General features: G+C 42.7%; 1 protein-coding gene across 6 annotated transcripts; it reads right to left on the bottom strand.

Moving 5' to 3' along the window:
- Positions 1-5,018: 5,018 nt before the first annotated feature.
- On the bottom strand, positions 5,019-115,598 carry LOC133513047 (synaptotagmin-14-like). 6 transcript variants are annotated; one of them, XM_061843310.1, is made up of 15 exons: positions 115,460-115,598; positions 114,588-114,749; positions 108,674-108,716; positions 108,459-108,598; positions 108,245-108,333; positions 107,924-108,157; positions 107,683-107,813; positions 107,512-107,598; positions 72,130-72,177; positions 60,993-61,145; positions 53,950-54,177; positions 27,433-27,704; positions 25,547-25,996; positions 21,637-21,826; positions 5,019-12,152 (listed from the first exon to the last, which is right to left on the bottom strand). In XM_061843310.1, exons 1-15 carry the CDS (start codon positions 115,460-115,462, stop codon positions 11,839-11,841), a joined length of 2,544 nt encoding a protein of 847 aa, XP_061699294.1. In that variant the 5' UTR covers positions 115,463-115,598; the 3' UTR covers positions 5,019-11,838. The 6 variants fall into 6 exon arrangements, with proteins under 6 accessions (XP_061699294.1, XP_061699297.1, XP_061699298.1 ...); XM_061843313.1 differs by lacking the exons at positions 72,130-72,177; positions 107,512-107,598; positions 107,683-107,813; ... (4 more) ...; positions 114,588-114,749; positions 115,460-115,598 and adding exons at positions 85,642-85,697; positions 86,667-86,809; positions 86,927-87,055; XM_061843314.1 differs by lacking the exons at positions 107,512-107,598; positions 107,683-107,813; positions 107,924-108,157; ... (3 more) ...; positions 114,588-114,749; positions 115,460-115,598 and adding exons at positions 86,667-86,809; positions 86,927-87,055.
- Positions 115,599-117,106: the final 1,508 nt, after the last annotated feature.

Genomic DNA, 117,106 nt, shown 5'->3' with positions numbered 1-117,106 from the left:
CTCAAAGGTGTCGCACTTTTATTGCATTTTTTTTACATGGCGCGAAGTGCTGCAGGGATGTGACCGACAAAGTGGGGGGGGGGGGGGGAACAAGCCCCTCTCATCTGTTATGCATTTCCCTTTGATTCCGCAAGCAGCCACTGAATCCTATTTTCCACCATTCTTCCCTCAAATGCTTTGTTCTGTGTTCGCTGTGGAATGTGCAGTTTAAGTGCAGTTAGCCCTCCCCAACCTCCCACCAAAATAATACTTGGGGGGGGGGGAATCTTATCTCTGATCTAGGTTTCTCTTTGCTTTTGCCACTAAAGGTGATTGTGAAGGCATTATATTAATTGTGTGCCAAAATCACAGACATTAAAAGGCCCATCGGTGTCCAAAACTGAACACGTTACACATTAATAATACCAGATTCGAATGATCAGGTGTTTCATAGAAATCGATCAAGATAATAAAAGAACCCAAACATGCACATTAGACACAGTGAGTCTTTTTTCGACTCCAGGCACTAATTATGAGGAATATTTTTTCATGATACAATAATTAAAAAGTCACAATGACAGCGAAGAACCACAAATCTCTAATCACTGTCAAATCCACCAAACTGGGAATTTGATGACCAATAAATATTGATCCTTAATTTTATCAATATAAGTTATTTACACATCGACTGATTACATAATTTTATTAGAATTATCCTACATGGCTCCATGCTGTACATTACTTGAATATATGCTTGGGTGTCTCGCCATCTAGTAGATTTATATATATAGGACAATAACAAATGTTTGCATACAGTAAAATGACAAACTAGTGTAAAAATAAACCAACATGATTTTTCAATATTTTGGGGTTTCAATTACAAAAAGTGTTGAATAATAATTGGAACGTTTAAAGGAGCCAAAAACGAAGAAAGTTGAAAAGGCTGCTCCACCTGTTGGTTACTTGGAAGTGATGCAGTGTACAGTACAGTGAGTGCCACCCCCCACCACTACCTACACCAAGAAAATACATTCCCATGGCGCTGTGCACACAAACATGAGGCGATTGCATGAAAACTACCCACACACACGGTTTTGTTTACTCACTTTTATCAGAAGTAATCCCAGCTTTTTTTTCCTGCAAATCCTTAAGTACAGACAAAGTACATTTACAGATACTGTACACGCATACAAGTACATTGAGACACTCTCTCAGGTTGCTGCGTGAGAAAAAAATAAGGCACAGATGCCCTCCAGCAGCACAGGTAATCGTTTGATTAAGTGACAAAGCATTTAAAATCTAACAATCATTTAAATGGCGTAAAAAAAGAAAAAACTTTCAAATTTGAAATGGAGTTTGTTATATAATTATTTACCCAGGTGTTTTCATTTTTACAGCAGCAATGATTGAAATGTCAAACATTTAACGTACATAATTTTGACCAAAACATTAATTCAATCCAGGGGTTTTAGATTTTTACAAAACTAAATATTTACCCAAATGTAAATCATGTTTTTTCATTCTGATTTACTTATGGTTTTTGCTTTTATACGTGACCACCATGTATTCTAAAGTAAGATGCAATTAGAGTGTACACTGACTTCAAGAGTTGACAATCATACATAAAAAAAGTCATTTAAGTTTAACCTGTCTTTATAACCTCAATAAAATATTAAAATCTTGAAAAAAAACTCAACTCTCTCTGGACCCATCTATGCCTCTAATTTATATTTCTTCATTTTCCAATTAGGCACACCAGGACAAGAATAGACAATCAGACAATAGAGAAAGGAGGCATACCTGAAAAGATTAAAAAAAAAAAAAAAGTATTTGGGACAGCTCTCTACCTCAAATCAAGGGGGTGATATCACAGGGGGCTGCAACCACCAGCGCCATCACCACCATTGTCATTGTAAAAGCGGCATTTGGTTGTTGGCAATACTCTTAGCATGCTGTGTATGCTAACATTGTAGATCTCGCAGCCAACCAAGTCACACTGTACGTGGCCGGACGGCAGCAAGATCGCTTTCTTCAGGTCTTCGGATGGGGAGACAGCTGATATCAGGTATTGGTAGTTGTTTTGTTAAAAGACAAACAAGCTCAAATGAGCTCTCAATTCATGTGAAGGAGGCTGTCACCCATCCTGAAAGCTGTGACTAAATAGTAGTACTTTATAAAAATAAATAAAGCCCAGGTGAGAGCTTCAGCAGCAAACAGCCTGGAAGACATCTATCCATCCATTTTCTTTTGAGGGTCGCGGGGGAGTGCTGAAGCCTATCCCAGCTGTCAACGGGCAGGAGGCGGGGTACACCCAGAACTGGTCACCAGCCAATTGCAGGAAACAGAGACAAACACTCGCACTTACAATCACACCTAGGGGCAATTTAGAGTGTCCAATTAATGGTGCATGTTTTTGGGATATGGGAGGAAACCGGAGTGCCCGGAGAAAAGCCACCCAGGCACGGGGCAAACATGCAAACTCCACAGAGTCCTCAGAACTGTGAGGCCAACGCTTTAGCAGCTGAGCCACCATGCCGCCGGAAGACATCTCGTCACCCAAAAAATAATTTCCTTCATGAGAAAAAAAACAAAACAAAAAACAAAGCCAGGATACGCCAAACAACGTAGGCTCATGATTGTGACAGTATATAATCAAGAGAGACCTTCAAGAATGTTAATAAAGAAATGCTGGTTCCTGCTTACATCAAGAACAAGGAATCTGAATCTAGATGTGAAATGAGGACCACAAAGAAGAATAGAACTGTCATGATCCAGCCGCTTCAGCACGAGCTGTGCGGGTGCCCGCGCGGCTGCGCTAATTGGGAGGCGCACACCTGCGACTCATGCGGGCGGATCATCCCCTGTGTATATATAGGACCCGGTGACGACTGGTCCGCGGCCAGTTCGTTGAGCTTTATGTCCCGTTCCAGCACTCTCGTACTCCTGATTGATCCTGTGTGTACCGACCTTCGTCCGTTCTCCGACCAACCTTGCAAGCCTGACTCCTTGATCCTTCTGCCTGCGTTGATTGTTTCCCCGTGTACCGACTCCTGCCTGTCCGCTCATCTGTTCTCGTCAGCCGACGTCACAACTACCGCTGCTGCACCGGACTGCCTGCTCGATCCTGCATACAATAAACGTGTCTCTTCTTGAACTACCTTGCGTCTTCCGAGTTCCTGCATTTGGGTCCTACTCTCGTTTCCGATGGGACGTGACAGAACGAACTGGCCAATACAGGACCCAGCAGGAGAGACCCGGCGTCGCCGGGACCGACGCAAGGTAGACCGTCTGCCGGAGGACCAAGCCTGTCCAATCCAGGTAGGCTCCCTAACGTCATCCACTTCCGTGTCTTACGCTCCGCCAGCGAGGTATGAATACGTCCCGAACACGACCCGTCCGGACCACGATTTGTTTGACCGGCTGCCTGAGTACGACTCCGATTATTCTGACTATGAATCTGCTCGTCCGGTCTTTCATCCCAGTTAGTTTGTTTCACCTCCCCGCGTTTCCAGCACCCGAACGTCTTCACCCGGTAGATCAAGGTACACCAATCGGTACGAGGGAACCCGATTGGCCATCTACCCGGGACCTCCGCGGGGCGGCCAGAGGAGACGCCCCGGCCGGGCGCTTCCTGGTGTCTCTCGCTGCGCGGCAACGAAGACACAGTCCTCCCACTCCTCGCCGATAACGGTGAGACCGGCAGACCCGCAGCTGGTGGCGAGGCTTCCGCCGCGAACTGCGGGCGGAGATTGAGCGGCAGAGCGCGGAATTGGCGGTTCTCACGGCCCAGGTCCGGCAAAGATTGGCGAACCAGCCGAGCTACGCTGACGTCGCAACGGCGACGGACTCGATGCTGACTCAGGTTCACGTTGCCGTGGAAACCGACCCGCCCCCTTGCCAAGTGCACGCCACAGTGGGAACAGACTCGCCACCTCGCCAAGTGCACGTAGCTGTGGAGACTGACCCGCCTCCTCGCCAGTCCCACGTCGAGGTTTTGGCGGTTCCGAGCAGAGCTCACGCGGCAGTTGGAACTGACCCACTCCCGAGACATGCCCACGTGTCAGTTTCGACTGACTCTCCACCTACTCAGGTTCACATTGCCCTGGAAACGGATTCGCCACCGCGCCACGCCCACGTTGCTGTTTCAACGGATGCAGTGCAAGCTCACGCGGCAGTGGGGACCGACCCGATGCCGCCTCACGTTGCTGTCCAGGAGGTGGCGACGTCTCCACAGCCGCTTCTGTCCGTGCTCTGGAGTGGCAGTGGCGACCGGCCCGCGGACGTTCCCCGTCCCTGCTCTGTCGGCGACCGGCCCGCGGTCGCTCCCCGTTCCTGCTCTGTCGGCGACGGGCACGTCCTCACGTTCCTGTCCAGGAGGTGGCGACAGTTCCCCAGCCGCCTCACGCTCCCGTCCAGGAGGAGGTGGAGTTGGTGATGCTGCCGCTGCCTTCTCACGTTGCTGTCCAGGAGGGGGCGGTACTGGCGCCGCCTTCTCAAGTTGCTGTCCAGGAGGGGGCGGTACTGGCGCCGCCTTCTCTCGTTCCTGTCCAGGAGGCGGCGGGGTCCCTGCCTTCTCTCGTTCCTGTCCAGGAGGCGGCGGGGTCGCTGCCTTCTCTCGTTCCTCTCCAGGAGGCGGCGGGGTCGCTGCCTTCTCTCGTTCCTCTCCAGGAGGCGGCGGGGTCGCTGCCTTCTCTCGTTCCTGTCCAGGAGGCGGCGGGGTGGGGTCGCTGCCTTCTCTCGTTCCTGTCCAGGAGGCGGCGGGGTCGCTGCCTTCTCTCGTTCCTGTCCAGGAGGCGGCGGCGACGGGGTCGCTGCCTTCTCACGTTCCTGTCCAGGAGGCGGCGGCGACGGGGTCGCCTTCTCAAGTTGCTGTCCAGGAGGGGGCGGCGACGGGGTCGCCTTCTCAAGTTGCTGTCCAGGAGGGGGCGGTACTGGCGCTGCCTTCTCAAGTTGCTGTCCAGGAGGGGGCGGTATGGGGTGGGGTACTGGCGCTGCCTTCTCAAGTTGCTGTCCAGGAGGGGGCGGGTGGGGTCGGCCGGTACTGGCGCTGCCTTCTCAAGTTGCTGTCCAGGAGGGGGCGGTACTTGCGCCGCCTTCTCAAGTTGCTGTCCAGGAGGGGGCGATACTGGCGCCGCCGCCTTCTCTCGTGCCTGTCCAGCAGGAGCTGGGGAGTTCTGTGGAGCCACCCAGGAGCTGGAGAGACTTCGGGGTGGCGGTCATGGCTCTGGTCCTGCTCTCCATCATCTTCTCCGCTCCAGATGGCTCCCAGCCGCTTCCTGACCAAGCCTCGGTGGCGACCAGTCCCTGGTCGTCTCGCAACCACGGCGTGGGAGGTTCTCATCCAGAGCAGTTGCCTGCCTCGTTCTGGTTCCTGCTTCGCCGTTGGGTTCCTCACAGAGGTCGTCCGCCCGAATCGCCCCGTGGGGACCCTGGTGCTTGGCGTCCGGGTCGTCCTCCTGACCTGTCTGCCCGGACGCCTCGTGTTTGGTGGCCTGGATGGCCACCAGTCTGGGGTTCGGGGGGGGGGGGGGGGGGCGTGCCCTCCTCCGGACCCCCTTCCGCCCACCCCTGCCTGTATTAATTAGTGTCTGTTTTTTCGTTTAGGCACGTCTGGGAGCCGTGCCTTTGAGGGGGGGGGTACTGTCATGATCCAGCCGCTTCAGCACGAGCTGTGTTTGTGGGATTGTAAATGTACATTGGTTCCACTAAATATCAGTGCCACAATGAGCCACTTTTAAGAAATATTTCTATACATCGAACCACACTATCAATTTTTCATGACATGCAGTACATCCAAAAACTGCTCTTGGGTCTATTTTAGATGTTCATCTTGAGTTTTGTGCTGAGCCATTTTTCACACATACAGTTTTGTTGAAATGATCTGTGCTCACTGTGCTTTAGTTTGGAAAGAGAATAATCATGAAGGCTTGATGACAGCACAAGCTCCTGCCTGGCTTTGGAGGGAATGAACCTCGGAAAAACTGTACGGAATTGAAATAATTCTTCTCGAAACAGAAATTGCTACAATAAATATATGATTAAATGAATTACAGCATGATCGCGCAAGAGAGTGATTTTATAAAGGATAAGTTAATAAATTTTTCTTACCCAAACAAATACAAAAATAGATTAGTTCACAGAAAGGACACAGCAATTTTTTTTCTGAATAATGATGACTTCAAAGACCCAAAATGAAAATATCCCAACTGTCAGCTGTTCTTTTCTCATTTTACTGTACATTTCAACACATTTCCTATCCCACATGCATGCCCATTTTGTTAACACTCCACTAAGCACAAATGCAAGAATTGTAAAGATTTTGGTGCCCTTTCCGGTTCTTTATACATGAAGTAAGAAAGTGGGATACTTGAAATTACACCTATGGCTGGACAAATGTGGATTTTTTTCCCTTTTTTTTCAGCAAACTATCAAATCTCACTGTGAGTGAAGTGCTGTCATCTGTCAGTACTTGTAAAATTGGAATGATGGGTTTGGGTTCTTTTGCATAAAGATATGTACATATTCACAAAAGAGGCAAGAGATTCTTTGTGTGCAACAAAGCGGCCGCATAGCACCAGAGTTGGCCTCGAGGTGGCATGATTGAGAACGGAAATTGCAGGCTTTATCGTGAGCGTGGATTCAATGTACCTTAGTTGAACAAAACTCTATTGGAAAAAAAAAGTATTAGGAGTATCTGGACTTAAAATCCATTTAAACACTTCATGTGTCTCATCATGTTAATCATGGATGAAAACTTATGATCATAAAAGTACTACGGTAGCTATGGCATAATCACAATATTTACCATATCTGTGTGTCCTTAGTGTTTGTTGATTTGTCCACTGCAAGGCCCCACATACACGGATCATCACACTAATTGAGTCATTTGGCCGCTTGGTGATGGTGATCATATAATTGATCTTTTCCATTTCTGGATGGGACTTTTCTTCTGACTTGCTCCGTCTTTCACTGTCATCATGGCAACACAAAGCTGTGCTTCTGTTGCACAATTTACAGCAGAGGGGGCAGTGACTTGTTTTCATGCGACTGAACATTGGACTTCAAAACAGGCTTTTGGTGAGGCACAAAAGAGAGGGTGAAAATTGTGCTATAATTATTGATTTGGAAGAAAGCATGTCACAGACATGTCTACTGGAAAGTGATCATTTTAATATGTAAACTGTCAGTGAGAGATTTTTGTTTGTGAATGTGCTTTCTCATTGTTACTTAACATTATGACAAAACGAAAACAATGTTGAGATGGGTTGGCAGTGTTAGCTTTAAACATTCCAAACTGGGATATTGTGAATAAAAACATTACCGCAAAGAACTTGTACAATATTGTGCAGTGCAACCTCTAAACACAATTCAGGAGTTATCCTTGAATTTTCCCCAAGAAATAGTCAGACAAAAAGACTAAACAGCCTGGTATGAACATAAAGGCAATCTCTTTGTCCAAGTCCTGTGTCAAACGCCGGACAATCTTATGTATTAGAAGATTATACTATAAGGTTGTCCTTGGATGAGGGGTGTATTAAGAGTGGATTTGTCCCAAGTTTAGAGTCCAAACCGAGTCGTGTCCGAGAATATTAAATCATGAACGTGTCCAATATTTTTGTGACCCTACAAAAACTCTTTGCATTGGTGGAAAGACGTCATCTCTCTCTGAATTGTGACGTGAAATGGAATATAACCACTCAAAAAACTAAACATAAAACAGACATGTCCTAACACAGGGGTGCTCAACGTGTCGATCGTGAGGCAGTTTTGGTCGATGGTGTGATGGCGTGCCCAAAAAAAGAAAAAAAAAGACATCAGTCTATCATCCATCTCGTCGCTTGATTCAGGTGTGGCAGATACATTATAACACATAAAGGCACGTTCCAGCAAACTAGCCTCCTATTTACGGTCTCTCTTTTGCTTTCTCCATGGCAGTCACGGGTACATCGTGAGAGGCTGGCTGCTTGAAAAGTAGATCTTGGGGTACAAAACTTTGGGGACCCCTGTCCTAACCAATGTCGTATTTTGTAAAAAAGTGGGCTCACCAGACATTGTAAAATCTCACTTATCCAGGCTCCCTTGTACTTATGGTACCACGAAAGTCCTAACTAGTTCCCCGTTTAAAAGGTTGAAGCTCACTGTTGTCCTTGTGTCTTACAAACTGGACCGTAAATAGTGACAAGAGCTAACTTAAGTCTGTGTCGAGAAAGATTCGCCTAGGTTCTAACAGCCACTTATGAAACCCCAGCAAAGTTTAAGTTAGCACACACCTCGACAGAGTAACCTGAGCAGATGCTAAGCGAAGTTCTAACCACCTTTCTTGAAAGATGCTCTTTCTATTGCTTTTGAGGCCGACCTAAAACATTCCACAGTCTTGTACATCATGATTATTACGTGTGTGGTGTCCTGTGTCGGGATTATCATAGCATAAAACACACAATTTGACCCCAACTGTTAAAGACTTTTGTCTTTATGATTTGGGGAGGTCTTTCACAGATTAAAAAAAAAAATCTTTTAAGATTTGAAAAATATTTGTGTGACCCAGGCCTTAGTGTGCTTTGTTTTTCTTTGGCATGTGTGTGTGTTTGTGTATGTGCTTTTCTGTTTGTTTTTTTTTGTGATGTTGCAAACCATTATGATCACCATCAAACTGGAAATAGTAGCACTACGCATCCCTATCATGGTTTCAAGTTCCAAGTTACAGTGAAGAAAATAAGTATTTGAAGACCCTGCTATATTGCAAGTTCTCCCACTGAGAAATCATGGAGGGGTCTGAAATTTTCATTGTAGGTGCATGTCCAACTGTGAGAGAGATAATGTGTGATACAGCTGCAAATAAGTATTTGAACACCTGTCTAACAGCGAGAATTCTGACCCTCAAAGACCTGTTCGTACGCCTTTAAAAGTCCAACTCCACTCCATGCATTATCCTGAATCAGATGCATCTGTGTGAGGTCGTTAGCTCAGACGTGATTTGGTGAATGAAAAAAGACTGAAAAATAGCCGTGGGTCTGGGGGCTGCAATCATGATCAAAGGATGATCACCAATTTTAACGTGCAAGATTTATAAATTGTATTAATAATGAAATATATCTAGTACATCTATAAATAAATGCTATTATGTATTCATAATGTACACAACATGATAGTTCATTATTTAGGTGCATACTTTTACCCCAAATAATTACAAATTCAACTAAGTAAACTACTAAATTAAATTCAGATTTGCATAATGGCATGCAAGCATCCTTTCATAGCATGTATATCGTATCCATTCAAGAACGTTTTAATTTCTTGTTTTATTAAGTTATTGAAACGCATTATTTTTAATTATTAAATTCATGTGTCGTTTTCAGCAAATAATGGAAATTTTTACAAGCAGTTGCTTCTGAACTCTCACTTCATTATTGATTACCTTGTCTGCAACTGGGGTTGGTTCTTGGCCTTGGGTTGAGATCTTAATGTAACAGTGCAACAGCTGTAACAATGTAAAGTTTATTTTCCTTGATTCCAGTTGTTGACGTGTTTTTGTCATGTCGCCTGAACTTCCAATGCCTTGAAACCTCTTGATCCATAGTCAATAGTACTCTGACATCATGTGCACTATGCTTTACCAGGTCGATCGACTTTGCGAATGAAGTCGCTTAACAGAGCAGTAACTTCCTTCTTTCCAACATTAGCGACGATTTCTCGTTCCATCCAATCCCATCAGAACTTATTTTTGACATATCTATCAATTTCTTTCACAAGAGAGGCGTCCTTCCTCGAGCACCGCCATCGTGTTGACTTCAAAATGGCCCAATGAACCGCCTCATATATAACAAGCGTTTTCATTGGTCAGGAGGAACACATTCGACCTATCAACAGACGTATATCTAATCTTCCACCTCACTTGCAAAAGTCGGACCAGAATTTGAATGTGTGTGGATTCTGGCATGGGTTACAATTGGAATATTGCAGAAAAACGGAGAATATATATATTTTTAATCAATGCAATTTAAAAAGACGGAATTCCCCTATATACGGAAAAATCACGTCTTTTGGCTGCATAAATACACCTGTCCACCCCATACAATCACAAAGACTCAAACTTGTAACATGGCCAAGACCAAAGAGGTGTCCAAAGACACCAGAGACAAAATTGTACAACTCCACACGGCTGGAAAGGGCTACGGAGAAATTGCCAAGCAGCTTGGTGAAAAAAGGTCCACTGTTGGAGCAATCATTAGAAAATTGAAGAAGCTAACAATGACGGTCAAGCTCAATCGGAGTGGAGCCCAATACAAGATATCACCTTGTGGGGTCTCAATGATCTTTAGAAAGGTGAGGAATAAGCCCAGGATGACATGACAGGACTTGGTCAATGACCTGAAAAGAGCTGGGAACACCTTTTGCAAGGTGACTGTTGGTAATACACGAAGACGTCATGGTTCGATGATTTCATGGCACGGAAGGCTCCCCAGCTTAAACCAGCACATGTCAAGGTCCGTCTTAAGTTTGCCAATGACCATTTGGAGGATACAGAAGAGTCATGGGAGAAAGTTTTGTGGTCAGATGAGACCAAAATGGAACTTTTTGGTCATTATTTCACTAACCGTGTTTCGAGGTAGACGGATGATGAATTCCATCCCAAGAACACCATCCCTACTGTGAGGCATGGGGGTGGTAGCATCATGCTTTGGGGGTGTTTTTCTGCACATGGGATAGGACGACTGCACTGTATTAAGGAGAGGATGACCGCGGCAATGTATTGTGAGATTTTGGGGAAATAACCGCTTTCCCTCAGTCAGAGCATTGAAGATGGTTCGTGGCTGGGTCTTTCAACATGACAATGACCCAAAGCAAAAAGCCAGGAAAACCAAGAAGTGGCTGCATAAGAAACATATCAAGGTTCTGGCGTGGCCTGGCCAGTCTCCAGAGTTAAATTCAATAGAAAATATTTGGAGAGAGCTGAAATGCTGTTTGTCAGCGTAAGCCCAGAAACCTGTCTGATCTAGAGAAGATCTGTGTGGAGGAGTGGGCCAAAATCTTTCCTGCAGTGTGTGCAAACCTGCTGAACAACTACAGGAAACGTTTGACCTCTGCAACTGCAAACAAAGGCTACTGTACCAAATATCAACATTGGTTTTCTCAGGTGTTTAAATACTTATTTGCAGCTGTATCAAACAAATAAATCATTGAAAAAAAACATATATTGTGATTTCTGGATTTTTCTTTTTGGATTATCGCTCTCACAGGGGATATGCACCTACGATGAAAACATCAGACCCCTCCATGATTCCTAAGTGGGAGAACTTGTACTATAGTAGGGTGTTCAAATACTTATTTTCTTCAATGTAACACTCATTGTAAAACCAGAAAAACGCAATGTGAGGTACATTTAGTCTTTTCTGTGACCATCCATCTTCCAAGTACGAGCATTAACATACATCTCCACAATTGTTACTGGATCACTTATCCGGTTAAGGGTGATTACAAAATGTTCTGACACTAATATAAACAGCAGTTAACTTTGTTTTAAACCAACATGATGTGTACATCTTAAAATGTTACTTAAAACTTCTTGGCAAACCAATCTGAGGTTGGTCAGCATGTTGGAGCATATTGTGTTCAACCTTAAAGGTTCCACTGCAGTTTTGTAAATGATGTAAAGGCTGTATACATGTTTCCTCTGAGAACATTATATTTCTCTCTTTCCAGTTTTTAATTAATTTTACTAGAATTAAAAAGTGAGTAGTGCTTCCTTCAGATTTATCACCAGCAGACCAGTTCACCATCTTTTTTTTCCATTTTACCCAATTCAGGTAACAACAATGTGCAAAGTTAGTGGTCATATTCTTGTGTACATTTGCGGTGCAGTTAGGACTCCAACAGACTGTGCCAGCGGCAAACCTGCTGTCCTCTGGATTCTTTCACCATAGTCCAGTGTGAGAGCTCTTCTTCCCCAGAGCTGTTGAGCCCAAGCGAGATCCAGCCAATCATCTCCTTGCGTTTCATACTGCGCTTGTTGTAGACAGAGAGGATGAGTGTTACATCAGATAACTGGAAAAGCGCAACCTGGAAGACAAACGTCTCTTTGTAGGTTGGGTTGGGTTGGCCTCGACAGATAGATGTTTTACACTTGGACATCTCATGGCCGATGGAGTTCAGTAAGGTCAGCTTAACGTATGTGTCTACACAAAGAACAAAGAAACAAAAGAAGTGAACAATTACAGGTAGACGTCATTTGTGCAGATAGATGCAAACTAATCTTGACTGATAACTAATCTGACTAAATTGGTCAATTGTGCAAAATCATTATGTCTCTCAATTGCCTGAATGACTGTGGCAACTGCATTGAAAGAACGACATGTTTTTCCCGCAACGCCACAGCAGCTTGTCTGCAATCACTCCGATATCAGATGTTTTTCTCCTGCTCAAATGCAAACTGTTCCTCATAACAAAGATGAGAACTCAAAGGGCGCAAAAAGCCTTTCTTCCATCTTGTTGCTATGCAACTGTTTTACCTGAACATACTTTTAATGTTAAACTGGAGATACCACTACGTCTCCCTGTAGGTATAGGATGAGGGTCTTCTGATAGTTTAAAATATATTAATGATCAAAAATATGACATTAGCAGTGACAGTCCTGTCCTGCAATAGTGGCCATGCACACGATCACGTGGCCAAGATAATATACAGAGAAGAAAATAAGTATATGAACACCTTGCTATATTGCAAGTTCTCCAACTTAGAAATCATGGAGGGGTATGAAATTTTCATTGTAGGTGCATGTCCACTGTGAGAGAGATAATCTAAAAAGAAAAATCCCGAAATCACATTGTATGATTTTTTTAACGATTTATTTGAGATACAGCTGCAAATAAGTATTTGAACACCTGTCTATCAGCTAGAATTCTGACCCTCAAAGACCTGTTAGTCCGCCTTTAAAAGTCCACCTCCACTCCATGTATTATCCGGAATCAGATGCACCTCTGTGAGGTCGTTAGCTGCATAAAGACACCTGGCCACCCCACACAATTAGTAAGACTCAAACTTTTAACAAGACCAAGACCAAAGAGGTGTCCAAAGGCACCAGAGACAAAATTGTACAACTCCACACGGCTCGAATGGGCTACGGAGAAATTGCTAAGCAGCTTGGTGAAAAAGGGTCCACTGTTGGAGCAATTATTAGAAAATGGAAGAAGCTAAACATGACGGTCAATCTCAATCGGAGTGGAGCCCCATGCAAGATATCACCTCGTGGGGTCTCAAAGATCCTTAGAAAGGAATCATCCAAGGACTAAACGACAGGACTTGGTCAATGGCCTGAAAAAAGCTGGGACCACCGTTTCTAAGGTGACTGTTGGTAATACACTAAGACGTCATGGTTTGAAATCATGCATGGCACGGAAGGTTACCCTGCTTAAACCAGTACATGTCAAGGCCCGTCTTAAGTTTGCAAGTGACCATTTGGATGATACAGAGGAGTCATGGGAGAACGTTTTGTCGTCAGATGAGACCAAAATGGAACCTTTTGGTCATTATTTCACTAACCGTGTTTCGAGGTAGACGGATGATGAGTTCCATCCCAAGAACACCATCCCTACTGTGAAGCATCATGCTTTGGGTGTGTTTTTCTGCACATGGGACAGGACGCGTGCACTGTATTAAGGAGAGGATGACCGAGGCCAGGTATTGTGAGACTTTGGGGAACAACCTCTTTCCCTCAGTCAGAGCATTGAAGATGGGTAGTGGCTGGGTCTTTCAACATGACAATGACCCGACGCACACAGTCAAGAAAATCAAGTAGTGGCTCCGTAAGAAGCATGTCACAGTTCTGGCATGGCCTAGCCAGTCTCCAGACCTAAACCCAATAGAAAATCTTTGGAGGGAGCTGAAACTCCATGTTTCTCAGCGACAGCCCAGAAACCTGTCTGATCTAGAGAAGATCTGTGTGGAGGAGTAGGCCAAAATCCCTCCTGCATTGTGTGCAAACATGCTGAACAACTATAGGAAACGTTTGACCTCAGGTGTTCAAATACTTATTTGCAGCTGTACCACACAAATAAATAGTTAAAAAAAAAATCATACATTGTGATTTGATTTTTCATTTTAAATTATCTCACTCAGAGTGGACATGCACCTACGATGAAAATTTCAGACCCCTCCATGCTTTCTAAGAGAGAGAACTTGCAATATAGCAGGGTGTTCAAATACTTGTTTTCTTCACTGTAAGTGGCTTGTGTGCCACAATTACAATTACTGTGTAAGTCTAAGGTCACCACTATTTTTTTTAACCAGATTTTTTTGTAGAGGAGTGGCCCACAGGCCAATGACCAGAACCTAAGAATCTGGATAGATTTCACTTTACTTTAGCATTGATGGAACTGCAGCACTCCCAACCATCCCCTTCTGCCTCGACAAAATATATAGCCACGAGTCATCCTTCATCCATTCATCCATTTTCTCAGGTGCTTATCCTCAAAAGGGTCATGGAGTGCTAGAGCCCATCCCAGCTGTCATCAGGCAGGAGGGTTGGTATACCCTAAACTGGCTGCCAGCCAATCGCAAGGCACATGGAAACAGACAACAGTCGCACTCACAATCACACTGAGGAGCAATTTAGAATGTCCAATTAATGCATGTTTTGGGGATGTGGGATGAAACCGGAGTGCCCGGATAAAACCCATGTAGGCATGGGGAGAACATGCAAACTCCACACAGGCAGAGCCGGTAATTGAACCGTAGTCCTCAGAATTGTGAGGACAACACTCTAACCAGTTGCACCACTGTGCTGCGATTCAATCTATATTCACTGGTATTTTGCTAATTAGCATACAAACGAAGAAACAACTGTAGTTTTTCCATTGTCCAGCTTTCTGAGAGCGAATCTAGTGAAACAAAGGTTGAAGGTTTCGAACTCCAAAAGATATGTTTAGGGAAAACACAAAACCTTCGGGATTCTGCTAGTATTTACTGATATACAGTGCCCCGTGAAAGTATTTGGCCCTCTTGAACTTTTCACCACATTTCAGAATTCAAACATAAACATATAAGACTAATATTTTTTGTCAAGAATCAACAACAGATGGGACACAATTTTGAAGTGAAATTTATTGGATATTTTTAACTTTTTTAACAAATAAAAACCTGAAAAGTGTTAAGAGTATATAATTGTATAAAATATTATTCGGCCCCCTTGGATTTAAACTTTGTATAGCCACCTTTTTCTGCAATTACAGCTGCAAGTCGCTTGGGGTATGTCTCTATCAGTTTTACACGTCAAGAGACTGAAATTCTTGACCATTCTTCCTTGCAAAACAGCTCAAGCTTAGTGCAGTTGAGGTTTGTGAACAACACCCAAAGATTCTCGATTGGATTCACGTCTGGATTTTGACTTAAACCTGGATACGTTTATTTGTGAACCATTCCATTGTAGATTTGGCTTTATATTTTGGATCATTGTCCTGTTGGAAGATAAATCTCTGTCTCAGGTCTTTTGCAGACTCCAACAGGTTTTCTTCCAGAATGGTCCTGTATTTTGGCTCCATTCATCTTCCCATCATTTTGAACCATCTTCCCTGTCCCTGCTGAAGAAAAGCAGGCCCAAACCATGAGGTTCCCACCACCATGTTTGACAGTGGGGATGGTGTGTTCAGGGTGATGTGCTGTGTTGCTTTTGCACCAAACATATCGTCTGCCATTATGGCCAAAAAGTTCGATTTTGGTTTCATGTGACCAGAGCACATTCTTCCACATGTTTGGTGTGTATCTCTGATCAGTCTTCTCCTTGTTCGAGGCAAAAGTTTAGAGGGACGGCGGGGTCTTGGTAGATTTGCAGTGGTCTGATACTCCTTTCATTTCAATATGATTGCTTGCACAGTGTTCTTTGAGATGTTTAAAGCTTGGGATATCTTTTTGTATCCAAATCAGGCTTTAAACCTCTCCACAACAGTATCTCGGACATGGCTGGTGTGTTCCTTAGCCACTTTAAACAGAACCCTGAGACTATTACATGGCAGGTGCATTTATACGCACACACACAGGTGGATTCTATTTATCATCATCAGTCAACATTGGATCATTCAGAGATCCTCACTGAACTTCTGAAGTGAGTTTGCTGCACTGAAAGTAAAGGGGCCGAATGATATTCCACGTCCCACCTTTCATTTTTTTTTTGTTAAAAATGTATAAAATATCCATTAAATTTCGTTGCACTTCATGATTGTGTCCCACTTGTTGTTGATTCTTGACAAAAAATGAAAATCATGTATCTTTATGTTTGAAGCCTGAAATGTGAAAGATTGAAAAGTTCAAGGGGGCATGGTGGAGCAGCTGGTAAAGCATTGGCCTCACAGTTCTGAGGACCCGGGTTCAATCAAGGCCCCACCTGTGTTGGGTTTGCATGTTCTCCCCGTGCCTGTGTGGCTTTTCCCGGGGCACTCCGGTTTCCTCCAACATCCCAAAAACATGCAACATTAATTGGACACTGTAAATTGCCCCCAGGTGTGATTGTGAATGTTGTCTGTCTCCATGTGCCCTGCGATTGGCTGGCAACCAGTTCATGGTGTACCCCGCCTCCTGCCCGTTAACAGCTGGGATAGGCTCCAGCGCTCTCCGTGACCCTCGTGAGGATAAGCGGCAAAGAAATGGATGGATGGATATATATTAATTAAAGAGCGGCTAGGTGGCGCAGCTGTAGAGCGTTGGCCTCACAGGTCTGAGGACCGGGGTTCAATCCCAGCCTTGCCTGTGTGGAGTTTGGATGTTTTCCCTGTGCCTGTGTAGGTTTTCTCCGGGGACTCCAGTTTCCTCCCACATCCCAAAAATATGCAACATTAATTGGAGACTTTAAATTGGCCGTAGATCTGATTGTGAGTGTGACTGTTGTCTGTCTCCATGTGTCCTGCAATTGGCTGGCAACCATTTCAGGGTGTACCCCACCTCCAGCCCGATGGCAGCTGGGATTGGCTCCAGGACTCCCGTGACCTTTGTGAGGCTAAGAAAATAGATGAATGGATATATATTAGAAAAGTTCTTCGAACATCTCATCTTCAAATGACGGCAGGTGCGTCCTGGCTCTCATTTTACATAGATGTAAACGTTAACAGCCAAATCCTATTCATCAGAGCGTGTGCACAGTTTTGCACCCACATTATTTCTTTTCTCTTTGTTTTCTTTTTTTGAAAAACTCCTTTTGTTTAATTCACTTTAATGGAAAAAAAAAAGATTTTATATGATTTATCTTGATTTGTTTTTCTTTTTGCATCACAAAAACATGGCATTTGAACAGGGACAAGTAGACTTTTAATATCCGCCTTATCGTGATGCCATATAGTTGAATGACAGCGAACAAGGCAGGAACGAAAGTAAATGAGATAATCACAATGGCTGAGTGTTTCGCCCCTCATCCACAACTTTCCTCTTCAATAATACCGTGTATTGCACTCCTCATGTTGGAGGGAGTCAACGGAATGAATAGCTGAAGCTCTCATGCTGTTGAGTGCCAGCTGGCTTCCAACGCCTCACTCACAGTACTGAAAGATGCATTCAGTTGCTCTCTTTGACATAAAAGCACTGTGGGAAAAAATAGCCTTGATTTCGTTTTTGACAGCTGCTGAAAGAGCTCTGAAGAGCTGTGGATGTCTTAAGTGGTCAGCAGCGGCGATGCAAAGCACTTTGGTATTGTTGCTGAACAAGAGGGGCTGCTGCAACTGATGATTAACTTGACGCGCAGCCTTGCTAAAGTTTTGAAACGATTCAAAAAAGAAGCTTTAAAATTGCTTTGCACCATTCACCAGGCTGCTTCCACTTTTGTAAGACACACAAACTCACTCGAGTCATACATAAAGATTTTGCACAAAGATTTTTTTTCTCCTTTATTGCCAGATGTGAGTAGTTCCTAGATTTAAAAAGAGGACTACACAATATTGTTATGATGCTATTCAGGCGCATACAGACAATACAGTGCCACTGCTTCTCATTTGTCACATTCAATGAACCATATTGTTTTATGATAGACGAGCAGTGTGAAAAACATGAATAGTAACGCTATATGTAAATACTACAGTCCTGTTTGAGTTTTATGTGCATTATATAACACTGAAAAATAATACAATTGCAGCTAAAGCATGCCAAAGAACACAGCTAAGCCTCAATCACTGAGCAAACCTAATCTAACTAGAGTGAAATGTTGACGCGAAAAGGTTTACAGACACATGGAAGAGATCCCAAATGTTAGTGAAGGAGGTGGTTACATGCAAGGAGGCATTGAGGTTTAAAATGAGCTGTTGTCTTCATGGATGAGTGGGTAGTTAAACAGTTAAAGCATTTTGAATAGGGACCTAACTTAGATCCATTAGTTGCCTGATTATCTACATCCATGAAGGCATATGAAAACATTGAAAAGTGTGTAATTTGAAGGAGGGGTAGACACTCACCTCTGATAATATAAACCTGTCCACCTATCAAGTGTTTTAGACAACAAAACAGCCCATCTGACAACAAGGTTTTTGCAGCAGTAAGAAAAACAGTAAACCAAGGTGTCAAATAGAGTCGGTGGTATAGGATGACAGAATTTCAGACAAAGACAAATGATGCAAGGGAAGAAAAACAGGGTGAAAAATTCCAGAACATGACAATGTTCATAAAAAGGAAGTTTCAGCTTGATCATGCTGCTTTGAAACTGACTTTGGAGCCCAATGAGGAAATTATTTAAAACAGGGAACAAACCAGACAGAAAAATAATGAGCCTCGAATGCCTTATTAAATAAATATTCACCACAACAGTCTGATACAGCAACCACATCATTACGGATGTCGCACCTATCCATCTGTTGATATCATCGCGCACCATTCAATCCTCACTTGTGAATGAGAACTCGCCAAGGGCAGACTTTATTCCTCACCCAGAGAGGGTGAGCCATTTTCCAAGTCACACAACCAAAAACTTTATTCAAGTCCACAAAGCACACGTGGACAGGTTGGATAAATCCCATGCACCTGACCCTCCAATATCCATCTGAGTGTACAGAGGTAGGTCAGTGTTTCCTATCAGGATGAAAACATTGCAAATGAACTGAGGGTAGACTAACAGAATTTCAGAATTTGTTTAGTAATATCCAAAGTCATAAATTGCAAATTAAAGGAAATCAAACTGTTAAAGACGCACTAAGAGGGTAGGGAAACACGGAGAGTGAATGTATATACTAAAGAGAAAGGTCATAACAAAACATCTGTTACAATTGCATCTCTTGGCAAAAAGCTTTGAAATGTTTTTTTTTTTATGTCAGAGTTCGTAAAAACGTTGCACACAGGTGAATACAATACAATGATGTCGGGGAGATACAGGATGAAAAATAAGAGTATGTAAGTTTTCCATAGTAATAACAGATGTGATACTCTTATTACAAGTTGCAATAAAAACACTGTTGCTGTTTTCAAAAAGTAAAATTTCTACATATGTATAATTGCTTTAGAGAGATACAGAACACATGTATAGTGTTGTATGAATATTATTGATGTTTGTTTTAGGAGGAAGGCCAGGTTTTTTTTTTGTCACTCATGTGGGATCTTTAAGCATCAAAGACTAATGGTGTGCTGATTCACTCATTTTATCGATGTATTGATTTGTATTCCTACAATCCGACCCTACCAGTCTGTGTTAAGCAAGTTCACCATCTGGATTTATACAGTGCCTCATGAAAGTATTCAGCCCCCTTGAACTTTTCAACCTTTTGCGACCTTTCAGGCTTGAAACATAAAGATAGAAAATTTAATTCTTTTGTCAAGAATCAACAAGTGGGACACTTTTTTAAACAAAAAAAAAACTGAAAAGTGGGGCCTGCAATATTATTCGGTCCCTTTACTTTCAGTGCAGCAAACTCACTCCAGAAGTTCAGTGATGATCTCTGAATGATCCAATGTTGATAAATAGAATCCACCTGTGTGTAATCAAGTCTTCGTATAAATGCACCTGCCATGTGATAGTCTCAGGGTTCTGTTTAAAGTGCAAAGAGCGTCATGAAGGCCAAGGAACACACCAGCCATGTCCGAGATACTGTTGTGGAGAGGTTTAAAGTCTGATTTGGATACAAAACATATCCCAAGCTTTAAACATCTCAAAGAGCATTGTGCAAGCAATCATATTGAAATGAAAGGAGTATCAGACCACTGCAAATCTACCAAGACCCGGCCGTCCCTCTAAACTTTCACCTCAAACAAGGAGAAGACTGATCGGAGATGCAGACAAGAGGGCCATGATCATACTGGATGAACTACAGCGATCTGCAGCTGAGGTGGGAGAGTGTGTCCATAGGACAACAGTCAGTCATACACTGCACAAATCTGGCCTGGTAAGATGAAAGCCATTTCTCAAAGACATCCATAAAAAGTCTCAGTTAAAGTTTCCAACAAGCCACCTGGGAGACACACCAAACATGTGGAAGAAGGTGCTCTGGTCATGTGAAACCAAAATCGAACTTTTTGGGCACCATGCTAAACGATATGTTTGGCGCAAAAGCAACACAGCACATCACCCTGAACACACCATCCAACATGGTGGTGTCAGTCTCGTGGTTTGGGCCTGCTTTTCTTCAGCAGGGATGGGGAAGATGGTTAAAATTGTTGGGAAGATAAATTGAGCCAAATACAGGACCATTCTGGAAGAAAACGTGTTGGGGTCTGCAAAAGACCTGAGACTTGTACGGAGATTTATATTCCAACATGACAATGATCCAAAACATAAAGCCAAATCTACAATTGAATGGTTCACAAATAAACGTATCCAGTAGTTAGAATGGACAAGTCAAACTCCGGACCTGAATCCAATTGAGAATCTGTGGGCAGAGCTGAAGACTTCTGTTCAGAACACTCTCCATCCAACCTCACTGAGCTCGAGCTGTTTTGCAAGGAAGAATGGGCAAGAATTTCTCTTGATGTGCAAAACTGATAGAGACATACCCCAAGCGACTTGCAGCTGTAATTGCAGCAAAACGTGGCGCTACAAAGTATTAATGCAAGGGGGCCGAATAATATTGTACGCCCCAATTTTCCGGTTTTTATTTGTTAAAAAAAGTTTAAAATATCCAATAAATTTCGTTCCACTTCACGATTGTGTCCCACTTGTTATTGATTTTTGACAAAAAAATTTACATTTTATATCTTTATGTTTGAAACCTGAAATGTGGCCAAAGGTTGAAAAGTTCAAGGGGGCTGAATACTTTCACAAGGCACTGTATATATCGATTTAAATAATTTTAAAAAGGAATCATTTGTTTGTTATCAATACTGGGAAACAGGATTTAAGCATGGTAAGCTTTATATGGACATGTGTATGTGTTGTATTTCCAAGAAAATCACTTTTCTTCATTAATGACATGGTTGTAAGCATTATTAGCACCCTTACAAGAACCAACAAGAACCTATAAAATTTCACCTGTACTATTCAGTATGAGGATGTTTTTGTTTTTCCCCAGTCACATTGAATGAATCTTTGACTAATAAATTACTGAGTTGATTTCAAGCCATCAAATCGTTTCAGATCATATCGTTCAAATGAACTAAAATTGTCCTTGAACAGAACTGGCAACCACAAATTGTGATATATATTGAATCATTGCTAAAAGTAATTGTTACAACCCTATTAAACATAAAATAAATAAGTCAATACTTACTGGGTGGCTTATTGGTTTCTAGGTTCTTGAAATTGATTCCTTTGATGACCTCTACAGAAAGATGTCCTGTTGTGGCATTGTACACCAGCCCCACAAGAATCTCTGGTGTGGAAGTCTGACTGATGGATGGGAATGAAGAGGCGCTTTCACTGCACGTCATATCTGAGAGACTGATGAGGGAATCATCACCCTGGAAGTTTGAGAACATTAAGATTTGTCACTCATCTAAATAATTGCAAAATAAAACAGTCTCTATTTTATGCAGAAAAAGGAACCAAAAACATTTTATCAAACCCAAATTACAAAAGAATTACCACTTAAAACTTTAGAAAGTCTGCGATTGGTTGGTTACCAGACAAGGTTATACATGTAAGTCAGCATGGCTAGACTCGAGCACACCCATGACCAAAATGGGGATATATACAAAATTATAAAAAGTATACAAAATTGGTGAAGCGCTCGTTTCATTCACATTAAAAAATCCATCCATTTTGTACACTGCGTATCATTATTTACAATTGAGGCCAGAGGTTTACATAAAGTGTGCAAAAACACAGAATTCATTTTTTGTCTCATTGAAGTCAAATCAGACTAAACCTCTCCTGTTTCAGGTCAGTCGGGATCACGACTATACAATCACTATAATCAGACGGACACTTCGAGAATTTTATATTATTTTCTTCGAGGTCAAAAGCTTACATACATTTCCTTGGTCTCGAGTAGCATTTCCTTTGAACTGCATGACTTGGGTCAAACATTTTGTGTAACCTTCCACAAGTTTTGACAGTACTATGCGAGAATCCTGGCCCATCCCTTCTGAGAGAATTTATATAACTGAGTTAGGTTTGTCGGTTGCCTTGCTCAAATGGACCTTTTCAGACCTCCCCACAAATTTTTGATGGGATTCAGATCAGGGCTTTGTGAAGTGAGCTAAGAAAGCAACCTCACAGACCTGCGCTTCCAAGCATCTTTTTGACCAACGCAAGATCCATCACCCACAAAATGGATTCTCTTCACTCACTACAGCGATAACCCTACACCTGTAAGAACTTCACTGGCTCCCTGTCCTTTTGTGCGTCCAGTACAAAATATTGATTTGCACCTTCACACCCCTTAATAACCTTGCCCTACTGACTTCCTTTACATTGCCATATTCCCGGCACACTGTCTTAGATCTTCATCCTCCATCCACCTCACCGTTGTTTGGTCAACCGTGGAGGACAGTCTTCACTTGGCCTGCCCCCATCTATTCCGCTCACAACCACCTAACCTCCAAAACACAAACTCATTCGACATCTTGAAAAAATAATTGAAGACACACCTATTCCAGATTGACGTAAAAAAAAAAAATCATATATTATTTGTCATTTTAATTGGTGTTTTATGATATTTTTATTGCTATGCTTGATTTGATGTACCCTGAGTGACCTGAAAGGTGTGTATAAATAAAATGAAAAGTTAATTAATTTTGTGATTATTATTACTAAGCTATTGGCATTATGTTAAGGTAATGATAATGGTAGTGATGGGTTGAAAGTACTTTCAATAAACATTTCTGGTGAAAAACATCTTGAAGTATCATTTTGAGAACTGATATCTACCTGCCAAATGAAACATTACAGTGACTGCACATCCAGGGTTGAGAGAATACAAAGAAACACAAAACAAAATAATACTGCTAACCCTTGAATGCTTCAATGTGTACTGATTTGATTGAAAAATGTGAATAGTTCACACTTCAACATGGACTTCGTTGAATATCTCATACGTAAATACGATTTTGGTTGTTAAAGACAAGCTAAGAATAGACGAGAGAGGTTGACTTTCCTGGGGTCGTGAAAATCAAAATTAAGCCAGAGGGGTTAAAGTGTGGGGGAAAAAAAATTAGGCTTATGGTCCAAAATTTACATTGTTCTCCATGGAACAAAACAACATTTTAAAAAATATTCCAATGTGAACTAGTAAGTGGTGTCATGATTTGTTTTGGCAATGATTCAATTTGGATCACAATTCTTGGGAACTCAATTCAAGGATGATATTGGTTCATTTACCACAATAGGATCTGAAACAATACAAAGGCTAGAAACTGAATCAGTAACTTTTTAGCATAATTTTTTTTCCAATGTGATGGAATGGAATACTGGACAGTATATGTGAACATTACTAGATTTCTGTTGTTTCTTGTAAGGAAATCAGGTAAATTAAGTCAGGAAATGAAATATAGTATAAAGATTTTCCTGATGTAGTTGTATTTCTTTTCAATAAAACAGAAGGGAATGGCAATTTATTTTTATTTACAGTATATTATTATTTTGGCGGTGGCACGGTGGAGGAGCTGTAAACCGTTGGCCTCACAGTTCTGAGAACCCTGTTCAATCCCAGCCCGACCTGTGTGGCGTTAGCATGTTCGCCCCATGCCTGCATGTGTTTTTTTTCGGGCACTATGGTTTCCTCCCACATCCCAAAAACATGCAGCATTAATTGGACCCTCTAAATTGACACTAGGTGTGATTGTGAGCGTCTGTCTCTATATACCCTGCGATTGGCTGGAATGTACCCTGCCTCCTGCGCGTTGACAGCTGGGATAGGCTCCAGCACTCCAGTGATCCTTGTGAGGATAAGCAGCAAAGAAAATGGATGGATGGATATTATTTTGGCTATTTTAGTGGTTCAGCTATTTTTTTCTTTGAAAAAAAGATCAATTGGTGTCTGAAAGAATGTCTGTAAAAAAATGCCTTTACTGTGAGAAGTCTTTAGATGGGACCAAAGTTTGAGAATTCCTTTTCTAAACATACATCCATCCATTTCCTGAGCCGCTTATCCTCAGGGGGTCTGGAGCAGATCCCAGCTGACATTGGGCAGAAGGCAGGGTAAACCCTGAACTGGTTGCCACCAAATCACGGGACACATGGAGACAGACAACAGCCGTACTCAAAATCACACCTGAAGACAATTTAGAGTCTCCACAGAATGCATGTTTTTTGGGATGAGAGAGAGGAAACCGGAGTACTCAGAGAAAACCCACGCAGGCACGGGAAGAACATGCAAACTCCACACAGCCTGGGCCGGTATTTTAACTCAGGTCCTCAGAACTGTGAGATCAAAGCTACACAGCTGCTCCACTGTGCTGCCCTCTTCTAAACAGTTAAATACTAATAGCGAGAAACAAATCACTGTGAGGTCTTCACATTGGTCATTTTTAGGAATAGTATTACTAATATGTAGATGCTAAATTAAATCTGCTCTTTGGAGCACACATTGAGCCTTGGAAGCACCATCGAGCAATTGATGTTGTCTCTTGTTCTCTTTTGTACTATAAAGTTCCTGTCCTCACTCGTACTCGGTGTTGTACTTTCAAAGGCTTATAATATTTCTTTCATGGTCGGAACTGCTTGTGCATTAAGGGCTCTCAGCATTTCTACTGTATACATTTTTACATTATAATCACATTCACAGTCTATTACACTCACAATTGATCTCTGCTGAGCTATGTATTCATCACAATTGCATCTATGTTAGCGGCTAAGGAGATAAGATTTGTAAGGTTCAAATGCTTCAACATGCAGGGCGAAGTGAGTCACACACATACTGTGGTGTCTCGGTCCAACCACAAGAGGGACTAGAGAAAGGACTCGCCTTCATATAAAGTCTGCCGTGCATATATCTAATCTAATTATTTCCTCATATTGATGTAATCATTTTATTACCTTTTAATGATTTAAATTTTTGATCCAAAGGTCTAACTAGTTGTGAACAGATTAATTAAGTCGCGGGAATATAATTCGATACATTCATATAATGATTGAATCATTGCACCCCTATCGAAACCAGTATCTCTGAAAACAATGGTCTATGACATTAAGAGGTTCCACTGTACATGACAAATAAAACCGCCTTTTAAACTACTTACTGGATATGTGCAGCATGGGTCTAGAATGACTGGTACAGACATTTTCCCCTGAAGATTAAGCTTGGTGAGATAAAATACATTTTCCCCAAGCACCTTCTCCTTTTTCATCCGCCGCATACTATAAAGTCTAAATCTGATGGCGTAGTTGCTGATCATCTCAGATTCCATACGGTTAAAGTGAAAGGTTTCTGTGAAGAGAGGGCATGGGCCTCTTTGGATTCCCGTCTTTGCCCTCTGCTTCTTCATGGGTAGCAGCACTAGATGGACCTGCCAGGAGATCCTGCTGGTGTGTTTTAGGATCGGAAGGTCTGTTACTGCCATGATGGTCACAGCCAGCTGTTGCTCCTCTGGATCATAGTCAAATGCTACATCAAGAGTGCCATATTTTGCAACTTGATCTGGTTCGTAGCCTTTCGGGAGCTGTGCTGCTGAACTGCGGGCTGACATCTCCTGAAGGAAAAACATGAAATATGCTGTGTTTACTTGAGGTTGAACAGAGTAGTCCATGTGTCATCCTTGCCATTACAGAATGCCGATTATATCTTAAAGTTGACTAATCAGCAATAACATGTTTTGGATACGGACATCTTATTACAACCAACAGCTGGTCGGTTGGCACAGCAAATTAAGGTGGTGTATTAAGCGTGTTGAAATATTTTCCTAAACAATGAGACTGGTAGAACTGTAACTTGCACAAATCTATCATTAAATATAACCAGCACATGTTTTGAACATCCTAATCATAAAAGGGTAACGCTGGCTAATAGGCAGCTTTAAATCCTCACATCAGCTGTCAGCAAGTTTACCAAATTCCCTTCCTGTAAAAATAAAAACAAATATACTATATCATCTGCTTAAACAGTGAAATGTAGAAAAATCATGGTCGATCAATAACCTCTTTATTGAATAAAATCACTACTACTACAACTATTATAAATAAATGAACGGTTAACATGTCAAAGAAAAACAACGAACTGGCGTTTCTTTCCTCCATCTCCAGCAGAGACAAACCCTTGCAGTCGTACCAGCCCCCGACTCACAGGTAGCTTTAGGGTCTTCTCTTTTCTTCTCTCTATCTTCTTAGACTTTTGCAACAATCCACATAACACAACTGGAAGTTTGCATGAATACATTATTGCAAAACATTCCTTCATCCTTTATTTTTTAAATTATCCATCAATCCATACATTTACGAAACCACTTATCTTCACTAGGGTCACGGGGCTGCTGGAGCCTATCCCAGCGATCTTTGGGAAAAAGGCGGGGAACATCCTGAATTGGTCGCCACCCAATCACAGGGAACATACTAACAAACAAAACATTCGCACACACATCTGTACCTATGGGCAATTTAGAGTTTTCAATCCAACCTACCATGCATGTTTTTGGGATGTGGGAGGAAACTGGAATACCGGAGAAAACATAACATCCAAACCAAACTGGAGAGACCAAATTTGAACCCAGGTCCCCAGAACTATGAGGCAGCTGTCCACCATGTCATATGTTTAAATGATGTAGCTATAATTCTTATATACGGTAGCAAGTAACGACACTGTGGTTGTGTGATGTACATTCCTGTTAGAGTTGTCCAAAATCCGACTTTACTTTGAAAGTATCTAAATGTGTTTTGATGAATAAGTCTGGGGCTTAGGTCTGCGAACTATAGACAAAAGCAGTGTACGTATTTGGAAATGGCCAGGTGCTTTTCTTTTTTCCTTACATTGGGATACAGTGAGTTGAGACAGAGAAAATGTCTCTACAACATCATTAATTAGTTGACGTCGAGTGCAAAATAAGTTGTTCAACACCCAAGTGTTTATGTCATTAATTACTACATTAGCTCATTTGATTTTCTTGTATATGTCTCTGGGAAACACATTATTTACCTCTGGACTGAGAATAGCAGTACTGTCACTGGGCACATCTTCCTCATAGCCCTTATTTAGACAACTCTCTGTCTCATGGCCATCACTTCCCTCACTCGTGCATTTGCGAAAGGAAAGGTGGGGGCTACCACTGGTTTGTGAGAGATCACACTTGGCATCACCCAGGTCTGACAGTGTACAAGACATGCGTGGAGATCCATTTTCATCCTGATATGGCGGCGGTTGGAGTTCATCAAGTGGGGGTGTCCGTCTCATCCTCTGAATGCAGTTGGCTGTAACAGAATGGCGGAAGAGAAGACAGACAAAGACTAAGTGTTGACAATCATCTACATCAGGGGAAGGGAATCCTTTAGGTTGAGAGAGCCATGAACAGCAAATATTTTAAAATATGATTCCAAAAGAGCCATTCAATATTTTTAAAACTACATACAAGTGTATTTGTGCATTTTATGTAAGACCAACACTTTAAGAGTACAATAAGTCTCTAAATTCATTTAAATAACATTATGCTGTTGCTAACCAATGATGACAAAAGTACTTCTTACCATTAATGCAACTTCTTTGCTGATAGCTTAGTCGTCTGTTTCACACGTCATTAAATTAAACTTCATGCAGCCTTTGTGACTTCCATCCGTTATTCGTGAATGTAGGTTGGTTTTAATGTTTTTTTTTTTAAATGTAAGAAAGACTGTTCATATGCATAGGTAGACCCAAACATTGTCAGTACAGCAATATTCACACACTGCAGTGTGGTATGAGGGGAAGTGCGTTCCAAGTTTTCACAATCAGCTGGTCTACAGGTTTAATTTTTTGCATTTCTCCCCAATTATGTGCACTCGCCAACAATGCTTGCTGACAGAGGCATGTCTATGTTAAAAAATTTCCACCAGCGCATACGTACACTGTCATTAAACATCATTTATATGCTGGGTAAGGACTGTAAGATTTGTAATTATGATTGTACCCCTTTAACAGTGGAGGGGGGTGGTGCAAGGTGAACTAGGAAGAAGAATGTCTGGCCCAATGGTGTGGTCGTGCAGCACGTCATTGTTAGAGAAAGTTCTTCTTTTCCTTTCGGCTTGTCCCGTTAGTGGTCGCCACAGCGTGTCATCCTTTTCCATCTTAGCCTATCTTCTGCATCTTCCTCTCTAACCCCAACTGCCCTCATGTCTTCCCTCACCACATCCATAAACCTTCTCTTTGGTCTTCCTCTCGCTCTTTTGCCTGGCAGCTCCATCAACAGCACCCTTCCACCAATATAATCCCTCTCTCGCCTCTGAACATGTCCAAACCATCGAAGTCTGCTCTCTCGAATATTGTCTCCAAAACATCCAACTTTGGCTGTCCCTCGAATGAGCTCATTTCTAATCCTATCCAACCTGCTCACTCCGAGCGAGAACCTCAACATCTTCATTTCTGCTACCTCCAGTTCTGCTTCCTGTTGTTTCTTCAGTGCCACCATCTCTAATCCGTACATCATGTCCGGCCTCACCACAGTTTTGTAAACTTTGCCCTTCATCCTAGCAGAGACTCTTCTGTCACATAACACACCAGACACCTTCCGCCAGCTGTTCCAACCTGCTTGGACCCGTTTTTTCACTTCCTTACCACACTCACCATTGCTCTGGATTGTTGACCCTAAATATTTGAAGTCCTCCACCCTCGCTATCTCTTCTCCCTGTAGCCTCACTCTTCCCCCTCCACCTTTCTCATTCATGAACATATATTCTGTTTTACTTCGGCTAATCTTCATTCCTCTCCTTTCCAGTGCATGTCTTTTTCTATCTTTCAAATTGTTCCTCTGCATGCTCCCTGCTTCCACTGCATATCACAATATCATCTGCGAACATCATGGTCCAAGGGGATTCCAGTCTAACCTCATCTGTTAGCCTATCCATTACCACTGCAAACAGGAAGGAGATCAGAGCTGATCCCTGATGCAGTCCCACCTCCACCTTAAATTCTTCTGTCACACCTAAGGCCCACCTCAGCATTGTTCTGCTGCCATCATACATGTCCTGTACTATTTTAACATACTTCTCTGCCACACCAGACTTAAACATGCAGTACCACAGTTCCTCTCTTGGTACTCTATCATAGGCTTTCTCTAAGTCTACAAAAACACAATGTAGCTCCTTCTGACCTTCTCTGTACTTTTCCACCAGCATCCTCAAGGCAAATAATGCATCTGTGGTACTCTTTCTAGGCATGAAACCATTCTGTTGCTCGCAGATACTTACTTCTGTCCTGAATCTAGCCTCCACTACTCTTTCCCATAACTTCATTGTGTGGCTCATCAACTTTATTCCTCTATAATTCCCACAGCTCTGAACATCGCCTTTGTTCTTAAAAATGGGAACTAGAACACTTTTCCTCCATTCTTCAGGCATCTTTTCGCCCCCTAGTATTCTGTTGAATAAGTTGGTCAAAAACTCCACAGCCATCTCTCCAAATTGCTTCCATAACTCCACCGGTATGTCATCAGGACCAACTACCTTTCCATTTTTCATCCTTTGTAGTGCCTTTCTGACATCCCCCTTACTAATCATTTCCACTTCCTGGTCAGTCACACTTGCCTCTTCAAGTCTTCCTTCTCTCCCATTTTCTTCATTCATCAACTTCTCAAAGTATTCTTTCCATCTAGTTAGCACACTACTGGCACCAGTCAACACATTTCCATCTATATCCTTCATCACCCTTACCTGCTGCACATCCTTCCCATCTCTATCCCTCTGTCTGGCCAACCTGTAGAGATCCTTTTCTCCTTCTTTCGTGTTCAACCTGGTGTAGATGTCTTCACATGCCTCTTGTTTAGCCTTTGCCACCTCTACCTTTGCCCTACGTCACATCTCGATGTACTCCTTTTGTCTCTCCTCAGTCCTCTCAGTGTCCCACTTCTTCTTCGCTAATCTCTTTCCTTGTATGACTCCCTGTATTTTGGGGTTCCACCACCAAGTCTCCTTCTCCCCTTTCCGACCAAAAGACACACCAAGTACTCTCCTGCTTTGTCTCTCTGATTACCTTGGCTGTCGTAGTCCAGTCTTCGGGAGCGTCTGTTGTCCATCGAAAGCCTGTCTCACCTCTTTCCGAAAGGCCACACAACATTCTTCCTTTCTCAGCTTCCACCACATGGTTCTCTGCTCTACCTTTGTCTTCTTAATCTTCCTACCTACCACCAGAGTCATCCTACACACTACCATCCTATACTGTTGAGCTACACTCTCCCCGACCACTACTTTACAGTCAGTAATTTCCTTCAGATTACATCGTCTGGACAAAATATAATACACCTGCGTGCTTCTACCTTCGCTCTTGTAGGTCACTATATGTTCCTCCCTCTTCTGGAAATAAGTGTTCACTACAGCCATCTCCATCATTTTTGCAAAGTCCACCACCATCTGTCCCTCAAAGTTCCTTTCCTGGATGCCGTACTTACCCATCACTTCTACATCGTCCTTGTTTCCTTTACCAATATGTCCATTACAATCTGCACCAATCACAACTCTCTCGCTGTCTGGGATGCTCATAACTACTTCATCTGGTTCCTTCCAGAATTTCTCTTTCAACTTTAGGTCACATCCTACCTGTGGGGCATAGCAGCTAATCACATTATACATAACACCCTCAATTTCAAATTTTAGTCTCATCACTCTATCTGATACTCTTTTCACCTCCAAGACATTCTTAGCCAGCTTTTCCTTTAAAATAACCCCTACTCCATTTCTCTTCCCATCTACTCTGTGGTAGAATAATTTAAACCCTGCTCCTAAACTTCTAGCCTTACTACCTTTCCACCTGCTCTCTTGGATGCACAGAATATCAACCTTTCTCCTAATCATCATGTCAACCAACTCCTGAGCTTTTCCTGTCATAGTCCCAACATTCAAAGTCCCTACATTCAGTTGTAGGCTCTGTGCATTCCTCTTTTTCTTCTGACGATGGATCCTCCTCTTCTTTGTCTTCGACCCACAGTAGCTGAATTTCCACCGACGCCCCGCAGGTTAGCAGTGCCGGGGGCGGGCGTTGTTAACCTGGGCCACGACCGATCCGGTATGGGATTCTTTAGATGAACGCTAATATTTGTTTGGCACAATTTTTACGCCGGACGCCCTTCCTGACGCAACCCTCTGCATTTATCCGGGCTTGGGACCGGCCTACAGATTGCACTGGTTTGTGCCCTCATAGGGCTGCATTGTTAAGAGAAAGTTACATGTGCTGCCAAAATGTTAAAAAAAAAAAAAAGACGCAAGGCTGACGTCTTTTTTTTTTGTGCACGCCGTCACTCGATTGACCAAAACTGCCTTGCAAATCTCTGTGGCGTTTACATTTTCCCCTTATGCTTGTGTGGATTTTCCCAACACATCTTCAAAATGTGCTTTTTTTGGTTAATTGAAAACTCTGAATTGGTTCTAGGTGTGAATATGACTATGAATTGTCGTGTGACTATATATTGTGCATATATTGAGTGGCGACCAGTCCACTGTATCAGCTGCTACTCACCCAAGGAAAGGTGTTATGGCTCCATTTCACAGTGACCCAAACAAAGAGACGTGAGATACAAAATGGATGACAAGTTCATGGCGTTCCTCAATAAAAACAAAGCCTCCTGATTGTGATTTTACTTGTGAGTGGAGTAAAGAACATAAATAATCAATGGATATTGAATATTAAACTAATAGAATTCACCGACTGCAGTTCTTACAGTGTATACCTGGCACAGATTTCATGCTCCTTGCATTTCTAATAATTCAAATAAAAGAAGGCAATGAAAAATGACATACTGAGTGTGTGACAATCATGACGGCTCACAAACAGTTCTGTCTGCTAAATTCCCAAATGTACTTTCATTGTCCAATTTGAACAGTTGGCACTAATAATCAGAGGGACATTAGCACCCCAAAAAAAATTAAACATGGCTCATGATGAACAATACACTCTCTTCTGTTTCTTAACTTTTAGAAAAAGCCACCCCTGTATTGTTACAACCCTCTCCAACTTACTCTTTCTAGCTCTCTCCTGTCTCATGACAGACAGTGAGACTTTACCTCAAAGTCGCACATAGCAGCAGCACGATGGAGGCAAAGGAGTTTTAACTAAGTGTCATGGAGGGCTTGATAAAAGAAGCAAAACCATTTTGAGCACCCCCTCCTCCCTTCCCCGCTGAGCCGGGGGCGGTTGATTTGATGGAAGCTGCTGTGTAAAGGGATCACTTTTTCCTGCACCCAGCTAATTGGGATGGTTACAATTCCACTTCTATTCTAAGCCCTCCTTCCTTTGCATGGAATGTCCTTTTTCACATAGGCTTTTTTGGTTGATTTATGGATTGATTTTTATTTGTCACAAACAAGCAAAATTATAAAAAGTGTGATTGTGTGTCTGAATTAAAGAAGAGCCTGAAGGAAGAAACGCTTATCATGTTCAGCACCTCTTTTACATTGTAATGTTTACAAGATCCATGAAAATATACATAATCCATAAATCCACACATTTCAAAAGACAAAATGATTTAACTTTGCTCATTTATTGGCAACCATTCAAGGTAAAATTGATATCTGACTCCTACAGCTGTCAAAGGAAGAGAATGAATATGAAAAAATAAAATCTTTATGCTAACCACCAAAAATCCTTTCATTGATAAAGTACAAAATTAGCAATTCAATGCTTTATAGCTGACCAAAAGTGTTTGTCACTGCTGTTAAATTATTTCAAGTGAATGCACATCTATTTTTATTTCCTCATCTAGTTTATACCACAACTACACACTACAAAGAACTGGTCATACTTTTCAGAGCTGACTGGCTGGTGACTTGCTTAAAATTATAAATTACACTGTAGACTGTATGTACAATGAATATTATTTGGATGTTGGTTAGTGACAACATATTGCAAGCTTTACACAAAATTTTAAATTTAACTATCCATCCATTTGCGACCGCTTATCGAAGGTCAGATCGCGGGGGGCAGTAGTTTTAGCAGGGACACTCAGACTTCTCTCCCCCCCGCCACATGATCCAGGTCTTCCGGGGGGATCCAGAGGCATTCTCAGGCCAACTGAGAGACATAATCCCTCGGGTTTGTCCTGGGTCATCCCCAGGGTCTCTTCCCGGTGCTTGGAACACCTCACCAGGGAGGCATCCAAATCAGATGCCCAGCCCACCTCATCTGGCTGCTCTCAATGTGGAGGAGTAGTGGCTCTACTTTGAGCCCCTCCAGGATGACAGAACGTCTCACCCTTAAATTTAACTAGGTCCCAGAATTTTCATTTAATCGATTTTCCTAGCCGCTTATCCTCACAAGGGTCGCGGGAGTGCGGGTGCCTATCCCAGCTATCAATAGGCACGAGGCGGGTTGGACCTTGAATTAGTTGCCAGCCAAGCGCAGGGCACACAGTGACAGACGAAATTCAAACTGACAATCACACCTAGGGGCAATAGTCTCCAATTAATGCATGTTTTTGAGATGTGGGAGGAAACGAGAGTGCCCGGAGAAAATCGACACAAGCACGGGCAGAACAAGCAAACTCCACACAGGTGGGACAGAGATTTGAACCCGGGTCCTCACAACTGTGAGCCCAAGGCTCTAACCAGTTGAACACCAACCAGCCGTCCCAGAATATGAAAAAAAAATGGATTGGAAAGGATTTGTAAGAGCAAGGCACGCAGAATGATGAGCCATCCCTATGACTTTTTTTTGTAAAGTGCAACTCTTTTGGAAAGAACTTCAAGGCCTTCTCTGATGACCTGAACACCATAAAAAGCACAGACTTACATTTAAAATGTAATAATTGTTCATATTTATTAAAACATGATAAATCCAGTCATATGTGAATTAATTTTGGTGGGTCCAATCAGATTCCAGCTGCTATGCGTAATGCAATGTCAATGTAAAATGCCCAGGGCCTTAAGTGTTATAAACACTGGCCTGTGCCACGTCCACACAAGGGTAGTGGCTGTTCAATATGTGGTTTATCCAATCAGATTTTAAGATTCAATCAACAAGGCCATCAAGAAAGCTCAAAGTGATGTCAGGATGTTTCCATTTTAAACTAACAGATGAGGGCAAAAGTTGCCTGAAATGGCGGACGGAAAAGGAGGAGAAATCTATTTGGTGAGTGAAATTAATAATAGTGAATTACTGATGTACCCGGCGGCACGGTGGATCAGCTGGAAAGCGTTGGCCTCACAGTTCTGAGGTCCCAGGTTAAATCCCGGACCCACCTGGGGGGAGTTTGCATGTTTTCCCCGTGCCTGCGTGGGTTTTCTCTGGGCACTCCTCTCACATCCCAAAAACAAGCAACATTAATTGGACACTCTAAATTGCAATTGTGTGATTGTGAGCTGTAGATGGTGTTTCTTTATGTGCCCTGCGTTTGGCTGGCAACCAATTCAGGGTGTACCCTACCGCCTGCCCGTTGACAGCTGGAATAGGCTACAGCACTCCCCGTGACCATTGTGGGGATAAGCGGCAAAGAAAAATGGATGGATGGATGATATACTACTCCATTTTAGCAACTGGGAACAACATGAAATTGACGACCTACAGCAACTACTTAATGTTTTTATGACTGTGATGAACTGATCCAAGAATTCCAAATAACAGGCGGGAAATTTCTTCAATACAATCCATTAAAAGCAAGAATTAAACAAAGAATACCAACAGGTCGGAACACTCTCGAACTGCTGCAGTTTGTCGAGCAAATATTAAAGCTTCTGCCACAAAGTAAAAGAAATCTTTCAAAAGTTTATAGATTCATTATATGTACTAAATCAATGCACTTACTAATCACCAAATGGGAAGAAGATGTTTCCATTTCTGCTGACCTTAACTACTGGGTACAGATATACAACAACAGAATGAGGAAAAAATACAAATCTACAGCTCATACAATATAAAGCACTCAATTGAGTACATTTTACTCAGTACACTATGCATAAAAGGGGCTTTTCTCCATTGAATGTGTGTGCAATGCACAAAAACACCCCGTGTACCTTATTTTCATGCTAAATGGGAATGCATACCAATTCAAAGCTTGTGGACTTTGGTTAAACAAAAGCTATCTTCTATTCCACTTTCCCCTAGATTGTGCATACCTGTGATTTAAACTTAATCAACCTTCCTCATGAATATATATATATATATATATATATAAATATATATATAAAATCATTACTTGTCCCGTTAACTATTGCTAAGAAAACTTTCCATTAAAATGGAAAAACATGCAAGCCATTAATCAGTGGCTAAATCTCATATTCAATTCATTGAGTTAGAAAAATAGCATAATGAAAAAAAATCTATGACATATACAGGGAGTCCTTGGTCTACGATCCCTTCCAACAGTAGTGACTTAACTCGAATTTCGACTTCAGTTGGATTTCACCATAAAAGTCAAAATTTACAATGATCACTGGGATTGGCTTCAACATTCCTGCGACTCTAATGAGTATAAGCTGCTCAGAAAATGGGTGGGTATGGGTACTTCGTCTAAAAAACTAAAATACATTAAAGTAAAAAATAGATGGTTCACTTACTATTTGGGAACAGAGGCTGGGATGGTGAAGAATGAAGGGAGACTGCGGTCAGCTCTTGCGAAGTAAGTAAGTGCAGGTAAGCCATTGCTAGCAGTAAATTCCTCCTTGCGTCCTCTCCTTTCTGCTTTTTTTAAGTTAGGAAAATATTCCGTGCCTTTTCCCCTAATGAACATGAGGCTGATATTAAGCCTACGTTGATTCAGCTCCTTGATCCGTGACATAAGTAATCTTTCCATCTCAGCAATGATCAAAGAACGTTGCTTTGTTGTTTTATTTTTTTCTTCACGAAAAAAGCTGATTCACAGGGTAGGTCCAATGACTGCCAATTGGAGAGCTCCTGGTAATCATAGTAACGGGAGAAGGTGGGTTTTACAACGAGCCACATAGCGGTGCTCCTGAGCCCACCACCTCCCCAAGGCAGCTTGGTGTGGGTGCTCCCCTCTCATGGCCCATGGGTGCTCCCTGGTTTCCCACCCTCATCATTCTCTTGTCAAGTCCCGCTATCTGACTCTCTTTCCCAACAAATAAGGGACATTCTCCCTTCCTCGGGCTGGATTGGGACTGGCCACATGGCGGGCCCTGCAAATTGTGGGGGGCTTTTTGTTGTCCTGGGGGTTGAGGTGGAAGGAGGGTGGCATTGGGTCCCTCGGCGTGGGACATGTCCTGTTCACAGGGTTGCTCTCAGGTGGACCCACGATCCCTGTTCTGTCCTTGATTACTTGGGTGGGGTTCTTTGCCTCCGCATTAGAGACAAAGCAATTATAGGACATTTCTGTCAGTCTTTTTCCCTGCACAATGGTGTGAATTCACTTCTATGTGTCTGTAGGGACACACGCCAGGGATTCTTCCACTGGGTGTGGGACTACTCATTTATTGCAACAAATAACTCATGGATATGCAAAGTGCTTATGTATCCCGCCAGTTATACTCTTGTTACTGTATATAGATTTCTGTAATTCACTTAGTCAGTCAGCTCACATTCCAGTTATATAGTCGGGTTCACAATCCTTATATAGTCGGGTTCACAATTATTGTCTTGCATGCTTCTTCTCCCAGCCTTGTCCTGCCCTATCTTGTCCTGTCCTTCCACAACAAGGTGTAGAGCTCCAAGCTCATGCAAAATTCACATTTAATGTTTGTTGTAGATATGGGATGATTGACTTGTGTTTACAGTTAGCGTTCTGAAATTCTGTTCTGTCCGACTGACTGACTGTGATCCTCAATAAAACTTCTGTCAAAATGCGCAAAAATCACAGAGGAAGCTCAAAAACTCAAGTAAAAGTAAAAAGTAAGATGCATAAAAACTGCTCTGACAAGTACAATTCATCCAAAATGCTACTTCAATAAATGTTTTCTTGTTTTCCTTTTGGCTTGTCCCGTTAGGGTTCAGCAGAGTGTGTCTTTTTCAATATATACCTATCACGTGCATATTCCTCTCAAGCACCAAATGCCCTAATGTCTTTCCTCAAAACATCTCTTTTCCTTGGTCTTCCTCTCAACCTTTTGACTGGCAGCTCCATCCTCAGCACCCTTCTACTCTCTCTCTCACCTCTGCACCTCCAAATGATCGAAGTCTGGTCTCTTGAACCTTGTCTCGAAAACATCTAACTTTGGCTGTCCCTCTAATGAGCTCATTTCTAATCCTATACAGCATGCTAAGTCCGAGAGAGAGCCTAAACATGGCACACCCCATCACTGTTCTGCTGCCCTCATACATGCCCTGTTGTATTCTAACATATCTGTCCGCCGCACCAGACTTACGCATGCAGTACCCACAGTTCCTCTCTTGGTACTCTGTCATAGGCTTTCTCTAGAGTCACAAAATCACAATATAACTCCTAACTTTCTCTGTAATTTTCCACGAGCATCCTCAAGGCAAATATTGCATCTGTGGTAATTTTTCAAGGAATGAAACCATACTGTTGCTCAGAATCAGAATCAGCTTTAATGGCCAACTGTGTAGAACACACAAGGAATTTTTCTCCAGCAGTCGGTGCTGCCCTGGTTTGACATACAGAACAGAAAACAGAGAACAAGGAACACCATAGGAACAAGAACAAAGGACAAGAGACATTTCTGTTGATAGGAATTATTCCTTATAAGACGTGCAAGATGTGAAATCAATGTAGATAAGTGTGTCAACAATGTCAATTGTGGAAAGGGAGCAGATTCAGTGATGAATCGTGCGGTCTGCAAAACAAACAAGGTAAAATAAAAAAATAAATAAATAGATATAAAATATAAATATATATTACTCATACTAATACTGATTGGACCAGCAGGGTGTGAGTGAGTGTCCTAACGTGGCACAAGGCTGAAAAATAATAGGTTCGCTGATCAAGAATTTAATGACTTAATTGCTAGAGGGGCAATACTGTACGAATGCCTGCTAATTTTGACTTTCATTGATCTGTATGGCTTTCCCGACGGAAGGAGCTGGAAAAGCTGGTGGCCAGGATGAGGAGGGTCTGAGAGGATTCTGCCTGCTCTGGACCTGGTTCGCGTTGCGTGCAAGTCCTCGATAGTGGGTAGCGTGGTGCCGACAATCCGTTCAGCGGTTTTGATTGTCCGTTGTAGTTTGAGTTTGTCTTTTTTTGTGGTGCCTCCAAACCAGAATGTGATGGAGGTACACAGTACTGATTGGATGACCACTGTGTAGAACTGTCTCAGCAGCTCTTGTGACAGGCCGTGCTTCCTCAGAATCTGCAAGTACATCCTTTGCTGGGTTTTTTTTTTAGGATGGAGGTGATGTCCGTCCCCCACTTCCTCTGAGACTGTAATTCCCAAGAACTTGAAGGTCTCGACAGTTGACACAAGGCAGTTGGACAGTGTCAAGGGCAGCTGTGGTGAAGTATGCCTCCTGAAGTCCACAATTATCTCCTCGCAGATACTGCTTTTCTTATTCTAGCCTCCACTATACCTTTCTCATATCTTAGTGTTAATTGTGTGGCTCATCAACTTTATTCCTCTCTAGTTCCCACAGCTCTGAAGATTGCCGTTGTTCTTAAAGTTGGGAACTAGCACATTTTTCCTCGATTCTTCAAACATCTTGCCTGCTAGTATTCTGTTGAATAAGATGGTCAAAAATTCCACCGCCACCTCTCTAAATTGCTTCCATACATCTACATGTATATCATCAGGACAAACTGCCTTTTCATTTTCCATCCTCTTTAGTGCTTTTCTAACTTCCCCCTTACTAATAATCATTGCCACTTACTGGTCCATCACACAAGCATCTTCTAATCTTCCTTTTCTCTCATTTTCTGCATTCATCAACTTCTCAAAGTATTCTTTCCATCTATATAAACACACTAATGCCACCAGTCAACACATTTCCATCGCTATCCTTAATCACTCTTACCTGTTGCACATCCTTTGGATCTTTACCACTTTGTCAGGCAAACCTGTAGAAATCCTTTTCTCCGTCTTTGGTGTCCAACCTGATGTACATGTCATTGTATTACTCGTTTAGCCTTCGCCACATCTACCTTTGCCCTACGTCGAATCTAAATGGATTCCTTTCGCCTCTCCTCAGTCCTCTCAGTGTCCTAATTCTCCTTCTTCTTTCCTTCTATGACTTCCGGGAGTCCCCCGGGAGCTCCTCCTCTCCATCTTTCTGAAAGGCCGCTCAACATTCTTCCTTTCTCAACTTCCACACATAGTTCTCTGTTGTCATCTTAATCGTCTGCACCACCAGAGTCATCCTACTAATGATAAATACATTAAACTAAAACTAAACTGTAAAGTTTACTTCTATCTTAGAAAACCACATCCACGAAACAATAAAGACACTGAACAATGCATGAAGAGACGTGTAATGTTTTCAAGGAAAAACCTGAAATAAAGGAATCACATAAATGATGAATTTATTGACATAGTTACATTGAGTGCTCTCTAAAGTTCATCTACCAAATCTGGATACCTTGAGAATTTTTTTTAATGTTTTGTGTTCAATTGGGTGTATCATTTTTATTTGAGCTGTCACGTGATCTGTGCCTTGGTGGTAATGTTGCAGTGGCTGGAGGACCGAAACATGCGATGCAGTTGTTGAAGATAGTGTGCGTAGGTGATTATTAATTTCTTCCAATGTCTGCTTTAATGACAAGTGAACAGCAACACAATACACAAGTAAAGACCCTGTGTGCTAGTTGTGTTCTATACAACATTAATAGTGGTCATATCATGGCCAAATAAGTAATGATGAATCCATGTATCCATTTTTGGGTTGGGGGAATGCTGGAGCCTATCCCAGCTAATTTTGAGTGAAAAACAGACTACACCCTGAATCAGCCATCACTCAGTTGCAGAGCACATTTCGATACCATCACTGAATGGGAATTGATCTCACGCTCCCCGCACCTCCCTCATGCTACCTCTCGCTCGCTGTAATGCCACACATTGTTATTTTGCGTTTTTGTATATTTCGTAAAATTGTGGCATAATAGTGTTGATATTAAGGTGTGGAATGGGCCAATCCATTCTCAACTGAAGGCCCTGGTCCAAAATACAACATCCCACCACTGCATGCATGCCCACAGTACAGGGCATCTAAATAAATTTGAATGTGGTACAAAAGCCCATTTATTTCAGCACTCATATGTTATATGGATTCATGAAACATTTGGGAAAATATAATTCAGTGGGTACAGTGCTGCCAAACTTCTACATGACAAATCATTTTCAGGGTTTCTTGATTGTTTTCTGATGTAACATTATAATTTCTCAAATTGGTGAACGTTGGCTTTTTGTTGCCTCAGCTTGTGCACCATTTTCAAAGAATTTACGAATTTAGAATGGCACAGATACTTCAGTGGATCTGGTTTATTGAATGGATCAGTTCTGCCAATAAACATCTCATCCTCCCTGATGCTCCCACCGCTTGCTCTGGCACTATCAGAATGTGACGCTCTGAATAACTGAACGGCACACACCAACAATGGTCTTTCAGAATGTTCCGCAGTATATAGAGTGCGCATGGAATGAACTTCCAAGCCTACCAAATATGTGTTCCGAAAACCTATCCCACGCCCCATCGCTACTCTGAGAATGTACATTCCAACAGGGCTATGAATGTCACAACAGTGGGGAGTGGAGGATATTTACAAATGCACCCATAGATGCATCTGAGCCTGTTTGTGGCACTGTCAATTTGTTGATCTTACATAAAATAATAATGGGGACATTTCCGAGAAAACATATCAAGCTGAAAAAAACCTCCATCGAAATATACTGTATGATTTTGAGTCGTAATGTGATATTGAGAGATAGGTGTCAGACCTACTTCAAAAAGCTGGGGATACACAACAATAGTACGGAGCTAGCCAGGCCACATAAAAACTCCTTGGCATGAAAGTGATATATATACATGGACTCTTATGATTCCAACACCGTTTAACCCACATTAATGTAAATGGCCTCAAATTAAAGCAGAACGTCTACACTACATCTTGTTCAATTTAGTTAAAATCCGATTGAGGTGATGTTCTCAGCCAAAAACATGAGATTAATGTTTATGATGTCCACTTTATGCATGGGCTGAGGTAATTAATATAAATTCTCATTTAATAGATAACTATCATTCCTGTTACTACACTTCGGAACTTTACTTAGAAACGTTTGTCTATGTCATATAAGACTTATTTAATAACTTATACCTGGGAGATCTAGTCGGGAGATTTACTCCAGTGTTTTCCAACCTTTCTTGAGCCATCATACCGTAATGATAAAGTAAAAACAGATTTTCACAAATATGTGCAAATTTATTGAAAATGTAAACATTTAAACACAATAGGTAGATCAGTATTAAATGCAGCCCTATGGGGGCACAAACCAGTGCAATCTGTAGGCCGGTCCCAAGCCCGGATAAATGCAGAGGGTTGCGTCAGGAAGGGCATCCGGCGTAAAAACTGTGCCAAACAAATATGAGCGTTCATCTAAAGAATCCCATACCGGATCGGTCGTGGCCCGGGTTAACAACGCCCGCCCCCGGCACTGCTAACCTGCAGGGCGTCGGTGGAAATTCAGCTACTGTGGGTCGAAGACAAAGAAGAGGAGGAAACCGGATCCAGCGTCAGAAGAAAAAGAGGAATGCACAGAGCCTACAACTGAGTGTAGGGACTTTGAATGTTGGGACTATGACAGGAAAAGCACAGGAGTTGGTTGACATGATGATTAGGAGAAAGGTTGATATTCTGTGCATCCAAGAGAGCAGGTGGAAAGGTAGTAAGGCTAGAAGTTTGGGAGCAGGGTTTAAATTATTCTACCACGGAGTAGATGGGAAGAGAAATGGAGTAGGGGTTATTTTAAAGGAAGAGCTGGCTAAGAATGTCTTGGAGGTGAAAAGAGTATCAGATCGAGTGATGAGACTAAAATTTGAAATTGAGGGTGTTATGTATAATGTGGTTAGCGGCTATGCACCACAGGTAGGATGTGACCTAGAGTTGAAAGAGAAATTCTGGAAGGAACTAGATGAAGTAGTTCTGAGCATCCCAGACAGCGAGAGAGTTGTGATTGGTGCAGATTGTAATGGACATATTGGTAAAGGAAACAGGGGCGATGAAGAAGTGATGGGTAAGTACGGCATCCATGAAAGGAACTTTGAAGGGCAGATGGTGGTGGACTTTGCAAAAAGGATGGAGATGGCTGTAGTGAACACTTATTTCCAGAAGAGGGAGGAACATATAGTGACCTACAAGAGCGGAGGTAGAACCACGCAGGTAGATTATATTTTGTGCAGACGATGTAATCTGAAGGAGGTTACTGACTGTAAAGTAGTGGTAGGGGAGAGTGTAGCTCGACAGCATAGGATGGTAGTATGTAGGATGATTCTGGTGGTGGGTAGGAAGATTAAGAAGACAAAGGTAGAGCAGAGAACCATGTGGTGGAAGCTGAGAAAGGAAGAATGTTGTGCGGCCTTCCGGAAAGAGGTGAGACAGGCTCTCGATGGACAACCGAAGCTCCAGGAAGACTGGACGACGACAGCCAAGGTGATCAGAGAGACAGGCAGGAGAGTACTTGGTGTGTCATCTGGTAGGAAAGGGGAGAAGGAGACTTGGTGGTGGAACCCCAAAATACAGGGAGTCATACAAGGAAAGAGATTAGCGAAGAAGAAGTGGGATACTGAGAGGACTGAGGAGAGGCGAAAGGAGTACATCGAGATGCGACGTAGGGCAAAGGTAGAGGTGGCAAAGGCTAAACAAGAGGCATATGAAGACATGTACACCAGGTTGGACACGAAAGAAGGAGAAAAGGATCTCTACAGGTTGGCCAGACAGAGGGATAGAGATGGGAAGGATGTGCAGCAGGTAAGGGTGATTAAGGATAGAGATGGAAATGTGTTGACTGGTGCCGGTAGTGTACTAAATAGATGGAAAGAATACTTTGAGAAGTTGATGAATGAAGAAAATGAGAGAGAAGGAAGAGTTGAAGAGGCAAGAGTGAAGGACCAGGAAGTGGAAATGATTACTAAGGGGGAAGTCAGAAAGGCACTACAAAGGATGAAAAATGGAAAGGCAGTTGGTCCTGATGACATACCGGTAGAGGTATGGAAGCAATTTGGAGAGATGGCTGTGGAGTTTTTGACCAACTTATTCAACAGAATACTAGCGGGCGAAAAGATGCCTGAAGAATGGAGGAAAAGTGTTCTATTTCCCATTTTTAAGAACAAAGGGGATGTTCAGAGCTGTGGGAACTATAGAGGAATAAAGTTGATGAGCCACACAATGAAGTTATGGGAAAGAGTAGTGGAGGCTAGACTCAGGACAGAAGTAAGTATCTGCGAGCAACAGTATGGTTTCATGCCTAGAAAGAGTACCACAGATGCATTATTTGCCTTGAGGATGCTCGTGGAAAAGTACAGAGAAGGTCAGAAGGAGCTACATTGTGTCTTTGTGGATCTAGAGAAAGCCTATGACAGAGTACCAAGAGAGGAACTGTGGTACTGCATGCGTAAGTCTGGTGTGGCAGAGAAGTATGTTAAAATAGTACAGGACATGTATGATGGTAGCAGAACAATGGTGAGGTGTGCCTTAGGTGTGACAGAGGAATTTAAGGTGGAGGTGGGACTGCATCAGGGATCAGCTCTGAGCCCCTTCCTGTTTGCAGTGGTAATGAATAGGCTGACAGATGAGGTTAGACTGGAATCCCCTTGGACCATGATGTTCGCAGATGATATTGTCATATGCAGTGAAAGCAGGGAGCATGCAGAGGAACAATTGGAAAGATGGAGACATGCACTGGAAAGGAGAGGAATGAAGATTAGCCGAAGTAAAACAGAATATATGTGCGTGAATGAGAAAAGTAGAGGGGGAAGAGTGAGGCTACAGGGAGAAGAGATAGCGAGGGTGGACGACTTCAAATACTTGGGGTCAACAATACAGAGCAATGGAGAGTGTGGTCAGGAAGTGAAGAAACGGGTCCAAGCAGGTTGGAACAGCTGGCGAAAGGTGTCTGGTGTGTTATGTGACAGAAGAGTGTCTGCTAGGATGAAAGGCAAAGTTTACAAAACAGTGGTGAGGCCGGCCATGATGTACGGATTAGAGACGGTGGCACTGAAGAAACAACAGGAAGCTGAACTGGAGGTGGCAGAAATGAAGATGTTGAGGTTCTCGCTCGGAGTGACCAGGTTGGATAGGATTAGAAATGAGCTCATTCGAGGGACGGCCAAAGCTGGATGTTTTGGAGACAAGATTCGAGAGAGCAGACTTCGATGGTTTGGACATGTTCAGAGGCGAGAGAGTGAGTATATTGGTAGAAGGATGCTGAGGATGGCGCTCCCAGGCAAAAGAGCGAGAGGAAGACCAAAGAGAAGGTTTATGGATGTGGTGAGGGAAGACATGAGGGCAGTTGGGGTTAGAGAGGAAGATGCAGGAGATAGGCTAAGATGGCAAAAGATGACACGCTGTGGCGACCCCTAACGGGACAAGCCGAAAGGAAAAGAAGAAGATACAAAGAAAGAAGAAGAACAAGTGGGACACATAGAGGACTGAAGAGAGGCGAAAGGAATACATTGAGATGCGACGTGGGACAAAGGTAGAGGTGGCGAAGGGTAAACTAGAGCCATATGACGACATGTACACCAGGTTGGACACGAAAAAGGAGAAAAGGATCTCTTCAGGTTGGCCAGACAGAGGGATAGCGATGGGAAGGATGTGCAGTAGGTAAGGGTGATTAAGGATAGAGATGGAAATGTGTTGACTCATGCCAGTAGTGTGCTAAATAGATGGAAAGAATACTTTGAGAAGTTGGTGAACAAAGAAAATGAGAGAGAATGAAGAATAGAAGAAGCACGTGTGAAGGACCAGGAAGTGGCAATGATTAGTAAGGGGGAAGTTAGAAAGGCATTGAACAGGATGAAAAATAGAAAGGAAGTTGGACTTGATGACATACTGGTGGAGGTATGGAAGCAATTTGGAGAGGTGGCAGTGTAGTTTTTAACTAACTTATTCAACAGAATACTAGAGGACGAGAAGATGCCTGAAGAATGGAGGAAAAGTGTGCTAGGTCCCATTTTTAAAAAAACTGGCAATTTTGCAGAGCTGTGGGAACTACAGAGGAAGAAAGTTGATGAGCCACACAAATAAAACTAAGTTATGTGAAAGAAAGTTGAGGCTCGTTGGGCCAGTTGGTGTTAGAGAGGAAGATGCAGGAGATAGGTGGACATGGAAAAAGTTGACACGCTGTGGCAACCAATAACGGGACAAGGCGACAAGAAAAGAAGAAGTGATGTGTCAAGTGGCGACAGTGGCATTGTTTCTAGTGAAGCAATACGGTGACAGTGAGGGAAAGGTTTTTGAAAATATGAGATGCTCAGAATTTAACTCTGGACAAAATTCTGACTCAGATGAACACCCAAATATGGGTGGAGGTAAAAAAAAAAAACCCAAAGACGGTTTTGCTCGTGGAAATTCTCTGGCATGAGGCAATGTAGCGAAAGGTATCTTTCATTTGGATTTACTCTCACCAGGGATCCAATGATTATGACTCTGTTGTGCTAGGTGTGTGGTGAAAAGCTATCAAACAGTCCAAATAAATCCAAGTAAGGTTAAAGGACATCTTGAAATGAAACACCGTTCACTTCAGAACAAGAATGCAAAGAATTTTGTTTGCCTTCATACACACTTTGAGGAACAGGCAATGTTGATTAGAAAAACAAACATATAATGAGAAAGCCCCTAAATCGATCATATTGTTGAACTTGTAGCCTAATTTAAAAAGTCACACACTGTGGCAGAGACATGAATACTTCCTGCCTATAAAGTAATTGTAAATGAGATGCCTGGACCTAAAGTGGCTAAAAATAGCCGAGGTCCCTCTTTCATTTACACATGTATTGGTGACTTGTCTGTAGACATTGAAACTTTAGTTTTTGAAAAGGTTCGTATCAGCACTAAGTTGGCATTGAAACTTGACGAGTGCACTGATATTCATGGGCAAGCTCAACTCCTGGGCAATGTGTGGTTTGTGGATAGAGGAAAAAAAAGAATTGCCAGCCAATGCAACAAAAAACAACAGGAGAGGAAATTTTTCAGGTCCCCTCTGAATAAAGTGGACTTAAATGGTAAAGTGTACAGTTCTCTGCACTGATGGGAGCGGCAGCCATGGTCAGATGCACAAAAGGCTTTTTAAGCAAAGTGAAAGAAAGATGTTATAGTAACGCATTGCTTTTTATACTGTTGAGGTCCACGTTGTTCTTGTGTTGGATGATGCTGTGCACATGGTGAACTTTGTATAATCGAGACCCATGAAAAATCCCATTTTTCTATCCTTATGTGAGGAAATGGCCGCAGAGCATAAATAAAGCCTTATTCTTTCATATGGAAGTCTGGTGATTGTCCTGTGGGAAGGTGCTGGCCCGTGTTTATGAACAGCTGGAGGAAATAAAGGTGTTTCTGACAAATGAGAGGCCCGATTACACAAAACTCCTTGTAACTCTTGAGTAGTGTGCAAACCTGGCATTCCTGGCTGACATTTTCCATCATCTGAATAAACTGAACACATGTATGCAAGGCTGAAATGAAAACCTGCTCAAAAATACAGCTACAATAAAAGGATTCCGCTCAAAGCTGCAACTCTGGAAACAACATGGAAAATGGTCATCTTGAAATGTTCATATTCACCAAGTGATGACAAAATGTCAACACAGCAGCATTGTGAGATAACTGAAACATTAAAAAAGACTTGAGGAGAAGATGTCATGTCAAGCCGCTTATCCTCAAAAGTATTGCGGGAAAGCTGGAGCCTATCCCAGCTAGCTTCGGGCGAAAGGCGGACTACACCCTGAACTGGTCGCCAGTCAGTCACAGGGCAGATAGAGACACAATCACTGAGCGGGAATCGAGCACACGCTGGCCACACCAAAGGCAGGCGTGTGTATCACTACACCATCAGTGACTCAAGGAGAAGATTTAATTTTATTTTTCTTCAGCTTACATTCAATCCCTTGACTAGGTGGGGAGTCCACACAGTTCGGCATCGGTTGGTTGGTGGAAAGGACATCATGACTTTACAGGAACAGGAGGAACTAACTGAACTGAGACAAGTTTAAAGCTAAGCTTTGCCGATATATCTTTGGACAGCTTTTTGTTGGCGCCATTCTGCTGAACAAAGCTTTTTTGACATTATTCCCATTTTCCACAACATCGGTGTGAGGCTTTTCAAGCCTGACTACTATAAAAAGTAAAAGCAGAGAGACTGAGAGCTGTTGCGGAAGAGCTTTGTGTTTGCCTTTCATTGATTCCTACCAGAATATCAGCTCTATGTTCATCTAAACAGGCCCAGGTGTCACATTAAGTGAGTAAAATCTGATTATTAAATGTATTTTATATGATCTTTATTCACTATTCTTTGGTGAGAATAACTGTATATTGTTCATATAGATGACACAGATTCATTTTTACATTTTCTGCTGGTGCTGTGCCATGGGATTTTTTTGAATGAAAAAAGTGTCCCTTGGCTCAAAAAACATTGAAAAAAACTTTCCTGAAAATTTTATCACTCAGCAGCATATTTAAGAATGCTTTAAATAGAATGCCCTCGACATTAAAGTAAAAACCCAATTTCTAAAACAAAAAGGAAGTTAAATATGACGCAGTGATTTCAGAAAAGATGTTTTGTGGGTCGTGACATAACAGTGTCATTGAAAGCATGTAACATTTGAACAGCCAGATTATTTCAAATTTCTGAACCAGAGATCACTTTCTACTGGATGACTTTTTTCATCGTAATTTACATTTACATAGCGTTTAATATATACTATATCTTACCAAAATAACTGCTCACCTGCCTTAAGTCACTTATTGTATGAATTTAAGTAAAATCCCCAAAAGTAATCCAGTGGGTTCAATAGGTTTTCGGTCCACCCTTTGCAGCTAGGACTCAACTCTTCTGGCCTCAACTCTTCTAGGTAGGCTGTTCACAAGTTTTATTTGTGAGATTTTTTTACAATTCTTCCAGAAGGAAACTTGTGAGGTCACACATTGATGTTGGAAAAGTAGGTGTGGCTCTCAGTTTCTGCTCTTATTCATTTCAAAGGTGTTCTTTTGCATAGAGTTCTGGACTTTGTACAAGTCAGTCAAGTTCATCCTCACCAGACATCCATTTCTTCATGGAGCTTGCTTTATTCACTGTTACACAGTCATGTTGGAATGAGGAAGGGGCAAGTACCAAACCAATCACAACTGTCCAAAAATTGTCTTTGTATGGTGAAGCAGTCAGAGTTGCTTTCAGTAGAACTACGGGGCCAAGCACAGCTCCTGAAAAATAATCCCACACCATAATCCACCCTTCACCAAACCTCACAGTTGGGGCAAAGCAGACAGACAAGTAACCTTCTTCTGACAACAGCCAAACCCAGACTCACCTTCACCACTCGAGAGTCCAATGATGATTTTCCTTTGGGCTTTTCCCATTAGGGGTTGCCACAGCGTGCCACCTTTTTCCATCTAAGCCTTTCTCATGCATCTTCCTCTCTAACACCCACTGTCCTCATGTGTTCTCACAACATCCATCAACCTTTTCTATGGTCTTCTTCTCACTCTTTTACCTGGCAGCTCCATCCTCAGCACCCTTCTACCAATATACTCACTCTCTCGCCTCTGGACATGTCCAAACCATCAAGTCTGCTCTCTCGAACCTTGTCTCCAAAACATTCAACTTTGGCTGTCCCTCTGTTGAGGTTGGTTCTAATACTATCCAACCTCCTCACTCACAGAGAGAACCTCAACATCTTAATTTCTGCCACCTCCAGTTCTGCTTTCTGTTGTCAATTTAGTTCCACCATCTCTAATCTGTACTTCATGGCCGCCTCACCACTGCTTTATAAACTTTGCCCTTCATCCTAGAAGAGACTTTTCTGTCACATAACACACCAGAAACCTTCCACCAGCTGTTCCAACCTGCTTGGACCCATCTCTTCACATCCTTACCACACTCACCATTGCTCTGGATTGTTGACCCCAAGTATTTGAAGTCATCTACCCTTGCAATCTCTTGAACCTGGAGCCTCACTCTTCTCCCTCCATCCCTCTCATTCACACGCATATATTCTGCTTTACTTCGGCTCATCTTCACTCCTCTCCTTTCCAGTGCATGCCTCCATCTTTCATAATGTTCCTCCACATCCTCCCTTCTTACCCTGCATATCACAATATCATCTGCCAACATCATGGTCCAAGGGGATTCCAGTCTAACATCATCTGTCAGCCTATCCATTACCACAGCGAACAGGAAGGGGCTCAGCGCTGATCCCTGATGCAATCCCACCTTCACCTTCATATCGGTCCAACCACTCAACCGATGATTGTATCTCCATTGCCCTCCACTCACCCATCACCTACCAATCAGAATGCTGCTCATCGAATTCAGCTCACCATTCAACACAGTGCATTGCAGTGAATGCAGCCCAATGGGGATTACAAGCCAGTGCAACCTGTAGGTCAGTCCAAAGCCCAGATAAATTCAGAGGGTGGTGTCAGGAAGGGCATCCGTGTTAAAAGTTTGGCAAACAACATACACATCGTTAAAGGATGTTGAGGATAGAGCTGCAAGGCAAGAGAGCGAGAGGAAAACCAAAGAGAAGGCTGAGGAATGTTGTGATCCAACACACGAGGGCTGTTGGTGTTAGAGAGCAAGATGCAGGAGGCTTGCATGGAAAAAGATGACGCGCTGTGGTGACCCCTAATGGGACGGGCCAAAGGGAAAAGACAAATAAAGAGATTTTTTACTGTTTATGTCTCTTATATCACCACAGGTCTGAGAAGAATAACCCTTTCATGTATGTCATGTAATATGTCATTGTATGTATAACACATCTGACAATCAAGTTACTTGAACCTAAATCTTTCTTCAACTGCCCCAACCGAAAAAAACAAAACAAAAACATCATGCGAATTCCATTGCAAACTTTGAGATGCTCGTGTCAGTATGCAATTATAACACGTGAATATTCATCACGGGAGTTAGAGAAGGGCGTGAAAGAGGTGAAATGGTCTCATTATTTGAAATCCAATCATTGATACTTGATTGATACTTTACACATCCACTGGTTTTAACCCCAAATTAATCCTGAAAGGAAAAGTAACGGTCAAGGAGGCAGCGTCTAACCTCCCGTTTTGTTTTGACAAGGTGGTGACACAAAGGAAAAATAGGGGTGTGAGAAACTCCTTTTGTCGCTTTACAGGCATAAAACCGCCAGATTCATGCTTTTTCTCTAGTCGGCTCGAGTATGGTCTGGTTTGGGTTTTCGGTCTTCAACTGGCCCGTCTTCACACACTAGGTCTAGCCGAAAGGTCCCACCTCACCCCGAGGTGATGCACACCCGTCAAGGAGCAGCTACGACTCCAAAGCATCCTTGCACCAGCTCAAAGCCACTTGTCGTGGAGCTCGAGCAATCATGGAGAAGGATGGAAGTGAACACTACACGTCCACTCCAGACTTCTGGGGAACACATGTCCTTGGACTAAACCTGGAAGCTTGACCTGCCTCACTCAATTATTGTCAACACTCGTAAGCCCAACTTTGCACTCTACGAAAAGTACACATTAGTGGATATTTTGGTTAAATTTACACGAACCAAAACTCCCACTACGTGCCTGGCAATTCGACGCTCATTGACCCCATTTCACATCTTAACTCAGTTTCTTAAGCCAACATTTGTCTGTCCTTGTGTTGTTTGCTTTATTGCATTGGTCTTTTGTCGTAGATTCCCTTAAAATCCCATTAAAAATTCTATAAAATTCACTATGTGCATCCTTTTGTTTTTGTGTGTTAAGGAGAACACAAAAAGGCTCTGGTTATGGAGAACTCTTATTTAATTCAAAAAGTGAAGCACCTTTCCGGTTTTAAGATTGATCACTAATTAATAATCACATTTCTCATCATCATCTTCTTTTTTTTTTCGGCTTGTGCCTTTCGGGGTCCCCACAGCGTGTCATCTTTTCTCTCTCGCCTTGTCTCAAAAACATCCAACTTTGGCTGTCCCTCTAGCTCATTTCTAATCCTAACCAACCTGTTCACATCAAGCGAGAACCTCAAAATCTTCATTTCTGCTACCTCAAGTTCTGCTTCCTGTTGTTTTTTTCAGGGCCACCGTCTAATCCGTACATCATGGCCAGGCTCACCACTGTTTTATAAATATTGCCCTTCATCCTGGCAGATACACTTCTGTCACATAGAACACCAGACACCTATGGCCAACTGTTCCACCATGCTTGGACCCGTTTCTTCACTTCCTTACCACACACTCCATTGCTCTGGATTGTTGACTCTAGGTATTTGAAGTCATCCAATTTCACTATCTCTTCTCCCTGGAGCTTCACTCTTCCTCCTCCGTACCTCTCATTCACGCACATATATTCTGTTTTACTACGGCTAATCTTCATTCCTCTCCTTTCCAGTGCGTACCTCCATCGTTCTAACTGTTCCTCTGCCTATTCCCTGCTTCCACTGCAGTTCACAATATCATTTGCGAACATCATGGTCCAAGTGGAATCCAGTCTAACCTCATCTGTCAGCCTATCCATTACTATCGCAAACAGGAAGGGGCTCAGCGCAGAACCCTGATGCAGTCCCACCTCTACCCTAAATTCTTGTGACACACCACGGCACAACTCACTGCTGTTCTGGTACCTTCATACATGTCCTGTACGATTCTAACATATTTCTCCGCCACACCAGACTTGTGCATGCCATACCATAGTTCCTCTCTTGGTACTCTCTCATAGGCTTTCTCTAGGTCTATAAAAACACAATGTAGCTCCTTCTGACCTTCTCTGTACCTTTCCACGAGCATCCTCAAGGCAAATAGTGCATCTGTGGTACTCTTTCTGGACATGAAACCATACTGTTGCTCGCAGATACTTACTTCTGTCCTGGGTCTAGCATCCACAACTTTTTCCCATAACTTCATTGTGTGGCACATCATCTTTATTCCTCTGTCATTTCCACAGTTCTGAACATCACCTTTGTTCTTAAAAATGAGGACTAGCACACTTTTCCTCCATTCTTCTGGCATCTTCTCTCCCACTAGTATTCTATTGAATAAGTTGGTCAAAAACACTACAGCCACCTTACAAAACTGCTTCCATACCTCCACTGGTATGTCATCGGGACCAACTGTCTTTCGATTTTTCATTCTTTTCAGTGCCTTTTGAACTTCTCCCATACTAATCAAAGCAACTTGCCAGTCATTCACGCTTGCCTCTCCTACTCTACCTTTTCACCCATTTCTTCATTCATTAACTTCTCAAAGTACTACTACTACTTAGTACGGTGCCCCTCTTACATCAAAAATTAGATTTTTAAACTTCCTGTTTTATGAAATCACGCAAAACAAGAAGTGAGGCTGGTAATGACTCACGTTTTACCATTCCATTCTAAATTAATTACATTTTTATTTAATCACTACAGTATTTAAAATAACTTAACTGTAGTGGACATATAATGTCATGGAAAAATGAGAATTTTTTTCTGAACAGTAATATCGGTGCATATGACCTCAAAATGGGCTTCAATGAAACGGACAATCACTATATTGGACGAGCCCCACAACTACTGGCTACGAGGTAGGTTCTGTAAAGTTTCTACTGAGTGTATGTGTGTATGTTGACATGGGGCTGCATTGGTGTTTTTTTATTTATGGATTTTAGTGTAGGTTGAGGCAGGGTAGTCTGGGTATCCCTGCTAAAGCTACTGCCCAAGCGATCCGACCCGTTTTCTTGGTTTTCCATGCCTTCTGCACCTTCCTTTCTTCATCTGTTTAATATTTTTTTCCCTGTGTCATTTCACATTTTTATACAACGTAATTTCCCATCTTTTTTGTACTTTCTTGGTATGTATGGATTACTCGGGTTGTTTCCAACATCTGGTAATATTTTCAGGTCAATAACACCTTAAAAAGTATATTTAGTGATAAAAATGTTGATGTGTTAAATACTTATTTCAGCTGCTCTCTCTCTCCCTCCCTCCCTCTCCCTCTCAAGGCCATCGCCTGACATAGCATACAGAAAATTGCTACACAGCCCGAAATGATTTATGTACATGGTAAAGCTGGAGCTCACTTGGAAGTTGTTCATGTTTTAAAATGACTGAACATTCTTCTAGTGAAATGTCATAACAGATCAATGCAGGGAAAAGACTGATCCTTCTAGAATTGGTACCCCTGTCCATATTTAATTTTTATTTTTGTACTGTGAATGAAGCATATTTATAAAAATAAAAATTAAAAAAAACATACCTCAAAAATATGCAGACAGTTGACTGTTTCACAACCCACCCATGGAGAGTGTGTTGAATGGGAGCTTCACTTTGATCGCCTCTTTAAATTAACTATGTGTGTACGAGTGTGTACATTGTGGTGGGACTTTGTTTGGAAGTTTAATAAAATGAGTTTGGCTCAAACTTGTTAGGAAGCTTTTAGTTTAAAGGAAATGTTTCATGATGTGTTGAGGAAAATGATACAATCGTCCAAATTAATTGACAGTAAACCTACCTACATCGGCTGAGGCGTCACTGCTGTAGCCGTCATGATCAACCGTCAGGGGGCTGTACTTCTGTCGGCGCTCCCACTTGAAGTGTCCCGCATGTCTGATATTAACAGACACCTTGACTCTTCCTCTGAGACGTTGGGCCCGACTGACTGCTTCTTGATACTGACCCATCAATTCGTCATCGCTGTCTGATGATGACGCATGCTGATCGCCGTCAGTGTAAAGCTTCTCTGTTGTGAGAAGAAATGACAGACACAAATCATTAATCGAATACAAGGGTGAGCCCCCCCCATTTTACGAGACATGTTTGCTGGAAACCTTGAACCCAGTCTGTGTCTTCTGTTTTTTATCTGCACACAGTTCTTTGGATTTCATGGCTGGTTTTTAGATCCAAATCAGTGACAGTGTAAAGGTGAGTATGAATTGCTGTCTTGTCTTTCCTTCAATTCAGTATGATTTAGTACAGTTGTATTGAAGTAAAAACTAGACCTAAATTAATAAGCACGTTAAATTAATATTTCTCTAATACTTTCAAAACTGTCAAGACAAATGCTGCATTATCACCTTTGTCAAGAAGCATTAACATTGTTAACATAGCAACAACTCGTGCAATGGTGGACAAAGTAATTTGTGAAGATGGTATTGTGGCCTGTGTGTGAACATACCACATTCACAATACAGAACCATAACCAAGCGAACCTATGTAACAGATGATTTATGGGAAGAAAAAGGGAAAATGTCCGACATTTTACCTGCTAAAGTGAAGTGCTAAAGTGAAGACAGAACCCCCATCATGTGAAAGTGCACTGATACAGTATCTCCCAAAGTGAGTGCACTCCACCCCTCACATTTCTGCAGATATTTAATTACATGTATTTATGGGACAAGACCGAAGAAATGACTCTGACACAATGAAAAGTAGTCAGTGTCCATCTTATAGAACAGTGTAAATTTATTGTTCCCTCAAAATAATTCAAAATACTGCCATTAATCTCTAAACCACAAGCAGCAAAAGTGAACATGCCCAAAGTGTGAAAGTGAGCTCTGAATTCTCACAGTCTTTAAGTAACAGGGAAGCAGACAAAAAGAAACCATTTCCACATGTGCCACTCTTAACTTTTCTTTGGTCTTCCTCTTGCTCTTTTGCTTGGAAGCTCCATCATCAGCACCCTTCCACCAATATACTCACTCTCTCACCTCTGGACGTTTCCAAACCATCTAAGTATGCGCTCTCTAACCTTGTCTCCAAAACATCCAACTTTGGCTGTCCCTCTAATGAGCTAATTTCTAATCCTATCCAACCTGCTCATTCCGAGCGAGAACCTCAACATCTTCAGTGCCGCTGTCTCTAATCCGTACATCATTGCCGGACTCACCAATGTCTTATAAACTTTGCCATTCATCCTAGCAGAGACTCTTCTGTCACATAACACACCAGACATCTTCTGCCAGCCGTTCCAACTTGCTTGGACCCGTTTCTTCACTTCCTTACCACACTCACCATTGCTCTGGATTGCTGACCCCAATTGTTTGAAGCCATCCACCCTTGCTATCTCTTGTCCCTGTAGGCTCACTCTTCCCCTCCACCACTATCATTCACCCACATTTCACTTCGGCTAATCTTCATTCCTCTCCTTTCCAGTGCATGCCTCCTCCCGGCCCCATCTATGTGGATTTTACATGTTGTGCCCGTCCCTGAGTAGGATTTCTCCGGGCACTTTGGGTTCCTCTCAAATCTCAGGAACATTCATTAATTCTTCTTTTTCGTTCGGCTTGTCCTGTTAGGGGTTGCCACAGCGCGTCATCTTTTCCCATCTAAGCTTATCTCGTGCATCGTCCTCTCTAACATCCACTGTCCTCATGTCCTCCCTCACAACATCCATCACCCTTCTCTTTGGTCTTCCTCTCGCTCTTTTGCCTGGCGGCTCCATCCTCAGCACCCTTGTACCAATGTACTCACTCTCTCACCTCTGAACATGTCCAAACCATCGAAGTCTGCTCTCTCTCACCTTGTCTCCAAATCATCCAACTTTGGCTCCCCCTCTAATGAGCTCACCTTTAATCCTATCCAACCTGTTCACACCAAGCGAGAACCTCAGAATCTTCATTTCTGCTACCTCAAGTACTGCTTCCCTTTGTTTCTTCAGGGCCACCGTCTCTAATCCGTACATCATGGCCGGCCTCACCACTGGTTTATAAAACTTTCCCTTCATCCTGGCGGATACTTTTCTGTTACATAGAACACACACACACACATAGAAATCTTCCGCAAACTGTTCCACCCCGCTTGGACCCATTTCTTCACTTCCTGACCACACTCTCCATTGCTCTGTATTGTTGACCCCAAGTATTTGAAGTTGTCCACCCTCGCTATCTCTTCTCCCTGGAGGTTCAGTCTTCCTCCTCCGCCCCTCTCATTCACACATATATATTCTGTTTTATTTCGGCTAATCTTCATTCCTCTCCTTTCCAGTGCATGCCTCTTCCTTTCTAATTGTTCCTCCACCTGCTCCCTGCTTTCACTGCTGATCACGATATCATCTGCGAACATCATGGTCCAAGGGGATTCCATTCTAAACTCATCTGTCAGCCTATCCACGAAGTGGCTCAGAGCTGATCCCTGATGCAGTCCCACCTCCACCTTAAATTCTTCTGTCACTCCTACAGCAAACCTTACCACTCTTTTGCTGCCCTCATACATGTCCTTTATTATTCTGACATATTTCTCCATCACACGAGACCTACGCATGCAGTACCACAGTTCCTCTCTTGGTATTCTGTCATGGGGTTTTTCTAGATCCACAAAGACACAATGTAGCTCTTTCTGACGTTCTCTGCACTTTTCGTGTAATTTGGCTGTTTGTCCTAGCATACAATTAATACAGCCCTATGGGGGCACAAACCAGTGCAATTTGTAGGCCGGTCCCAAGCCCGGATAAATGCAGAGGGTTGCGTCAGAAAGGGCATCCGGCGTAAAAACTGTGCCAAACAAATATGAGTGTTCATCTAAAGAATCCCATACCGGATTGGTCGTGGCCCAGGTTAACAACGCCCGCCCCCGGCACTGCTAACCTCCAGGGCGTCGGTGGAAATTCAGCTACTGTGGGTCGAAGACAAAGAAGAGGAGGAAACCGGATCCGTCGTCAGAAGAAAAAGAGGAATGCACAGAGCCTACAACTGAGTGTCGGGTCTTTGAATGTTGGGACTATGACAGGAAAAGCTCAGGAGTTGGTTGACATGATGATTAGGAGAAAGGTTGATATTCTGTGCATCCAAGAGAGCAGGTGGAAAGGTAGTAAGGCTAGAAGTTTAGGAGCAGGGTTTAAATTATTCTACCACAGAGTAGATGGGAAGAGAAATGGAGTAGGGGATATTTTAAAGGAAGAGCTGAATAAGAATGTCTTGGAGGTGAAAAGAGTATCAGATCGAGTGATGAGACTAAAATTTGAAATTGAGGGTGTTATGTATAATGTGGTTAGCGGCTCTGCCCCACAGGTACGATGTGACCTAGAGTTGAAAGAGAAATTCTGGAAGGAACTAGATGAAGTAGTTCTGAGCATCCCAGACAGCGAGAGAGTTGTGATTGGTGCAGATTGTAATGGACATATTGGTAAAGGAAACAGGGGCGATGAAGAAGTGATGGTTAAGTACGGCATCCAGGAAAGGAACTTTGAGGGAGAGATGGTGGTGGACTTTGCAAAAAGGATGGAGATGGCTGTAGTGAACACTTATTTCCAGAAGAGGGAGGAACATATAGTGACCTACAAGAGCGGAGGTAGAAGCACGCAGGTGTATTATATTTTGTGCAGACGATGTAATCTGAAGGAGATTACTGACTGTAAAGCAGTGGTCGGGGAGAGTGTAGCTCAACAGTATAGGATGGTGGTGTGTAGGATGACTCTGGTGGTAGGTAGGAAGATTAAGAAGACAAAGGTAGAGCAGAGAACCATGTGGTGGAAGCTGAGAAAGGAAGAATGTTGTGCGGCCTTTCGGAAAGAGGTGAGACAAGCTCTCGATGGACAGCAGAAGCTCCCGGAAGACTGGACTACGACACCAAAGGTAATCAGAGAGACAGGCAGGAGAGTACTTGGTGTGTCTTTTGGTAGGAAAGGGGAGAAGTAGACTTGGTGGTGGAACCCCAAAATACAGGGAGTCATACAAGGAAAGAGATTCGCGAAGAAGAAGTGGAACACTGAGAGGACTGAGGAGAGGCGAAAGGAGTACATCGAGATGCAACGTAGGGCAAAAGTAGGGGTGGCAAAGGCTAAACAAGAGGCATATGAAGACATGTACACCAGGTTGGACACGAAAGAAGGAGAAAAGGATCTCTACAGGTTGGCCAGACAGAGGGATAGAGATGGGAAGGATGTGCAGCAGGTAAGAGTGATGAAGGATAGAGATGGAAATGTGTTGACTGGTCCCAGTAGTGTGCTAAATAGATGGAAAGAATACTTTGAGAAGTTGATGAATGAAGAAAATGAGAGAGAAAGAAGACTTGAAGAGGCAAGTGTGAAGGACCAGGAAGTGGCAATGATTAGTAAGGGGGAAGTCAGAAAGCCACTACAAAGGATGAAAAATGAAAAGGCAGTTGGTCCTGATGACATACCAGTGGAGGTATGGAAGCAATTTGGAGAGATGGCTGTGGAGTTTTTGACCAACTTATTCAACAGAATACTATCAGGCGAAAAGATCCCTGAAGAATGGAGGAAAAGTGTTCAAGTTCCCATTTTTAAGAACAAAGGCGATGTTCAGAGCTGTGGGAATTATAGAGGAATAAAGTTGATGAGCCACACAATAAAGTTATGGGAAAGAGTAGTGGAGGCTAGACTCAGGACACAAGTATGTATCTGCGAGCAATAGTATGGTTTCATGCCTAGAAAGACTACCACAGAGACATTATTTGCCTTGAGGATGCTCATGGAAAAGTACAGAGAAGGTCAAAAGGAGCTACATTGTGTCTTTGTGGCTCTAGAGAAAGCCTATGACAGAGTACCAAGCCGAAAGGAAAAGAACAAGATCCTAGCATACAATTCTGTAGTGTTATCGACTTTTATGTATCTTGCAAGAATTTGTATTTGATTCCTGGCATTAGCGTGACGAAGCTTTCATTGGAAGCTATTCCGGAAGTTGAGCGAATAATTCTTTCCATCGGAGACAACTGCATCCAGGACCACGTCAAACCCACGCTTTCTCACCCAGCTTCCAAACTCCTTACTTTCAACACAAGCATCTTGAAAAATGCACTTCCCATGATACAAGTTGGATCGACGAAAGACGTAACGAAGACGAAGTGAAATGCCGACTCACGGAAACAAACAATGGAATATCGACGACAATATGGCGACTCGTTGTCAACACGGTGACTTCCGTTGACAATTTCTGGCAGTTTTTTTTGCTATTTTTTTTTTTTAAATAAAAGATAATTTTTTTTTCGGGAGAATTTTGGCGGTAGAGGTCCTCCCTTTGAATTTTTATAATTTAAGGCCTTTTTAGGGGCTTGACCGGTTTTCGCGGATTTTAAGGACTTTTAGGAAGCCCCTAAATGCACCTTCGAAAATTTAGGGGTTTTTAGGGACTTTTAGGGACACGTGCGAACCCTGTATAATAACTTAAACCCTACTACAAAACTTATCGCCTTTCATTTATTTATTTTAACATGAGCATGAGTATGAGATATATTTCTGATGAAACTTACCACAGAAGCAAACATTTTATTCTCTGAGGTTGTGTTAAAATATCTAATATTCAGAAGCGTGAAACCCAGTAAAGAATTTTCAAATTCACCTACTGGAGAATTTCAGGGAGGAACTGTGACTGGAAAGTTCATCTATTTGCTGTTGTTGTGCTGAAGGCTTGGCCTCAGTGCCATTATGTTGCATTTTGGTGGCAGGGATATGCTGAAGTGCATTTATAGGCTTCATTTATTGAAAGGTAGTGCTTTGCCAGCAGTGGAATTAGTTACCACATCCTCCTCTCAGTTCCGAGGAAAGGGGTTCATATTTGGCTTTGCCTGTGTAGATAGGTGGTACTAAAAATGGATGGATGCTTTGCCGGGATCTTGTAACATAAATAGGTCATAAAAACCTTTTTGGGGTGTCACTTACTCGCAGAGCTTCACTGTTTGTCCCAGGGCTCGGTCCCTGACCCATGTGAATAGCAGGGAACACTAATATCTGCTGCTATTGATTACAGTATTATCGAATGAAAAAGGCAAATCACAGGTGTCAGAATTGAAAAGAAAAAGACAAATTCATTGAAGAGATTTTGGATTACTTCTGTATGTAATGAACAGTATTCAAAAATGGGATAGGTGGATTATTTTTACGTACTGTTTTTGCAGTATTAGGTTTAGTCAAGTATTAGTTGGTTGAGTTTTTTCTCATCACAATTATGTTCTCTACTGTAGAAACCAGTCCCACCTAGATGTTGTTTGATGTTTCATCCACCAAGAGGGAGCAGAGTTTTAAAATGGCTCTATTAGAATGCGTATGCACTTAATTCAAGACCTCAAAATTTTATTAATTTTGTTATTTACTGTAAAGTTACTTGAGTGACCTCTGGCTAGCACCACTAACAATAAAAGAGGTTGTTTTGGGATATCAACTCATGTTCTTACAAGTGTTTCGACACAATAAAAGCCACAACATCACTCATCAGTAGCACTACTTTGCTCATTTCCACAATCCTGTCACATCCTGCCTTTTTTTGTTTTGTCCTCTCTCATCTTGTCCCATTTATTGGTTTGTTGTTAAATATCCTCACCGGGTGTCTCCCCTCTGTCCACAAATAAGACGTTGCCTGTCGTCAAATATCGAGTCTGCTTAATTTATTCTGCTATTGTTTTCACTCCTATTCCCCTTGTTCGTTCTCCCCCCCATCTGTCCCCTAAAACTATTTTTTGTCTGGCTGCATTTTGAACAAACATCATCCATCCATTCTCTACACTGCCAAGGCTCTTCAGCTGCCTCACCGTGCCGCCCTCGTAAGAAGTAAGTAAGTAAGACGGTTTAAGTAGAACAGCTATGTAAATTTAACGTTGGTTCACCTGGCAATTCAGTTTTTTTCCTGAAGTCATCAAGGCACTGAAGGCTCCCTGCATTATTTAGTAGCAACTTGTTGTTGAGGTACCAGAAGAGGAGAGTCATGATGATAATGAAGAGTCCGACGGCTGCCAGAAATCCAAGCACCTCTGGCGAGACTGAGAAACACAGAAACATGTCAGTGTATAAAGTATTCCCTCACTACAACGCGGTTCACTTTATGCAGCCTTGCTATTTCACAGATTTTTTTTTTGTGGGTCTGTAATTTTTTACATTGTAGAAGGCTTTTTTTTTTTTTTTTACAGCATATGAATGCGAATCGTATTCTGTAACATGATTCGCAAAGAGGAAACCCCCATCCTATTCTACGTCCAGTCAGTCAGCTGTAATTGGTGTGGTGTACATTATCAAGTGCTGTTATGGGTACAGTGAAGCAAATGTTTTTTTTTTGTAGTGGATAAGTAATACTCCAGCCAATTGGGACCTGCTGTTCTGAGAATTGTCAAAACAAAACGAATACCAGATTTTGATGGACTGCGGGAAAAAATTATCATCAAAACATTGCTCCCATTAAATATAAGTTTAACACAACTGCTGCAAACAATGCCTTTTTTGTTGTTTTATTATTTTTCATACAGTGTGTAAGCGACTTACAGCAGTATAAGCCCGCCTGATTCAAAGTCAATGTGGCCCCTGAGCCAAAAGATTTTCGAACCCCTGTTCTATGTAATAATATATGTGATACAAATGTGGAAATACAGCAGCCATAACATTTCCCCGTTCATTGTATAGAATAACAAATACTGGGCGGCACAGTGGATGAATGGTTAGCTCATTCGTCTCACAGTTACATTATGAGGCACCAGGTTAAAATTTTGCCTCGCCTATGTGCAGCTGGCATGTTCTCCCCGTGCCTGCGTGAGTTTTCTCCGCATGGTCTTGTTTCCGCCAACATCCCAAAAACATGCACAATAGGTTAATTGAAGAGCCTAAATTGTCTGTAGGTATGAATGTGAGTACACAGGATTGTTTATTTATTTGTGTCCTGCGATTGGCTGGCAACGAGTTCTGGGTGTGCTCCTCCTCCAGCCCGATTATAACTGGGATAGGCTCCAGCATACTTGCGACACCAGTAAGGATAAGCAATGTAGAAAATTTAATTGAATTGGATTCATATAGTCATTTAAACATTCGTATAGGTCAAACAATGTTTAATTGTATGGGCTCCATTCTTGAAATCCGCACATATGCTGAAAATTGGTGTATCTTGATTTTCAGGATGAGCGCAAGGGTGACTGTATTTTTTCCAATTTGTCAGACTGGTTTGCAAGAAGCTGGGTTTACTGTGCAATGGGAGTGTTGAATTGCATGTGACGATTTCAGGCATGAGGATTTCGGCAAATATGGTAACCGAACTTTCGGTTCCGTTGATTTTTGTCCTGGGAAACGGTGGGAAACGATTTTTCTGTTCCCATTGATAATGCTCATGGAAACCGGTTTTTACATGTACTTCAAAATAAAGCCTTAGCAGGCAAGAGCATTTTGTCTTTTACGCTTAGCAACCGACATGTTTGACTAGCATTTGAGTGACCCGGATATGAATAACTCCAACGTGAGCATGCGTAGCGCAGAAGCGGAAACCAGTGCTGTTTGTAAACCACACTGACAAAGCTGGGCGTTTTAATCATTAAAAATAAAGGGGTTTAGGTAAATTCGTTTTATACAGATTGTTGTATTTAATTGAGAACTTGTTTTACATTCCACACATGGGCGAATTTTATTAAAAGTAAGCCCAGAGATCTGGGAAACAGACTATCGGTTCCGTGTTTTCTCAGGCTGGGTAACGACACGGTAACGGAACGATCGTTTCCGTGAAATGCTCATGCCTGGATTTGGTAGCTGAAAGTGTGTGCAAAGAATTTGTAGACTGCTGGCTAGTCTTTTGTGATTTTGGTAACTTTAGTGGGCGCAAAGGCAAACAGATATGATGTGTGTTGGATGTCAGACTTATTCCATTTTTAAACATGTAAAGAAGGCATTAAAGCCTCTGATTCATTGAAGAATAAAATTCCATCCATCCATTTCTTAGCCGCTTATCCTCACAAGGGTCCCGGGACTGCTGGAACCTATCCCAGTTGTCAACGGGCAGGAGGCAGGGTACACCCTGGACTGGTTGCCAACCAATCTCAGGGGACATGGAGACAGAGAACAACCACACTCACATTCCATCCATCCATCCATCCATCCATCCATCCATCGCTTCTCCGGGTCGGGTGGCAGGATAAGTAGTTTCAGCTGGGATACCCAGACTTCCGTTTCCCTGGTCGCGTCTTCCAGCTCTTTTGGAGGGACCCCGAGGCGTTCCCTTGCCAGCTGAGAGGCATAGTCCAAACTCCAGTGTGTCCTGGGTCGTCCCAGGGGTCTCTTTCCGCTGGGACATTCCGAGAACACCATCAGAACCAAATCATCTGCAAAAAGCAGAAATGCGATACTGAGACCACCAAACCGGACACCCTCCACGCCTTGGCTGTGCCTAGAAATTCTGTCCATAAAAGTTGTGAACAAAATCGGTGACAAAGGGCAGCCTTTGCGGAGTCCAACTCTCATTCGAAACAACTCCGACTTATTGCTAGCAATGCGGACCAAACTCTGACAGTGGTCGTACGGGGACCGAACAGCCCATATCAGGGGGCTCGGTACCCCATACTCCAGAAGAAGGCCCCACAAGACTCCCCGAGGGACACCGTCGAATGCCTTCTCCAAGTCCACAAAACGCATGTAGCCTGGTTGGGCGAACTCCCATGCACCCTCGAGGATCCTGCAGAGGGTGTAGAGCTGGTCCACTGTTCCACGACCAGGACGAAAACCACATTGCTCCTCCTGGATATTACCAGGGAGCCTGAGCAGTGTGATCCCCCTATAGTTGAAACACACCCTCCAGTCCCCCTTCTTAAAAAGGGGGACCACCATCCCAGTCTGCCAATCCAGATGCACTGTCCCTGATGTCCATGCGATGTTGCAGAGGCGTGTCCACCAGGACAGCCCCACAACATCCACAGCCTTTAGAAACTCCACTTGGTCAGCCGGTACCTATCAGCTGCCTGTGGAGTCCTGCAAGCTAAAAATGCCCGATAGGACACCTTCTTCAGCTTGACAGCATCCGTCACTGTTGGTGTCCACCAGCGTGTTCTGGGGATGCCCTCACGACAGGCACCGACCACCTTACGGCCACAGCTCCAGTCGACTGCCTCAGCAATGGAGGCGCGGAACATCGTCCACTCGAACTCAATGTCCCCCATCTCCCCTAGAACGAGAGCAAAGTTCTTTCAGAGGTGGGAGTTGAAATTCCTTCTGACAGGGAAATCTGCCGGCCGTTCCCAGCAGAGCCTCACAATATGTTTGGGCTAGCCACGTCGGACCGGCATCTTCCCCCACCATCAGAGACAACTCACCACCAGTTGGTGATCAGTTGACAGCTTTGACCCTCTCTTTACATAAGTGTCTAAGACATGTGGTCGCAAATCCGACGACACGACTACAAAGTTGAACATCGAACTGTGGCCTAGGGTGTCCTGGTGCCAAGTGCACATGTGGAAACCCATAAGCCTGAACATGGTGTTCATCATGGACAATCCGTGATGAGCACAGAAGTCAAATAACAGAACACCACTCGGGTTCTGATGGGGGGGGGGGGTCCTTCCTCACTGTCATTGCCCACGTGAGCATTGAAGTCCCCTAGCAGAATGACGGAGTCCCCAGAGGGAGCGCTCTCGAGCACTCCTACAAAGGACTCCGAAAAGGGTGGGTACTCAGAACCACTGTTTGGTGCATAAGCACAAATAACAGTCAGGAACCGTCCCCCCGCCTGAAGGCGGAGGGAGGCTCCACTCTCATACCCCAGGGAAAAACCCCAACATACAGGCCCCAAGTTGAGGGGCAATGAGTATACCCACACTTGCTCAGTGTCTCTCACCGTGGGCAACTACAAAGTGGAACAGAGTCCAACCCCTCTCAAGGTGAGTAGTACCAGAGCCCAAGTGGTGCAAAGAGGCGAGTCCGACTATATCTAGTTGGAACTTCTCAACCTCACCCACAAACCCGAGCTCCTTCCCTGTCAAAGAGGTGACATTCCATGTCCCTAGAGCTAGTTTCTGTAGTCGGGGATCAGATCATTAAGGTCCCCGCCTTTGCCCACCACCCAGCTCACATTGCACCCGACCCCTCTGGCCCCTCTCGCGGGTGGTGAGCCCATGGGAAGGAGGACCCATGTTACCCTTTCGGGCTGTGCCCAGCCAAGCCCCATGGGTGAAGGCCCGGCCACCAGGCGCTCGCTTTCGACCCCCACCTCCAGGCCTAGCTCAAGAGCGGGGCCCCGTTGAACTGCGTCCGTACAAGGGAAACCAAGATCCAATTTTTGTATTCCTCATCGGGGTTTTGGAATCGTACTTTGTCTGGTCCCTCACCTAGGACCTTTTTGCCATGGGTGACCCTACCAGGGGCATGAAACCCCAGACAACTTACCTCCTAAGATTATAAGGGCACACAAACCACGATAAAGTGACGGCTCAAGGAGTGGCTCACAATCACACCTAGGGCAATTTAGAGTGTCCAGTTAATGCATGTTTTTGGGAAGTGGGTGGTTTGGTAAAACAGGGGTCATGAGTTCTTTTACCACTGGGACCTCCACTCCCAAGAGAGGTTGCGCCAGGAAGGGCAGCCGGTGTAAAAACTGTGGCAAACAAATATGAGCGTTCATCTGAAATGACACGCTGTGGCGACCCCTAACGGGACAAGCCGAAAGAAATAAGAAGAAGAAAATACACAAATATATAGTGAAGAAAATGAGTATTTGAACACCCTACTACATTGTAAGTTCTCCCACTTAGAAATCATGGAGAGGTCTGAAATTTTCATCATAGGTGCATGTCCATTGTGAGAGATAATCTCAAAAGAAAAATCCAGAAATCACAACATGTGGTTTTTTTAAAAATTTATCTGTGATACAGCTGCAAATAAGTGTTTGAACACCTGAAAAAACTAATCTTAATATTTGGTACAGTAGCTTTTCTTTGCAATTACAGAGGTCAAACGTTTCATGTAGTTCTTCACCAGGTTTGCACACACTGGAGGAGGGATTTTGGCCCACTCCTCAGCACAGATCTTCTGTAGATCAGACAGCTTTCTGGGCTGTCACTGAGAAACACCCAGTTTCAGCTCCCTCCAAAGATTCTTTATTGGGTTTAGGTCTGGAGACTGGCTAGGCCACGCCAGAACCTTGATATGCTTCTTTCGGAGCCACTCCTTGCTTTTCCTCGCTGTGTGCTTTGGGTCATTGTCATGTTGAAAGACCCAACCACGACCCATCTTCAGTGCTCGGACTGAGGGAAAGAGGTTGTTCCCCAAAATCTCACAATACATGGCCGCGGTCATCCTCTCCTTCATACATTGCACGCGTCCTGTCCCATGTGCAGTAAAACACCCCCAAAGCATGATGCTACCATGCCCATGCTTCACAGTTGGGATTGTGTTCTTGGGATGGAAACTCTTCATTCGTCTTCCTCCAAACACAGTTAGTGGAATTATGACCAAAAAGTTCCATTTTGGTCTCATCTGACTACAAATCTTTCTCCCATGAGTCCTCTGTATCATTCAATTGTCATTGGCAAATTTTAGACAGGCCTTGACATGTGCTGGTTTAAGCAGGGGAACCTTCCGTGCCAAGCATGATTTCAAACCCTGACATCTCAGTGTATTACCAACAGTCAGCTTGGAAACGGTGGTCCCAGCTCTTATCAGGTCATTGACCAAGTCCTGTCGTGTAGTCCTGGGCTGATTCCTCACCTTTCTAAGGATCAATGAGACCCCAGGCGATAGCTTGCATGGGCTCCACTCAGATTGAGATTGACCGTCATGTTTAGCTTCTTCCATTTTACAATGATTGCTCCAACAGTAGATCTTTTTTCACCAAGCTGCTTGGCAATTTCTCCGTAGCCCTTTACAGCCGTGTGTCGTTGCACAATTTTATCTCTGGTGTCTTTAGACACCTCTTTGGTTTCGGCCATGTTACAAGTTTGAGTCTTACTGATTGTATGGGGTGGACAGGTGTCTTTATGCAGCTAACGACCTAAAACAAGTGCATCTCATTCAAGATATTACATGGAGTGGAGATGGACTTTTAAAGGCGGATTAAAAGGTCTTCGTGGGTCACAATTCTAGTTGATATACAGGTATTTAAATACCTTTTTGCAGCTGTATCAAACAAATAAATCGTTGGAAAAAAAAAATCATACATTGTGATTCCTGGATTTTTTTTGTTGATTATCTCTCACAGTGGACATGCACCTGCGATGAAAATTCCCGACTCCTCCATGATTTCTAAGTGGGAGAACTTGCAATATATAAGGGTGTTCAAATACTCATTTTCTTCACTATAAATTTGCGTATTTTCTTCTTCTTTGTTCTTTTGGCTTGTCCCGCTAGGGTTCGCCACAGCGCGGCATCTCGGATGATTTTATGTTTTTTGGGGGGGAGGTGAAATGACTCAAAAGTTCTTGGAACTCAAAATGTAAGACTTGTGAATCGACTCGGGACTTGTCTGTCTCGACTTGAGACTTGACTAATGACTCGAGGGAAAAAGACTTGAAACTTGCAATGCAATGACTTGGTCCCACCTCTGGCCAGTACACCTGCGTCCATTTAAAATACCGCTGATGCACTTTGACACCTAGCCCCATTGTGCATTTTAGAGGTTTCAATTGTCTTTGCAAAATTTTATCAACCAAGGTTGAATTTTTTTTTTTTTTGTCCATATTTCCAAGCTGTATGTTTGGTACAAACTCAAAACTGCCCTTAATACAGGGCAGTTGTCCTGTCCCATGTGCAGAAAAACACCCCCAAAGCATGATACTACCACCGCCATTCTTCACAGTAGGGATGGTGTTCTTGGGATGGAACTCATCATTCATCTTCCCCTGAACACGGTTCATGGGATTATGACCAAAAAGTTTAATTTTGGTCTCACCTGACCACACCTGCTGCCATCTAAAGTACCGCTGATGCACTATCACATTTAGCCCCACATGCATTTTAGAGGTTTTAGTTGTTTCTTTGCAAAATTTTATCAACCAAGGTTGAATTTTTTTCTGTCCATATTTCCAAGCTGTATGTTTGGTACAAACTCAAAACTGCCCTTAATACAGGGCAGTTGTCCTGTCCCATGTGCAGAAAAACACCCCCAAAGCATGATACTACCACCGCCATTCTTCACAGTAGGGATGGTGTTCTTGGGATGGAACTCATCATTCATCTTCCCCTGAACACGGTTCATGGGATTATGACCAAAAAGTTTAATTTTGGTCTCACCTGACCACACCTGCTGCCATCTAAAGTACCGCTGATGCACTATCACATTTAGCCCCACATGCATTTTAGAGGTTTTAGTTGTTTCTTTGCAAAATTTTATCAACCAAGGTTGAATTTTTTTCTGTCCATAATTCCAAGATGTATGTTTGATACAAACTCAAAACTGCCCTTAATACAGTGCAGTCGTCCTGTCCCATGTGCAGAAAAACACCTCCAAAGCATGATGCTACCATCCCACTGCTTCACAGTAGGGATTGTTTTATTGGTACAAACTCAAACCTGCTCATAATCAAAACACCACCACAAATATAGTGAAGCATGTGATAATGTGATGAAATAGGTTAGGCGTGTTTCATTTGTTAAAAATGCAGTTCACGTGGACCTGGCATTTTTAGATACATGTGGTGCTTTTCCATCATAAATTCCAGAACCTGTTGGCTCAGTTTATTTGAATGTACCTTGGGTGTACGTATGTTTGCGTACATTCTGGTCACAAGGTTCACTTTTTCATCCATAGACAGAATATATATTATGGACATAGTTACGTATTTTTGTTAAAATTAATATTTGATGCTTTATATAATATTTATATGATTTGGCACAGCTTACTAAATAGAGAAATGTGTTTACCCCATGAGGGCAAGTTTATCTGTGTTTTGATTGGCTGTAAGCTGTGACGTTATGCAAGTGACAAGTCACCAGGCCTACATACTGTAATGTCAGCCAATCACGATAGTGATGTCACGGCCCTCATTGGCCAGTGTTTTAGAACCAGGTCAGAAAAGTTTTGGAGCAATGGTGCCATTATAACCTCCCAGACCTGAAAGTGTGTAATGTAAAGTGAACATACAGTACAGGGTGGAACCAGGCTGGTTGATGGGTAGAACTAGTACAATGGAAAAGGTACATTAGAGTATCCGGTATATGGTTAGTTTTCTGCTCTTTTTGTCACCATTGCATGGACGTGCTAGCTAAGGATACTGATAATTTACTTCAAACGCCACTCTCACTGTACAAGTCAAACCTGTACTCAGAATTAGGTGGATAACCAGATAGTTTTTTTTTTTTTTTACTTTTTCTTATTCCTATTGAACATCTAAATTCCTTTTATTACTACTTTTCGTTTTGTTTTCTTTCATATTTGTCTCATAGCCTAGTTGTATTTGTTTTGTACATGTTCAAAGAAGATTCTAAAAATATTTAAACATATTTTGAAAAAAAACACATTAGTGGCAGTATCATGATGGTGTTTTTCTTCAGCTGGAACTGAGTACTTAGACAAGGTGGAGGAAATGGTGAACAGTTCCAGACAGATAGTTCAAGCACAAATCTGCAGCCTTCTACTAGAAAGTACAAAAATAGCATGGATCAAAATGGGATCAGTCTAATTTTTCGATACAGCAATTATTAAGAGCCAATAAGGACAACCCATCTCATTGTGAATCCTTTCTCATGAAGTTAAATAACCCAAAAGCCTCTGCCAAAACAACACCTATGCCAAGTCAATCCCCAGATTTCCATCCATCCATTCAATTTCTGAGCCGCTTATCTTTATGTGGTTCGTGGGAGTGCTGAAGCCTATGCCAACTGTCATCGGGTATGAGACAGGGTACACCCTGAACTGGATCCCAGCCAATTGCAGGGCACACAGAGACAGACAGCAGTCGCACTCATAATCACACCTAGGGGCAATTTAAAGTCTCCAATGAATGCATGTTTTTGGGATGTGGGAGAAAACCGGAGTACCCGGAGAAAGCCCACACAGGCACGAGGAGAACATGCAAACTCCGAAGAGGCGGGGACAAACGGGCTCTAACCACTGAGCTATGGGGCCTCACTGTCAACTCAAACAGTAAATACCTAAAAATAAAAACTTAACTGCTGATATCCATATTCATCTTTTGATGTCAAACTCCAATGTTTTCTGTCTTCAGAAAAGAAAAAAAAAGGAATTTCACCTCACTGTTCCAATAGTGTTGGAAGGGCCTGAAAGGCATTTCAGACTTAACAGGATGAACTGGTGATTACTGCCTGGTGTGTTTCAAACACTGCATACAACAATATAAAGTAGTCTAGCAGCAGGTTTTATGGCAAGAAACTCACTGAATTGCGTTTATATTAAGATTATCACCCTTTGTACTATTATACCTATACCTAAATGCAGATTCTACATCGAGCTAGAGTATGTGGTCATCCATATAGTCATTGGTATCTCTCAAAAATCAGCATGTACACCCTTGTTTGTACTTTGTTACTTGATTGGCTATGTATCAGTAAAATAATGGTATGGTGCTCTAAGCTTATTAACAAAATTGTTAACATTATATGCTACTATTGTCAGATCTCGGAAGCTAAGCGGGTTTAGTACTTGGATGGGAGACCACCTTGGAATACCAGGTGCTGTAAGCTTCTCTCCACGGCTAAATGCAGAGGGGTTGCGTCAGGACGGGCATCCGGCGTAAACTGTGCCAAACAAATATATGCATTCATCTAAGATGACACGCTGTGGCGACTCCTAACGGGACAAGCCGAAAGGAAAATATGTACTAATGTACCTATCACTATTACATATTGCTGTTGTGCTTCCACCATTAGGTCTTATCTGTATGGAGACTGTTGCCATGTTGAATATAAAAATGGGATCTCACACTCACAAAGACACCCACATTCTCCACAGGCTTAAGGACACTCACCAGCACTCATCTCATGTACACACTCCCACGCATGTTAAGAGAAGACTTGTGAGCACAATGCTCCTGCACTGATTAAACACAAAATAGACCCAGCACCACCTAAACTACATACATACAAAAAAAAATAATTGGAATGTTTGACAAAAAAAAAAAAAGTACATCATTGCATTATTGTTTGGGGGCCACTGCCACTGCCAATACCCTATTATGCATATCACAAAAAAACTTTTGAACTTATAATTTTTTTTTTTAAAAGTCGACATGGTCATCATTGCTGAAAAGTGGCTAACCACGTAAAGTAATCCTTCACATGCCCAATGCGTCAATCACGATCAACCAGTTGATCGCCAAGGCAGTTTTGGTCAATAGGGTTAAACTGTAACTGTTAACCCTAACCCTTGGTCAAACCCTAACCAAGCTTTATTCAGGTTTTGCCAATACATTGATCAACCCCAGCCCCAATAAGGCCTCCCCTGTTAGTAGATTGCCAGAACTGGCTGCTTGAGAAGTAGATCTTGGAGCAAAAAAGTCCAGGCAGCCCTGCCCTAAATAAAAAAATGTTACCATGTGGAATAATGAAAAATATTGAATGCCATTATTTGTTTGTATTTCTCATAAAATGTACTACAATTTGAGAATGCACAATTGCAGCAATTCTCCCCCACCCTAAAAAAAAGAAAGAAAGGAGTCATCCAGTCATGCAATTTTGTTTTTGTATAAAACAGCTGCATTTTTTTTTTCTCCAAGCATTGACAATGCTGACAAAATGATAATTTCTCAAAATGCGGACTTTATTTATTTTTTTTTTAAACCCAACTGCTTTACTACAGTTATATGCTGCATATTGTCCTATTTTTGTTCTTTTTTGTCAATTGATGACAACAAACATCTGGAGACAAAACAAGACACAAGGAGAAAAACACTTTGACAAGTATGATCAAGGTGGTGACTGCCGCATATGACAGAACAGAACAGCTTTATTGTCGTTGTAGGGTGGTGATACAACAAAAAAATGATGACTGATAATGATGGAGAAGGAGGTGTGGGAGGTGCAGTTTGCCATCAAAGATCGATCTTCCTGCCCTACCTTTTCTGACGCAGATCAACTCATGTACTCCACAGCTACGCTCGCCACCTGGAGAGACAATGCATTTGAATGAGCCCCACTGTGGTGAAGGAAACAAAAGACAACACGATGAATACACAGTATAATATGGTTAGATCTTTAGACGAGGACAAGTGTATAGAATACAGACAAGTGTAGTGAATACAGCAACAGACAGAAGAGTACTTTCTAAAGGAGACTTCAAGTCTACTACAAAGGCAGCCTCTAACAGTTGTTTCTATTGCAGCACCAAGTTTTATGAAAAGAGAGAAGCACAGCATGGTGGCACACTGATGCGACTGGTTAGAGCATCTGAGTCACAGTTCTGAAGACCAGGGTTCAAATTGTGGCCCGTCTATGTGGAAATTGCATGTTCTCCCCGTGCCTGTTTTTTTGAATATGCCCTGCGATGCGCTGGCAACCACTTCAGGGTGTACACAGCCTCTTGCCGAAAGATAGTTGGGATAGGCTCCAGCACTCGGGTGACCCTTTTGAGGATAAGCGGGTCAGATAATGGATGGATGGAAAAGCACCGAGCAGATTTTTTTCTCCTTTTTTTGTTTGTACAACTGGACTGCCTTTATGATCAACCTCACATTAACCAATGTCGTTAGAGAGGCAACAACACCACTGTTATTCAGTCTGTGTACGAGTTCAAGTGTCATCCCTATAAACATTCCAAATAGATATTGTAGTGAAAATTACATATAACATTATTCACTTCAATATCTATATGAAAAAATAAATGTGAGCGGAGAGCGCGTCATCCATGTGCAAAGTTGCAGAAGTGTCATTCTACGACATCCAAGTGGTTGCCATATTGGCTGCATCACCTGTCCGTGACGTCACCATTGACATTTACCAATGAAAACACGCAGTGAACGCTACTATGGGGAGACAAACACGCCCCTTCTGACACAGAAGCTCTTTTCGAAGAGGGGAACATCACACAACCAATTTATTACCGGGGCAATATTACCCTATTGTTTCGAGCCATATTCAGATGATATGCAATCACGGCCAAACCGACTCCCCATCCGATCCACTTCCACGGCGGTGATGAGCCATCGCGGCTTATCGCAGCCGGCCGGTGTGGCTCATTTTCGCCGCCGAGGTGGCTTATCACAGAGTCGAGCCGGGCTGCTTTAGGGTGTTGTTCATAGCCACCACAGTACGCGATGAACAACCACGTCGAGCCGGGGCGCTTTGCTGCGTTGTCGTCGCACGCAGCTGAGTGAGGCATTGTCAGCTGCGTTCTTCAGAGCCGCCGTCGTCCGCAAGCCCGACGCGCAGTCTTCGCCTCAGCCGGTGTGCCTCATTTTCAGCGCCAAGGTGGCTTATCATGGAGCCGAGCCGGGCTGCTTTAGGCGGTTGTTTGTTAACCCTAACATGAAGGAACAACGAGCTACCTTCCCGGAGGTAGGTAAAACTAATGTAAACAAATGAGTCCACTTGAGGGCGGTCCTGTCCTGTACATCACTTCCTGCTTCTTCTCGAAAACAAATCCCTTGAGAGGATTTTCATGGCGAGAGTTACAAAAAGCTTTATGTCAAAATTATGTTTTGTGGTGAAAAAAAACGCATGGGTCTGTGTCGGCTGACATTTTTTCATTAATAACATACTAAAAATCATGCATTTCATGACAGTGGCCCTTTAAGTACAATAGTGTGCAAAATAATATCAGTACAATGTGACTAACCAGATTAATCCATGTTTTCAATGTACTTTTTATTGCGACATGTCAAAAAAGTTACCAGTAGGTGCCGTAGATTCTCAGAAAACCAACAAAACCCAGCATTCCTGATATATACACAATGGATCTTCAGCTCCGCCCCCCTTAACAACAGTTGCCATCTCCCACAATCTTCCAAAATGGCGACTGAACAGAGCAGGTTTGAAGTGGAATCTCTATCGTGTATTCCGGTAACATTGCGGTATGTTTTTTGCCAAATGCGCCAGACTTGTCCAAGAGGGTTCTACACAGAGGTCTCAACTATTTCACGCAAGGATATGTACACGGAATTAAGATTTTGGACGGAGCGGGATGCAATGTCAGCGTTACAGCGAAACGTTGGCAAGCGATGCAAAAAAGTTTGACGCCTCACAAACTTCATATTGAAATCCAACAGGATAAAAATAGTGGAATCTTACTGCGCATGTTAAGCAGGGTCAGTGCTTTTTACTTGGAAAGATCACAAGTAATATCATTGTAGTCTTTATAAATGAGTGGGTGTATTCATTTGACTTGGCTCGTAATGGAACCCAGTGCTTTGTCTTAAAAGTCCGATGTGATACAAATAGGCAAAAAGACATTTCTCCTGCATGACGTGGCACATTTACCTATCACTAACCCGATTCTTCAGCATAAAACATTACACACTTCCTTGAGCAGGTCAGTGATACGTTAGCAAAGTGAAAGTTGTTCTCTTCCAATGTATAAAGCCCTAATAATTAAAACAAACTCAGAGAAGTCACTTCTACCTCACTTACCTTCGAACATTCAGCCTTGTGTTTGTTGATATTGTCCACACTTAGTTGTACGTGCGCTCTTCCGCGAGCCTTCATCCATCGTACACACTTCATCAACTCTGTTTTAGGCTTTGGAAAATGAATCAACCGGGCCCCTTGTAACCGAGCCAGATATCTTTCATCAGAATTGCACGTTCCCCAAGCGCATCTGAGGACCATTTTGTTTGTAACATCAACTTTTCAAAGCGTACACAACTGATAACCAGCATTGTTTGTGGGACATGGCGACAAGAGGGGCGGGTCAATCCAGGGGTTAAGACAATGTGGAGATCTGATTGGCTATTATTGTATGAGTGATTGACAGGTCAGAAAGGTCCATTGGGCAATTTGTTGAAAGGGGTGTGCTTAAAAAAATTTAATCAGTGTAGTCATCAATTTTGTGAAAAACAGATGTGAATCAGGTGGCCCCTATTTAATGATGAAGCCAGCACCTGTTGAACATGGATTTCTCCTTGAAAGCCTCAGAAAAATAGGTCATTCAACACATTTTTCCAAAGAAGAGCGTATTTTGATTAAAAGTTTGATTGGAGAGGGGAAACCTGAAAGAGGTGCAAAAAAATCCTGGGCTGGTCAGCTAAAATGATCTCTAATGCCTTAAAATGGGAAGCAAAACCAGAGAGACCTGACAGAAAACGGAAGACAACCATCAATATGGATGGCAGAATAACCAGAATGGCAAAGGCTCCAGGATAATCAAAGATAGTCTGGAGTTATCTGTAAGTACTGTGACAGTGAGAAGACATCTGTGTGAAGCTAATACTTTATATTGACAAGAATCTGCCGCAAAGTCCCTCTCTTCAAAAAAAGGAATGTGCAGAAGAGGTTACATTTTGCCAAAGAACACAACAATTGGCCTAAAGAGAAAAGGAGGAACATGTTGTGGACTGATGAGAGTAAAATTGCTATTTTTGGTTCCAACGGCCATAGACAATTTGTGAGACGACCACCAAACTTTGAATTCAAGCCACAGTACACACTGAAGACACAGGTGGTGCAAGCATCAGGTTATCGGCAAGTTTCTCCCACTTGAAAGTTGGGCCTATTTATCACATACCACGTATCATGGATCGGTTTGCATATGTCAAAATATTTGAAGAGGTCAATGGATAGGTTTTCAAATGACATCACCACAGTCCTTAGACCAATTGGATAAATTGACGAAAGAAAAAAACTTCACGCTTCACCAATCACCTGTGTTCTCTGACCTGTATGACAAGATGGCAGAAATGGAAACCTATCCATTTGTCTTATGCTGCATGCCCTTGAAATGGGTGTTTCAGTAAGACAATGACCCCAAAATCACGAGTAAACATGCAATCTCTTGGTTCCAAACCAACAAAGTTAATGTCGTGGAGTAGTCAGTCTAATCCCCGGACCTTAAGCCAATTGAGAACTTTTGGGGTGACATTAAAAAAAGCTGTTTCTGAAGCAAAACCACGAAATATAAATGAATTGTGGAATGTTTTTAACACTTGTGTGACAAAAATCAAGTTTTTTTTTTTTTTATGAAATTAACTGTTATACTATGTCCATGTCAAAGAGTCACGCTATGGTGGTCTAACTATGAAAAATATGGAACCTTTACTCAATTATTGCTTAAAAACACAAAATACTTGAAAAGAGCATAAGATTCCTTTAAAATAATCATGTTTTTGTGATGTTCCTGGTTCTGTTCCTGTGTGTTTGTTTTGTTTTGCCGTTTCTGCAGTGAGCATTGGTGGGCAGGCCCTCCTACATTGCACTTGCTCCGAGTTGCAATCTATCTGCTTTATTAACAATTGATAGTTGAAAACAAGGTCTTATACAGAGGGGTATATATGCTGTATTTCCTAGACAAATGCCTGTAATTACTTTTATCTGTCTGAAGTTTTTAGTTAGCAGACGGCAGTTAGCACTGTCAAGGCTACGTACTTCATCATCATCGTCCCATTTCTTCACTTCCCATATCCGGTCACTCCTTTCTGTAGTGCCCCTGGTGGTTGGATAAGACACCAAGGTTTGTCTGTGTGTTGTTTATTAATTAATGGATTTTGTCTGGTGAATGGTAGAAGAAGGAGTCTCGCAAGAAATTACCATTCAGGATGTGTATGTGTGACTTGTGGCACATCTACATACTGTAAATGTGAAGCCTTTCAAGCTGGTTACCTTGGCTTAGCTTGCTCGCCACTAACAATGATAGCAGAGTTCCCTCAAGTGTAATAGCAGAGTTTCCTCAAGTGGAAATTCGGGCAAATGAGGATAAAACAATGTCAACTGCTGGATGCTGTTTTAAACGTTTGTGCTCCAAAGAGCAGTTTGTACATTTGCGATATTTAGCCCGCTATGTATTATTAATGCTTCTTAAGTTTCCTCATGAAAATCTCATTGTGGTCTTCTAATACTATACAAATACTAATACCAATACCAATCTCTTTTCTAGGGGGGAAAATGGCCCAACAATAAAATCATTCCTAAAGTAATAGTTTGAAGCCAGATGTTACTGTACAAAAACAATTTTTTTTCATTTTTTCATAGACTAAATTGCTGCTGAGAGAGAATTTGAGAATTTTATACATTTTTTTAGGTCAAACGTTTATATACAGAAAAATTACTATGTCTTTGAAGAACATGGGGAAGCCATGGTCCTGATAGCTTCTGATATGTTAACTGACAACATGTGAGTTAATTGCCAGCACACCTGGCGATGTATTTAAGGCCACACCTCAAACACCTTGCTACCTTGTTTGAAATCATGGGAAAATCAAATGAAATCGTCCAGGAAATCAAAGAAAGAAATCTAGAGCGCGACAAATCTGGGTCATCTTTGTGTGCAATTTCCAGATGCTTGAATGTGCCTTGTTCATCTGTTCAAACAATTATATGCAGGTATAAATATAATGGGTATGTCCAGTCATCACACTGCTCAGGAAGAAGACGGGCTCTGTGTCCCAAAGATGAACGAATGAATGTTTTGGTCCGAGATCTGCAAATCAACACCAGAACTAAAGCTAAAGAACTTGTGTAGATGCTGGATGAAGCTGGTAAGAAAGTGTCATTATCCACAGTGAAATGAATCCTGCACCGACAGCCACTCAGTGAATGAAGGCATTACTCCAAAAGAAATGTAAAAAGAAAGACAGATTACATTTTGCAAAAAGATACCAACAGAAAGATCTTAACTTCTGGAGACATGTCCTGTGGCTGATGAAACTAAAGTGGAGCTGGTTGGCCATAATGAAACGTACACATTACATCTGGAGGGAAAAGGGGGAAGCTTGTAGACCTGAGAACACCATAGGAACACTGTGAGGCATGGAAGTGGCAGCATCATGTTATGGGGCTGTTTTGCTACAGCAGGAACTGGACCTCTTCAAATCGACAGTATCATGAAGAAAGAACATTACATAGAAATATTAAGGCAACATCTCGAGACATCATCCAGGAAGCTAAAACGTGAGCGGAAATGGGACTTCCAAATAGACAATGACCCTAAGCATACTGTCAAAATGGTTAAAAAGTGGCTCAATGTTTTGTAGTCACCATCACAAAACCCTGATCCAAACCCCATTGAAAATTTGTGGGAAGCATGCATACAGGTAAACTTCTGACCTCTAAGAAAATGTCAAATTCTCTTAGAATTCTCTCTCATTATTGTGGAATGTAACAAAATTAAATATTCTAAGTGATCCTGGCTGACCTGAAACAGGAGAGGTTTGGTCTGATTTGGCTTCAGAAAGTGAGACAAAAATGAAACCTGTGCTTCTGCACGGTGCACAGATATGTAAACTTCTCGTTTCAACTTAAATAACTATGTTGCTGTTTTGCCCAATGTTTTTATTGTGAAGCAATACAATCAATCAAGTGAATCCACTGAATAATTCCGGATCATCATCAAGCAAACCAATTTTGTCCTTGAATCAAATCGGCAAACATGAATCCTGATATGAATGGAATCATTGCTAAAACAAATCTTAATGATTTATTTTGTTCAGCTATTGTTCAACTTCCTGCAAAAACAAGGGGTCAAGTAACAAAAACACTTAGAATATCTCAATATTATTTACTCCACATGACAATTAAAAATCTTGATACTGTTTTTACCAAGAACGATGAAAATTTGCTTTGCTTTCGCATGCCACCTAAAATGATGTGGGGGGAGGGGCAAGATGAGTTTGATATCCATCAATCTAATCAAGAGATTGTTTCAACCTTGTTTTCGGCTGGAACATATTTTCACTCAAAACGGCGGCTTCAATGGTCCAAGTGCAGTTATTATATCAAACAGCACTGCACCAAATTCTCCCGTTTAATGTTGCAATCTCATCAAAATGAATCTATACATTACCTATAGTATGTCCTTTAGACTACCATGGTGTGGTTGTAATTCTTCACTATTATTCACACTTGTGAAATCCTCAGAGTCTTTGAGCTGTGCAGCTAGGGATCAGCCTACAGGTTGAAGTTTCAAATAGACCTGACGCCTTCCACTCTAAATCTGTATCACAGCTACGAAAACGTTCAAATCATCGACTGACTGGAACACATAGTTTTTAATAGTGTAATATTATAACATTGGTTGTTCCATTGTGACAAGGTTTGCCAGATGGGTAGATGCCACTGATAACTGTCTCAGAGGTAGTGGTTAGAATGATTAACTTTGACTTATACCCTGGTGTACCTTTGTGAAAGCTTGTTTTCCCAAGGAAATGTCACAATCTAACGGGCTGTACCAGCAGGTCATAATGATACAACAGTGGAACCTTGATTTCAGGGACCCCAACAGTAGAAGTAAAAGGCCACTATGTGCTCCCATGAACACTTTTCATTGTTAAGTTACACTCACCAAATGGAGCTAATTTTTACTACCGAGCACACAAGCCAAGAACAGTCACTGAAATTATGTTAAATGTAATTTCATTGAATGCATTAAGTTTTTGCAGAAAAAAAAAGTTTAGGTTTGTTTAGTCTTGGTGGCTTGATAAACTCTGTGACCAGTTCAGAGCATAGTCTGCCTGTCGCCTGAAGTTAGCTGGGATAAGCTTCAGCCCTCCCACGACCCTTGTGAGGATAAGTGGCTTAGAAAATTGATGGATGGACAGGTGTAATTTTTTAACTATAAAAGTGACCTCTGCAGTGTTTGATAATCAAAAGCTAACCCTATGCAGACTTATGGAAAAACTGTGTGCGTAACCACTCCTATAGTCAGACGGGGACACCATTTCCAGGTCACACACATACAGAGTAAGGAACATGTGGCAAGAGGATTACACCCTGCACCTCAGTGAACTAAATTCAATTTCCCATGGAAAGGCTAAGATGGATACACACACATTTTGCTCAATGCCGACACAAACTGAAATCAACATCCAGACATTTGTTTCAGGACTCTGACACGTATTGGACTGCAAGCCAAAATATCAAAGAAAGACAAGACCACAGAGGGTGGCATGGGAACACTAAATTAATTAGCGGCCACCACAAGTCACCTCAAAAGACCCTCATCAACAAAGGAGTTTATTGCCCACTCAAGATGAATGAAATTTGCTCAGGCAAGTCAGGACACTGAATGGGTTGAGGGATGTATTTAAGGTCACACCTCAAACACTCTGCTTCCTTGTTTGGAACCATGAGAAAATCTAAAGAAATCAGACAGGAAATCAGAGAAAGAACTGTGGCGCTCCACAGGTCTAGCTCATCTTTGGGTGCAATTTCCAGATGCATGAAGGTGCCACATTCATCAGTTTTGACAATTATACGCAAGTCTAATTATAATCACACTCGTATTTGAACCTAAGGAGAATTTAGTCTTCACAGAACCCAACAGATATATTTGTGGAATCTGGGAGGAAGCCAGAGTAAAACTCGTGCAAGCACAGCAAGAACATGCAAAACTCTACACAGCAAGGCCAGAGCCTGGATTCAAACCCCCAATTTCAGAACTCTTGGGCGAATACCGTGTGTGTGTGTTTCTTTCAGCTTGTCCCTTTCGGGGTCGCCACAGCGTGTCATCTCAGATGAACGCATATGTACGTTTGGCACAATTTTTACGCCGGATGCCCTTCCTGACGCAACCCTTCTCAGGGAGTGGAGGCCCCCAGTGGGATACGAACCCACAACCCTGCTCTAACCACTGAGCTACGGGGCCTCCTTCTTGGGCGAATACCGTAACCGGTGGGGAGGCTTCCTCTAGTGTAGGGGTGGTCAACCCGCAGCTCTCGAGTTGCATGCGGCTCTTTGCCTTCTTTCATGCGGTTCTCGCGAAGGCATGAAAGCATATCGAAGTTCTGTTCTTTTTAATGTGCGTGCGCACGCGTTTTACTTGAGTTTGTTAGGGTATTTGCTTATGGGCTTTGGTTGAGTTTATTACAGGTATTGTATTGTGACAAGCTCAGTGTGTGTGGATATGTGCATCGATGTGTGAATGAGATGGGACAGTCCAGGCGTGCGCAGCAGTAAAGTGACATGTAAAAAAAAAAAAAAAAAGTGTGATGGCGACAAGGAAGAGAAGCTTTGTTATTCCTGACACACTTCTCAACTGTGCAACGACAGGAGAGTTAACCCGGAGGAGGACAACCTCGGCACCGGAGAAGAAGTCTCCCCTGTGTCTCTCGGCACACATGATGTAGCAGGAAAGGTTAATACAGTATTTTCACAAAACTAGCATGTACATTGAATGAAAATAGCTTGAAGTTCCAAAGTTGTATCGTGATCTTTGCAGAAAATAATTTGTCAATTTCACTCTCAAAATGCAAAAGAAAAAGTCGGTGCTCCCCTGGTATGACGCACAGAACAAGAACAACAAAGCACCAACAACAAAGAACAAGATAAATTTCTATTTATAGGAACTATTCCTTATAAGAGTCGTGCAAGGTGTAAAATCTTCATTTAGAACAGGTAAGAGATAAGTATGTCGACGTCCTACATTCTGTAAAGCTTGAACAGCATTTCCTGGGTCATCCCTGGGGTCTCTTTCCAATGGGACGTGCCTGAACACCTCACCTCAGAGCCGTCTGGGAGACATTCAGATCAGATGCCCCAGCCACCTCATCTGGATCCTCTCAATGCAAAAGAGCAGCGGTTCGACACTGAGTCTCTCACGGATGACCAAACTCTGTACCCTATGTCTAAGGAAGACCCCACACCCTGCTGAGGAAATTAATTTCAGCCGCTTCTATCCGGGATCGTGTTCTTTCAGTCACGACCCACAGCTCGTGACCATAGGTGAAGGTAGAATCGTAGATCAACTAGTAAATTGAGAGCTTCGCCTTAGCGGACTGAAATCACTGCAGACACTGCACCAATCCGCCCATCGATCTCCTGCTCCATTCTTCCCGCACTAGTGAACAAGACCCCAGAGCAGTTTAACTCCTCCACTAGGGGCAGGATTTTATCCCTGACCCAGAGAGGGCACGCCACCTGTTTCTGACCAAGGACCATGGTCTCAGATTTGGAGGTGCTGATTCTCATCCCAGCCACTTCACACTCTGCTGTGACCCACTTCAGTGAGCATTGGAGATCACAGGCCAGAAATGCCCGATAGGACTCCTTCTTCAGCTTGACGGAATCACTCACTGTTGGTGTCCACCAACGCATTCAGGAGTTGCCATCAACAATGGAGGCGTGGAACACTGTCCACTTGGACTCAATGCCCCTGCCTCTATCTGAGCAAAGTTCTTTCGGAGGTGGGAGTTGAAATTCCTTATGACAGGGGAGTCTCCTAGCCGTTCCCAGCAGACCCTCACAATACATTTGGGGCGGCCACGTCGGACCGGCATCTTCCCTCACCATCAGAGCCAACTCAACACCAGGTGGTGATCAGACATGCGCCTGCAAGTCCAATGACGTGACGACAAAGTCGATCATCGAACTGTGACCTCGGGAGTCCTGGTGCCATGTGCACATTTGGAAACCCTTGTTCTTGAACAAGGTGTTCGTTATGGACAATCCGTGATCAGCAGAAAGGTCCAGTAATAGAACACCAGTCGGATTCTGATCGGGGCGGGGAGGAATTCTTCCCAATCATGCCCTTCCAGGTCTCATTGTCATTGCATTGAAGTCCGCGAGCAGAATGATGGGAGTCCCCATGGGGAGTGCTCTCCAGCAGTCCCTCTACGGATTCCAAAAAGGGTGGGAACTCTCAACAATTGCTTGGTGCATAGGCACAAACAATAGTCAGGACCCGTCCCCCACCCAAAGGCGGAGGGAGGCTACCCTCTCATCTACCAGGGTGAACCCCAACATACAGGTACCGAGTCGGGGGGCAATAAGTATACCCACACCTGCTCACCGCCTCTCACCGTTTAATTCAGATTTGGCCTTTTTATTCTAATGAGCTGTTTATATATGAAGCATTTTCATTTGGTTTGAGCTTCTATTATAATCGAAATAGAAGGTTCCTGGTAAAACAGTCTTTTGATTTATTTTAATTCTTCAATTTGTTCTAATCCAAAACAGATTACTGTATAGTTACACTACGTTATATATTTATTAAATACAGTTCAAGTGTTGAACTTTTAAGTAGAAACCAATTGTATTTAACCATCTACAAATTGTTTTTAATTTAACATATGTACCATTTTAATTAAATCATTTAAGTAGGGTCATTTTTTTTATTTTCCTATATTCTTCAATTTGTTCTAATCCAGAACAGATTACTGTATAGTTACATTACATTATATATTTATTAAATACAGTTCAAGTGTTGAACTTTTAAGTAGAAACCAATTGTATTTAACCATCTAGAAATTGTTTTTAAATATTTAAGTACATTTTAATTTAACATATATGTACCATTTTAATTAAATCATTTAAGTACATTTTTTTTATTTGCCTATATTTAATATTATCTATGTGATGTTAAAACTGCATATTGTGACAAAGACTTTAAATGTGCTTTTTCAGAATAACACCCATGTCTTATTTAACGCTTTGGGCTAATGTTCTACTGTGTTTCAATGTTGATCAGTTGTGTGGTTGTTGGACAATCAAGGACTTTTGGATGTGGTACTCAGTGTAAAGATTGAGTAACTTTTTTTCAGTCTTTTTATTTGACCCTAGACTCAAGAATCTACTTTACAAATGTTGATAATTATATTGTGATTAAGTAGATGCAAATGACTGTAACCAATGCAATACTGTATATCTGAATACAAAATGTAGTATATAGTACATTACATTTTACTGCGAAACAGAGCAGTTAGTCAGCATGATTGAAAGGGTGCATGATTACCACTATGAATAAAAATTGGTAAGTTTTTGTCGTTGCTTTAAATTGTCTTTTTTGTCCTCTTTATAGTGACATTTCCAATAATATTTATTTTCACTGCAAGCTTTTAGATTTAACGCCGTTAAAACGCCAAAGCTGAATATGCAACCAAAGTTACATAAACAATCTTCACAAAGGGGGGCGAGTAAAACTCGTCTCCCAATTCATGCCGGTCTACAGTCATTACAAAGGAAAGGATGCATTTGCATCAAGGGACTACAATAAGGAGCTGGCAGTCCGTCTGACGCTTTGGTTCGTTCAAGTGACACCGTCGACAAGAGAGCTGTCCCTTCAGCAGATTCCGCGCTAATCTGCCGCTAACAGTATAAAACCTGAAACTTCCATGTCATTCGACCAGAACAGTTCTTATTCTGCTAAGGCTAACGCAGGACATTTTCACCACAACATGTAACCCTCATGGGCGCTGTTTATGACAGTAGAAGCTAAACAGGAAGAAAAAGACGTTTCTCGCCGACTTACCATCGATCGCCATGATGTGTTTTGGCTTCAACCAAAGCGGCCGGTGAAGAAGGGGTGGGGTTGGGGGCGGACCACTTGAGAGGGAGCTTCAGTCCTTGAAGAAACTCACGCACTCGAAACATAACGGCGCAGCGAGTGATTATAATTTTCAAATGGCTCAATTGCCTTAAATGTTCATAATGAATTAAAAAAAAAAATACTGTATTGTATGATAATTGTCAGGACCCCTGCAGCTGTAATTGTAAATAAATAAAACACACACATTATATATATATATATATATATATATATATATATATTTATTTTTTTAATGCATTTTCTTAGCCGCTTTTGCTCACAAGGGTCGCAGAAGCGCTGGAGCCTATCGCAGCTGTCAACGGGCAGGATACATTCTGAACTGGTCACCAGCCAATCGCAGGGCACATAGAGACAAACAGTGATATATATATATATTTTGTTTGTTTGTTTTGGGGAGCCAACATTGGGACTGGTGAAAAAAAAATACATATATATTTTAAAAGGTGTTTTACATAATTACCTTAAAATGGCACCCGGACTACATCACCCACCACTTCAAAAATTGGGAGGCACTTGGACCACCCAGAGATGTATAAAAATGTTTTTTTCGTTTGTTTGTTTTTCCACATTTACAGGCCTCACTTTTTTTTTTTTTTTTTTTTTTTGACTTGGCAGACAACTTTTATTCGGTGGACTGCCAACTTCTTCTAGCTTCTTGAGACCTGGGACATTGAAGTTGTAAAAAGATCTTCATTTCGCCATCCTTTATGACGGTTGCATAGCTCTTTCACACAAATAAATCATTAAAAAAAAAAAAATCATACATTGTGATTTCTGGATTATCTCTCTCACAGTGGACATGCACCTATGATGAAAATTTCTGACCCCTCCATTTCTAAGTGGGAGAACTTGCAATATAGCGGGGGTTCAAATAGTTATTTTCTTCACTGTAAATGCAGAGGGGTTGCATCAGGAAGTGCATCCGGCATAAAACTGTGCCGAACAAATGTGCGTTCATCTCAGATGACACGCTGTGGCGGCGACCCATCACATGACAAGCCGAATGGAAAAGAATATTGTCACTTGCTGGAGGGAGTCTTTATTGCAACTAAGTGTCACATATACAGTTCCACTTTAGTAACTGTACCATCAGTTCACTAATTTGTTCCCTCAGTCAACTATTTTTTACCCTCACCAGGGGGGCTTTGTACTCCAAAAATTACCGTAATTTCTCGAGTTTACTGCATCCTGAAGTATAATGCGCACCCCCAAAGTTGACCTAAAAAAATGAAAAAATAAAAATCAGAAAAACCCTTCTACCAATGTACAATGTGCACTACCAACTTGCCGCTACACATACTCTCAAAATATTAGAAATGATCTGTATTCATATTTTGCCAAGTTTGTACTTGTATTGTTTTTACAAAAAACTGTCCGTACAACTATTATTAATAATAATCATTGTGCATGTGCTGATGTAGCGGTAGGTAATATAATCTCGGGACAGGCCACAGGACACGCTTGTCCTGGTCCCTGTAATTTTCAGAAAAGAATCCCTCAACCAACTAACATAAATGCTCAAGGATGGCACAACATTTTATTAATAGTGTTGATAACATATGTTACAGTCTTAAAAATATAAACTATTTAACGATGTTTAACTTAAATGATTTTTTTGCATTAAATATTTGTGCATAGTACAGTTCATCCTCTATTACACATCCTGAGCCAAGCCTTCAAGAGAAGCATTTTACTCATCTCCAATCCGAAAAAGATCCATAGTAGCTACCTTTGGTGCATCGCTGTGGAACTCATCATTAATGACTTGGTACAGTGCATAATTAACATTCCATCTTGCTCCCACCACATCATCCTCTGTGCCATCCGTGGCAGTTGTTAGGGAACATTTTTTTAATTCCAAGCGTTTGGGTTGCGCAGCACAGCTTCTCCCCCTCCATTCTGTAGTAACTTCCACTATGGGTTTTCACGTGACGTCACCCGTTGTGGTGCCTCGAACGGCGGGCATTTTCGATCCCTGAACTCATACATACGCAAGGTGTATATGACATCCCTTATGTTTCTAACTGCATTAATTTGAAGACGTGACCGACAGCACATCAAGCCCAGACTGACTACTAGGCTACCTGGGATACACATCATGGGAGTCAGGACTGCGGCACAAAGGCGCAGAATTGTGCCCTTGATCTTTTACTCTATGTGACTGAAATCATGAAGAAGGAGCACTTACCTGTATGCTAACACGGAAAACGAAAGGTGGTGTCACGACTCTTCGGTGCGGGAAAGAACCCAAATGTAGGACTCCAGAGACGCAGAGGCAGTTTGGGAAAGGTGTTTATCCGTTTCAAGGTCGTAGATCAGGCAGACAGTCAACTGGAGCAGCGGTAACCAGGACGTCAGGCGTAGAAGGCAGGTCCGCGAGGAAGCAGGGATCGGTACACAGGAGATCAGTCAGAGAGAGAGCAGTAGTATTAAGAGCGTCAAGCTTACGGGGTTGGTCGGAGGACAGGGGGAGGTCGGTACACATGGGTTCAGGATCAGAAACAAGGAAGTGCAGGAACAAGGCATGGATGGCAATAATCTGGCAAAGCCAGACAGTCCACTGGGTCCTATATATACTGGGGTTAATTATCAGCGATGCGGCTCAGGTGTGCACCTCTTAATCAACGCAGGTGTGTAGATGACCTGTACAGCCAGGGCTGGGACCAGCAGGACCATGACAGGCGGTGGAATATGCTTTTATAGCAATAAGGAATGGTGCACCAACATTATAGAGCTCAGCACACACTGCAGCAATTTTTGTTAGCTACAACAACCTAACTAACAAAATTATAAAATATATAAAAAAATATATATATATGGCCACTTACCTGTATGCTAACATGGAAAACGGAAGGTGGTGGAATATTATTTTTTTAATATCGAGGCAAACTCCATTTATTATTTTTTTTTTCAAAAAGTAAAACATGTATATTAGTTCACCAGAAGAAAAGTGAAATGTTTATTGTTTAAAATTTGATGAGAATGGCAGAAAGACAAAAGAAGAAACAAATCGAATATTTTTACCAAATTGTTGAATCTTTCAAGTAACTAACAAAAAAAGGATCTTAACTGTAATGTTGGCCTTCTGAAAAGAGTATCAGTTAAGCTTGTTAGCTTGACGACATATCAGCACGATGGAGGTTGAGACCGGGCAGTGTGATAGCAGCATCGGGCATTCGCCCACAAAACCAAGTCTCCGTGAAGCACATAGCCGCAGAACGTCCAAAGTCTTTTGTCGGAAGCGTTAGACGATGTCCCCGCTTACGCAGCCGGAGTTGTGTACTGGATGGCAAGCCTATGAAGAGCTAGTGACTAGCAAGTCTGGAAAAAGCTTCAGTGAATTGGTGAGAGTTGTCGAAAAAAGTCAGAAGAAAACTCAGAATAAGGCCGTCTGATGGTTAGCAAGTCCTCTCTTGTGTACTTGACCCCCAAGACGCCGCGCGACTTCCGGCTTGGCAGCGTAATCAGCACGAGTGATGACACATTTCTTTAAAAAGCAGCTGCACAACTAGCCATTTTAGTCAACATTTTTTGTCTGAGTTTAAGTTAAAACAATTTCATGGGCAGTCGTTTCTGATCTTTGATGCAGTAGCAACGAACATGCCACGCTAACGATCGTAAAATGCAAAGAGGTGTTCAGAGAGCTCAGGTTGGGGGCGCACATTACCGTAATATATATAAATGTGTAACATTAGACATCGAATATCGAAATGTGTATGTATGGATTCCTTACCACTCTATGTACCTGTATACGACTATACAATGTGATTGTATTTTTTTATTTTTCATCCATACCTAAATATAATGCGCTCCATTAACTTTTTGAAAATGTTTTGGGAAAAATTTGCGCATTGTTTTCGAGAAATTACGGTATATTGAATTTTCAGATAGGGAAAAATATAGGACAAAGGATATATCATGTCATGTCAATTTCATATGTGACCCATGAATTGAAAATCCACATTTAATGTAATTGACATTTATACAGACGTATGGTACGACGCCACAGACATTTGGTAAACTACGGGTATTGATTGTTTAAATGGGAAATCCACTAGTTTGCATGAACAATGTACCCAATAGATCATGTAATATGTACTCTGTTTTGACAATATGACGTTAAATCCTCTCTCATTTAATAGTGTTTTGAGAATTTTTTTTTAATCAACAATTATGAATTTTCAGGGGCAGTGCCATTTTTGCGAGTCACATGACCTACATGCGCAGATGTACGGCGCTGCAACAAAGGCTGGATTACATGAGACACAATTTATGCCCAGCGCTGATTTCTCTGAGTTATCCTCATCTGATGAAGAAATAGCAGTATGGGTTTATCAGGAAGACCCAGGAATACTTCCATACACAGCTGTGAGCGTTTCAGCCACTCGGTTGATCAGGAAGACAGAGGAATACTTCCATACGGGTTTGAACCTGTGGGTAAAAATAATGCTGCAGAGCCGTGAGCTGAACTCTGCCGAGCAGCGGAGCTGCGAGATCGCTCGCTCAGCTATAAATAATGTTGACTATTCGGGTGGTTCGTCGGGCGGAGTTTGACGAGCTCGCCCCACCGAGCGGCGGAGCCATGAGCTCGCTCCCCGGCTGAGCGAGCTCACAGCTCCGCCGCTCTGTATCGATGTCTTCCCGATCAACTGATACTGATATTTCTTCATCAGATGAGGATAAATCAGAGAAACCCGCGCTGGGCATAATGGTGTCCCATGTAATTGAGCATTTGGAATGGCACGTAACACGTCACATACGCCCACATAGGTCATGTGACTTGCGAAAATCGCAGCGCCCCTGAAAATTCGTAATTGTCGATAAAAATCTTCTCAAAACACTATTAAATGAGAGATGATTTAACATCACATTGTCAAGATAGAGTGCATATTGCATGACCTATTGGACACATTGTTAATCCAAACCACTGGATTTCACCTTTAATTCAGGGTACTGATTACTAAACTGAGGGAATAGATTATTTATGAATTTTATTTTTCTTATACCTTGGCACCAGGTGAGCTCTGTACATTAACATGCTCATTCTCTTCAAATAAATGATCATCACTCGTGATTAAAACTGACATCTAATTACATTTAAAAAGGGAATTTGAGCAAATTTGCTATTTCAGATGTGTGCATGAAACTGGTACCCCAAGAAGTCACTTTGTTTCAAAGGTTGGTGACGGTGATCCCTAGTATACAGTATACAATACAAGGAACAAGCTGTGCCACAAATAACGGCAACAAAAACGACAGCAACTACTTACTAATTTACCCCTGCCTAAAAGCTGTGTCATAACATACAGTCGTTCCTGGACACCAATAAGTGGATTTTGGCGCCACACAGCAATTATACAGCATGGCTTTATCTGGTGCTATGTTGGGGCCTTTCAAAGAGATTTAAAAGAAGAGGTTTACAGCAAATAACAGATTAATAATCAAGAAAAACTCTGAACACAAACAGGTGAATTTGAACGGATTTCAATGGATGTACAGGGGAATACTGTACCGTGGTCAATTGGTGTCTAACCTATTCTCTGCTCTAAGATTATGCTTCTTGGGTTTGGTCATAAACTAAAAGCATTATTATAATTTGGGGTAGATTTTAATGAAATGGAAGAAAGAGTCTTTTAAATCAAACATTGAGTTTCTTATTGTGACAATTAGCTCAGCAGTCGCATATCCTTTCTAAGTGCTGCTGGTGCATTCTACCCAATTTAGAGGCTTATCATGCACTGATTGCAAATGGTTGGGAAGGAAACCAGCATGGTGCTAATTCTTGAGAACAAACTACTCTGAGGCGAACACAAGTGATGAGTCAGTGAGCCACCTCCAAATAAATGATCAGGAAGCATCCTACACTCTACTCACATATAACCACATTACGCACAGAAGTCGTAGATTCATACTTTGTGTGAGAGCAAGTGCACATAGAAATGTTATTAACTGTTTTCTGAACAAAACTGTGGGATCAGAGGAGAATGTCATCTCCAGCAATGATTACCAACAAGCTGTGTAAGATCATCAGGTGTGCTGTGGTCAATGATCCAGTTTGATTAATTTGGTCAGGCAAGTATCATTTATTACTGTCAAATAGATATTTTTTGTATATTTGTGTCTTCTGTTTCCCAGAGCTGCATTGTGTTGGACGGAACAAATAAATGCTCTTCCACCAAAAGGCAGAAGGCACAATTAACATGTGAAGCCATCTGTTGGTACACAAACAAAATAGGTTCAAAAGAACAGGCCCAGTGGATGGATGGGAGGTTGCTTCCGAAGATTGATGGATGGATGGATAATAATAATAATCATAATAACACTAAATTTCTTTGAGCTTTGAATTGCACACGTGGTCACCCTTACAACACATTAATGAAACAATGACAAGTTGGAATCTGATAATAAAAAATTGTCATGAGCAAGCGGCATGGGAGCTGATCCAATTGACGGATTCGGGGGCTGGAAGAGTGGGGCGGCAAAACAAACTCACTGGGACTGAACACCGGAAGAGAAAAACCAAAGTCCGTCTCCGACTCAGAATACGGCATCCGGTCGTATAAATTCAGGTCTTTCTCATAATCCAAAACATCCGGGTCCAGCAAACTATGTAGTAGTGAGCGGGTGGTGGTCGGGAAATAATCATGACACCTGGGTGGTGCAGATAGCAAGGTAGGGGAGCACAACAAGACAGAGCCCACTCGGATAGAGGACGCATGGTCCTCAGGCTGGGAGCGCTAGGAGGCAGAACGGCGGTGTGCCCAGCCGACGGCATGCCCAGCGGTGTGGCCGGTGACACCACATCTTTGTCTGTTCTGGCCAGTTCGTTCTGTCATGAGCAAGTGGGACAGGGGTGGACCTAAATGCAGGACTCCGAGACGAGGACATGATATTAAGTGTGGTTTTATTCCAAGCGGAGGTTGTGTACCAATAAGCAGTCCAAAACAGGCAGAAGCACAAAAACGCTAGACTATAGGCAAGATCCAAAAACATAAAGCAAGGTCCGATGACTTTGAGGCAACACTTGACACGTGAACAAAAACGTAACAAGACTAAGGAGGCACAGACACGCTGTGACAAGTGGATGCTCTACACAACAGTTGCGAACTTACGCACAGTAGTGGAGTATCCCAAAATGCAGTCATGCAAATGCAGTGAACTGGTAAATGCCAATGATACATTCACAACTTAAATGCCTGGTCTAATTAGTGTCCAATGTACAACAGCTGCGTGACAGCTGTCAGAGGTGGTACCGCCCAGGGCAGTGGTAAGGCCATGCCCCTCACAGGAAGCACCGCCGAAGGCAGTGGCTTGGCCATGCCCCTGGCAGAGCCTCCCCCCCCCCCCCCCCCAAGGTGTGGATTCCAGACGCAACAGGAGGAAAAAAATGACCAGGGGAAGACAGAGAGAACCCCAGGGGAGGGGACAAACCCCCCACCCCAGTCAGTCCTTCCACCCAATGCAAGGAGTCTGGCCGAGTAGGTAAGGAGGTTAGCCAGGACACAAACACAAGGGTCCCCACAGGGCGACTCGGGTGGGCATCCTCGAGGAGGAACCCAAAGACACAGCAGGAACCAGACGGGAGCAGGTGACGGCTTTGGACAAAGACCTCCCAAGACATGGTCGCGAGCCGGCGGCTGCCGACGCTGGTAGAGAACCACCAAGGCTTGGGCGAAAGATTGCCGTGGGTCGGTAGCCGACGAGACACGGACATTAGGCAGCCGTGGATAGGTCGCCGCAAAGGTGTGGTCGTCAGGCGGCCGAAGATCATTCGCCACCAAAACAGGACCAGGAGGCGGTTGAGGATCCGTTGCCGTCGAGTCGTGGTCATTATGCAGCCATGGATCAGTCACCGGCAATGCGCGGTCGTCAGGGGGCCATGGATCGGTCGCCGTGAGGCATGGTCATCAGATGGCTGTGGATCGGTCGCCGCCAAGGCATGGTCGTAAGAAGGCCTTGGATCGGTCGCCACAGAAACAGGAGCGGGAGGCGCCCGAGGATCGGTGGCCATCAAAACATGGTCATCTGGTGGCCGAGGATCGGTCGCCATCGAGGCGAGGTCATGAAGCAGCAGGGGATCAGTCACCACCGAGGCGTGGTCGTGAGAATGCCTTTGATCAGTCACTGTAGAAACAGGAGGGGGAGGCGGCCAAAGATCAGTCCCGATCAAGGCATGGTTATCAGGTGGCCAAGGATCGGTCCCTTTCGAGGCGTGGTTGTCAGGCAGCCGAGGGTTGGTGACTGCCAAGACAGGCAGGCGTGGAGGTGTCAGCACTAAGACAGGCGCCTGTGGAGGGGTCGTCGCTGAGTCGAGGTCATCAGGCTGCTGTGGATCGGTCTCCTCCGAGGCGTGGTCATTAGACGGCTGTGGATCTGACGCCGTCAAGGTGTGGTCATCCGGCAGCCGTGGATTGCTCGGCATCGCGGCATGGTCGTCAGGCATCCGTGAATCAGTCGCCATCGAGGTGTGGTCGTCAGGCGGCCGTGGATCGGTCGCCGTCACGGCGTGGTCATCAGGTGACCATGGATCGGTCAACGTCGAGGCGTGGTTGTCAGGCGGACTTGGGCATATGGGACTTAGGCCCTCGGGTGCTGGAAACGAGGGGAGCCCAAACAAATTGATTGGGACTGAACACCGGGAGGGAAAAAAACAAAAAGAGAATCTGGACATATAAGTCCAGGTCTTCCTCGAAATCCAAAAAATCTGAGACCAGCCAAACATGTGGTGGTAAAGATGGCAAGATTGGAGGGGACCCAAAAAAGTAGCCCACTCGTATAGGAGATGCTTGGTCAACCAACTGAGTACGCTGCGAGGCAGCCCAGTGACGAAACTGGCGATGCTGCGTTTTACCTGCTGGGTCCTTTTCTGTCATAGGCACGAAGCACAGGACTGGACCCAACTACAGGACTCCGATGGAAGGTCATGATGTTGAGAGTGGTTTTATTCAAAACTGAAGTCATACATGGGTAAGCAGTCCAAGAAGGCAGAGGCACACAAAACGCAAGGCAAAAGGCAAGGTCTTGAAACAATGTATGATGACTATGAGGCAAAAGTTGGAAACGTGAACAAGACGTAACAAGACTATAGTGGCACAGGAACCCTGTGGCAAAGAGAAGCACGACACAACGCTTGCGTACTCACGCATGATAGTGGAGTATCCAATAAACAGTAGCACAACAAACTGGCAAATGTATAAGACACACTCAAAGCTTGTATGCCTGGTCAAATTAGTCTCCATGCGGCACAGGTGTGGGACTGCTGCCAGAGGCAGCTCCACCCAGGGGATTGGCTGGGCTATGCCCCTGAGATTTTGCTTGTCCCGCACGCTTCTCTACGTATAGTCGCCCAATGCCAAAAGTAAATGAACATAATTTTATTATTCTTTATATTCTGTACTTTGAATGCTTATTATTAGGCTGGGGGAATTGTTGGTCTTGGAACGGATTTGGCTATTTAGATGTAAAATTCGCTTCAACGTTTGAAAAATTCAAGTTACGAAACGACTTATGGAATGAATTAATTTTGTAAATAGAAGTGCCACTGTAATTTCTCTTTTATAAAAATGCTGCACTGAAAGGAGGTGCTGGAATCTCATTATACATGTCTATGATGACATTATCTATCCATCTATCAACCATCTTTCTTGTGTATAATCTGCAAAAAAATTCCAAAAATATTTTCAAAAAGTCAATACAGCACATTAAAATATAAATATATAAATATAGATTAATATCGCCCTGTGAGAGCACAACCCAGTGCAATCTGTAGGATGGTCCCAATCAAGTAGGGCTAGAGGTTTAGGTGCAGTGTTGAAATTATTTTACCATGGAGTAGATGGGAAGAGAAATAGAGTAGCGGATATTTTAAAAGAACTGGCTAAGAACGTCTTGGAGGTGAATAAAGCATCAGATCGAGTGATAGTTTCAGACTTTTCAAAAAGAATGGAAATGGCAGTTGTGAACACGTATTTCCAGAAGAGTCAGGAAGATAGAGTGACCTACAATAGCAGATGTAGAAGCACGCAGGTTGATTATATTTTGTACAGATGGTGTAATCTGAAGGAGGTTACTGATTTAGGGGAGAGTGTAGCTTGACAGCATAGGATGGTGGTGTGCAGGATGACTCTGGTGCTGATTAAGATTAAGAAGACAAAGAGAGAGCAGAGAACCATGTGGTGGAAGCTGAGAAAGGAAGAATGTTGTGTGGCCTTTTGGAAAGAGGTGAGACAGGCTCTCGATAGACAGGAGGCGCTCCTGGAAGACTGGACTACTACAGCCAAGGTGAACAGAGAGACAGGCAGGAGCGTACTTGGTGTGTCTTCTGGTAGGAAAAGGGAGAAGGAGACTTGGTGGTGGAGCCCCAAAATACAAGAAGTCATCCAAGGTAAGAGATTAGCGAAGAAGAAGTGTGACACGGAGAGGACTGAGGAGAGGCGAAAGGAATACATTGAGTCACAATGTAGGGCAGGGTAGAGGTGACGAAGGCAAAACAAGAGGCACGTGACAACCTGTACACCAGGTTGGACACGAACAGGAAAGGAAAGGCAGTTGGTCTTGATGACATACCTGTGGAGGTATGGAAGCAATTTGGAGAGGTGGCTGTGGAGTTTTTGACCAACTTATTCAACAGAATACTAGCGGGTGAGAAGATGCCTGAGGAATGGAAGAAAAGTGTGCTGGTTCCCATTTTTAAGAACAAAGGCGATGTTCAGAGCTGTGGAAACTATAGAGGAATAAAGTTTATGAGCCACACAATAAAGTTATGGGTAAGAGGAGTGGAGGCTAGACTCAAGACAGAAGAAAGTATCTGCGAGCAACAGAATGGTTTCATGCCTAGAAAGAGTACCACTGATGCATTATCTGCCTTGAGGATGCTCGTGGAAAAGTACAGAAGAAGAAGGTCAGAAGGAGCTAAATTGTGTCTTTGTAAACCTAGAGAAAGCCTATGACAGAGTACCGAGCGAGGAACTGTGGTACTGCATAAACAGGTCTGGTGTGACGGATAAATATGTTAGAATAGTACAGGACATGTATGAGGGCAGCAGAACAGCGGTGAGATGTGCCGTAGGTGTGTCAGAAGAATTTAAGGTGGAGGTGGGACTGCATCAGGGATCCATGCTGAGGCCCTTCTTGTTTGCGGTAGTCATGGATAGGCTGACAGATGTGGTTAGACTGGAATCCCCTTGGACTATGATGTTTGCGGATGATATTGTGATCTGCAGTGAAAGCAGGGAGCAGGCAGAGGAACAATTAGAAAGATGGAGGTTCGTACTGGAAAGGAGAGGAATGAAGATTAACCGAAGTAAAACAGAAAATATGTGGATGAATGAGAGGGGCGGACAAGGAAGAGTGAAGCTCCAGAGAGAAGAGATAGTGAGGGTAGCCGACTTCAAATACTTTGGGTCAACAATACTGAGCAATGGAGAGTGTGGTAAGGAAGTGAAAAAACGGGTCCAAGTGGGATGGAAAAGTTGGCGGAAGGTGTCTGGTGTTCTGTGTGACAGATGAGTCTCCAGTCGGATGAAGGGCAAAGTTTGTAAAACAATGGTGAGGCCGACCATGATGTAGCGATTAGAGACGGTGGCACTGAAGAAACAACAGGAACCAGAACTGGAGGTAGCAGAAATGGAGATGCTGAGGTTCTCGCTTGGAGTGCCCAGGTTGGATAGGATTAGAAATGATCTCATTAGAGGGACAGCAAAGTTTGATCTTTTGTAGACAAGGGTAGAGAGAGCAGACTTAGATGGTTTGGACATGTTCAGAGGCGAGCGAGAGAGCGAGTATATTAGTAGAAGGGTGCTGAGGATGGTGCTGACATGTAAAAGAGCGAGAGGAAGACCAAATAAAAGGTTGATGGGTGATGTGAGAGAAGACATGAGGCCAGTGGGGGCTGGAGAGGAGAATGTATGAAATGGGCTTCGATGGAAAAGAATGACATGCTGTGGAGACAACGGACAAGCCAAAAGGAAAAGAAGAAGAAGATTCGATGTCTTATGTTGCACATGTATATGTATTACGGACATGTGTGACACTAACCTGAGATTCTGGACCTGCTCGCGGGAGTTTCCCATTTTACAATCATTAACGTACCTTATTTGTTGCTCCTGCACCAAACATCAGAAATGGCTGCCTGTGAGTTTGTTTGAATTGAAACTAAGACAATAAATGTCGACTACAAGGGCTAGTTCTTGTCATGATCCTGCCGCTTCAGCACGAGCTGTGCGGGTGTCAGCGCAGGTGCGCTGATTGGAAGGTGCACACCTGCGCCTCATGCAGCCTGATCATGCTATGGATTTATATGACCGCGATGACAACTGGCCGGTGCCAGTTCGTATGATCTTCATGTCCCATTCGTGTGCTCCGGTATCCCTGATTGAACCTGTGTGTACCGACCTTCGTCCGTTCTCCGACCAACCCCGTAAGCCTGACTCCTTCGATACTTCTGCCTGCGTTGATTGTTCCCCCGTGTACCGACTCTTGCCTGTCCGCTCATCTGCTCTCTTCGCCCGACGTCCGAACTACCGCTGCTGCACCGGATTGCCTGCTCGATCCCCTACCTCTGCATATAATAAACGTGTCTCTTCTTGAACTACCTTGCGTCTTCCGAGTTCCTGCATTTGGGTCCTACTCTCGTTTCCAATGAGACGTGACAGTTCTTCAGCCGCTTTTAAAATAAAAGTGTCACTGCTGCCGAAGAACTGGGCAATGCTGAAGCAGCGGGGCAGTTCAAAACAACGAGAGCTCAAACTACGTAGAAACGAGGATAACGGGCCCATTAAAAAAAAAACAAAAACGGGAGGGCTCACAGAATTGAAATGTTAAAAAATGTTTAAATGTGCCCATTACGCTCGTTTCTATGTAGTTTGAGCTCTCGTTGTTTTGATCGCGACGTGCCGCCATAGAATAGCTCCTCCAGATTGTTTCGAATGTGCTTTGCCTTGTTTCTCTCACCTCTCTAGAGACTTTGTTTTGTTCAACAGATCGATTCTGATTCTCATCCATCCATCCATTTTCTGAGCCGCATATCCTCACAACTGTCAGGGGAGTGCTGAAGCCTATTCCAGCTATCTTCGAACAGGAGGTGGTGTACACCCTGAATTAGTTGCCAGCCAATCTCAGGGCACATAGAAACAAATAACCATTTGTACTCACAATCACACTGAAGGGCAATTTAGACCCTCCAATTGTAGGAATTATTGTGAATATAATTGTCATACATCTGCTTCCAGTAAAGAAATCCTTTGCTCTCCTCTAGATAACATGGCAGCCGCCTAGCAGGTGATAGCAAGAACAAAAACATCTAATCATCAGAACTGTTAGAAACAGGAGCACCTGCTGCCTGTTAAAGAAATGATGACCACACATGTACTCAGCAATCTTCCACACACATGCACACACACACATGAACAAACAAGTACACTTTGTTTCCAACTACGTTTTGCTTGCCGTCTCCTTTTTGTAACATCCATGTAAATAAGGGGCGTCTTGAAACTAAATAAAGAGAGGTGCTGAGGAGAGGATAATCAGAGAGCGCAGTGGTGAATTGTCCGAGACAGTTCCTCTCCTCTCTCCTCACGGGACTTTAACTGATGTCTTTGCTTCCCTTTTGTCCAGATTAATGAATGTCTAATTGGTAAACCTGACATGTACTTGGTCCTTCAAGCCAGATCTCAAGATACCTGAGGTTTCCAGGGGCTGAGTCGACGTCCAGGCAAAGATCATGGCCACGGCACTTGAGACCCTTTCCGGGACTGGGCGTCGACTTTGTGTCTGGAGGCTGAGGATTGACGAGAAGCCAAAGGAAGTAAAGACATCTATGGTGAGGAGGAAATTCACAAACTCATGAGGAATGAGTGAATGCGCGTCTGGGTGACTGCAGCAGAACCAGACCTCGAGAATACTCGTCCCCATCGAGTAGACTAATTAGTCTATAAAACTGAGAAAAGGGCAACGTGTGTCCTGTACGTGAGCTCCGTGAAACGTGTGCATGTGTAGAAGTGTGAGTGGACGTTCGCTACCTCAATTGAACAGGAAATTGAGTGACAACTGTTTGAGGATGCAGAGGTAAGGATTTTCCGCCACTTGTGGTAGAAGCTTGAGAATTTCCTCTAACAGAATGTAATTGTCACCCTGTTCAGGGGGAAGTCAGTATAGTCTCCCTAGGTGAACCACAGACTCCAACAGGGGGAGAACAATGAGCAAAATAGTTGAAACAGAACATCTGGGGAAAAAAATAATGTGTAAGGACTAGACGTTTGTAGAAAGCCAATCTCCTGCTAAAATAAAACATCTAAATTTGTGGATAACACAATATGGCTTTGCTGGCCAGCTCAACACACAAACAAAAATTACATATAGTTAACCTGCATGATAAAATAAGAGAGAAAAAAAACCCCACACACACACACAAAATGGACTCAAGATGATGTGAAAACGGCCGTAAAAGGTATCACATTTCATGAAGTTGATGTGACATAATTTGTCCAGGGAACGGAAGACTTGAGAAAATCTTACCACTTAAATGGTGTGGAAGTACAACAAATTTGAATGACAGAAAATTACTTTTTCACAGCAGCAGGGAGTTCAACGGTTAATATAGCGCACTTCTGCTAGATTTAGACAAAAAGCACATTTTTCTGCCATTGGAAGAGCAAAGTAAAACAACAATGAACCACTTGAAGAATATAGAATTGGAATGACTTGTTTTAAAGCAAACAGTGGCATTCATGAAGATCACACTCCAGGGAGTGTGTATCAAGAGCAATTAAAAAATGCTCTTCATGCGAATTTAAATAATCCTACAAAACAATGGATTGAAAAACATTGGGTTGACAAACCGACTGGCAGCCTGTAACAACACGTTAACCAAGTACTACATGCAGAAAGAGTGCTACAAAATTAAAAAAAGAAAGATGACACCTTTCTGACAGAGGAAGGAGAAACCTATGGAGATTTATACGAAACATTTAATAGTTGTGGCCACAGATAAGGAAGAGGCAGGGGAAGAGTAATGGGGAGCGGATGAAAATTTGATCAAAAAGAAATTATTTGCTGGTGTTGTGGAGAAAAAGGTCACATTTCACGTGACTGCCCTAAAAACAAAACACCCACCAACGCATAACTAGAGCAGCCATCTCCTCATCAAAAATGTCACCACTAACGCTCCCAAAATGCAACTTTTTAAGTTGCCCCATACGGTTGTTGGGAAGAAATGGCTTGCTGAAACTACGACTGGGCTTAATTCCCTCTGGGACAGGAACAGGAAATGTAGAAGTAAAAAGGGAAAAAAGGATTTACTGGGAGGACAGTTAAATATTTTACAAAATAGGAACCCAGCACTCAGTTATCACACCTTAGATATTCCAAACAAACCTCCCACAAGAACAGGAGATCTCTAGCTGCAAACAGCTTGAGACATGATTAAACAACCACAAATTGACGTAGGAAGTGACTCATTGCATGTGACTATGTAATATAAGATACTGTAAACCTATAACAGCCCACACCAGACAAAATCATGATTGATTATCTGTACTCAGATGGTATATTAGTCATAGTGGCAGGAACAGGACGGACTGACAAACTAAATGCATTACTCAAGGAATGGACACCACTACACACGTCTTTGCACAAACAAACTTAACAGGAGTGGAAGAGTTTAGGACAGTTTGTATTGGGAGCAAGAAATGTTCCTGATTGGATAGAAAAAGAACCAGATTTGGATAGCGAGGACTGAACTGTACAGACAATACCTTATTGGACAATGGCACATGCAGTGCAAATACAAAACTTGCTCATAGCAGTTCAATTAACAAAAGAAATAGCCGCGTAAATGTGCAGTACACACAATAAATACAGACAAAGTATCATTAGGAAATGGATTTATAGATAAAACAGCAAAAGAAGTAGCAGCCAAAACCTTTATGGGTTTAGCTGACTATGCAACAAATGAAGACATACTTTCAGATGATGTGTTAAACAAAATGCAACAAAAAAGCTTACCAGCAGAACTAAAAAAGTGGAAAAATAAAGGTGCTACATTATAAAATGGGATTTATGTCAGACCAGATACAAAACACATTCTACCAAAAAATCTTTTTAAGTGGGCGGCAATACTGAGCATTGAGAAGTCTCAGGTTTCAACAGGGTGAATGGTAGCCCTGGCACAAAGGCATTACATGACCCAAATAACTTGTATGCAAAAAAAAAGGGCTGTTGTAGGGCTTGTTTGACCTGTGCTCGACGTATTCCACAAGGGAATGTGCATCCAAAACGTGGTCAGTTTCCTCAGGCGAGACATCCATCCATCCCTCCAGACATTTTCATAGCCGCTTATCCTCACAAGGGTCGTGGGGAGTGCTGGAGCCTATCCCAGCTGTCAATGGGCAGGAGGCAGGGTACACCCGGAACTGGTTGCCAGCCAATCGCAGGGCACATGGAGACAAACAGCCGCACTCACAATCACACCGAGGGGCAATTTAGAGAGTCCAATTAATGTTGTATGTTTTGGGGATGTTGGAGGAGACCGGAGTGCTCACAGGGGGCCCATGCAGGTACGGGGAGAACATGCAGGGTCCACAAGGGTGGGGCCGGGATTGAACCCAGGTCCTCAGAACTGTGAGGCTAACACTTTACCACCTGATCCACCGTGTCACCAAGGCAAAATTTTTCTGTTCAAGTAGTATTTGTGGAAACCACCCAAGGTCCCAGAAAAATAAATTGGATAACTACATGCAAAAAAACCTGAATTCGAGTTCATTAAAATTACACAATAGATCCGTCAATGTAAAACCACATTTGTGTGACAATAATCAGGCCATGAGAGTTTCAAATGTTACAATATGTGTACCTGCGAATGGAACTAGGGCTTATGTGTTTTCCAAAAATCCAAAATTCCCTGTGAAGATGTGCCCAGGTCACAAACTACAATAACTTGCCTTTCAAACAGTTTTGATCCCACGCTGCCTGCACTCAAAACGGCCCTCGGAGGGGAACCCGAACTACAACGTGGCCCGCAAGAGAAATGAGTTTGACATCCCTGCACTACACCATCAGATGGAAAAAAAAGTAACAAGTTACTGTGCTTTAATAACTTTATTACTGCCATTTGTCTCTTCATCCCAAGTCTTTTTATGAATTAACATCTACTGTACATGCAGTTTTATCCGAACACTGGCATAGACTGAGCAAGAGCTGAATAACATGGACAAAATAGCAGAAACAAACACGTGGATACACTTTACACACTGTATAAGGTCATCTCAACTGAGTCACCCAAAAGGAAAGGAGAGCAAAGTCCAGAATAAGGTGGGTGCAGATTTATAGTATCTGAAAATACCTGAAGGCTGGTGAAGATTTAAAAGACACCTGACTCATTTAGGGGTGACTTGGTTGACATGACTAAAAAATAGCTAAATAATATGATAGCATGTTGGGTTGCAACATTGACAGCCGTAATGATATTTTTGTTCACATGGTACTTTTGAGCACCTGTAAAGCTGACAAAAACACATTACAACAGGACCAATAATTATACTCAGTCTACTATGCCTCCCACACATAGGATAAAGAGGTGCAACCTCATTTCAAATAACATTCATAAACAACTATGAGGCAGTTACTGTCATGGTCCTGCCGGTCGCAGCGGTGCAGGTCCCCTGCACACTTGCGCCTCATCAGGGATAATAAACCCCAGTATATTTACGACCCAGCGGATGGTCTGGCTTTGCCAGATCGTTGCCATTCATGCTTCATTCCCGCACTTCCTTGTTCCTGTTCCTGAACCCCTGTGTACCGACCTCCGCCTGTCCTCCGACCAACCCCGTAAGCTTGACGCTCTTGATACTGCTGCTCACTCTGACTGACTCTCCAGTTTACGACCTTGGAACGGATAAAGATCTTCCTTTAACTGCCTCCCTGTCTACCGAGTCGTGTATTTGCGTCCACCCTAGCGTTCTGGTCATGACAGTCACTGAGGAATGAGAGGAGGACAGTTAAGCCCTATTTTAATTCCTTGGCCGAGTCTAATTGTTGGGGATTCCATCTGTGGGCTTATGCTAAAGGCAAACCCCATTTTCTTCTGACTATTTGCCAATTTAATGCTACCTTAAACCCGAATGCCATACAAAAGAGTACGTATACTATGTAGGGAGTTGAAGTATTTTAACCGAAAAACCGTGAGGAACATTTTTTTTAATTTTTTTTTACAAATAGGAAACAACTGGTTGTTATTGATGGAGAAAAAAAAGCTAGCAGGGTAAATTATAGTTGCATCACGTCCATTGGCCCTAGGCCACTAATACGTGTCATTCCAGCAAGCATGGTAATGAAATCCCAACACAGTGTACCCTGAAGGTAATGACTAAAACAACTCCAAACACCACTTGTCAGAAATGGAATAGTGTTTATCCAACGACTAAGGCAGTAAATGATAAACTGATGTTTTCTACTAATGTTGCATTGGCTAACTTAGCTTTACAGGGTCAGGTGTTAAGGTGGAAAGTCTCAACAAAACATGGTGTCATGATATCCATCGGCAAACTGCCCCACTGCTCCCACACAGCGATGTGTGGTGGTGGTCTTTTGGTCAAAAGTTGTATGACACACTGATAAATGCACCAGAAACGTATGCACTGGTATCATTACTCTTATCTGTGACTGTGTTTCCATCCAAAGCAGAGGATATACAATTGGCCACATCCATCTTTGGACCTCCCCTTGGTTTTTCCCGAAGGCGAAGGTCCTCTTGGAAAGATGGAGATCCGAGATACATTGATGCAATTGGCATCCCACGAGGTGTACCAGATGAGTATAAGTTGGGTAACCAGATTGCTGCAGGATGGGAATCTATCTTGTTATGGATAACCTTGGATAAAAACGTTGACAGAATCAACTACATACATTACAATGTATAGAAAACAGGTAATTATACGGAAGCAGGCTTTATTGCCATCAGGGGATTATTGCCATCAGGGAAAAACCAGCTGTAACCTCACTCATGATGTTCCAGAACCGCGTAGCGGTCGACATGCTCCTGGCCGAGAAGGGTGGCTAATGACTGCTCAATATTCGGTGACCAGTGTTGTTTATTCCATATATCACACCACCTGATGAGTCACTCACAAGGGCCATTCAAGGCCTCCGCACCCTGAACCACAAGATGAAGGAGCACTCTGGTATAAACACATCAGCCTGGTCTGAATGGTAGGGAAAAAAAGGTTTGGCAAATCTAAAAATTTGGTGTTCTCTGTCTTAGTTTCTATAGCTGTTTGCATATTTTTGGGATGTGGGAGGAAACCGGAGTGCCTGGGAAAAAGCCCGCGCATGTCCAGGGAGAACATGCAAACTCCACAAAGGCGGGGCCAGGATTTGAATCGTGGACCCCAGAACTGTGAGGCAAACGCTCTAACCAGTTGACCACTGTTCTACCGTATACAGTAATGTTTTGTTGTGACTACACACAAGTGCAATGAGATTGAGATTTAGATGTTCGATATCAATGTCCATTGTTATAGCAATACTATAGCACCGATAATGCAATGATTTTTTTTTCTCAAACTTAAATAATACACAGGTTCAAAAATTGTTTTTTTGTCAAGCAGTATAACAACAGGTGTTTATTTATGGTGATGTTTATTTGAAGGCATTTGAATTAGTGACTGGTAAAGACCCTTTGTGCTAATCGGGCAAGCCGGCAGACGTGCATCGTGAATATGCGCTTGCACATTTCCTTGCCGAGTGGTGTAGGGTCGAAAGATGTTTTCATGTTAGGTCCAATTGTAGATAATCTAATTTATTGTCCAGTGAGCTAAAGTTGTAAAAGAAAATGTATATAAACAGCATTTGCATGGGTTAACTGTTGTTGCTTTGGCTGCTAGAACATTGCAAAAACACTGCTTCCTCTTTTGTCTTGAGCTGCTGCTTCGTAGGCCACTGGGTCTTGCCCCAAGCATAACAGTCATGAACTCAAAGTCACTGGATAGTTGTAATTTTAGGAAGTGCTGGTGACCATCAGGTGATTTACTATGTATTCTGATTATGTGTGTTTTTGACATCATAATCAAAGTATTTTAGTCATAAAATCCATGACTGTAACGTGATAATACAAAAGACTGGCGAGTAGCGACCAGTGTGCAGTTGGTCAATATTGGAATGATAGGGCTTGTTATCCATCCATCCATTTTCTGAGCTACTTATCCTCACAAGGGCGGTGGGAGCGCTGGAGCTCAAGCAATTGCCAACCAGGCATAATCTGAATTGACTGCACATTTGGAAAATGAAACCAATGCATCTGATGTCACATGCAAAACAGATATCATTTAGCTGTGGAATGTAGTCTATTTATTTTTTATTAAAATACAAAGAACAAAAAGAAAGACAATTTGCTCAAATCAACAAGAAAACATACTAAGGAGTGGCAACGTTTTTTTGTTTTTTAATGTCTGCTAAAAAGCAAAATGATATGATTGGGAGAGAATAATAAAAAAATAGTACTACTATGACTCCACCAAGTGGGCAAGCATGGTAATGAAACATTTATTGGAAAACAAAAAATACATCCAAAATAAACACAATACTTTTCAATGTTATCATGTTTCTGTCACGACCCATCGGAACGGAGGGTGGACCCAAATGCAGGACTTGGGAGACGCAGGGGTAATTCTGGAAAAACGTTTATTAATCCAAGGTCAGGAATTGGGCAGGCAGTCAGGTATACCAGCGGTAATCAGGACGTTGGGCATGGAGAGGAGGTCAGCAGGCAGGCAGGAGTTGGTACACGTGAGATCGATCAAAGAAGGCAGAAGTGTCAAAGGAGTCAGGCTTACGGGGTCGGTCGGAGAACAAGCGGAGGTCGGTACACACAGGAATACGATCAGCGATACGGGGTTGCTGGAGCGGGGCATGAACCTCAACGATCTGGCGCCGGACCAGTCATCCCCCTAGACCTACATACACCGGGGCCAATCAGCCCACATGAGGCGCAAGTGTGTGCCTCCCAATTAGCGCGACCACGTGGGCACCCGCACAGCCCGGGCTGGAGCGTCAGGATCATGACAGTTTCATTCAGATTTTATTAGTCAACTTTTCAAAACCACTTTATAAACATATTTTTCTTACATCCATTTATCAAATGACAGCTATGTTAACCTCTCTCTTACAACCTATTCTCTGTTGTGTTAACTAATTACATTTCCTACACTCCCAAAACATTTAATTTTTATGCAGCTTCTGTTTCAGAACGGATAGTTGCGCTGCATCGATGTTGCTGCCTCCACACACTATTACCAGGAGGGGGCCCAAGATAAGCGGAAGAAGACCTAAAGAGAGTGACACATTGTTATGGTACCATAGTTAATTCGGGGTTTTACCTGTAGGCCTCCTATTGTACTTATTCATCAACAACAATTTCAGTAATTACATTCGACCAATACCATGAGTATAGTTGTACAGCTCTGGCTCCAGTCTCTTCTTACCTCAGTTGTTCCCAAACATTTTTTTGCAGTGCCCCCTTTTGGAGATGAACTAAGTTGTGTTGTGAAAAAGTATTTGCCCCTTCCTGATTTGATTAGAGTCTTTAGATGTTGTTCAAGGTCCTTTTTTGCCCTCCTTGATGAGTCGTGGTCACACTCAGTTCATCATCCAAACCTGGGAAGGTTTGCCTCAGTGGCTGAAATAAGTATTTACTGTAACTCGTGACCATTTTTCTCACTAAATTTATTTCCAAAGGTGTGACTAAATTCAAATTTTCACCGGATGTTGGGAACAACCCATGTAATCCATACATAAAAACAATTTACAACAAATAACAGAAAAAAAGTTGTGTATTAATATTAAATGACACAGGGAAAAAGTATTAAACAGGAAGAAAGGAAGGTACAAAAGGGCATGGAAAGCCAAGGCAACAACTAAAACCAATCAATAATCAAACACCAATCCAGCACTTTGTCAGTGCAAATGAATTTCAGCAGGTTCAGTCTACAAAAAGGTGTCATTACCAAAATAGATCTCATGATGGGTATGAGCAAAGACCATTGCCAACTAATTGCTGCAAAGCATAATGCTATTGGTTACGGGTGCATATCTAAGTTTCTGAATCTTGCAGTGAGCACAGTTGGGGTCAGAATACGAAAGTGGAAAGCCAATCATTCCACCATAAATATGCCTTTATCGGGTGCTCCATGCAAGATTTCTGACAGAGGAGTGGAAAGAGTAATGGGTAGAGAGCCAAGGAACATCTGTGGAAAACTTCAAAAAGACTTGGATGGACCCTTGCATAACGTCAAACCCATTGACTTTGTGCTGATAAAGAACTTCCAGCGGAAAACATAGAGGCATCCGCGCTGCCTGGGCCCTTTTCAAGTTCTCCTTGTGACCATTTTTAATCGGTAGGATTTACTGGTGTAGTAGTAGATTGAAGTAGTAGTAGTACATTTTACATAGATACCGAAAATTAATTCTATTAGTTCTACCTTCAACTTGAACAGGCTTTATCCTGTTGTGGGTTCTCGTTCTCCCGGTCAGCCTGTTGCTCATGTGATGTTTTTACCGGCTCCATGTGTATACATCTGAACATAGAAACTGTCTTGTTTTTTCTTTCTGTCTCTCTCACTTTTATATAAACAAAGGACTTTTAGTCTTTAGTAAGGGGTGACAACTCACAAGACTTGTACCTTTTCCTCTCTTTGCAAAGACTTTCCTTTCTTGTTGTAATAAAAATCCACAAAGACAAGATTGTCTCCTTGCTTATGGTTTCAGAAAAACATTTTACCAAAACCAGTTGATGATCACAACTGGTAATAGACGGACACATTTGCTCTACTGTATGACCTTTATTTTATTGTTCAAACGTTTGCTGTAAAACTGGGGTTCATAAGTAGTAATCTGAATAAAGTGTGAGCCAATGTAAAATCCTGGCCATTGTGTGGATATGGTTATCTGCATTTTGTCTTTTTCACTAAGAGACTAGAACTCATGGATACAAATTGGATATGTGTTTTCGGACTAAAGAAATTTAAAGCAAAATGATGACTTACCTTTAGCCTGTAATCGGTGCACAACTCCACTGTAGACAGCTGCAAGTGTTGCTCCACATGCCATTTCCACAAGTACATGTTCCTCATCTACAAAAACACGCTCATTTCACCTTCTTTATTTAGTTTAATAAAATGGCTTGAACTTTAATACCCTTTCCAATAGAAACTCACCCAGGAATGTCTCAATGGCATGAAGAGCTTGCTGGTCAGTCACCACTTCAGAAATGATTGTGACCTCATTGCTCTGACTGTATTCAAATGCTTTTGTAGAAACTGTCTTTGCCCCAAGGCTTTTAGCTTCACTGGGGAGTGATAAAGAAAAAGAGGCACATTTTGAAAACAGCAGTCCTATAATGAGTATGAAATGAGACATTATTAGCTATTCAGGCAAGCCCCAAAGAAGTCATTTGACCTGGTGATGTCATCCAAGGTGACTATCCTTCCTGCCTTAACGGAAGCATTCAAACAGTCTGCCCCAACGGTTTCCATAGCAATGATGGGAACATCCATCCAGCCTACGTCCTTGAGGCCCTGGACAACACCACAGAGGAGCCCACCTCCACCCACAGATATCAGCACTGCTCCAGGCCTGACAGTTGGACCCAGAGTGGTTGCAGTCTCTGTGATCAGAGTAGAATTTCCCTTCCTTTGTGTGTGTAAGAGAAAGAACACTGGAAATATTAAGTATGCAGGGAAACTCAAGTGGTGATACTGGAATGTGACTATGATCTACCATATCAGGGGATGATCAAATGGGGAGACATAGACAAGTCCCTCTGCTTCAACTAGTCTGAGAGCCTCGGCGTTAGCATCATCCCAAACCTGTGGAGAGGGTTGTTTATATTTCTAATTCATAAAACCATTTTCTATTCCGATAAGTTTCAAATCCAAAAGAATTCAACCAAAACAGTCAGTTGCAGTCCAAACTCACATGTAAAGAGCTTTACCTTGCCCACTATCTTGACAGAAGCACCTTGATCTTCAAGTCTCTGGACAACAAAATGAGGTGTTGATGAGGGAATTACTATGGTGACTGGCACACCCATTTTTTGGGTTGCATAGGCAGCTGCCATCGCAGCATTACCACCTGAAATATAACATCCTGTCACAACTCAACCATCTACTGTATGGTACAAATATTAGAATCTGTAAGAGATCTCACCTGAGGAGCAGACAAATCCTTTGTCGTTTGACTCTGACATAAGCTGCAGAAATAAAAATCAACAAAAATAGTTTAATTACTTCACTTGATCCTTTTGTATACAGTGTTCCCTTGTTATTTGTGGGGGTTACATTCACATCCACATCCACCCACAAAAATCTCCAAAGAATGGATGCAGTATTAAAATACCTATGTATGATACATACGTACCATATTTTTTGCAAGTATAAAATGCATTTAAGTCTTCTTCAATCTTCTTCTAGACTGCGCACTTTAAGTACAGGAGTTCCAAAATATGTATATGTTGTTGTGTGACTAGTCCAATGAAGTACACTTGAACACATTTGTTACACTGTTATCATGGATGTTAGCAGGGGTTTTAGCATTTATGTAAGCTACCATATGGTGGCAATCATGAGGCAGTGAGAAACAATTGCAATTTTACATTTGAAGGCAGAAGAAACCTACATTTCCCCACGGACAGTGTAGGCAAGTCATTACTCAAGATGTTTACACTCACGGTGTCACATCAAATCTACAATTATCACACCTCAGCAAACAGAATAGCATAACTAGAAAATAATAAAACCAATACAACAATGACTGATGAAATAATTGACACAAAACATGCATAAGCATGCTGGGAAGATGTAAATAGCTTTTAAAGTGACAAAATCTTGAATAATGACTTGACTACACTGTATGTGGGACAATGTAAGCTTTTTCTGCTTTGTTCCTCACTGCCTCTGAGCACCATCAAGTAGTAGCTTATGTAACCCGGTTAAAAGTTGGTACAGGTAAAATTTCTGTATATTAGAGTAACAATTAGGTTATAGGTTTTCGTGGTGGAAAATGTGTTAAACTGTGTGTGCTGACTGTATTTTCTTTTGGATGGATTTGTATTTAAATATGTTTGATTCATTTGTGAAAATGAAATACTTTTGTTTGCCATTTTATTGTTGAAACCATTGTTTAAAAAGGACAGGGCGTGTTGAGGAGACAAGGAAAAAGAGAGAGAAAAAAAGGCTAGAGGAGTCCAAGGTACAAAGTGGTTGTTGGAGGGCAACGCAATTCACAGTGCGAACAGATAAACCTCTTACATATGTGTTATCGACGGCCAAACTCAATGCGGCGGGGCATCGCTGGCTCTCTGTCCTGTCCACATACGAATTTGACATACAGTACAGACCAGGTCGACACAACATCGACGCTGACCTGTTGTCTAGACAATTGACTTGAGGATGAAGGCTGGGTGACCATACCACAGTCTGGGGTCAAGACGACCTGCCAACGCGTCTGCATTCCAAAATCTGCCTGTATCACACCGGTATATGTCACTCAATTTGGTGCTTCCTCACAGTGCATTCCAGACCTGTATGTGCACCCCATGCATGTTGAGTTCAAGTCACTCGAACGGATGTCCAAGCAGAGTATTGCAAGAGCTCAAGTGAATGACGAAGCAATCGGACCAGCTGTCAGGGCCTGAACGCATGGACACTGGCCCGAAGCACCAAATAATTCAGAATTAGCAAAATTAAAAAGAGATGTTGGAAACTTAACCCTGAAAGATGGACTCTTATACCGTGTCAGTAAAAGGCCGTCCGGGGAGAGCATTAGTCAGCTTGTCCTTCCCAAGGAGTTTCGTCAGATGGTCATTCAAGCCATGCATGATGATCTTGACACCTTGGACAGGAAAGAACGGTTGACATGCTCCGGACCAGATTTTTTTGGCCTAAAATGTCATTGGAAGTAGAAGAATACATCAGAAACTGTGGTGTGTGTGTCACTCACAAGACTCCTGCACAGCGGGTTGCTCCATTGCACCAGATTGTGAGCCCTGGGCCCATGGACTGCATGGACTTTCTTTGCATGGAACCAGACTCAAAGGGCATTAGCAATGTCTTAGTGGTCACAGATCATTTTACGAGATAAGCGCAGGTGTTTCCTACCAAAACCCAAAAAGCTTCGGTTGTGGCAAAGATTGTAATGGAAAAATATTTTGTACATTATGGACTTCCTGCAAAAATTCATTCAGACCAAGGAAGAGATTTCGAGAGCTGACTGGCCAAAGAAATGTTGAACTTGATGGGGATACGAAAGTCGCGAACCACCCCGTATCATCCACAAGGAGACTCACAGCCAGAGAGGTTCAACAGAACTCTAATATCCATGCTTGGTACCCTGAGCCAAGAGAAAAAGCGGAGTTGGAGTCAACATGTGCCATATCTAGTTCATGCATACAAAAGGCACCAAGTGTGATTCAACTGGATACTCTCCATAACATCTAATGTTCGGTAGGGAGGCAAGACTTCCTATTGATCTGTGTTTTGGAACATCACCTGATGGGATAGAAGAGGCGTGTCACTCTCGCTATGTGTCCAAGCTTCAAGCTCAAGTGTCGTCAAACGGATGATTTTTGTTATATTATTAATGAAAAACCCACAGCCAATATGGTCCCGTGTGTTTTTTCACCACAAAACATGATTTTGACATATACAGCTTTTTGTAACTCCCGCCATGAAAATCCTCTCAGGAATTTGTTGTCGAGAAGAAGCAGGAAGTTACGTAAAGGACAGTGGCGCCCTCTCTTGGACTCGTTTGTTCCTTGTTCCTTCGTGTTAGCCAAAATACCGGCTCATTGCATTGCTGGACATTGCTTGAGCACTCGGGAGAATGGAATTACCCTTCATAAGTTTGAAAGAGACCCTGTTCGTTGTGAAAAATGGATTGCACGGGTGCAAAGGACGAGAGCTTCGTGGGTTCCAAATACCAGGTAGGTGTGTATACAGCTACTAAAAAAAAATAGTTTGGGGCGGACCACGTAATCGGTCTCTCTCATAACGTAACAAAAGATCCGCGTATGAAATGTGTCGATGTGCACGTCCCCCAGCCAACAATGTCTCACTTAGCCTGCAAATAGCTCGGCTCCACCCCCTCCTTATATAGCACGGCGGGCCGAAACTCAGCCACACCGTCTGAGGCGCCGCGTTCGGCGGTCACATCTTCCGCGAAGGCTGCACGTTGGGCTTTGCGACGGGGATGGCTCTGAAGAACCCAGCTGAGAATGCGTTACTCAGCCGGCTCGACTGTGACTAAGCAGCACCGCTCGGCTCTGTCATAAGCCTGGCCGGCTGCGATGAGCCGCGATGGCTCTTCTCCCCCGCGGGAGTGGATTGGACGAGATGTGGTTTGGCCGTGATCGGATATCATCTGAATATGGCTCGAAACAATAGTGTAATATCACCCCGGTAACTTCACAAGGTTGTGTGGTGCGGTCCTTTTCGAAAAGAGCTTCGGTGTCAGAAGGGGTGTTGGAAAAATCCGAAAATCTCTGTTGTTCGGCTTCCATAGTAGCAGGCACTGCGCGTTTTCAACGGCGGAAGTGACGATGACGTCATGGACAGATGACGCGACTAATATGGCGAACACTTGAATGTTGAGGGACACTCAATTGCGCAACTTTGTGCATGGATGACGCACTCTCCGCTCACTTTTTTTTTCTTCGTATAGACATTGAAGTGAATACTGTTGTATGTATTTTTCATTACAATATCTATTTTAGAATGTTTATAGGGATGTCACCCACACTTTAAAGAAGATTTGAAACAAGCATACAACTTGGCCTCTAATGCTGCTGACAGTACGCACCAGAGAAACAATAAGTTATATGATCAAAGAGTAATTTTTCAGTCCCTAGAGGTGGGGGACAGAGTTCTTCGGAATTTAGGCTTGAGAGAAATGCACAAGTTAGAAAGCAAGTGGGATCCTGAACCCTATGTTGTCGTTGGGGGACTGCCAAACCTGCCTGTGTTTAAACTCAAACGGGAAGATGGTAGACCAGCGACAAAGACAATCCACAGGGATCACCTGTTGCCGATTGGACAGTTTGTCAGAATGCTACCATTTAGGCAAAGCCAAGATCCACCCGTCAAACCTAAGACTAGAGCAGACGTCTGTAAGAAGCAGAAAAAATTAAATTCAGAGACTCCCAAGCTCCAGGATTTCTCTGATTCATCTTCAGATGATGAGTATTTTATCACTCAAAGAGCCACTCTGTCACCGTCTGCTCAAATAGTGTTGAATGCTGCTAGGCCAATGGAAAACATTGGGAATGGCCCTGAATTAGCCAGTGATAAAGCACCTCACCTCGAGAGTGTGCAACTACTTGAGTCAGAGGATGTTAGCAACAATGAAGGAGATACTGATGCTGATCTACAAGAGGATGAACACCCTGTCCTTAGATCAATAGACGAGACTGAAGTGGAATGTGAAGAAGATCCTGAATTTTCCGATGAGATAGAAGAATCTGGTTCTGATGGCTGGAAGACAGTATGAACACCAGAGCTGAGCCTCGATCTAAACGAGCCATTAATCCTGTTGTTAAATTCACTTATGACGAGCCTGGTAGGTCCAGCGACAGGCCTTTCTTTAACTATAGTGCATAGGAGTATCGTCATTGAAATAAGAAAACATTAAAATCCTAGACTCGTGCCTTAGAACCCTTATGTTAGTGTCTGGTGAGGACACAGACCGTTTAAAAGGGGGGGGGGAGTGTGTAACCCGGTTAAAAGTTGGTACAGGTAAAATTTCAGTATAATATAGTCGCAATTAGGTTATAGGTTTTCTTGATGCAATGTGGTGGAATATCTGTTAAACTGTGTGTGCTGACTGTATTTTCTTTTGGAGGGATTTGTATTTAAATGTGTTTGATTCATTTGTGAAAAAGAAATACTTTTGTTTGCCATTTTATTGTTGAAACCATTGTTTAAGAAGGACAGGAAGTGACGTATTGAGGAGACACGGAAAAAGAGAGAGAAAAAAAGGCTAGACGGAGTGCAAGGTACAAAGTGGTTGTTGGAGGGCAACGAAAGGACAAAGAAAGTGAACGGTAGACATTTATCAAAAGTTGATCGGCGTGTTCGACAAGAACTGTTGAAAGTTCAACTGGGATAGTGTGTCGATTGAGTGGACTACTCAAATCACGCCGTAACGTGGTGGAGTTAGCCGCTACCACAGGGGCTAAGTGCATTCATGGGACTTGGCTTGAGCGCTAGCAACCAGCTAACGCTAGCTAGCGAGCCTGTGTTTTGGACCACGAACGAGAGGACAAGGGCGCTAGCGTCGAGCTAACGCGGCTAGTGAGGCTATGTTTGGACTTCAAGGAAGGACAAGGGACAAGGACCGTGAGGACGCCAGACAGAGGAAAAACCACCTTCACCTTTCTTCACTCCTGCCTTGGGAAGCACTGCAGTGACGTTGGGGTTTGAATTTTATTTGCTTGCCGGCTATATTTATATTTGTTTGGGGCCCTGAGCATGTGTGCATTGTGTATCTGTTAAATTGACTTTATTTATTTGACTATATTGTGAATACATGTTGGATTTTTTCATCCTTTATTTTGTTATTAAATGTTCACACTTTTTGTTGGATAACCAGGTTTATTATTTGACTATCTGCAAGACAGTTAAAATAGTGGTGACTTTATTTGGTAGCTTGATAATTTAAATTAGGATAATAGTAAGTAAGTTTCTTTTCAGCTTGTCCCTTTCGGGGTCGCCACACCGTGTCATCTCAGATGAACGCACATATGTTTTGGCACAATTTTTACGCCGGATGCCCTTAACTCATAAGGGGAAATATTATTTCAGAGACTTTTGATAGAGAATTAAATGCACAAGTAAAGAGTAAAATTGTAATAGATATTTACAGTAATTAACATTGAGTTAATTTATTAGTTTCGTACTTTGGAGTAAGAAAAGAACTCAGGTGGCTACCTGGTCGAAGTATTTTATACTAGAGACGCGCTACACTTACATACATGGTACATTGTGAAAAAAAATTAGCAAAACCCATGAATATGCGGGGCTGCGAACAGTGGCAAGGCAAGGGCAAACTGTCAAGAAAACGTGTATACCTGTTGGCACAAATACCCAATACCGCGGATCTTAAAAGAACCAGAGGGCTGGAAATTCTCCATTTTCAGATAGACTGTGGTTCCCACATGTTTTGACATTGCAGCACTCTCCAGTAATGGTGTGTTTATGTGGAAATATTCTGCCATGTTGTCACAGCAGAGCTGAAATGACAAATTATTGAGTTGTTAAATACATTGCTAGTTAACTGATATTGAGATTGAAATAGTCTAAAAAAAAGGTGGCACGGTGAGATGATGACCCTGGGCTACATGGTGGATCAGCTGGAAAGCGTTGGGCTCACAGTTCTGAGGTCCTGGGTTCAATCCTGGACACGCGTGTGTGGAGTTTGCATGTTCTCCCCATGCCTGAGTGGGTTTTCTCCAGGCACTCTGGTTTCCTCCCACATCCCAAAAACATGCAACATTAATTGGACACTCTAAATTGCCCCTTGTTATGATTGTGAGCGCAACTGTTTGTCTCTATGTGCCCTGCAATTGGCTGGCAGTTCAGGGTGTACCCTACCTAATGCCCATTGACAGCTGCGATGGGCTCCAGCACTCCCCGCGACCCTTGTGAGGATAAGGGGTGAAGGAAGGGAGGAAACCGGAGTGCCCGGAGGAAACCCACGCAGGAACGAGGAGAACATGCAAACTCCACACAGGCGGGTCTGGGATTGAACCCGAGACCTCAGAACTGTGAGGCCAACGATTTACCAGCTGATCCACCGTGCCGCAACGAGATATACAGTATACAGTATTAGCAAGGCTTTTTGAAAACGTTTATATAAATATTTGACACCTCGGAAAACTAACCCAACAAATAATCCCGAAAAAGGAGTAATGATAACTCAATCACCAGGATACAATCCTACCATTTGGTCACTTTTGGCAGTGGAGATGAAATTGCATGAAAGAAACGTCTTTCCCCGACTCAGGTTGCCATGTTGTGTTGGTTCAGCTTCGTCTTTGTTATTAAAGGCGGTTTGTAAAATTATAATGCATTGTCGCCACCAGGTGGTCGAGGATAATTACTGTTTTGCATTTTAATTTGCTCCCATTGATAAACGATACATGTATCCATCATTTTCTGAACTGCTTATCCTCACGGGGGTCGCGGGAGCCATTCCCGCCAGTCATTATTATTATTATATATATTTTTTAAGGAACAAAAGATATTCTATTAAACAGCATTATAATTACCTCCTAATTTACACGTCATAATTATCTACCAATCAATTCCACTTCAAGTTACCATTTCTCAATGAAATGTTTTCCCAAAAATTAATTTATTTGAATATTTTAATATCTTGTTTAATTTTTTTGAACACCCAGCCAATCCAGTTACGCTTTCTTAGTATGTGTCGTCACGTGACTAAGAAAGCGTAACTGCAATTGTCTGGGTTTCGATTCTAACCTGAAGTAACCCTGCCTGGTGGAACAGACGGTGAGTTTTAGACAGCGAATTGGAGCCAGTTGAACTGTTAACATTGAAAAGTTACACTGAAATACAACTATTGAAAATGTGATCACTTTATATTTCAAATTGAAATCCTGTTTTCTGTGGCATTTCAAATTCAAATCCCGGTGCCACATATTTACCTCCATAGTCCCACCTTTACCATAAATTCTTCTGTCACACGTACCGCACAGCTCACCTCTGTTCTGCTGCCCTCATACATATCCGGTACTATACTTCTCTGCCACTCCAGACTTCTGCATGCTGTTCCACAGTTCCTCACTTGGTACTCTGTCATAGGCTTCCTTTAGATCAGGGGTCTCAAACTCAATTTACCTTGGGCCCGCTGGAAGCAGTCTAGCTGTAGCGGGACCACAGCCTCGATGCATATCCACACGCGGGCAATTTCAATCAGAATTTCTTTTTGAAAAATCCAGTCCTCTCAAACATTTATTATTTTTTTCAAAAAAACTAAATACATTAAACAAGGACGCTGGTGTCAACAAGTTGTGTGCAAGACAACTAATAGAACTCTACATGGCAATGCTGCTGTAATTGTCACTCATTAAAAAAGGTTTCTTTGCTTTGATCAAGCCCAGCTGATGTCATCTTGTGGGCCACAAATGGCCTTGAGGGTGCCAGTTTGAGATCCCTGCTCTAGTTCCACAAAGAGACAATGTAGCTCCTTCTGACCTTCTCTGTACTTTTCCATGAGAATTCTCAAAGCAAATAATGCATCTGTGGTACTCTTTCTAGGAATGTAGCCCTATGGGGGCACAAAGAAGTGCAATCTGTAGGCCAGACCAACCCCAAATAAATGCAAAGGGTTGCATTAAGAAGGGCATCCGGCGTAAAACTCTGCCAAACAAATATGGGCGTTCATCTAAAGAATACACTACCGGATCGGTTGTGGCCCGGGTGAACAACACCTGCCCACGGCACAATTATCCTGCAGGGGATCGGTGGAAATTCAGGTACTGTGGGTTAAAGACAACGAAGAGGAGGGAAGCGGCTTTGTCGTCAGAAAAAGAAGAGGAATGCACGGAGCCTACAACTGAGTGTA

The sequence above is a fragment of the Syngnathoides biaculeatus genome, chromosome 15 (assembly GCF_019802595.1).
Source record: "Syngnathoides biaculeatus isolate LvHL_M chromosome 15, ASM1980259v1, whole genome shotgun sequence".
Classification (NCBI taxonomy): Eukaryota; Metazoa; Chordata; class Actinopteri; order Syngnathiformes; family Syngnathidae; genus Syngnathoides; species Syngnathoides biaculeatus.
The sequence above is the reverse complement of the archived record's forward strand: the minus strand, read 5'-3'. Positions and strand labels throughout refer to the sequence as shown.

What these genes read in the sequence shown, in the direction of transcription:
- LOC133513047 (XM_061843310.1), bottom strand. An exon ending in AGGATTTGTCTGCTCCTCAG is followed by an intron (nt 108,599 to 108,673) that starts GTGAGATCTCTT and finishes GTTATATTTCAG; the next exon opens with GTGGTAATGCTGCGATGGCA. An exon ending in TGACGCCTCAGCCGATGTAG is followed by an intron (nt 27,705 to 53,949) that starts GTAGGTTTACTG and finishes ATTCTGTTACAG; the next exon opens with CCAACTGCATTCAGAGGATG.